General features: G+C 39.3%; 1 protein-coding gene across 1 annotated transcript; it reads left to right on the top strand.

Moving 5' to 3' along the window:
• The first annotated feature begins 25,520 nt into the window (after positions 1-25,520).
• Positions 25,521-136,589, top strand: map4l (microtubule associated protein 4 like). Its single transcript, XM_039602702.1, has 17 exons — positions 25,521-25,631; positions 40,437-40,642; positions 60,698-60,784; positions 61,940-62,014; positions 64,456-64,695; positions 71,432-72,784; positions 102,908-103,269; positions 106,460-106,657; positions 107,487-107,595; positions 109,329-109,388; positions 109,795-110,051; positions 113,356-113,415; positions 120,992-121,084; positions 123,680-123,761; positions 123,844-123,953; positions 124,131-124,317; positions 129,539-136,589. Exons 2-17 carry the CDS (start codon positions 40,447-40,449, stop codon positions 129,541-129,543), a joined length of 3,474 nt encoding a protein of 1,157 aa, XP_039458636.1. The 5' UTR covers positions 25,521-25,631; positions 40,437-40,446; the 3' UTR covers positions 129,544-136,589.
• The last annotated feature ends 7,590 nt before the right edge of the window (positions 136,590-144,179 follow it).

The following is a 144,179-nucleotide window of genomic DNA, read 5'->3' as shown; positions in this document are numbered from 1 at the left end:
GGAAACGGGTGAATAGTAAGCGCTGAGTGACAGGTTATTCTGGTCCGACTGTGGAGGTAAACATCTCGAGGTAATGGAGGTAAACGTCCGGTCAGTTGGCTGGGTGGTATACAAACAATAGGCCAAAAGGTTCTGGTTGGGCAGTGCCACAGTCAGGATTGTCTGGTGGGCCAGAAAACTCACACAAACTAAATGAATCTAGTCTACTGTTTCACAACTAACTGCAAAATTCTTATTTTCATATCATCACAAAACACTTTAGTGAATCACCTTGTCCAAGCTGGCAATGTAATTTTTCACTTAATTTTTATTTTAGTTTCTCAAAGTTAAAAAATGTGGAAAGGCCAGACTAAGGACCCGGTAATAAGGTTTACTTATAGACTTTAATATTCCAAGGATAAATAATATAATCAACCAGATTCTATTTGAAAAGGCAATTATGGATTGTAGGCTAATAATTTATCTTCAACCAATTTACCATTTACCACTAATATGGTCGTCATTTAAACCTTAGAACATATTTAAACAACTATACTACAATTATAAATAATATGTTTACAAATCAGTAGTAATATTGTACTTATTAGCTATTGTTATTATTAGTAGTAGTAGTTTGTGAAACAAAAAGTAATTATGTTAAAAAGTATATATAGTATTATGTATGGTATTACAGCTTATTGATTCGTGATCGATGAGTCCATTCAGTCAAAGCAGTTGGTGTGTCAGGGATATGCAGACACACCAACAGCTTTGACTAGTTTCCTTTAGTGAAACTAGTCTCACTCCCAACTTGTCACATTTTAGCCTATTAGTTCTTAATGATGGTTATTAGAGACTACTGCAGAGTGGCTTATAGTGCCGTGGTTTACATGTTTACTTGCCAAGTGAAAGGTCACTGGTTCCAGCCAGATACCCAAATCCCTTTGGCCTGGTGTCAGGAAGGGCATCCATGTAAACCTGACTAGCTTTAACAAGACAACAACAAAAACAAACAAAAAAATAAATCGTTTCCTGTACAATTAATATTTCGGTGCTGTTTTGTGGGCGTCGTTTAATTTCACTAACTGTAACGTTTTGTAAAAAGGATTTTTTCCAAGCATCCAAGTGGTTAAAATAAAACCTGATATTATAAATGAATGCAACACTAATATAAGTGAGTTCATGTACAACAAGATAGTTTCTTACATGCACAACTAAATTATATATTTAAAAAAATCTTCAGGTTACATATGTGGCAGTCTGCTTTTCTTTCACAGGATGCTGGATCAAAGAACATAGCAGGTAGAGGTTGCTGTTGTTTCTGTAGTTTGACCTCACAGTAGCAGCTGGGATCGGCCCCAGCCCCCCTGCCACCCTAATAAGGACAACCAGAAGAGGATGGATGGCTGGACCTCTTGAAGGATGTTGCAGCAGCTCCATTGCAGGTTTAGCCCAGAACACCATATTCTTTGTTTTGATGACAGGTCTGCGGATGAACATCGAGCTCTGGTCTGTGAAATCAAACCAGAGCACACTCATAATTATCTCTCCAATTATCTGTAGTTTTCTAATCTATTTATTGTTATTGTTATTATTACTATTATTAAATAAAGACAGTTACCTGCTTACCTCATCTTTTTTGTTTTTGTTTTTTTGTTGTTATTTTTTCCCCAGATTTCCGTTGCATTTGTTGACCTGCCATCCTGTTCTGGCGATGATAAAGTCAATTTGCAGGCTCAGACAGAACTCGAACCGCTACATTTGAAAGGTAAATAGGGGTCACATGTGTGTGATTTTATGTGTGTGTGGTACAACTGTCTGTGCAATAAGCATTCTGTGTGTACACGCACAATCTAGCAACCACACAAAAACATACTTTTCATGCGGGATGTCTCTGTGTTATGGCTGGGTGCTCTCAGAGATGAAGAGTTAGTGGAGATGCTGAAGATAAAGAGAAGCAGACAACATGTACTCTAGCAGTGCTTACAGCAAAGCCACGGCAAGAGGTTTCATCTGTTCTTCTGGGCTAGATATTCTCAGTTCAGATAAATGGCAACATTTATTTAAACAGTCACACATTTTTGCTTTCTAGTCAAACTATCCATTGTTTTTCAACAAGGCCACGAGAGTGAAATGTAAAACTGTGACCTCAATCCCTCAGACCACCCTGATTAATGATGCTATTGCTTCATGACAGCAGTAGCATCGCGATCAAGTCGTAGTGGATCAAGTCACAGTCATATGTTTCATTTCATTTTGTTTGATTATTGATACTGTTGTTCAATTAGTTCTTAGTTGTTCTGACAATTAAAAGCTACAAAGTAGCCATTCATTTGACCTGAATCCTTGAATCTCTTGAATTTTCTTACCACATGAATTTCATCTTCCTCTGTTTCTTCCTCACTGCTCCACAGCTGGTGCTAGCAGCAACAGCCTCCTGTGACTGAGAGGCCTGGTTACTAGTTGTTACTAGTTGTTGCTGGTACTACTGCTCACAGTGCATCAGTTAACATGTTGGTTAATTTGACACATTCTGCTGCATCTATTTTCAGATTTTCAGCTCCACCCTTTCACCACTTGATCTACAAGCTCCTTGAGCACACAGTGAAGGTAGCAGAGGGGTTGGTCTGATTGGGCAATCCAGTGTCAGTAATGAAAATGAGTGAATGGGCAGCTGTCAGTGCTTGTACAGCCAGTGTGCAGCAGTCCTTGAGGCTGGCAGATGCTGTCAGCATGACTTTTTGGGTTTAAATTGTAAGAAGTAAAGTTGGAAATTACAGAAATCTATCATTTAATTACTTTGGTGTATTGTGAATGGCCATGGGGGAGGTCTTTATTGGTGGAAAAATCTGTAAAATATGTAAAAATACAGTTCCCTTCACATTTACCAATGTCATGCAGTGGGCCAGATCGGAGTCTTTGCCAGGCCAAATCTAGCCTCCAGGCCTTATGTTTGATACCCCTGTCATAAACATACTTCATGGTATTCATGTTATTAGTGGATGAACAATGCTCTGCTTGATTAATTCTGTTTCACAATGATAATAAGAGTCAACTTCAAGGGGTCAAAGAGCAATTATCCCTGTGGTGTCCCTTTATGTTGCTCTTAAACACACATAACTCAGTCTTTCTTTAGGCAGCTGCTGTCTCATCATATGACCAACTTCTGATCTAAAGCGCAGAGGAGGAATCATGACAAAATGGCTTTGGATTAGTGCACATGGCTTGGGTAACTTGCAAAACTGCGAAGGCACCATTAATGCTAAAAGAGAAACAGAGGCTCTGGAGCATCTTAGGTAAGTCCCTGCATTTTCCAATGCCAAGTCTCTTACTGTACATTTTACTGTTACATTCTTCTTTTTCTTCTTTCCTAGCGGTTCATGTCCTTCTGGATGCAGGGTCCTCTGTTTTGCACACCTTCCTCCACTTCTTCCTATCCAGAGCATCTTCCGGTGTGACGTTCGCAGCCTTCATATTGTCTTTGATTCGGTCCATCCAGCACTTTTTTGGTCTTCCTCGTGGCCTGTTGCTGCCTCGGTCTAATCGTTGGCCTGTTTTCGCAACGGCGTTATCATTGCAACAGACAACATGGCCGTACCATCGGATACTTGACACTCGCATCTTATCCATGGTGGGCGTAACTCCCCATCATTTCCTGACATCTTCATTCATCACTCAGTCGAGTCATGTGAGACCGAGGGGCCACCTCAGCATCTTCATCTCTATGGTGTGAAGAACTTGCTCGTGCTTGGTCGTCGCTGGCCAGCACTCTGAGCTGTAGCGTGCCACTGGGCACACGATCGATTTGTTGACTTTCCCCTTGAGGTAGACTGGCATTCTCTTGTCACAGAGGACTCCAGTGACCTGACGCCACTACATCCATGCTGCGTCTGGTAAAGTTTTACAGTCCGAGGTGATGAGGGACCCGAGGTATTTGAATTGGTGACTTTGGTCAGTGGCTTGCCGTTGATGGTGATAGTGCCGTCAGTCTGGGGGCCGCATTCGAGGTACTCAGTCTTCTTGATGTTCAGGCGCATGCTGTTTTCGGAGAGCCAATCTTTCCACACTTTTGTTAAAGTTTGCAGGGCTGGGTGGTCTTCTGTTTCCAATAGGCTCACGTCATCTGCATACAGGAGGCTCCATGGGTGTGGTAAATGCAAGTCGGCCATCGCAGTGTCCATACAGAGGATGAACAGAAGGGGCGAGAGGGCCGAGCCCTGGCGGATGCCGACGGTGATCGGGTAGGCTGGCGATCATTGGACCGCGCTTGTAACGTTGCAATAGAGCAGTTGACTCAGTTTCACATAAGCTTCTGGGGCGCTGTGGGTTCGTAGCGATCGCCAAATCAGCTCGTGAGGGACCCGATCGAATGCCTTTTCCAGGTCCAGGAAGACCAGAACATTTTACTGTTATATTAAACATATTATTTGCACTTGTATTTACAGTTTTTCCACTCTTTAAGACAGAATGTTAGTGTTGTTATTTCCAAAATCAAATGCTAAAAATCACACCAGGTGTCACAAACACACACAAAAAAGAGAAAAGAAACAGACTGTCAATCTTTAAAAAATGAAACTGACATCAATATCCTGTCTCTGCCTGGAGGTGTTAAGCCAAGAGGGACACACACTCACACAAAGGAAGTGTGTGAGGCCCTCTCTGTCTGGCAGAGTGGAAGATGATTCTCTTCAAGGAATGGGACCACTTAGTAATTTATTCACATTGCTGGCCAATACAAACCATCTCCTAACATTACACTGTTAGATCTAAGCATGCAACAAGAATATGCAAACTGTGAATGAAAAAAGATACTATCATTTTCTCCAAGTATGTATTCAGGTTTGGCTTCTGCCTTAAGGTATTTTAAATCTACACTGGTTTTAATGTTTTTATCTTCTGTGACAGGCACATTGAGTTTGCATGTAAGCAAATGTGCTAACAAATAAAACTACCATTGCCATTCTGTTTAGGTGAGAAAATAATGACTTGATGGCTTGGCACACATATATTGTTGCAGGCAGAATTCCTTTCACTTTAATGTACATTTGAGTTTCTTTAGTCACACAGTTGTTACAGCAACCAATGGGATGCTCCAACCAAAAAGCATTAAAAATAGTCCTCATAAATACAGTAGTGTTGAGACCAACATCGCTATTAATGCAAACCAATGTTGTTTCATTTTCACCTTTTAGTTGGCGCAAGCATATGCCTATAAAAATAACTGCAAGCTTGCTAATGCTAGCTTTACTTTATCTGCAACTTAGATTCATCCAGCACAGTTTATAAATCACAGTTCATGTCAACATTCAACTCAAATCGAGAATCAGTGGCTCCTACACAAGCTAGGCTTCCTAAATCACATTTCATCTTATTATATAAAACACTGCACCTCCATTGCGTAATTGTTTTTAAATTACTTCTGTTTAATGCCTGTTTTATTCTGATTGGGAACTGATTACTTAATTATTAATTACTGAATGAACATCAAGTTTTATTCAAAAAAAAGACTCGAAACTAGTGAGCAAGAACATTACCTCGTTAGAGATCCCATTAAATCATATAAGCTGAGATCTTTTTTCTTATAGAAATCTACTGTTTTTGTGACGACCAGTGGTGACCATGAGAAAACAAAACAAAACCCACAAAACCCACAAACCCTGAAAAGCCTGAACCATAAAATAATTTCCAGAAAATTTTAATTTTTTTAACTGAGCTGTTAGTGAACCTTCTGACAATTCGTTGAAAGAAATTAAATCTTAATTTGTACATGTGACTTTTAATTTCTATCAATTTTGTGTAATTTATTGCTTGAAAATGTATCATGCAATTTATTCTGGTTGTTCAGGAAAAAAAAACACACTGATGATGTAGAGGTCTTATTACATTACATTACAGGGTTTAAGTTTTATAAAAACTATTTAATGCATGACAATGGAAGCTGTAAAGGAAACCGTAAAGTGGTGTCAAGAGATGTTGGAATTTCTTCAACCCATTTGGATTAAAGTAAAACATCACCTTGTGTAACCAAAATGAAGAAGCAAAGGTACCAGACAGCTACTGCTGCCATGGTGCCACCTCCCCCAAAAGGTCCGAGTTCAGGAGGTAAGGGATATGTGGAGAGAGTAAATGAGGAGAGTGGGATACAGAGGGGTGAGGAAGGGTAGGGAAGTAAGAGGAGACCTCTGCACCTTCTTGGAGTGTTTATATAAGGGTGGTAGGATATCCTGCTACATGATGAAATCATTACAGACTTGTGTAGTCTTGGATTGTGTGTGTGTGTGTGTGTGTGTGTGTGTGTGTGTGTGTGTGTGTGTGTGTGTGTGTGTGTGTGTGTGTGTGTGTGTGTGTGTGTGTGTGTGCGCGTGTGTGCGCCAAAGGTCAAAACTCTTTGTTGAATTTGTTGAATCAAACCAAGTGAGTGAGATGAGTTAGTTGTTGCATGTGCTGCACAGGTCTTTATGAGTGGGAAACATAACAGTTAAAGGTGCTCAGACTGCACTGTAAAAATCAACTAAAAAACTAAAAGCTCAGGAATTCTAACAAAACAACTGTAATGTTTTTAGTTTATGGCCATTTAAATCAAATGGGCATATTATGTGTTTAATATTAAACATGACCAACATTTGTAGAGGTAATACCAATCAGACCTCAGCCCGCTCTGCATTCTCTGATGTCCTCAGAGCAGATATGTCTGATCTTGCTACTAACTTACATATTTGAATTCAGCCTGTTTTAACTTTGAGATCCTTGCAGTAAAAGATGCATTATAGTGACCAGCTAAGCACTTACAAACTTTTGAAAACTGAGTTTACCGTCACAAAAAGAAAAACAAGTTTCAAATTAAATACATATTGATATTTATTCAATAATTACATGTGTCTGATTTTTAATTTTCTGTATTCGTTGTTGAGCATTCAGTAGGACGACTTCAGTTTGTACAGAATGCAAGAGCCAGAGTTCTGACATTTACTACATTTACTGAACATATTACCCCAACATTGAAGTCTTGTCACCAGCTCCCAGTTTGATACAGAATTCCCTTTAAAATTCTTCTATTAGTTTAACAGAACTCTCTGCGGTGTGTGTGTGTATGTGTGTGTGCGTGTGCGTGTGTTAATAACCACAAATATAAAAGAGTGAAAGAAAATGCAGTTTTCTTACAAAAAAAACCTTCTGACTCATAGTCGTTTACTTTGACCTTTCAAAATAAACCTGCAGAGCTTGTTGTCAGCATGTTGTCAGTGACACAAACACTGACATAAAAATGAAATCTGATCATTGGCATTGAATCCATTATATTGTGTTACTCACTCGCTTATCTGCTGCTCATACATGAAGGATGTTGGTGTGTCTAAGCACTTTGAGGAGGGAAAAAAGGTCACCAGGAAAGTCTCCAAATCCTTTAATCTTCACTGTTAAACCATTTCCACTGTAATAAATAAATGTGCAAACAGTCAGACATAAAAGACAGGAAATAGCATTAGTTTCTGTGGCTGTGCTATAGTAATTAGATCTTACACACACTTACTATGGCTCATGTGATCTAGCACAGATCACTTTACGTATGTTCCCGTTTTCAGTAGAGCTGCCTGTGTGTGCGTGTGTGTATGCATGTTTGTGTGTGTATACTTTCAAGCTCAATTTGAGTTTTAAAACCTGGGAGTGATGAGATTTGTGAAAAGAGGAAACCTCACTTTGAGATAACATCTGTTTGACTTGTTTCAGACTAGGTTTCAGGGTTTGGGTCAGAACACATCTGACCCTCTAACATCGTCTAACACTGGGGTAGAGAAACCCCTACCTAAACTTCCAGCATGTGCTTACTGCACCCTCTCCATTCTCTCACAGTTCCCAGTGACATATCATATGGTCACATATCAGCATCAACTTTAACTTCAACTGCAATTGTGGACTTCCTCTCCTGGACACCGATATGACTATTTTTATCCATTTTGACCACCCTTCTGAAGTTGCTCACTTGGTTGCCTTTCAGAAGCATCCTACACTCAGCCTGGTCAAATTAAAGCATATATACTTTCCATATCCACAATGCCCTAGGTCAGCTCAGGTCCCAGTCATATAAATTTTGTCATCATACTGTTAGGATGATAAATCTATGTTAGCAAATAAACTCAGAGCCCATTAGGTGTACATCAAGTGTAGCCAAAGAATTTACATTACAGTGTGTCAACTACACGGATGATGGCTATCAAGTAGATGTCATGGAAGTAGAACAGGAATGAGTACTTGGCCGTTGGGTCTTCAGCAATCAGTGTCTCTAATAGAGTTTAATGTATGCTTAAGCAGACCTTCAGCCGCACAACATCATCCTCTGCTGCTCAGAGTTCTGGAAAACCAGAGTCGCTCTGCTCCCCACTGCCAACAGTAATAAAACATTTTCCAACCACCACTGAACAATGGACAAGAAGTAGTTATCAAGTCAAAAAAAAAAAAACCCTAGATTTAAAACTAATTCCCAAAAAAGTTCTCCCTGTATATTAGACCTTTTGAAATCAAGAAGACTCTTAATGGTAAGACTTTAACTAAAACTGTGAGAAGTCTGCTAATTTTTCATGCGTCACACTCAAAGCCTGTATTTGCCAGTGCTCTCTTATTTTGTTTGGACTCCGGATTCCCTTTTCTGTGCCCACTATCTACTGATCCTGTACAGTCTGCCAGCCCTTCTACTCTTGCTTGCCTGTCAACACAACCACACGCTCCCCTGAATTAATATCTTTTGGTAGCTTAAACCCAACTCTGGTCTTCTGCACCCACATTTGAGTCAATCTGTTTAAAACAAGAAATTTCCTTGAGGGGTCTTAAAGCATTATATCCTGTTACATGAAGACCAATTTTATGTTCTTTAACCCTATAACGCCCTTTGTATTATATTTGATACATGAGTTTCTTAGACCTCTGTCTCATCAAAATGATCAATACTTGCTATGTTATGGACAAAACTCTTTTTTTGTCTAAAATTAACATTGTTGTTAACAAAAACTTGCCAAAAACACCCAGTGTATCAAATGCAATAAAAAAATATATACTAAATATATAATAAAACTATATCATACACAAAATGATATAGCAAAAAAAATGTGGATTTTGTTATAAGGGTTAATAAACATCTCAGTTCCAAAATAACAGAATTTTCTGGCTATTTTTTGATGGGTTGGGTCTTACAGGGTTAATTTAGTAAAACTCACATTATCAGTAAGAACTTGCATTGATAAGAATGGACCTACATTTTCTTTCATTAAATCTGACATTTATACGCGCATAACATTCTCTGTTGTGGTAAGCATGACTCTACAGAACTATGTTCAATTTTTTTAGGTTAAAAAACTGACCTCACAGCCCATTGTTGGCTAGTGGTGCTAGTTTCAGTCAATATGCAAATATACTGTTTATAGGGTTAGGGAAACCTGGTGAGTCTGAAGAATTCACTTGGATGAGTGACGAAACGCTTCTCCCACTGAAAACGCTACGTCCAGATGAGGGGGGGGTTTTTTTAATGGCACTCACAGGAATTTGACTAATATCAAATAGTATGCACAGTATTGTGTCTTTAGTTACTTTCATTTTAATGTGTGGTTTAATCACCAAAATCTTTTCCTTCTTTTACAGAAAAGCACACTGCATAACAGGTTGGATGTGGTCTTTATCACCACTCCCATACTAAAAACACAGAGATATATTTCCTGTGCTTGTGTCTCACAAACTTGGTAGATTCTTTGAGGCCGGTAATGTTCTCTTTTTGTCTCTCATGATGTGAATGTGAGTGTACAGTTGTAATGGCAGACACACTTGTGCACATTTCCTCGCCCTATCTAGGAGGAAGTTTTACATTTGTCACTCTCATGTCTGTCTTCCTACCTTGGACGTGTTGTGTGGGATGGAGTGTTTGTCCTTTTGGGGGGCTGTTTGTATTCTGACTTGCACAAAGTAATGCAAAGAGTGGAAAGGTGCTGAAAAGCAGAGAGCTGTAACATATTCAACAATGAAGCATGGATCACCCAGAGGCTTATTCATACAAACACAGAGCAGGAGAGGAAACAAGAATGAATGGATTGATGAAAGAATGAGAGAGTAAGAGTCCATGCGGGAAAGAATGTTAGTCCTGTGTGTCTGCAAGAAGCCCAACCGACACATCAAGGCGTATTTGGTTACCTTTGCTTTTTTCATTTCAAAATATATATACCGAGTGCTTTGAGAAGCAATTTAGAAGTGAAATTATCTAACTCCAAATCGCGTAGATGCATTTTAATGTTTAAAGTTGAACTAACAATAATACAATTTTGAACTTTGCAGATTGAAGCTAATCCTGACTCTATTTCAATATAATAACTGTATTTCCAGGGCAATTTCGGTTCACAGTCACTGAAGCCTTTAAAGCATGTTCATGTAGTCCAAGGTTAGAGTTCAGAAAATGAAAATGCTGCCCTACAAAGGCAGAAAGCAGTAATTACACAAACAGTAAAGTGAGGAAAAGGCCATATAAATAGGTTTATCCCAAATGTAAACCATGATATAACTAGAGAATGCATTTCCTGAAGAAAATGCAGTGGAAATGCTGATTTTTAGCTGAAATCCTGTAATTGCTGAAATATTTGGGAAGCTTGTTAAATTTAACTGAAATACACTGAATCATTTACCTATCAGCCAAAATCTCCTATTCTTCCAATCACTTTAAGAGTGGAATGATGTATTTTAAATGTCTAAACTCAAGAATCTCAAATAAAAAAAACAGAATATTAGCAAAACATCTGCTGTGTGTGTGTGTGTGTGTGTGTGTGTGTGTGTGTGTGTGTGTGTGTGTGTGTGTGTGTGTGTGTGTGTGTGTGTGTGTGTGAGAGAGAGTATCAATGAGTTACAGAGTAAGAAAGGCATCAAATGAGGAGGTAAATTAGTTTTTAATAGTTTTTTTAAACTATTAAAAGCAGATGTCTCACTGCAGTCTTCACACAATATGTTGTGTGTTAACTTTGAATATATTTGTCAGTTCTGGTGGTAAGTTGAATTTATTTGCCACAGACACTGACTAAATCTAATGTACTCCTGACTCCGTGGGCTCCGACGGGAACTTTGAACACATACTTTTATACTTCAGTTAATGGTTGTCAAATAGACTTTGAAGCATTAGGAGAAGCTTTAGAGTAATTTTTCAGAAATTAGTAAGATATAAAAAAACCACAAACAAAACGAGCCCACAGCTCCATTTTACTGAAGGTCAAAACGTCTACTGGGAACTTTAGATTGGAAAAGGGAGCAAAGAGAACCACATATCCAAGATCTTCAAGCCCCCGTTTGAAACTCCACCAATGTCCAATGTACTTCCCAATGAAGAACCTCCTTCTGAAAGTCCACCACTGTCTGATGTTTCTCCAGTTGAAGTTGAACGGTTTAATCCCCCAAAAATGTACAGAATAAAAAGCCCCTTTTCCATTGGCACCTACTCGGTACCTACAAGCATGCAAAACAAGGTACTACTGGGTTGTAATGGAAAACTAGTTGATTCGAGTCGAGTCGTGTCAATTCGCGGCAAGTCGACCCCAGTAGGTACTAATAGAAAAGGGGCTAAAATAACATCTCAATACTGTGAAAGCTTAATCAGCATTCACACTAATAATATAAAAACAATCAGAATAATCAGTTATTTTCCAACAAATAAAAAGTCAATGTCAATGACATGCAATAGTGACATACAAACACACAAGAAATAAAAGCAGAGGATTGGCGTGCTCCTCTTCTTCCAGTGCATCACAGGAAGTTCCCCAGCAAATAAACCCAGAGTTAGTGGGTTAGGTTAACTGGTGATTCTAAATTGTCCTCAGAATCAGAATACTTTCATAATCCCTACGGAAATTATGGGGTTACATAGATGTGAATGTGGTTGTCTGTTTCTTATGTGTTGTTGTTTTTTGGGGGGGGTTATTTGAAATTTCCTATGTTTTCTGAGTTTACAAACCCCCATAATGACCTGCGTGAACAAATCACTTTTCATCACTAATAAGATGATCAACTTTCACTGACACGAGATGGAATAAAGGATCATTTCACTTTGCCTTAAAATATTAGAAATTAACACTTCTCCTGTAGACAGTCAGACTGTATACCACATCATAATTATCAACCCGTCTTTGATTGAGCAAGTGTCAAAGATAAATATCATGTAGCAGGCAAAAAATATTTTAATCCATCCATTATTGTACTGACCTCATGATATGCCCTTTCAGCCCCATAAAAAAGATAAAATATGAAAGTATTTAAAAAAACAAATTATATTAAAGCCGTAATCCCCCTATTGTCCGCTAGGTGGTGCTGTCAGTTCCTCTCATATTAGCTCTGGTTTCGTGGCTTTTGAATTGCTGTCTCACAGTTTGTGCTCTTCGGGGTTTTTTTAAGTTGTAACAGGAACTGGAGTTAACTGTTTCACTGGACTATATGAGGCAGATAAAATCATTCAAATAAAGTAAAAGCAAAATAAAAACAAATCTAACAAACAATTATCTAATATCAGTCAATGTATTAATAAGCACATTTAAAAACAACACAGGTTGACCAAAGTGTTGTACATAGTACATACATAGGAGAGAACCGACTGTCCATACTTGACCTTACCTTTGTTGCTTCTAAAGTCTCATTAAACATTTTCTTTACTTCAAGCACATCAGCTTTCAGGCCTTCAATCAACTTAGCTGTCTCTGAATCCAGGCCCTTATTCTGTCCTTGCTTTTTCTTTGTGGCACCTCCTTCAACTCCCTTTGTCTGAGTTTCATCCTTTCTGTCTGGTTCACTGTTCAAAGGTGGCTGAGTGTGGTTGTGTTGTGACTCTGTTGTACCTCATTTATCCTTGGTGTTTTTACTGTAGTATTTCTCCTCAGTTTATTTTGTCGCTCTAATTCAAGGCTGGCTGCTTCATTTATCTTCTCAATCAAAACCTCATCTGTTACTTGGTAGTTGCTAAGATAAGGCTTTAACTGAAACTTCACGGCTTCACTGAGGAGGCGAGTCTCTAATGAGCGCAGGAACTTGCGCTGAATTAAGTCTGGGCTGAACTGCTCCCCTTCATTGCCATCACCAGACTTCCAGAGCAATTTCTCTCTGAGTTCTATTGCCCTGAACAGAAAGAACTGAGCAGATTCTTTGGGGTCTTGGGATATGCTCATGAGTTGATGAAGCAGGTCAGCTGACGAGTCTACTTTGTAATGTCCCCTTAATATAGTTCTTAGTGTGGGAAGTGTGAGGTCACACTTCACTTCCAGCAAATCTCGAAGGTGAAGGCCAGGGCGTACTGCCTTAATCACAGCTTCAATAATTTCAGTCTCTGAGTAGCCTTTCTTAAGCCCGGAATCAATTTGGTTGGTCAAACTAGTGAAAGATAACTTGTCTTTTTGTCCTGCTTCCCCAACCTGACCCCAGATCTGAAAGTCTTTTCTCAGAGTCACTTCTGGTGTAGTGAAGGGTGCAGGCTGACTTACTTGCTTTTCACTTATCCCAGCTGCACCTCTAAACTCGGTCCCCAACGCTTCAATTTTTTCTTCCAGAACACGTCATGCTTCTGCTTGAGCTTGTTGGAGCTAACTGTACTCTTGTTTCAGTCTTTCTATCTCACTGAGCTCTGCTCGTTGTATCTCCACTTCAGTCACAGGATGTTCTTGTAATGACTGTATGAATGACTGGAGATCACAGATGAACTGCTGAAACACTTCAGATTCCTCTGCTTTTTCTCTGCTGGTTCGCTGCACTTAAGATGCTGGCACACCTTGGTGAGTTCGGGTTTCCCAAGTGTCCACAATGCTGTGCTGATCTCATCCTGTAGTTGTTCCATCTTTATCAGATTTTGATTTAACGTGTTCTACGTTCTTGTCTGGAGCAGGAAATATGCTCCTGGCTGCTGGCTCGCCAAATTATGTTACACACTGAAGGAAGACAAGGTTCATCCAGGTGCACATGAAGGTTTATTGCGCTGAAACACAGCAAAACAGTGTAGTGTTACTGACGGCTTCCATTGCAATAACTGGCCTGCGTTACTTTTGTAGCATTACGTATAATGGCCCTGTATTAATCAGCCCTTAGCACACAGAGAAAATGACCAGTAAACAATAGACAACATAACATGTACTGGCTGGTCTATTTCCTATAACTTTAACTGAAACCAGCTAACAGTTTTCTTTCACATTATTGATAGAACAACACGGTTACAGAGATTAATGCGGGGGGGCATGAACACATAAGGAACACATCTGAGACTTGTTCTTAAAGCTCAAAATACCCAGGGTGCCACACTACACCTAACTCCATAACTGAAATAAACAGGAGAAAACAATACAAGAAATAATAAGGCAGCTCACTCACACGCTTCTGTTTCAGTGTCTATTTACAAGTGAACTAATTTACACACTGTATACAAAACTCCATAAATCTCAGGAACCACACACACGAATAACACAGGGTTTGGAAGCCAGGGTCAGGTCTGCTGCTGCTGTCAGTTGCTGCCACCAACAGCTGCTGGTGATGGATCTTTTAAAACAGCCACATGAACAGGGGACCAATCAGCTGCCGCAAGCTCTCTAAAGACATAGCACAGAACAAATATCCAGTCGGCCAGGGCCGTAACATAGTGATCGAAGATTTATGTAAGTTTGACAAGCTGAACGCATTCTGTACTGTACAGGAAACATGCCACGGAGGAGATTGATTGATCTACAGCCAATTAGGACACAGGACACAATGCGCTGTAAAAAAAAAAAAAAAAAAAGAAAAAAGAAAAGAAGAAGCAAAATTGTACACAAAAATCCACAAAACAGCAAGGCTGTGAAAGGTGAACCTCGTTACAGCAAGGGACCACTGTTATCCACTATCCCTCCTCTGCAAAGGTCCAAACCATCTCTTGTCTCTCTACCTCTATTTCCAAACCACTCCCATTTCAATTTTCCATCCTGGTGACTTCCAGAATGAAAATCCTAACATCTTCAGCTTTGTCACCTTCACCTCAGTCTCCTTTTGTTAGTGCCACTGTGTCCAAACCATACATCATAGCAGGTCTCACTACCATCTTGTAAACTCCTGTGGCTATCTTTCTGTCACAAATTGCCCTGACACTTGTCTCTACCTACTCCACCCTGTTTGCATTCTCTTCTTCTTCTGTCTTGTCCACTGTCCGGTGCTTAAGATGATTTTTTTTTTTTTGTTCATTTCAGGCACAACAAAATACATATATTAAACATAAAGTGCACAAAAACAAAAAACAAAATTTACCTGAAAAGGAGTGGGACGAAGAAAACTTATTAAATCCCACCCCTATACTCACTCATCAACAAAAAAAACAATAGCTTCCCACAGCTACGCCCATCATTGCAAACCAAACAACACATCAACAGCCCCGGGCATCTCAACGGCAGCTCGCAAACTGAATACAAAATATATTAATTATAAATTGCGTTACCACAGGTAACAGGCAATAATAATTACATAGTAACAAACACACATCTACACACACATGTACATATATGTACATACATACACTTTTTTTTTTTTTTTTTTTGGAATCCATACCAGCAATGGTAAGAGAACAGACATTACAGAGCACACCAAAACCATCATTGAGTATACTGTGACCAGACCAACTGTTTGCAGAGGAATTTAAATTTATGAATATTTTGCATTGTTTCAGTTGTAAACTCAGACTGTTCCAGATTTTCACACCACATACAGACACACAAAAACCTTTACGGGTTGTTCGAGTTCTGGGTAATTTAAATTCTCCGAAGCCTCTCACATTATAAGCCCTTTCTCGAATTTCAAATATAGTTTGTAAATTTGCGGGTAGAAGTTTATTAAAGGCTTTGTATAAGATTATGGATGTATTGTAATTAACCAGATCCTGGAATTTAAGTAACTTTGCCTGAAGAAAGAGTTTGTGAGTATGATCTAGATAACCAGCCTTGTGAATAATACGCAGTGCTCGTTTCTGTACTGTGACTAATGGATTGGTTGTATTTTTATATGTGTTTCCCCACACTTCCACACAATATGTAAAATATGGAAGGACCAGGGTACAGTACAGAGTACGAAGTGCATCTTTATCAAGGTATGGTTTCACTTTGTTCAAAACTGCGAGGCTTCTGGAAATTTTGGTTTTTATGTGTCTGACGTGGGGTTTCCATGAAATTTTGTTATCAATTACGACTCCCAAAAATTTGTTTTCACTCACATTATCAATTGGTACACCTTCTATAATGATTGGTAATTCTATATTATATTTTAAATTACCAAAAAACATTGCTTTAGTTTTATTTATATTTAATGATAATTTATTTATATCCATCCATTTTTTTTATTAATTTTAGCTCCCTGTTTACGGTCAAGTATTTAAACTCATCTACTTTCACTATCTCTACTTGCACTTTTCCACCTCTCTCCCTCTCATTCACACACATGTATTCTGCCTTCATTCTACTGACCATTCCTCTTCTCTCCAGAGCACTCCTCTGCCTCACCAGTTTCTTTTCCACCTGCTCCCTACTCTCATAATTAATCACAGTGTTGCCTACAGACATCATAGTCCACAGAAACACCTATCTGACCTCATTTGTCAAGCTGTTCATCACTCTTGTAAGCAAGAAGGGGTTCAGAGCTGATCTACACCTCAAAAGACCCATCTGTCAAAATCGTAAATTTTGCAGATGACTGACAGTTACAGACAATGATTAGTCTGCATACATATGTGAGGTTCCGCAGCTGGCCCTGTGGTGCAGTCAGAAAAGCCTAGAGTTGAATACACTCAGAACTGTAGACATGAGAGTCTCCATTATCCTCCCTCACCTTACTCAAGTAATTACTCAAGTCTAAAGTTATACCGATCCAGACGTCACCCAGATTAACAAGGTCCGTATGAGGTTCTCAAGATTTAAGAGTTGGACAGCACCAGGTCCTGACACAGTTCACACCTACTGACTAAAGAAGCTAACTACACTACCCTTCTGATAAGTAGAGCAGTCACTCAAGACTGTAAGACCAAAATGACTATCCTGTGCACCACCTGGATTGATTACAAGAAAGCCTGTGACACAATGCCCTACACATGGATCCTGGAACAGTTAGAACCATACAAGATCAACAGGAGCCTAACAGCTTTCATTAGGAATTCGATGGGGAGATGGAAGAAAACCCTAGAAGCCAACTTCAAGACAATAGTACAAGTCGCCATCAAGTGCGGGATTTACCAAGAAGATACTTTGTCCCACTGCTGTTCTGCTAATTTTTAATTGTAAAAAAAGTTGGCCCAGCAAAAAAAGTTTGGGAACCACTGGGTGAACTGGAGATTCTCATTTTGTTAGGCCTGTTGCTCTCTAGAGTGTACCCCATGAGGGCTGGCACAAGCTCCAGACCCCCATCTCAAGCCTGAATAGGATGAGCAAAAGAAGATGGATGGAAGTTGTATTTCAATCAGAAAAATGAAACTTAGTGAATCACAAATATTTCGTATATAGTTTTTGATCTCTGTACTCTCAGTAGCCCGCTGAGTTTTGGAAAAAAAATTCCAAATGAGATTATTTATGATATTATGAGTTGTTGTAGTGTTGGGGTGTTGGAGTGGTTGTGGCTCAGGTGGTAGAGCAGATCAGCTACTGATCGGAAGGTTGGTGGTTCGATCCTTGACTTCCCCAGTCTGCATGCCAAATATCCTTGGGCAAGATACTAACCCCAAGTTGCCCTCCGTTGCATTCATCGGAGTATGAATGTAGTTTAGTTTGCACTTGAGTTTAGAAGTGGGTGCATGTTGTATAGAGTGCTTTGAGTACTCCGGGAGAGTAGAAAAGCGCTATATAAGAATCAGTCCATTTACCATTTGTAGGTGTTTTATGTCGTCCCATCTCAAATCACCAAAGTTTTTAAATTTTCAATTGTCTGGTCCGGTATCTCGAGTTTGGCTAAAAATGTGTGATCCAAAGTTTGCATGTATATAATGTTTGCTGTGAAATTTTTAGTTCTAACAGTCCCGATCAAAAGTTTAAGACCACTTGAAAAATGGCATGGTTGGATCTTCACAAGGTAGAGCTTCAAGATGCAACAAGAAGAAATGGGAGTGAGACATAACATTTTTTTTGAGCATGGAATTTATTGAAAACAACACTTTTGATCAGCAGTTTTACAGCTGATCAAAAGTTTAGGATCACATCTCCAAAAAAACCTGTAAACCCCCCCAAAACAGAAATCAAAGTTCCAAACATGAACTCAGTAATGAGTAGCTCCACCATTTCTATTGATCGCTTTAAAAATTTGTTGCGGCATGCTTGATGCAAGAGATTCCATGAGGTGAATGGGAACATTTCTCCAAGTGGTGAAGACGGCTGTGTGAAGGGTATCTAAAGTCTGGAACTGTTGTCCGTTTCTGTAAACATCCCTTCCCATCCATCCCCAGGAAAACATGCAGGATGAACAGAACAGTCAGTTCTGTGGCGTTCAAGGAAACGAGGCCTTTGAAGACGTTTTTCATTTTTGAAGCCCTTCAGTCTCAGATGCCATCTGATGGTTATGGGGCTGCAGTCGGCACCAGTAACAGCCTTAATTTGGGTCAAGGATAGACTACGTGCACCTTAGCATATGCTACTTCTGGTGGGGAAACTCCTGTAGAGCGCTTCGTTTCCAGTGTGATATTCGCTCCTTGTTTACAATCGGGTTTTCCAAAACAAGTCAACCAAATGGATGAATGAAGCGGCAATTTACGTTTCTCAAGATGTCTTGGGCATTTACCGAATATATCTGTAGATGATGTTTGTCGACGTGTCAATATTCCCCCCCCCCCCGCGCCTCAGAGCAAAAGAGAGAGAGAGAAGAAAGAGAAAGGATTCAAATTTTATATTTCTCAGTATTTGTATACAGCGGTCCCTCGTTTATCGCGGATGTTATGTTCTAAAAATAACCAGCGATAAGTGAAATCCGCGAAGTAGCTAACTTTATTTTTTACAATTATTATAGATGTTTCAAGACTGTAACGCCCCTCACTAAACACTTAATACACTTTTCTCATACAGGCATGAACATTTTCACACCTTTCTCCACGTGAACCGCATTATAGTGAGGGACCACTGTAATTTTGAAGGTAAGTCACAACATACCCTTCGTAAATACTAAATCCTTACCAGCAATGATTCATTTATTTTTTGTGGCTTTTTTTCACGTTTTTTTGACATGCCGTGTAGGTGTGTTCTTGGCTAGCTGATATCGACATAACTGGGGAAACATTTGACTATTGTTCACCTGTAGTTTGAATGCTGAACATTTGCCGATGTGTCTTCTCATTTTGTAATGCATTTCTGCTTGTGTTGAGTGATGTAAACAACCAATCGATCTACACGCTTCAAACGTCAAAATTGACAGCAGTGGTGAGTGTTCCCACCTCTGCTCTTTGTAACTTAACATAATTTTTCCGTTTTCGTGTTTTGGACATGATTTTGGAGTCCAGCGATTGACAGCAAAATAAAGCTACTGGTCTTAAAACAGGAAGTTAGCATTTTCTCGTGCACAGGGTCTATTGTCCAGTGTCTTGACGGACAGCCAATTGGATCCTCCGGCTCAGTGCTGGTGAAATTATTTTGGGTCTTCCACTTGACTTTTTTGTTCCATAACCCTCAGGATCATTTAAGAAATTCCAAATGACTGTCTTACTGCGTCCCACTGCAGCAGCGATGGCGCGCTGAGAGAAACCCTGCTTATGCAGTTCAACAACCCGACCATGTTCAAAAAGGGAACATTTTTTTGCTTTTGCCATCAGAACGTCATGACAGTGTGACTACCTAACAGAAAATAACAATGATTTCACATATCTGCGCAGATTTGGCCTTTTAAAGGCATGTGGTCTTAAACTTTTGATTAGCTTCGGTTTAAGCGTTGTTTTCAATAAATTGCATGCTCAAAAAATATTTTGTCTCACTCACATTTCTTCTTGTTGCATGTTGAAGCTCTACTTGGAAACTTGTTAAGATCCAACCTTCCAAAATATGATTTTTTGCCATTTTTCAAGTGGTTTAAACATATGCTTTTCTCGTGTTTTAAAAAAGGCCCATCCAGTCACTTTAAGATCCCTTTTCTTTCTTTCTTTCTTTTTTGTTTTGTTGAACATTGAAAAACAAAAAACAATGACTGAGCATGAATATCTCAGAAACTAAAGATAAAAGCCTAAAATTTTGACTGGTCATTCTTACCATAGAGTAGAATCAAATCAGTATCTGTAATTTGGGACATATACTTAAAAAAGCTTGCGATTTCACAGCAATCACTATGTATATCTAAACTTTGGACCATAAAATTTTTACAGAACGGACAGAAATATCAGAGAAAGCACAAGACTAATGTCAAGGATCAGCTGCAGTACAAATAAAAACCTACAGTGAGCCAGAACCAACCACATCTTCTTTTGCCTATTTGCCTCCCTGTTCCTCACCCATGCTTTACAGTCTTCACTTCCCTCACCCCATTTAACCCAGACACCCCCTGTGTAGCCTCGCCCCAAATCCTTTCTCTTCTTCAAATCTCCTTCCTACACAACCCAGACCCCTTCAATGCTGCCAATAATCAATCCAGCTCTCCTATAATAACCTTCAAATATTTTCATATAATGCTCCAAAAACAGCAAATGTACCATTTTCACGACATATTACTTATCATTATCCATAGATATAGAGAATCCTTCCATGTATCCACTGTGTTGTCTTTAAGCCTTCATAAAAAAGTGATTTTATGCGTGAGCCAGAGTTAACATGGTATATCCAGAGAATTAGTGTGTCAATCCCTAAGTTAAGCCTCAGCACTGCAGGGGTTCACTCTTTATTTAGGTCATCAGATGGTTAAAAAGTCAAACCCCTCTGGATTGGTGCAGACTGAAAAAAAAGAGTGATTTCAGCTCCAACAACTGGTCTGTGTTGCCTAAATCCTGCATGGGCCCTCATATTCAGAGGTGGCCACCGACTTTTTGTTTGTTTGTTTTGTAGGATTTGATAGCAGATTTTATGCTGAACTCCTTTTGGGGTATATCCTGCACAAGGTATCAGTTTATCACAAGGCTAACATAGAGATATTTTGTTTTTACAGATTCTGTTTCTGAATAGAATCTATTATTGAATTGTTCCATGTATAAGGAGCATTGTAGGTGAGTGAAGTGTGGTGGTTTTTAAAAGCATTGCATGTATTTAAATTTTGTCTTTAAGCCATTTGATAAAATGTGGCATAGTTAAATGGACTGATTCTTACATAGCACTTTTCTACTCTCCCAGAGTACTCAAAGCACTCTATACAACATGCCACATTCACCCAGTCTTTTAGTGTTTCCTAGCTAACATTCATACACATTCATACTCCGATGGATGCATCGGAGAGCAACTTGAGTTAGTATCTTGCCCAAGGATATGTGACATGCAGACTGGAGGAGCCAGGGATCGAACCACAGACCTTCCAATCAGTAGACGACCTGCTCTACCTTCTAAGGCTTAGAAGGTAGCTTAGGACCTAAGCTACAGTCACCCCACAGCAATCCGTACAGCATAGTTCCATACCTTGTGATCGAAATTATTTTCCTCAGTGATTTAGGGCTTTTCAAGAAACTGCATGTGTTTCCATCAAAGAGACAGGGTTTAGATTTTGTTTAGAGAATGCGTACCAGAAAAAGTCCCTGCTTGGGTTTTTAAATTTTAGTCCTATGGTTGATTATTTCTTATCATTTATTCAGTTTATTTGTATAGCACCAAATCACAACAACAGGCTCCTCAAAGTGAGCTTAGCTAAAGTAAAGACTCTACAATAATACAAAGAAGACTCGAACAATCAGATGACACCCTATGAGCAAGCACCTGGCGACAGTGGGAAGGAAATATCTTTTAACAGGAAGAAATCTTCAACAGAACCAGGCTCAGCCAATAATAATAATAATGATGATAAAAAAAAAAAATAATAATAGTAAAAAAATTAAAAACATGCTATCAAGCTATGTCAGCTATGTCATTTTAGATCTTTGTAAAAATTATCTTGATAATCAGAGGATGAAGAAAGTAATCACTCTAACATGGTGTGACACGCATCACCATCTGTTTACATTTTTTCGAAAGAGTAGCCTACTTTTTGTTTGTCTCAGTCTTAGGGTTTGAGTCATCAAGAAACATAGTAAAAAGACATGGATATTACCACCGTGACATCACCCACTGGTTAGCGAGCTGTATACCATAAACTGTGTGGACACGAGGCAGAGACACACAGACTTATGTTGTTGGAGCACTGAAACTGAAGCATAAACTCCTGAGATTACCTGTGGTTGAAAGCCATAATATTACTCAGGTAATCTACTATAAAATGCTCTAAAAGCTAAAAAAGAAAAAGAAAAGAAAGAAAGAAACTAAAAAATGAAGACCTTGCAGACACCAGTTGGTTCCAGCTACCTGTGTCAGGACATCTGTTGGTCACTGTGCTCACACCCCTAGATGATGCATGGTTCATGGACTGGTATTTATATAGCACTTTTCTACTACAACTGAGCACTCAAAGTGCCTTTTACTTCAAGTGACTGTGAGCAACTGTGGCTCAAGAGGTACAGCTTGATTATCGAAGTGGAGAAGATATAAAAAAATTCACCTTAAACTGAGTTAATATGAAAGATGAAACTTTTAGGGTGTACCGGGCTACAAATGTGCTTTCCAAAGAGTATTTTATAATGGCAGCCTATGATTGCAGACCAACCCTTGGAGCCAGACTCAAGTGGCACCTGGAGAAACTGAAGTTTTTGCCACATTGGCACTGGCTTCATATTTCAGCTGCAAAGATTGGTCTTCATTGATGACGACTTAGACCTCAAAGGGTTACCTTCAATTTAGAGTAACTAGAGTAACAGTACATGTCATTTAACTGCAGGAACTCCAACTGAATAGTTACTTCACAAATTCATGAAATAAAAGCTTTTATGATATTTGAATTCTGATGATGCGTAAGAGAAGGGCTCGTTGCACAGTGGCAGGAGGAGCAACTTTAAGTGTCTAGTCATGTCATTTTTTACTTTTTAATGAGAGGATTTTAGGAATGGGACAAAATGATTAAAACTGTGCAAAAAAAAGTGAGATGGAGGAATGATGCAGCAGAAAGGAAAGAGGGAGACTAGAGAGGATAGATGGTGTGACAGATTGAGTTTCAGTAAGGCAGGACCAGAGATGCTGATGATAGAAAGAGAGGAGGGGGGGATGATGCACACAGACAGGGACATTACATAACACTTCATCAGAGCAGAAGAGAAGAAGGGAGGGTAATAGAAGGAGAGGCTGTTACGCAGACTGTGAATAAGAAGAAACCACTCCTCTACTCTGCAAGAACCTTGAGGCCATGCCCCCTGGTTTGACCCATCAGGAGTAACTACAGTCGAGAAAGAAATCAGAAATGGATGAGTTCAGAACAGGTTTAAAGCTAGAACTTTTGACTTTTTCAAGGGTGCCCTCCTGATAATCACTCAAAATTTTATTTGAACAAATAAAATTAGTTTTTTGTTTTATTAATACAAGAACAGATCAAACTGGTACATGTATTACTGATATGATACTAGTATTATATATAGTATTTTACACAGGAGCTTGGTCAATAGTATTATGGACTATTTATAGGCCCCATTGGTACACTGCTCCCAAATGCTTGCAACGAGCAAACAAAATTGAGCATAATGTTAGTTCAGACAGGCTGAAAACTCATTGTGCCACTATTTCTGCAAATCTATTGATCTCATTGGCAGCCACATCAGGTTATGGTTCAGCTGATATCCTTCTAACAACTCTAATGTTCAAATCTCATACAAGATATGATATTATCCCACCCATAGCTGCTCTGTAGTAGATGCACATATGCATGCCACTTTGCAACCCACCTCTACCCCCAACATCACTTGTCATACTGTTTCTGACTCAATCAGTGTAACATATCTGTTGTCACTGATACCTGCTCTGTTTTGTGCTGGGTCTTGCTGTAGCTCTCCGGCTTTCAACATATGAATGTGGAGCTATGCCACCAAACAAAAATTACTGGCAATTCTGGATCTGACTAAAGTAAGAATATGCCGATGTTCAATTACAGCAGCTACTTTTCTTAATGAACATATCAAGTTCTTCATTTCATTTCTTTTATTTTGTCATTTCATAACCATCGATGAGATTATGGAGTAATTAGTAATAGATAGTGATTGGTGTCAGATGAATGGTGCCCCCAACTGTGATGAATATATTCATAAGAACAGGCAACAATAGGCGCTAACAAATCCTGGCTTGGGGGATCAGTTAGGTACATGTTGTTATCAATCATATACAAAGATGGGACATGATTATTAGTGTCTGAATTGAGTTAGACTGGTGGAAATACACAATTACTTTCTGCAAGGAGAGTTCTATATTAACTTTGTTACTTTGATATTTTGCTTGTTGACCATTTTTGTGTTTGTGTATTGTAAACAATATGTGTTATTTGGAGATTACAAACAAACTGCACTGAATCAAATGGAAGGCGTAATCCTAGATAATCCTATAGAAACCTCTGTGTCCCCCAGCAGCCACTCAGTCCTCTGGTTTGCTAACAGCTCATACAATCATCTTAACAAATGTGAAAATATTAAAAGTTAAAGGAGACAAGGCAGGCAAAGCTGATGGAAACTGCAGATCAAAAAGGCAATTTCAAACATTTTATCATAGAATATCCCATATACCTGGGTAACCTGAGACTAGAATGTCCACTAGCAACCAACAGCACTAGCTACAAACTTAACTAGCCCTCTCTGTTATAGTGTTTCTGGAGCATTTTTAATGGGGTTGTCTGAGACATAATATAACTTACTGCATGGTTCAGCCCATGCAGAAGGTTTGTGATTCAGTTTTAATGAGTGAAAATTGAATGTTTTTATTCTTCATTATGGTCACTTCTAGCACTAATATTCGGCTTTAAATTGAGAACTTCAGAAACCAAATGTCCTTTTTTTTATATACAGTCTCTGGTTGCTGTGTATGTCTCTTAATGTCAAGGATAATTACATTTATAACACAAGATTTAGTGGTATGAAATTATAATTCATTTTTCATATTTGGGGATTGAAAAATACATTTTGTTGAAAAAAAAATGCATATTGAGCAAGTAGCTTACTTAAGAGACTTCTTCCATCACGTTAGAAATTACAGGACAAAAATATTCTACCAGAACAACTTTTTATCGTCCCTTTCCCAGAAGGAGACAAGCAAAATGCACTCATACATAAAACAGCAACCAGATCCCCTCAATGTGGAGACCAACGGTTGCATATTTTTTTCTAATTTGTCACCCACTGTACGTGTTTTCATATTAACACGCTCCTCCTGAGATGTACGATTAAATCTCTAAATAATAAAGCCAAAACAAATACTGCTGTCACCGGCGGTCCGTAAAGGCGGCAGCTTCCCCTCCCGCATGCAGACTCTGAAGACTCCTCGTTTGACGCTCCAGGCTCCTGATTGGTCGAGCTGTTTGGGGAAAGGGGCGTGGCTTGCGTCTCAGTCCTGGCACCAGTTTGCTCTGCAAGCACCGAAAGGTGGAGAGATTTTCCCCATCACACACTCTTACTGTCAAACACACGTTCAGCGAGAGACTCGGGACGCATCCACACGGTGAGTTTCACTGTTTTAACGTGATTCGGGACGTATCATCGCGCACTTGTTTTCTCTGCATCCTGGCGATGCGCCAGCCTCGCGTGGGCCTTTATAAATGAAATATAATTGCTGCCATATTTATATTCAGGTCTGCAGGCTGCAGTGGCACGGATGCGGGCCTATATTTAGCTTATGATATGGCAGAATGATAGTTGGAGACATCGCTGTGCGCGGTGTTTCCCATCCCAATGGGGAGAGGATGGTGGGCGTGTGAGGAGGAGAAAGAGTCGGGGTGGCGGGGGGTGAGAGAGGTTCAGTGTCTCATGCAGAGGTCCGTGGATTCGTGTCTCTTTGTTATGGTGGTGCCGCAGAGTCGGGATGATACACCCCTCCTGCTGAAAAATCACTCCAAAACAGATTCCTCTGATAGTCCTGCTTTGGCTCCTCATTAGTAAGCCAGTAATTAATTGTAGTGGTCTCAGTGCATGTAGCCAGCACCTCTGTCATTATAATATTCCTACATGGGACCGTAGTAGGTTTTACATGATGTTTGTCTCTATGGTGAAACAGATGCATCTCCAGTACAGCGAAGGCCTTGTTATGTAAAGGATAGAAGAGTATCTGATATTTATACAATAGTACCCCCCCAGTCGAGACACATACACACTTACACGCACAGACACACACCGCATGCTGTGTGTGTGTGTGGATTAGAGCGCATTGTTTCATCTATGCTCATTTTTCTCCTCTAGGGCTCTAGGCTAGGCTCCTCAGGACTGTAGACTGTCTGTGGGAATACTATGGGAAAATGGTTGTCTCTATTCTGCACTCAAAGTAGAAATGGATTTAAGGTTCGAGTAAACGGTGCATATCTGCTCTGTGTGTTATAGCTGGAGCCAAAGAAGCTACATGATGCAATGCTGAGTAAAATCTCTAAAGCCGAAGAACGTGGCTGCCCCGTTACATAAAGTGGGCATCATCTGTAGCCTGGTACACGGTATAGAGCGTATGTCACTCTGACATGCTCAGTGTGTTTGGGGAGCCAGACATCTTAATTATTTGCTCTATAGATTGTGAAGATGCAGAAAATCGTAATGTTTAAAAAGGGGAAAAGACTTTGCCATATGATTGATGGTCAGCACGGTCACCAACTCATTTCCAGAGGTTTCTCATATCACTTTATTATCATTTTGTTGCTGATTATAACAACTGGCATTGTTCTGCATTATCATCTTAAAATATATTGTATATAATATCGTTCAAGTGTTTTAATATTGTGATATTGTGTTGGAGTTAAAAGAGGGTGATGGATCTTTCTTTTTTCTATGTCCTGAGTTAAAGAGGTAATTAAGCAAAGTCACATTTGCAAGTATTAACATATAGTAAATGGACTGGTTCTTAGAGAGTGCTTTTCTACTCTACTTGACTGAATTGTGAGAACAGGCCGAGTGGAGTGTTTGTATCCAAAACGACCAAAACTTCCAGTGGCTTATTAGCTAAACTGTTCTCATTCCATTGGTGTCATGTTTGGATGTTGTGTCAAAGCCCCTGGTGTCTCACACATAGGCGTAAGATACCCTTTGATGATGGTATTATTGGATGCCAAGGGCAAATGCTAAAAACAGAAGGACCAGGAGACTGCAGTTCTTATCTCTTCTCACTTCTTAGCTTTAGGCACCAACACTGCTTACTTAGGTTTAGAAAAAGAATGCCATTTGGGCTAAAACAAACCCGTTCAAAGTGTTAACTCTGCATGCTAAAAAGTAAATGATGCTAAAAGGATAGCCAGTCACCTCAAATTTGACACCAAGGCACCTGAAGAGTGTATATGTGATGAGTTCCGATTAAAACTGAGCTCAGATATCCTAAATCTTTGCAAACAGGAAGTAATTTCTGTAGTTGAGAGTGCAGAGAACTACACAGTCCAAGTAACCGCAGAGTAGCAAATCAGGAGAACATCCAGATTCCAGACCAGGTGCATGAAATCCCACATCATGAATATATAAATGAAAAAGGCGTGTCAGTTCAACTCCTTTGACTCCTTGAATGTTTGAATCACAGAGATACTAAATGTACAAAAAGTCAGGCCATTTTTTGCCTGAGACTACTGGCACAGAAGCTAGATGGATTATCAGAGATGTTTTAATGCATGAGCAGTGTAATGATGATGATGCGATAATTTCTGCCTCAGGGATTGGTGGGATTACATCCAATCCCTCTCAAAGGGATCAACCAAGTAGCCCGGAAGTCAGCAAGCACCCAGCTAGGTATAGTTAACATTTTCACATCATTTGTAAGGCATTAGGCTTTTCTGAGGCAGTTATGTATCCACTAAACCAAGCAAACAATATCATTATAGGGCTGGTTAAACCTTGACTACATATATAAGTCATTTTACAGTGTAGCATTGACAGTAATAATCAGTTGTTAGCAGGAAATGTGTAAGCTCTGTTGTCATTCAGTAAGTCAACAAGTCAGCCAGGCAGAGCTAGTACTGTAGAGATACGATCTAATCATGTTGTAGTTTCTCCAGGCGATATCATAGCCCTGGTTTGTAAAATGTAAGATTATGTAACAAAACATGGAGTTATCTCATAATGTTTGTTCCCAGTATGAACCCAGGCAATATGAAGAATGATAGCATTCTGTAGCCATTAGGTTTTTCTGGAACTGTAAAGAAAATCTATGGACTACAAGATGAACTTCATTTGTTATCCAAAAGTATGACGTTTCCTATTTTTTTCTGTTAAGTAAAGAGCAATGGAACAGTGGAAAAGATGATAAATAACCAACAGTTAGTGGTCTACAAAAAAAGTAGTAACATTTGTGAATGATACTGCTAATTATGAAAGTCCTATGGTCAGGAGGAGCCCTAGGTAAGGAGCTTCTGGAAGAGATGCACCCATAAGGAGTTTTCCCTTAACTCTGGGCTTCCATACACCTCTATGGAGAATTTTACTCTATTATCGCAATTTGTTTTGCTTTTCAGTTCAATTCAATTAAGTTTAATTTATGTAGTACCAAATCACAACAACAGTCATATCAAGTTTATATTGTAAGGTAAGGACCCTACAATATATAAAGAAAAATCCCAGTGATCAGACTGTGAGCAAGCACTTGCCAACAGCAAGAAGGTAAAACCCCCTTTCAACAGGAAGAAACCTTCGGCAGAACCAGGCTCAGGGAGGAGCACGTGTCTGCCACAACATGATGGGGGTGAGGGGAGGAAAACAGGACGAAAGACATACTGTAGAAGAGAGCCAGAGTTTAATAAGAGCTAATGATTAAATGCACAGTGTGCAGTCCTTTCCAGCTGATTGCTGTTTTATCTCTTAACACCTATGTTTCACAGTGCACAAGGAATGTGTATTCACCAAAAATGTTTGGGTAACACAAACACCAACCAGCAGTCAAAATAAGCAACTAGCTGTTGAAAATAGTGCGAATACTAGCTGAAATATCAGACCAAATAACATTAATAATAAGGATAAAATTACCGTAGGTAAATTATCAGATAATGGGTTTACAGCTTGCTGCATTGCTTTTAAGTGACAACATAAGTCAAATAATGCAGCTGTGTTACTCACACATGGAAATAAACTGTCTATTAAATTCCACAAACTTTCATCTTGACATATTTCAAAACATTATGTCAAGACTAACTGTAAATCCACTGAAATGGAAATTGTGCTTGCAGTCTCGCTCCTGCTTAGTAATGAATTCACAGTGAATTAACTTTTCATTCATTCTATATATTTATAAGTTTTCCCCCTCTGAATATTTTAATGTTATCCAGTCAGCTTTTCACTTTGCTAATATATGGATCCTTAACGTGTTACACCAGTCACTTTTGAGAATTCCTCTAAAGACTTTCAACAAACTTCACTATACTTCATTTATTATTGAAGCTAATTTTATTGCCAGATTGGGGACAAGGCACGTTAACTTCCCTCAAACATTTATTATGTCTGATGAAATATATTAGTCACTGAAAGAAAAATTATTGTTATGTAGTGTTTTAATCCTGCACACATGTTATCAGCTACTGGCAATATTAGGTTATGTGCTTTGATTGTACTGTTTTCTTCAAGTTATTTGGTTCATGCGAGGATTGGTGAGGAGGTGACCATGTTAAACAGTATGAACTTAGACCTGGTGCTGCTGCCTTATTTGTGGTTACCATAGTCGTCTGCCTTGGTTAAAAGTGGATCACATTAAAGCACTTTTCCTGCTTTGTGAGACAGCTCTTTTAAGAGAAATGTCGTTGCTAAATTTCAAAATAAACAGTTCAGCGCATTTTTAAAGGTTGATTGATAGCTGTAACTTCAAGATGGAAAGAGCCCAGAGCTTAATTGGTCAACCTCTAATAGTTAGCAAGACAGCAGTTCTTCTGTGAGGACTGTCAGTTTGCTTGAGGGCTTGGCGTTGAACAAAAGTGCTTCAAATGGGAATGCACATCAGATAACACCGTGTATCTAACTTTTAGAACGGGAAAGGCTGGCGTTGTATTGGATGTTAAAGTACTTGCTGTATGTGATGATCAGTCCCTGTTACATCCAGTGACATCTGTGCATTGACAGATGGGTTAACATATAGATTGCATTTAAACAGAGCATTTAGTAACCTTCAGTAACACTGCTTTTTGCCAAATGGCAGGTTGGGAGTGAAAGTTTGATAGTTTCATCACACTAATGTTATAAACCTGTGTATTAGGGTACTGACATCAAGGAACTCTTGATATAAGCAACTTCTCTGCTTGGCTCATTTATGTACAGATTGAGAGACTGGATGTCATCAGGATGACTGGCTAGAAAATATATCAGAAACAAAGTTTGAATGAGTCGTTGCTTACCATTTTAACTGGAGATCCATTAGAACATTTCTCACAACTTTAAAGGCCTTCTGATTTTTATCATTTAATACAAGAATCATTTAAATTGAGAATAAGCAATTTTGTTTTCATTTTGTTTTAGTCATTTAACAGTTCTGCAGGCATGCCTGATTTTAACAAAGCTACACGGCCGTTTGTTTGGAGATATAAGTCCATTCTTGAGCTTGTATTTGACTGATTGATTACTATTAATACCATTAATAGTAAGTCAATTATCCATTTACTAATTTACACTTCATGATTTTTATCAGATCACCCAGATTATCTACTTAAATGTGACCAAAATAAAAATATCAAGTGGTAATTTTACCAACAGATAACAAGCACAGTGCAAAAATGATTGTCCATGTAGCCTTTGGAGTGACCCAACTGTACAGTAGAGGTTCAGTGAATAGATCAAACAAAGGCTTCAGAGGCAACAACAAAGGTCAGTTTTTCCTGTGGAGAAAAGAGGCAGAGATTCAAATCAGACCTGACATCATGTGGCAGTTGAACCAGGAATGACGGGAAACACTGTGTCCCTTTCTCATCTTCATATTCATCCTTCCGAGAGCTTCCATTATTATGTGTTCATGATTTGAAATAAGCAAAGGTTATTTCTGTCCTACTGAGCTTAAGAGCAGACCAGCCATCAACCAGTACAGCAGAGCGAGGCAGGGATGAGTATAAAATGTCCCCTTCATTTAAGGCATTAAAACATGCACCCTGCTCCCAGGATGTCAGCAAGAGTTCATTATTTAAACCCAAAGTCTGGAGTGCAGTCACAGTTCATCCCAGTTAAATGTTTAGGTGGAGAAAAATGTTAGCTGCTCAAAATAAGTTGAAATTTATTCAATCCTTCCATATCCATCCAGTCATTGTTTTATTTTTAAACAATAAAATAAACAAATCTCAGTGGTCCGAAAATGCAGTGTATTCACTGGTGGAGTCATCCCTAATGGCTTTTCAGTTAAATGGAACCACAGTTCTGAATACAAAAGGACACATGAACTCATTGTAATTGTTCCTCAAACTGAATTCATTATCAATCACATGTCACTAAGCACACGCAGTATGCCTAGATGGAAATAGCTACTGTGTTGTCACTCAATTAGTCGAGTCCCATTTTTGAAGCCCAAGATGAGCATTTTTGCTGTTGCTGCTTGTTTTTGCAAACAGACGTGATGAATTGATCTGACAGTGAAACCACACATTCACTGGCTAATGATTTGTGACCTCTCAGTCACAAGCTTGGTTTGATGTTTGACATCATATGACAGAATATCTGTTGAAGTTGGATTGCAAACTTGGAAACTTTATTGGTAACTAGTAGCCTAACACAAAGACATTTCTCATTTGACTGTCAACTGCTTAGTTTAAATGTATCAAACTTTCATTTAAGAAAAGATGAATGTGACTATGGTCATTTACAGTTCAACATTTTTACTTTTAGACTTTATTAGAATAGCTTTGCATGATTCACAGTTCAAAATAAACCTTGTTATTCTTACTCTTGGTACCGTTTCTTAAGTAATCCTCCATCTAAAACAAGATGTTAAAGCTCCCTTTTTTCCTCTCTTTAGGCTAAATTCTGCTGGTACGTAACATGAAGCTGTGCACACAAACTGGCTGTCTTAGCGATATCCTCTCTTTTGACATCATACTGAACAAAAAAGTAAAAGATACTGAGCCAAGCCAAGTTTTTACAGTCTAATGAGCCTCTGCTGTTTTCCCCTTTTTGCTTTCTATTTGTGCATACGTTAACCTCATTATTAAACCTTGGCCATGTTTGACACGAACCTCCACCACTGAATCAGTATATATGTCTCCAGAAAAAAAAAGCATACGCATAATAGGCCCACCTTAATGGACCAAGAATGAAAGAAAGTAACAGAAACAGTGTTCTGTTGAATGAATGTGCTACAAAACACAGAAAGAAAAATCTAGGAACTCAGCGAATGCACACAGCAAGAAAAAAGTGAGATGGAAAGATACAGTATCATTTCATGCAGATCTGTTACAGTTCCCATTTGTTTTCTTCTATTCACCTTCACCAGCTCATCTCATCTGTGCACTTCTTGTTTTCTTGAGTACCTTGACAACACACTCACATTCACACACACACACACACACACACACACAAGCTGAAACACAACACAAAGTCACATTTGACAGGTTTGCGCAGTTAGTAATCTGGATTTAGCTGACTTGTCTGCACCTACCCTCATATACTGGAACGGTGTGTGTGTGTGTTTGTGTATGTGTGTGTGTGTGCGTGTTATCAGCAGTAATATAAACTGCTGCTCATCAGAGACAGTCTGTGCATGTATGTGTGTGGGTGTGTCAGAACTTGTGCCCATCAAGGAGGAGACAGTGAGGAGCTGCTGAGTCACCATGGCGACTGGCTGGGCAGCCATGACAGGATTTTGTTAACACGTTTCGATGGCATGAGTCTGAAAAACAGAAACCTTCTTCTATCACTGATATCATGTTTTTGTCCTGATTCTTTAATCAATGAGAATGGTTCTTTATAGTTACCCTATATTTTTCCTGTTTTCATATCACATTGTTTTCCTGCTGTCAGGACCATGCGTTTGTCACAGCAGGTTTTATTAAAAACATAAAAGGAGAAAAGCAAGAAAACGTACGTAGCATGATGAAACCACGATTGAACTGGTATTGCTTTCAGAGTCAACATTTTTAAAACCAGTTAATAGGCTCTCAGACACATTTCAGCTCTCTAGATTACTTGCTCCCAATTAAATTAGGGAACATATTTATCCTCCACATCTGCCAGCTTTGTCATCTTAGCTGTTGAGAGGAGCTGCCTGTCATTGTGGGACAGATCGCTGCTTGGCATGTAACCACGGAGATGAAATCGACTTTGATCACCAAGTAGTGAGTGTGGATGAGCTCCTTCTATTTCCCTAAAGCTGCACTTAACAATTTGTAACTACTTATTAGGACTTATTTAACCTCAGATGTTACTACTTGCTGTGGAGTCATCATTCAAATGACTTCTTTCACATTAGGTATAGTTGTTTGATCTTTCATTAATATAAAAGTATAGATCAGTAAAGCTTCAAGATACATATGTGCATTGTATGTTTTGATTAATGATATGTCACCATGCGGTTAATCTCCAATAGAGATTTGCAGCTGTGATGGTGGAAGAGCATACAGCCCACTGTCCCTTAACAGATGTTGTTGTTTTTTTTATTATTTTGAGCCAGCTGTTTTCCTACTTTAAGGTACAGATACACCAATCCAGCTATGCTTAGTTCCATCTGAAATACACACCTTGTCTTAAGGTATTTGACGTCACTAGTAACAATCTCATACCAGTGTTAAATTAGGTTGTGTTTTGTTCCATTTGGGTTTTTGTTTTTTTGTTTTGTTTTTTGTGCAAAGTGAAAATTTTCATGAAACAGGTCGATGGAGATGCAGCTAGGATTCAAATTTGGTGGAATGCAATGTCAAACCAAATTACAGTGTCCTTCTTGATCTTAGATCTGGAAAATGACAATAAATTCAGTACACTTTATTCTTATTACTCCTACTTTCAATGCCTTGAACTCTGTGTAAAAACCAAAACTGAAAGGTGCGGTGTTGTCCATTTGCTGTTTCTGAGCTCCTGAGAAACTGGAAAGTGTTGCTACAGCAGCGATGTGCTTCTCTACTTTTTTGTGAATGAGCCTGGATGCACAGATGTATTTAAATGAATATATGTGCTATGTTGACTCATAAAATGTCATAATAAAACAGAATCCTGAATATAACCATGTGTTGTTAACTGCACTTAATACTGCAGCTACAAAAATGTGTGGTCTTCTAAGCCAAACAGAAGTGCAAATGCATATGATTTTTTTTTTGCCATTTTTAGGCACCAACGAGCACCGTGAATGCGGGAAAGTGTATCTCCCCGGGGCCACTAACCTCTCCATTCACTGCTGTTACATCATTAGCACAGATTTAGATATTGTACTGTGAGTCATCACAGAGCTGAATTGACCTACAGCTTAGCTGAAAAACTGACTTGTATCTTTCTGTGTAATTAAAACAAGTGTTTTCTTTCTGTGGTGAGATGAGAACTTGACCAGATGTGTAACAAAATCAGCACTGTATTCATTCCAATTTTGTAAATCTATTTTAACCCACATACAGATTACGAGTAGTGAATGAAAAATTTTTTTACAGTGTAAAAGGAGATTGTGTGAATTCCATCTTGACAGTAACTGAGAGTGTCCTGGAGTCCATCTCTCCACCTGGTTGCATTGAGTCTTCTGTTATGCAGACGTCAGTGGTCAACAAAACAGTAATCACATAGAAGTGTGAAGTGTTAAAGTCAGCGGTGTAGAGAAGCGAATCACCAGTTTTGTTTGTGGCTGAATTATGTGATGAGCTGACTTATGCTGCTGCTGTAGCTCAGAGGTTTACTTTACGTTATGGACGTAGCTGTTTAGTAATCACGCGGCAGACCGGTCCAGTTCAATGCTTTTCAGCATACTTGCTTTATTAACGGTTGCTGTTCACACACTCGTGCTGCAGCTTTACAGCTCAGCCGCACACACTATACTTCCACTGTACTTCAAACCCCTGGCTGTAATCTCAGCTGGGCCCAGCTGCTTGTCTTCCTAGGAACACTATAAGATGTGATATAATACTATGGATATATTAACAATGGAAAGTTATGTGCACACTGACATATGTTTAGGACATGCACAAAAGTACCACATTTGGTGTAAATCCTATAATAATCACTGATTATGAATGGTCAGTACAGTCACATCAGTGATGTTAACTTGGTCAAAACACAACAAAGGCAACAGATGTTCAGCACCAAAGGCCTGATAGCTAATTGAGTCTTAGTCCAACTTCTCAGGCACTCATGTTGCCTGTCATCATCATAGAATCAGTTTCCACTGGGTCTTCATTTCTCTTTTTAAATTCTAGCTAGCTAGTATTGTTTTCCCTGATGCCTCCATGTTGCATCAGAATAAAAGCAGTCAAGTTGTTTTCTGCTTTTGTCAGAACTATCAGTCTGGCTTTGGTTGAGAACAGACGTAGGGATTGGAATTGAGAAGAGCTTCCAAATTCTTATCAGTCTCATCAGTTCCTGTTTTCAATGTTGGCACAGTTTTCTGATAAGTGCACATTGCAAAACTATATCAAACTCAACTTGCATGTTTGAGTCATATGCAAGTTTGATTTGTAGTCTATATCTACCATTCATGCTGATCATTAAGAGTATAAAAGATGGATGTCATCAATTATTTGAGGGCTGTGCATTTTGATGTCTCAGTGCTGTTGCTGCTGTATGTTTGGAACCAGAAGTAACCTCATTTGAGTGAAAGAACATCAGTGCTAGGTTGTCAGCTAATGGTAGCTAGCTTGGTTGTCAAGCTTCCCCCTGTAAAGAGCTCTGGTGTAACACACAGACACAAATATCTGCTAAGCTAAAATAATTTGCAAATAAATAACAGACTATAATGGTAAAAGGTAAATGGACTGGTTCTTATATAGGCCTTCCCTACTCTACCCGAGCGTTCAAAACGTTTTATACAACAGTCCTTATTCACACAAGCACTTTTTTCTAAGTGCTTTCTGTCTACCAGTCACACATATTAATACTGATATGGATACAAGGTGGGGTTAGTATCTTGCTCAAAGACATTTGGCATGTAGACTGGGAGCAATCAGGGATTGAACCACCAACCTTCCGATTAGTAGTTGACCTGCTCTACTTCCTGAGCTTCAGCATTTTAAAAAAAAAACTCTGGAGGTTGGTTCAAACCCAGAAACATACACAGTTGCAATAATGCTGAAAATGTGTACCTTTTGTTCCACATGGAAAGTTGTGAAACGATCAGTAAGGAAACCGATGAAGAATCAGACTACTATATCAACAAAAAAATATCTACAGGATTTAGATAATATTTTGGTAAACTTTGTAGCAAGTTTTGTGGCCCAGGGATTGAAGGCTACAATGGGCCTGCAATTGTATTGTAGACCCATTCTAGGTCCTGACATCCAAGTATCTATAGCTCAGGAAGTAGAGCAGGTCATACACTAATCAGAAGATCCTTGGTTGCTCCAGTCTGCATGTGAAATGTTCTTGGGAAAAATACTAACCCCAAGTTGCTCTCTAATGCATCCATTGGTGTATGAATGTGTGGGAATGTTAGATAGTAAGCAAATGTGTAAAAAAAACAGAAAAAAGTTCTTGTGTGAATGAGACAAGTTGTATAAAGTGTTTTGAGTTCTCAGAGTAGAAAAGCCCTATATAAGAACTAGTCCATTTACCATATGACTGATGTGCCCATAATGATGGAGAGGTTGGAATGGAAATCGATTCTGTAGACAGATGTGCTTTAATCAGATAACAAGCTGAGGTCAGGACTATCTAGAGTTGATTGAGCCGATCTGTGGGAGCCAAAATTCTAGCTGTATTGTAGGGGATCAAATATTTCACTCAGTGACATGCAAATCAATTTTGAACTTTTATATAATAGTTTTTTTTAATTTTATTTTGGTTGATCTTCTGTCTCTCTCCATAATAAAAATTGCAATAAAAATTAGAATTAGAATTTGAGCTAACTTACAAATTCAACAGATCAAATAAACTGTGACAGTTAAAAATGTTGTAAATAAATACTTTGTAACCAACTGATAGTTTAATTGTTGATTTTGATTGTTAATAACTTTTTTGCATCACAAATGTTCATTCAAAGTTATAAGAATGCATCAGAGTGTATAGCAGAAACAGTATATGTAACAGTATACATTTTTAGTTTCAATATGACATTTACATTATGTTTCGCGTTACCTCACACAGTTACAAAAATGTCATCAGGTTAATCTCACTTGTATTATGACGATACAGCAAAGTGTTTAAATTCCTGCCAGTGTGTGTGTCTTAGATCGTGTGAGGACTGCCAGTGGTTTGGAGGGTGAAGTTATTACGTAGCAGACGGTTAGCTTCAGAGAGGGAGAGGTGGTGGATTTTGGGTAGAAAGACAGTTTTTAATCCTTCAGAACTAAACAGCTCACTCAACATTCTTACCATCACTATCAGCTTTTTCTTTTTTCCTCCTTACTTTATGTACTGCTTTTTCTTTGCCAACATAGTAACATGATAATACAGCTGTGTAACACTGATGTTAAAGTTTATTCTAAGAGGGAACCCACTGATTGTAGCTATCCTGTCAAAATAATGTTATTTGTAAAAAAAAAAAAAGAAAAAAGAAAAAGTGACTTACAGAATGTTTATTCAAAAAAATAATAATATTTTTTTTACATATTTTAAACTTACTTAAGTGTCTCTATTTCATGCAACTTTCATCAAGTTCTCCACTACATTTCAACATTGTAATAAAGTTCACAGGTATAGTAACTGTTAACTTTGCAGATTATATTTTTAGAAAACTACCTAAAAACAAACAGAATATATTATTCTGCACCTAAAATGATCTCCATTATGACCGGCTATTAACTTTACTTTACTACTTTAAAATTTTGGAGTGGGACCACTTTTACTTAACCACTTCATTTGTAGTTGATCATTTTGACCCCATTTTTTAATGTTTTTTTTGTTTTGTTTTTGTAATTTAATCTTATATAAAAGAATTTGGCATCCAAAACAAAACTGGGATCTCAGTAAAACCAGTGTTAAAAATCCAGTTAAACCCCTTTCGGCAGCGTATGTACAGCTAAAATTATTAGCTGTTCATATGGCCCTGAATTTTTTTTGTTTCATAACCCTGTTTCATTTATATTACAACCCTTGCTCAATGTGTAGTGTGTGTATTGAGTCCTGTTATGAGAAATATATAAGCCAGATTCACTCTTCTTACAGCTCAGCTGTAATACAGTTATTACAGCTTATTCACTAGCTACTCATTAACTATGCATGCTGTAGACGATGTAATGCACATTGGTGTTATCAGAGCTTTTTCATCTGAAAATATCTGCCTACTGCTGATGGGCATACAAAAAAACCCCAAATAGACAAAAAGCAGCTTCAAACTGAGCAGAACTGCAGAGTCCTGTGATCATCTTTAGTGTTTTTATCATTATTTTGAGTAAATCTTTTTGCATTCCACCTAGAAATGATATACACTGTTACCTTCAAAATATAAAGGTCATTGCAGCTTTTCCATAATTGGGATTCTGGGTAAGCTTCTGTATGGGTTGCATTTCCAGGCACATAACTTAGTTGTTATTCTGTATAATTCTGTATATCAGTAATGATAAAAAATGTCTGCTATTGTGAGTAACAACAGTAGGTAGACAGATTCTATGAGGCAAAAAGCCCCCCAAAGAACCCCAAGTCCGGGCCACTGAATGTTCCGGCTTATGAAACCTGTCCAATGAAGCGATAAATATTGCAGTATAATACGCTAGGAGGGCAATGGAGGCTTCTATTTAGGGATAGTTCATTTTAAAAATTAGAATGATGGCGTTATTGAGTACATCCTGACTGTGTTTCTGTGAGGAAGAGTGAGGAGGAATGTGTGGGATTATGACACAAAGTACTTGGAATGAGCACTTTTGGTAAAAATGTATGTTTATGAGAAAAACAAATCAGAGTCAAAAAATAAGACATTTACATGTGGATCGGGGCAACAGTGAAAACCAACAAGAGAAAACAAGACTGTTAAAGAACCCCAAAGTGACTCTCAGTTTGGGAATGTTGTGTGTAGTGTCCACTATAAGGTGTCTGACCCCTGAAACAATGGCCTACAGTTCTTCTCAAGGCCTGCTAACACTCTACTGTATGTCCTCATCCTGGCTGCTGGCCACAGTGTCAGTGTGTGTGTGTTTGGTACAGTTGCAAGACAATGACAGCTTGTTTGCCGCGAGTGTGGATGGAGGGATAAACAGAAATAAGGGACAGGGAGAAAGAAGAGTTTTGTAATAGGGTCATGCTGCCTAAGTGTTGGGCTGCAGTGTGTATTTGTGGGATTTAGAAAGTTGTATGGGGTAATTTCTTAACTGAACATATTGATTTAAGTTGTGTCAGGATGGAGTGCATTTCATTTTCTTATTTCCTTCCTTGATACATCTTTTTCCAGAAGCAGTTTGCCTGTCAAACTGTGCCTTTGTGTCATGGATTTGGTTTGTTGAAACGGTTTGCATCATATTTGCTTTTTATGCTGTACTGTATATTAACGCTCTGCTTTTCTCCACATTGGAGCTTGCTGAACAGCTGCTTCAATTAAGCATTCCCGCCTGCTTTTTCAAGTTTTTTTCAGGATCTTCACATATTCTTCTATCTTCATGGTTCCTTCCAATTTAATACGATTCCCAGTTCCAGAGGCACTGAAGCATCCCCACAGCATAATACTCCCACTACCATGTTTCACTGTGGGGATGGTGATCTTTGGACTGTATGCTTCTCCCTCCTTTCTCCGCACATAAGCAACATCTCTGTGCTTTTGTTTCCTTTCATCATCAATAATTCTTTTTTTCAACTCTGAACTGATTTCTTTTGTTTTTGGCATGATGGTTTCTCAAGTAACAGTTTCAGGCCCTCTCTGAAGCTTTTATACTGTGAGTAAAGATACTCCTCAGTTGTAACTTGATTTTTCAAGCTTTGAGCATTTGAAAGGTGCTTAAAGAGAAGTAAATGGTTCAATAAAAAGGTCTGTTTTCAAGTTGTTTATTAATGGTAACTGGTAACTGGTAATTTTTTCTGAAATATGCCTGCTAATTATTTCTATAGATAGAAATAATTTACGTTTTCTAAAAAAGAAAGTTTTCTAAAAAAGAAATACTATGTTGAAAATCCCCTGCTCTGCTAAAAAAATAAACTTGGGAAAATTTTCCTAAAAACTACCTGATAAAGTTTATAAGTGTAGTGAGCAAGAGAAACATGGGCGTCTGACTAAAGGTGAAGAAAAATATCATTAAGCAAAAATTAATATAAGTAATTTTTTCCCTTTTCTCTCCAGTAACGGGACTATGGACCTGAGCCTGCGAGATGCTCTGGGTGGCGGTGGCGGTGGCGGTGGCGTCCAAGGTGGGGCCCCTGGTGATGCCCTTCTGAAGAGAGACTTTGTGGCTTCACTGGAGAAAGAGAGCTACGATGACAAGGTTGGGGAGACGGTCTCCAAGAGTGACTACCGACCCTTACTGGATGGAAAGGACACCAAGAGCGGTAAGTTGCTACAAGCATTTCAACATAAACATAGTGATTTTCTTCATGTGATCTTGATCCCAGTAGGGATGTTCACGCTGGCTGAATGAGTTGGTTGGTAACCCATTAGATATTTAGATATTTTGGCATCACTAGGGTTCAATTTAAGTTGTCTGCCTCGCACTGGCCTCCAGTTTACTCTGAAAAACTGAAAAGCACAACTAGAGCTGGGCGATAAAACGATAACAATATGTATTGCGAAATAACTTTTTCTCGATAGAAAAATTAAACTATTGCGATAGGCCTCATCTCTCTTGTCCTCTTAAAAAAAAAGAAAAAAAAAAAAGAACAGCCAATCCAAATTAAGTAGCGCAGAGCCGAACCAATCACAGCTGCAGCGTCACGTCACGTGACTTGTTACGTACAGCACAAGCGCCAAGGCGCACATGTGTATTTGTTTTTGCAGCCGTGCAGCCCGGGTAATGAAGTGTTTGCCGACTAGAGAAAAATCAACCGAGAGCGTGAGCGAAGGTTACCGAAGAAAAAACAGATGATGGTTCCAATGCCGGAGAGCTTGTCGAACGGAAGGGCCATAGAAGTTCCGTAGTGTGAAGGTATTTCGCTATTTCAAGTCTGACAAAAACAGAGTAGCGCGCGACTGTAAATTGTGCCGAAAGCAAGTCTGGAAATACAATAAAGCGGTGCATGCTCAGTCTCTGACTGAAAGCGCTAATTCGTCATTCGGCTTTTGTCAGACTAAAGTAACTGTTAAAACTGTTTGAAAAGCTAAGCTATACAACAAGGAGAGATTGAGAATTTCCTTTTTCTCTCAGTTTATTTGATATTGACAAAAGTTAGTCAATTTTGTCTGTTCTTCTGTAAAACGACCTAAGATTTATTTTTAGAATTAATATTTTGTTTCTAAGTGGATTTGACAATTTAGTGGTGTGTTTTGTTTGTTCTATTTTGAAACTTAAACGCTTTAGCGGCTGCCTTTTGTGTAGTTTGCAATATTTGCCTTTATTTATCTGAAACTGAAGTCTCATGTTCCTTAAGTACATGTGCCCTGTTGAACTTATTATGGGAAATAAATATTTTAATTAAAACAAGCTGCTGATTATTTCACAATTTACTTGTGAGCAACGGCACATTTAAATCTTACAAATATAGTTATTTGGCTTATATCGTGATATATATCGTTATCGCCTGAAATGAAAAAAACATATCGTGATATGAAAAAATCTTATATCGCCCAGCTCTAAGCACAACCTGTATTTACCAGTTGGTTCTGTAGAATGAACCATCAGTTGATGTGTGCTGGCACGCTTGACTTCATGGCCTGCTTGAAATAACATTAGGCTTGCTGCGCTTTTAAACTGAGTTACATCTTATCAATCTGATGCTAAGTGATAGCTTAATAATGACGCTGTGTCATCTGTGTATGGCTGTTATTGTCGTACACCATATAGTCACTTTAAAGTCTACCACATATCTATATGATAATATATATAATTTAATAGAAACAGAAAGGCAACATTATGGTGATTGGATTGGAGACTGTATGCTGCTTAGTTTTTTTGTCATCTTAGAAACCTGAAGACTTACTATAATTCAGTTTGATACCATCCTTTTTTAGACAGTCCTTCTCTGGGTCAAAGTTTATTTTCAGACTTTACTTCTGAAAGAAACACAGAAGAAATAGTTAGTTATAGAAATAGAAGAAATAATTTCACAGGCTGCGTTGTATCCTTTGCGACTGCTAACATATTACTAACTTGACACCTTTTGAAGATGATGGGTGAAAGAGTCACCTCAGATTTGTCCGAAGCTGTAGGAAAACATTAGTTAGTGTGGAGGCGGCTGGATCTCAGGGAAGTAATGTAGCACAGATAAAGTTCTGTTAACTGTGGTGAGATTCATGATACTGATGGCTAAGACATCCAGCAATTAAAGAGAGAGGGAGAGATGGAAATTGCAATATTTTTTCACTGAAAATGGAAACAAAGAGAGATTGCTGTGCATAAGGAATTGAGTGTAAAAAGAAACTATCAGACAAAACGTGCTGAAAAAGTAAAGCAACTTGAAGCTGACTTGGCCTCAAAATGACAATTTGTCACTCAAGCCTGTGATTCAAATGAAAATACCACCAAAGCAAGGTATGACATGACCGTGTTAATCTTCCATAGATGTTGAGTTTATCAGAACTGTGTTATGAAAATGGTGGAGTACAACTGTCCTGTTAGTTTGGTAATGTTTCCTGGCTTGCGGTACTATGATATGGAGAACTGAAGACATATCACTAGATGTTAAGAATGACTGGTAGACAGGGGAGGAGATTTTGATTGTTTTTTGTCAGCACAATGTATCTGACACTGCTTAGTTACTGACTTTTAATAAATAAATAAATAAATAAATGAATAAATCTGAAACTCTTGTAAAAACGTGTATACAGTAACTGTAGCCTGAATATTTTTCTGTGATTCATTCCCTACATCATGGTAAATAAATACGGTAGCAGTAGATATTATATAGTGGTTTTAAAGTATACAGACGTTGTCTATGAGGGCACAGTGGATAGATAAGCTCTGAGACAGCTTGCCTTCCTTCCATAATTGAACCATAGAGAAATGACAGAAGGAAATGTTAGAGCATCAAGGTGAAGAGCAAAGTAAAATGGATAATAGCTAACTACAAGGTGTGAGGAAGAGAACACTGAAGGAAGGACAGCAAAGGAGTCATCCAGTCTGCAGAGTTAAATAGAGAAGACACAATAGCATATTGCACACAGAGACATGCATTATTATAGCCTAGAGAGAGGGATTTATCTAAATTTCAAGGTGGCTCGTTTGGGCTAACAAGGGACTGCAGCAGTATTTCAGTTCTGTTGAGTCTACATGTAGAGTCTATAGTCGCTGTGTGGGCCTGTACCAGTATCCAAGGTCCCTTTACACAGTAGTTTTTTTTCAGTCTCAACTGGCAAATGCTGGGTATAAAAAGCAGAGCACTGCTAAAGCAAAGCTAACTATAGCCACAGATTGTTGGGTAATGTTTGTATGTTTTACATACACCTGTGACATTTATTTATCTATGGTATCAACATGTAGACCTACTGATAACTGTTCTGTACTCAGATTTGTTAAATTGTCAAATGGAAACAATGGTTATGGATATGTAGTGATACATTAGGTGGTAGAGGTGGCCTCAAGTCACATATTTGGCACTAGTTAGGAGGTCTACAGTTGCTGCTTCCTCGTTCCTCTTTTTAAAAAGAATGATGGAGAGGCTTTTCATAGAATTTGAGTTTGTAGCTATTTGGTTAATGCTAACATGAGGCCAAGCTAAAGAGGTACTTGGAAACCAAACATCCATTAAGAGAGAAACTTAGCCTTCTTCAGACGAATGATTGGTATGAACCAGATACAGCCAGATGGTTGGATAGTAGGAGGTAGCTATTTGCACATAAATAAACAAAAAGAAATTAAGAATTAAGAATTTAATGCTGGGCCCCCAAATGGGCAATCAGAAATATTACCAAAACCAATAAAAAAAAAAAAAGAAATATTACCAAAACAAGAATTAACAATGTCACATAATATTGCACAGATATGAATTAAAAAGAAATGCCAGTGTATGTCCTTATTTTACATAATCACTTATTTCAGTTATATTTAGTTAGCATTTGTTTCACAGATTAATTGTTTACAGATTTAGGGAATAATGAATCTACTAATGAATCTCATCCCCTATTCACAATTGCATGCTGGCTGAAAAAACCTAACCCTAACAATAACATTTCTCTAAATAATTCATTGTTAGTTATCTTTTGCATGATAATGAAGATACTTCAGCATCATCATTAATTTTTTAAGGCTCACATATACTCACAGATTTTTCTTTAATTCAGAATGGTTTAAGTTAATATAAAACAGGGACAGCTCAAGTTCCTCAGATTATACTCTACATATCCAGGCTATCAGGGATCTTCCTGGGACTGTGTGTCACTTTAAAGATTTCTTTCAAGTGTACGTGACACTTTGGCCGACCTTGTCTAGACTGAAACTGGCTGTAGGACTGTCTGTCTTTTCTCTCAGGGTTGTTCTCTGTATTTTTTCCTTGTTTCATTTTTATTTCACTTTCTCTTTCTCTCAGTTTCTGTTCCATCCCTCTTTTTTGTCTCTCTCCCTTCCTGTCATTGTCATGCTGTGTCGGTCTGGAGACAGTGCTGTCTTAGCATCGTTGCCTTCACACACACACACACACACACACACACACACACACATGCTCACACAAAGCCATAATTAGCACCCACCTTGATGCACAGCCTGGTCCATCGAGTTGAAAGTGAACCTGTCTGGCTTTTAGTGTTTTACTTGCAATAATCCAGAGCTTTAAGGAGCCAAAATATGGCAACAACCCTAATCTATAGCACTAGTACGGCATGTTGGTAACTAAAGGACATATACTCGATCTACCTCTAACAGGAGTTATCCTGATGATATCTACATGGTTTGATGATTTATAAGCAGTTTATTATGTTAACATTTTAGTTTGCCTTGCACAATCAGTAGTCTGATACAAAACTTATCTGACCCCCACAAACCAAGCCTAATCAAGTGCTACAGGCAAACAGAATTATGACTGTCAGAATGAATGCTGGAAGAGTTGTTTGTGAAAAAGCTACATTTATGTGTTTTTAATGTATGTTAGGTCTGTAAATGGTAGGTAGAGTTGATCTCAAAAATGAAAAATATGCATATGTTTAATGCAGTTTTTCCAGGTATAATTACCTGGAAAAACTGCAAACTACTAATATTTTAGTTTTTCTGGTACAACTTGTCATATTTGCTTAATTCATAAGCTGGATGAAAATATAGTTGACTTCATTTTTGTGAATAACAAGTTCTCTCCTTGTTTCATTTGTCATCTATCTGTCCCATTGTGCAAAAAGATACATTTGATATATGAAGGCAAAATTTTGCAGAAGTCACTGGAACATAAAATCTTTATTCAAATTAGAGATGGTTGAGCAGAAAATGTCTTAAAACTGTGATGATTTGAGACGGAATTGCCCATGTATGAGATTCAATTTTTTCAATTAATTTCAATTAAAATGCAATTCAAACATTAGCTTCAAGGCATTATATATTGCAATGTAAAGTAACAGAGAGCAACCCCACCAATCAAAGGACCCCTTATGAGCAAGCACTTGGCAACAGTGTGAAGGAAAAACTCCCTTTGAACAGGAAGTAACCTTTGGCAGAACCAAGCTAAGGGAAGGGCAGCTATCTGCTGTGACCGTTGGGGGGTGAGGGGAGGGAGACACAACGAGAACATCTAAGCATTGGTGACTATACGCAGTAGGCCTGTAGGTCATATGAGTGTTCTTGTCCAAGAGAGAGCATCATACTGTGTCTGAGAGCAGATGTTTTACCACAGGGGTTTCTTTGATGTTGTCATATCACAACTCCTCGAAAGCATCAGACACACAAGTGAGACCTGAAATGTCCATTCGAGGCCGACTTTTTTCCATGCCTAATTGAAAGAAAATGCAATCTAAAAGTTGCACCCAAGTTAAAATAAGTTCATATCTTGATTTGCTGTTCGATGTTCCAAGCTTCATTAGTGACAAACCTGTCTGTAAACTGTTCAATTTGAGTTGCTCAGTCCAGTTGTTAGACTTTATTCTACACGGTTGTCTTCATTTATAGAGTAAAAAGTAATTGAAATTGTATGAAAATATTAGCAGTGCAATTTTCAGATATAAAATAGTAAAACAATTTAATAGTAAACACAATTATTCTTGTATTTAGAGTAGTAGTTCTGTGGAGTTACAGTTCAAAGATTACTTTCTTAAAGCAACTTGGTAACATAATTCATAAAGGGCATTGAAAGCTGTACTCTTTGACCTGTTCATTAAGAATAATTTTTACAACTGAATAAAAACATCTGTCTGCACTGATTACAGTGACTGTGGTTGTTTTTTGGTTGATCAGACTCTGTAGTATTCTTGACTGTCATCTACATCAATGATTTAGTTTATGATGTAGTTTATTGATAGTATATAAAAACCTACATGGCAAAAAATCAGTAGTAGCCAGGCCAGTCAGTATTTTAAGTGGTAGACCAGAAAATACATTACATTACATTTCCAAAGAGTAGAAGATTTCAATGTTAGGAGTTTTTCTCCAGCAGGATTTATTCCAGACTTTTTCCAGTTTGGAGGAGCGCTTATTTGATAGGAGAACAGGAAAGAGGAAAGAGCCAAAATACAATCTGTCAAATGGACAAAAATGAACTCTAACAGCTGCCTTAATGTTATACAGGATAAAATGCTGCTTTAACATGGTCAACATTAAGAGTCTGAATAACATAACTTGACTGTAGTTCAAATACATTCTATATTAAGAGGAACTTGGCGAGGCATTTTTACATAATGACTTGTCAGACTGGCACACTGACATCTCTAGTGGATGGTGAAGGCATGTCAGACACAATATCAATCAATGTCTCAGACAAGGGAGTTTCTCTTCACCTTCTGTTTTCTCTGCTTTTTTAGCTGCATTGTTTTTTCCATGTCCTTCGATTTCTGTTATTCAGTAGTAGCAGGCGTTTACTCTTCCTTTACTGTGCTCTTAATGTGGAAGTTGGAAAGTCTGAGGCCTCAGCTGGGTTGAAGGCCTTTAATACACCTTTTTGTAATATGAGCTGAATATGAAGCCAGGTGCTCATGTATCCTCAATGTCACTGAGGACAGCATATTTTAGTTCTGCCTCATTTTTCATCCTCACACCTCATTTTATGCAAACAGCACCTACTTTACTGCTTTAGAGTGGACTGAACACGAGTGGCCTTATCTCACTTTACACATAGCAGCGGAAAGATCAAGACCAGTACAATCAGAATTGTAATCTAAGAAAGAAAAACAGAGTATTAAGTGTAGTTCAAACAAATAAATATATAATATATAAAATAAATAATTATTATATTAAATTATTTAATTAATGATGCCTTAACACCAATTTCTTGTCATCTCCTCTCAACCAGGCACATGATAATTTACCAGTGCATAGTTATGACCCAGTGTGGAGGACTCGAAGCATTTGTAAAATCTAGATTTATACATATATACTCTTTCAAGTCTAGGGTTTGACACATCAGGAGTTATACAGTAATAAGAAGTCATCTGGACCTTCTGCAACATGAGCGCACTGTAAGCTAAAGTAGCTTTGCATGATTCATGGTTCAGAATAATCCTTACTTCATGTTCTGACCTGCAGTAGCATCTTCTCCACTGTGCTGCAACATAAGCCCACTGTAAGTACAAAATACTTTCACAATGATGAGACTAAAAGTCATAGAGAAAAGATCCTCGCTTGAGGATCGATAAGCTATTGAATCATGGGGTACATTTAGTTTAGACACTGCTTCTACATTTTGTTCAGTAAATAAAAACATGATGTAATATGTCATGTGTTGTTTGTCTGATGATGCATTTAAAGTAAGGTGATTTTTTAAATTAAAACCTGTACATTCTTTTTACCATGACTTTTTTTGTGCAGCAATAACAAGAGATTAAAAACACTTTTTATAATGTATCTTTTAGGCCTGATCTTGTCACAGTTATTGTACTAATTGTGTATGTTTCATCGTTTGTAAGCACAGATATCTAAAACCACTTTATAGAAAAGCATTACAAACTCTGAGTAATGAGCTGCCAATGTCTTCTCTGTAATTTTTTGTATTTTTTTCTGTGGAAGTAAAATTTCTTTGTAGTGTTCCTTTTTTTTCAGATTTCTTTGGTAGTTAAACATCTTTACGCTGAATAAAAGGGGAACATTTTGGAGGTGTTTTATTGAAATGATTTATTAAGAAGTAATTTTAGTGTTCTGGCCCAATTTGGGATTAAACTGGACTGAATGTGTATAGTGACTTTAACAGCAGAGTGAAGTTTACCTTACTGTGGGCTCGTGGTGTAACACAATGGATAGGAAGCTACTGCAGTCAGCTCTTGTTTTTATCAAGCTGGGATGTGGCTGTGTTTGTTGAGGCATACTAACACACCCCTGCAGGAGTATGCTTTTACTGTATGTGTGGTATCACAATACAGGGGAGGGAGAGAGGAGTGACCTTCTTGGAATATTGTGTGGGTTTGTGTGTGAACGTGTAAAAAGAAAACACCCAGTGAGAATGTGCGTTTGCATTTGAGGCGTTTTGCATTCCTGAGTGCATGCATTTGTATGTGTATGTGTGCTGTGCTAAGGGACCTTGCAGTCACATGCGACTGCAGTACAGTGGAGGAGCAAAGGCAGCAGTGAGGTCATCGCACACACCTTGGCTGTCACTGTCAATAATCAGGATGTGTGTGTGCTGAGTTCAGCTTATCTGTTGAAGTGAATATGACATAAGCGAAGCTTTTACAGCACTTCTGGAAATGGCTGATTGACTGACAGCTGAGCAGATGTGACATCCTAAGCCACCAAGACAGGCAGAGCAGTTTTTAAACTCAAATGGCTTTTACTGCAAACTTTGAGCTCTGTTAATAATAATAATTGTAATAATTTTAAGAATTATAATAAAAAATAATATGAATAAGAGGGGAAAAAGTAGATTAAATTAAATTGTACTCTACAAGGTATTTTCTGACAAATGGGGGCATAGTGAGATCTATAGCAATATATACGCTTTATTTATCACCAAAACTTTGGTGACTATTAATCAACCAAAACATGAATAACAAGCAAACTTAATAATAGAAATAAAATAGCTCAGAAAGGTAAATGAAAATGCAAAATAAAGAGCTTAGTTCGACAAAAAAAGTGAAAAACATAAGATATGGAAAAAAGTTTCTCTATCTCTCCTTGTGGCAGCAGTAACTTCACGAGAAAGATTTTGGCTACATGTACCTGTGGCAGGGGAGTGGTCTCTGCCTCTGCTGCAATGGAGGGGTGGTACGGTAAGCTCATGGGGTGGACTGTGCGCACTAAGTTCGGCATCGATGCCAAACTTAGTGCGGACACCTGATCGACATAGCCCGCTGCAACTCAGAGCTCCTGCGCTCAAATGATCCTCCAGCCTCAGCCTCCCGTAGCTTAGATTACAGGCACGCACCACCGCACCCCGCATCGCCCCGTGAGCTTACCGTACTACCCCTCCATTACAGCAGATCCAGAGACCACACCCCTGCCACAGTACCAATGACTGCTTTTTGATGGTACAGTTGAAAAAGATTGCATTTTAATTTTCACTAGTACTGACTAAACTAGTGAATGTAACCACATTTGGGTAAAGGAGGCTAAAAGATAATTTTTCCATCTGCTTTTGGCTTGTAAAGAAGTCAGTGAGAGGGGGCATCTCTGTTTGCTGCTCCAAGGCACACGTCGCCAGCTGTGAGCACAGAAGCCCCAACTAGTCAGAAGAAGCTTAGCTTATCTTAGCTGGTGGAGTTGAGGAGTTAAAACAACTTGCTAAGCTGCTAAGCTTTATCTCTGACAGCAGTAAAACATAGCCAAGAAGATTTTAAAACTTAGTAATCTTAAAGCGCTGTGGTGCAAAGAGTGATATTCTAAATATTAATATTGGTCAACCCATGAAAAAGCTAAAACCAACAAAAGAGTCACTAACTTGAGCACCATAGACACAAGGTATTATGTTTGCCAGTGAAGACTTAAATGCAGGTCTCAAGATTATCACAGTTAGGTGTGCTTATTTACAGTGCAATCACAAAATGCTATATTCAATGGTGCTGGTAAGGAACTGGACTCCAGGGATCCAGGGAGAGGTAACAAACATCCAGTCATCACACACTCTTCACAGAACAATCACTTACAGAAACTCAGGCTCACCGCAGTGAGGGAAAAATCCAGGGAGGTCCCTCAGTGAGGAACCCGCAGTGAGCACCGCCCAGGTGGGGAGAACAAAATAAACAAAGAGCAAGGTGAAGGGAGAGAGAGAGAAAAGAAAAGAGAAGACAACAAACAAGCCAACGAGCCAGGGAGGACCCCCTCCTTGTCCCATGACTGTTCTTTACACTGAAGACTGGAGAGATATGGTTTTAGCTCGGAAACATGGAAAGCATTGTCGATGTGCATGTTGCGGGGCAGAGACTTCATGCAAGCAGAGACAGGGTTAACCTCAATCTGGCCTTGATTTCATATGGACCACTAAAATTTGTGGACAGTTTCTTAGATTCTGCTCGAATAGGGCCCTAGTCAAGAGCCAGACCTTCTGCCCAGGAGTATAGGAGTCTGATTCCACTTATTTTGCTCCTTGGTCTGGAGGAAGGTCGCTTGCGTGGTCTTGCGTCACCTGCACAAATGATGCTAAACAGATGGGGCAGAGTGCTCACCTTCTATTCCCGGAAAAGCGGGGGTTGGTAGCCCAAGGAGGCCTCAAAAGGGAACAGGCCCAGTTGCTGAAGAGGTCATGCAATTATGAATGTATTCCACCCAGGCAAGCTGCATGGTCCACGTGGTGGTTGGTGGAGACGATGCAACGGAGTGCAGATTCCAGCTCCTGATTGGTTTGTTCAGCTTGGCCATTGGTTTGGGGATGAAAACCAGATGACAAACTGACCTTCATGCCGATTGCCGAACAGATCTCCTTCCAGACCTGGTAGGTGACCTGGGAGCCGCGATCAGAGACAATGTCAAGAAGGATCCCGTGGAGGCAGAAAATGTGGTCTGTGAGGAGCTGAGTCATGTCCAGTGCTGTGGGAGATTTGGGTAGGGAAACAACGTGTGTATCTTTTGAAAAGCGATTGACTATGGTGAGTATTACTGTGTTTCCACCGGAAGGGGGCAGACCGGTCACATAGTCGAGAGCAATGTGGGACCAGGGTTGTCCGGGAGTTGGAAAGGGCCTAAGCAGGCCTGCAGGAGGAGAAGACTTATTCTGTGCACAGATAGAACAGGAAAAGAAATATTCTCTAGCATCCTTTATCAGTGCAGGCCACCAAAAGAGATGCTATAGGAAGGTGAAGGTCTAGTGGATGCCAGGATGCCATGTAAATTTAGTTGTGTGTGCCCAGTGGCGTACCTGAGATCATACGGAAGCAGAAATGAAGAGCCGGCTAAACGGGCCGTTACCTGGGTCGAGTTCAGACTGTTGGGCCTCCAGGATAGCGGACTCAATCTCCTATAAAAGGGAACTGACGGTGCAGGTAGGTAGCAAGATAGTAGTTTCTCCGGTCATGTCCTCAGAGGTGTAGTATTGCTGTGACAGAGCATCAGGCTTGATGTTGTGGGAACTGGGTCTGTAAGTTATGGAAAAGTGGAAATGGGTAAAAAACAGGGCCCACCTGGCTTGTCAGGCATTAAGTTGTTCAGCTGTCTGTAGGTAGGCTAGATTCTTGTGATCCATCCAGACTATGAACGGGTGCGTGGTCCCCTTGAGCCAGTGTCTCAACTCCTCCAAGGTGAGTTTAATGGCCAGCAATTTTCTGTCTGCCATGTCGTAGTTCTGTTCTGCAGGAGAGAGACTGCAACGAGTCTTTTTTGAGGAGCTTGAATGCAGCTTTGGCTGGGTGACACCACTGAAAGGGAACTTTCGGAGAGGTTAGTTGGGTCAGAGGCAAGACAAGACTGAAATCCCAGATGAAGCGATGGTAAAAGCTAGCGAATCCCAGGAACCATCAGAGCTGTCTGCAGTCTTGGACCAGCCAGAGATGCAGCCAGCTGGTCCCCAGCCAGATATCCAGTGTTCGTTCCAATCAATATTGGGGTTGTGTAAACATAGCCGGGGTGACCCAAAACGAGAGGTGTGAGAGGCGCTTTGAACATGTAGAAACTATTCTGCTCCATGTGATTACCAGAAAGGGAGAGAGTGACAGATTTGGTCTTATGAGTGATGTTAGAGTGAATTGTTAAATGTTTGTCATTTTTATGCTTACCATCTCTACATTGTTTAACTGTAGGATGAAAGGAATTCCACAGTCCCCTCCCCAGATTCTCGAGGTTCTGGGTGAGGGGCTGTAGTCTTTTATTGTAGATACATCCTATCTGAAAGATCTGTTTCTTGTGTTGTAAGCTTCCTGCTTTTATGACCCTTTTGGTCAGCAGGAGGACACACACACACACACACACACACACACACACACACACATTCTTACTTACATACAGAAGTTCACACATATACATACAATGCCTTAGAACCATGTGGGCGTTGCTTTGCTGTGTTTTGTGTGAACTGTCTCTCAATAAAAGGCAGCGAGAGGAGGCCATCGTCGGGGTCATTTTCGTGGTGAACACAGATGAGGCCTCCCTTGCGCAAGTAATCGATCGAACGCTGTTGCCTTGTTTTTCTTTCATGGGAATAAGTCCTGGATACAGCGGGGTCTGAGTTTAGACCCAACAAGTGATGTCAGGCAGGTGTTGACCATCCAGGGCACTGACCTGGATAGTGTGAGGCAAAGGTACCATGGAAACATTACATTTTTGCACCAGGCAATCATTAAAGTAAAGGTGCAACATTTTGGCCACATGGGACAGGAGTAGATGTCCCATGTGACCCTTCTTGTGCATTATAAGCACTCACCGGCCGCTAATCTATGGCAGTGTTCAGCGGGGGTTTGATGAGAGGGTCTGAGCTGCATTGGCTGCTCTTCAGAATCACTTCTCACCTCCTCATGTCTTTCGGCCGCATCAGCAGTGCTTCTGCCTGAAGCGACGCACCCCACAGAACTCTGGGAATTGGTGTTTTGCGTCTCCTGATGTGCCCGCATGTGATCATGAATCCTAATACATAAAGGTATAAGGGAGTGTAGGGAAGCAGGCAAATCTCAACCACTAGTTCATCTTTTAATTCATTACACAGGTTATTTAATGAAGTTCCCCTGTGGGCATTCTTCCCCCAGCCTGTGTCCTTCGCTCCGTTTACCTTGCTTGAGGTTCAGCAGACCAAGACACAGGGCATGCAGTCAAAAAGGTCCGTAGCACATATGTTTTTGTGCAGTTCTTGCCAAAAACGAAGTCCAATGTCTTATTTCAAAATAAAGCTGTTTGCTTTATTTTGAAAGGTTTGTGACTTATATAATATAGAAGCCTGAAACTTAGTCCTTCATGTACCATACATCTTCAGGCATGCTGCTTTATTTGACATAAACACGTACACACAGCAGATAAACACTAGCCAGAGAATATGAAACACATTTATAAAGATGACACACATCTTTTAAGTCTATTTTGCATGCAGCGTTTTTAGGTTTCAAGGAAATTGAATGCTATTTCATCTCATCCTGTAAAATTACTACCACTCAGTGCTTTTAGAAGGTTTTTGCTTTTTAATCACATTGTCAGCAGCTTGACTACAGGGACAGACTTCACTCGAATAAATAGGAACATCTTTACAGAAGGAAATACCTGGCATTAAAATAAATCAAACTTGTGTTTTCAACATCGGCAGGCAAGCTGCCGCTTATCTTCATCATTATATTTACTTATATTTATTCACATCAACACTAAACAATAACAAGCAATAATACATTTATAATTAAATTACAATTAATCCTTCAGTTTAAAAACGTTTGTGCTTTACAACATCTAATAGCTCACTGCCTCCATTACCCTTTCTCTCTCCTCTCTTTTATATCCCACTGCTATCCGTTGCCTTCTTGGCTTTCTCGTCCGCCCCTTTAAACTTTAAACTTGACTCTTAAGTGCTTGTGTCTCTCCAGACATAGTGACAGCTGTGACTGAGAATGTGTTGCAGCAGTTTGACTCTAACCTCTTCTGTCCTTGTTATGGAGCGAATATTAGCAGCATATGTGCGCCAATATTAGCTGCACATACTAGTGGCAGGTAGCAGAAACAGGCCAAAGACAGCGTGATAACATCAGGAAGTTGATGGTGATAGATCTCTCAGATTTTGGGGGGTAAAATACTGTGATGTCCCAGCTGTACTCCCTTGAGATTTGCACATCTCACCTAGGTCAGAGAACTTACAATCAAGAGGAAAATTAGACAACAGCTTTTCCAAGACTTTTCCAGGCTAACACACCATTTGCTTGTATTGACAACATTTAGGAAATTATACTGTACTCATATATAAGGATTCTAAATATCACATATATATAGTTTGAATTCAAACATTTGACCTCTGACCTCACGTTTACATTTCTGCCTTTCCTTTAAGTTGGCTCTAAAATGAGTTATTCTTACTTCACTATAACTTCTCAAAGTACATTTAAAAAGAACAAAGAAAACAAAATCAATATACAAAATGCAGTAATATTCTTTTAAAAGTAAATAGTGTCCAGAGAGTGATCTGCTTTGGTGGAGGTTAGTGTACTCTGAGTGCTTCTTGTTCAAGACTACTTTCAAACTAAACTTGCTAAACTGACCCGTGAGATGTCTATAAATACAGCAGCAGGATTGCCCTCAGCCTGGCTCATCTGGAATCTTTACTCTTGAATAGAGCGTTAGTGCATCTCAGTTCAGTATTGGTGGATGGTTACCTTCACCCCTGTAAGATACAGTCCACGATGGGAAAAAGTGCACTTAACAAAGCCCAAACCACCCCAGAGGCACTGCACAGCAGGCAGCACTATATGCACTATGACATCGCAGAAGAAATGTTTGAGTTGCGGCTTCCTTCTCAACAAATCATTGCAGCTGAGCTGCAACAAATGCTTTATTACAAATCAAGCATAGAAAGTGTGATATTGCTGACTGTCATCTAAAGTCATTATTATACTAACTGTCTCATTTACACTGCAGTACATTTATTTTGAGAGGTTGTTTTTGTATAAAAGTCTTGAATCTTAGCCTCACCTGTTATATCAACCTCTCACATGAATATGTATGTCATCTGTCTGTTATATTGGTATATGCCATCTGATTTGCATATGTTCTCGAGTAGTGCATTTTTTACCAGTCGGACTGTGACTTTAACCTGGCTTTTAAAGCGATTTCCTTCCCTCATAACAGCTGAAGATAGTTTAAATAAGAGGAGCAAAAGTGCCTGTGTACAGCACAGTGGGAAGCCCATCAAACTGGATTCCTTCAAACTATGCAGTGAGGGCTATTTTAGTGGTGGTTCCCTGCTGCTATGTTTTTGGCTTGTTTCTGCTGGTAGAAAATTTTAAAGGGCTTCCAGTCCAGTGATGCAGAAATGACATAAAAATAATGTTTGAAAAAAAGGAGGTGTTTGACCTTGAGGCTTGATACTGGCTGCTATCCTCAGAGGGCTGTCTGGCCTCTGACTGTGCTCGCACGCACATGCTGCTGCTGCTGTGCGTGTGTGTGTGTGTGTGTGTGTGTGTGTGTGTGTGTGTGTGTGTGTGTGTGTGTGTGTGTGTGTGTGTCTGTGTCTTAGAAGTAGAGGATACAAGAGGAGGGAAGAACAGTGAAACTTTTCAGACATAAAACAATAAAACAATTTATCATTTACTCACAAAAGTCTATCGGCTGCATGTACCATATATATATGTAGCACCCATAGCTTCTCAATGACAAATGCTTCAATTTGTTTTCTATTGATATACTGTAAACATATGTATGATGATCTTATACTGTATGAAAAAGGAAAGAAAAACAAATAAAATTACCTTTTATTGATTTGATATGTATTTTTTTTTAATCAGTGATTCTGAGGAAAGCTTAACAGCAGCTAAACTTGTTAACATAGTCTGTATATAAAAGATGGATGAGGCTTCTGGGTCTTAGAAGTGAAATGAACGATGCAGAAGCGCCGTAAACCTGCAGTTTTTCTAATGGCCAGTAGAAGGTGGCTCTTCTGGACTTCCAGTTGTACAGAAGTACAGAAGTCTTTTGTTTCCTTGGCTTCCTGCTTCAGTCACCACTTTCCTGATGACTTGTGAGCTCGGTCTCTAGATTTAAGGCATACTGAGTAAAATATGATTGCTAAAACTTTGACAATGACAAGATGTCAGACAACGAGCGTAAATAATCTCTCGGTTTGACAGTAAGAGGACTTCACTAACTGTTGGGTGAGTCTACAGTCTGTAGTTGAGTTTTATTTAAGATTTTAACACACACTGAAAAAAACGACCATGTTGGATTTACTTAATTCAGTAATGGACATTGGTTGCACACAACTGTTTTGCTTTGGAAGAAACTTAAACAACTTAGTTAAATCAACACAACTTATTCATATTCAATACACCTGTGCATTTTGTGTTGATTAAACATGACTGAAACATGTTTAGATGAAGTAAGTTGAACTCTTGGAATATTTTAATTGTTCACGATTTTGTCATTTTATTCCAAAACTATTCAATAGCTTTTACCCACTTAAATACTACATGTTATCTTCATATTACATAATGTTCAACAAAGTCTAGAGTCTGGTTAACATAAAAATTAAACGGATTTACAACAACTACCATCCTCCTATCTTTATCTGAGTTGCAAGGGGGGCTGGGGCATAACCCTGAAGTGATAAATTTAAGAGGCAGGGTACACCCTGGACAGCTTACCAGTCTGTCACATAGAGACAAACAACTATTTGCATTCATATTCATTGGCAATTTGGAATCACCAATTAACCTAACTCTAATAACTGTATGATTTTTAACTGTGGGAGGAAACCAGAATACCCAGAAAGAAGCAAGTGCAAACTAGCCAGACTGCATTTGAACCCAGGACCTTCTTGCTGTGAGGCAACAGCACTAACCACCACACCACCAATCCAGGATTGACAAAAGTAGGAAAGCTGTGATAAATCACAATAAATAGCGATAGCATAGGCATGGTGTGTGTATAGTTGTCTGCCTCTTATAACTCCAGTGATTTTCCTGCAGTTTGAAATCTCGTGTGATCTTGTGAATTTCATGAGTCCAGCAACTAACCACTAGATTGTATCATGTCATCTCAACAAGAACAAATTAAGTTGTTGAATTTTATACAAATCCTACATGATTTAATTACTTTCACCATAGAAACATGAAATTATCTTGTTCAAATTACAAGTTACGCTTTTGTAAATGTAACAACCACCCAATTTCCTTTTTTCGGTATATATACCAATATATACTTGACTGTGATGGATGCCTTCCTCAAACCATGATCCAAAGCCGTCAAGATGAAATCACATGCAGTGTCGCGAGATTTAACATTGCTATATTATTGACTTACTTCACTCGAACATGATATGAACAATTTAATATACCCTCTCTGCATATCATGTAGTTTCTACACTATATAGTTACACTTAACTTTAAAGCATGAGGCAATTGTGTTGAATACACGCAAGATGCTTACATAAATCCAAGAGATGGCCAGTCCCTTTTTTTCAGTGCACACTAATGTTCAGTTATTGTTCCGTTGTTAACAACTGCCACTAATGATACCATTGGCAGCTCTAAATTTTAGTTTCTTAAGGTAATATGAAATACTCAGAGATGTAAACTACAAGCTAAGATGATTCTGCCTGTGTTTATCCACCACTTAACTTGTTAGTCATTTTGTGTTATCAACATAACACAAAATAACTAATATGAATACAAAATGACTAGACAAGACACATTTAGCTTGTTCACGTTGGTTATATTATCCAGAGGACCTGTAGTGCGTGTTAAAGTGGGAACACGACTGATATAGATATCTGGTGACTCTGAATAACAGAAATCTGTTCTTCAAATATACTAGCTTTTTTTCACTAGACACAAAACATAAACAGATTTCCTTAAAATTTTATTATGTGTAGTTATTTATTTTCTTACAGACAGTTTTCCCAATTCTGCTGGTTCATGCAGTGGCAAAGCATAGGTTCATAGAAAGTTTAAGGAAGTTCCTTTGTTGGAAATATAGTTTCGTTTTCTAAGCGGTGAACGTGTCAGATTTGGTTCCAAATTATCACTGAGATGTGGATTATCTAATAGGTCCATCTTTCTCTTTAAAGCAATTCACATTAAGTAACTTTGTAATAACACACATACAAAAGTAATGAAAAGTGTGATAGCAATCGGGCAAAAAAAGAAAGAAAAATGGGAGACAGCTGAAGAGAAATCTATTCAGAGGGAACCCAGACAGAAAAAGAAAAAAAAAGCTGTGACGTTGTGTCTAGAATGACTCTGCAGTTAGTGCTTCTGTGTGTGTTTCTGTGTGTGCTGCTCTACACTCCAAAAATGGTCGCAGACACAAAGGAACACTGGCTCTCAGAGACACACTCATGCTAGATCCAGTGGGCCAAAGCTTCCCTTTAATGCACACTTGTTAATTATTCACAGTATCCACCATTACAGTGCTACTGGGCCAGAGCCAAAAGTATGCGTCCCTGTTTCCCCTCAGTACGTCTGAAAGAAAACAGCTTTTCAGTCAAAACCAGTGCATGTGCATTCAGGTATACAAAGCAACAATATGTTCTACTTTCGGCACAAAGCAGCCATTTGTGACGTGCAGTTTCAGTCAGTTTTGGTTTTCAGCTGTAGTGCCAGTTTTTATATGTGTATTTCAGGACCACGGACAGATACATATTAGAATTTGTGCTGTTTGTGCAAGAAGCAAAGATCACAGTTCATTTCATTACAGCTTCTCTCAGCTTCAGCTATTTTAATTTTGGATTGCACTCAAGTACCTTTGCGTGTTCCAAATAATACTTATTATACTGTAAGTATAATATACTGCAAGTATACTGTAAGTAAACTGGGTCAAGGTGTTTGAGAGCTCCTCCCAACAGGTGGAGGCTTCCGGTGATGAGGACTTCACCCGTTGCCTACTGGTGGTGGTCAGAGGGCCCGGTGGCGCCAGTGTCCGGCAGCCTCGCCTCTGTCAGTGCGCCCCAGGGTGGCTGTGGCTACAACGTAGCTTGCCATCACCAGTGTGTGAATGTGTGTGTGAATGGGTGGATGACTGGATATGTAAAGCGCTTTGGGGTCCTTAGGGACTAGTAAAGCGCTATATGAATACAGGCCATTTACCATTTACTTGTCTTATTCTGGGTTCTTGGTGCAGCCCCTCAGTTCATCCTCTTCCCTTTGTAAATGGAAAGCTTCAGTTATGCATTAGTTGACTGTGTTGTATATATATGTATATATATATATATATATATATATATATATATATATATATATATATATATTTATATGCACTATATGTTAGAATCCACCACCATAGTAGATCTCATTGAAACCCTATTGTGATTTATTTTGTAATACTTATATAGAATTATAAGTGACAGCTGGTTTTTTTTTTGTTCAACATGGTTTTGTGATTGTCAGTAAAATAACTGTGTAAGTCAGACTTGGAGTTAATGATGTAATGGCCACTGGTGGAGTAAATATTGTATTATTTAGTTAATGCTAGTGTTTCATTGTTAAGATGACAAAATTATTATGTTAAGCTAGTTTTATTTTCGTGCTGCTAAGGGGAATTAATGGATGCAAATCCTCCATTTATTTCACTTAACAGGTTATATTACCCTTTCAGCTTCTTTTATTTTGCAGCACTCGAAGGGGCTAAGAAAGTCTGGCTCTTCGTGTCCCATGTGTTTGTAATAGTGGTGACTTTTCTGTCTTGTATATGTGCTTGTGAGTGTGTTAGTTCAGTCCTGGCGTGTGCCTCAGCTGTTGGGAACATGCATCGATCCTCTAAGACACGTCTGTTGACAGGTTGTGTTGCCAGGGGAACCACAGATGCTGTCATCTTCTACTTGCGTAACCATGGTGATAGTCCCTTCAGCAGTGTGTTGTGTCTGCTTGCTTCACTGTCAAATGATAGGACAAAGACACACACAGCATGTGAAGGCAGGATTTGGGAAGCAGGACCCGTTTGATGGGCAGACATCTGACAGAGCAGAGCTACATACAGACTGTCTGAGGTGCACTGTCTCACTCTCCATGTGGAGCGCTCTAAAAGGACCCAGCAGAGCGCTCTGTATGATAGGGATGTGGTTAACATGTGGATGCTATGGACAATGGGAAACTACAACTAGTGCAAAAGTAAAACAAACAAAAATAAATATATCTCATGTTCAGTGTTACGAAAAACATAAAGCTGTAACAAAGGTTCTTCATATAGAGATACGCTTTGCAAATCTAAAACTAGAAAACTAAAGAAACAGTCATTATATTCTTATATATTCAGTTGAGGATGACAGTGATAATGCTCTTCATTTCCTCAGGTCCAGGGATGATGTCATCAATGATGTCATCAGGAGGACGCCAAGACCTGCCAGGACAGCCTGCCTTCAGCTCTGACTACCTGTCTGGTGAGGGTGAATGGGCTGAAAGTCGTGTAGTAGATAGTAATTTTATCACTCTGCCACCTACAGTCACAGGCGAAAACCTCTGTAAACACTTCGGTGATTCATTTTGGGCTCAGTCATCCAGGGCATTTTCTAAAATCTGGTCATTCAAATTGTCAGAAAGGAGGTTTATGCAGGGTATGCTCATTGGCTAATGACGTGTGATTGACAAATCAAGCTCTCACTAATCACATTGCATCATTCACCCCTTCACATCCGTTCATATAAGCACTTTTTTTCTGTGCTTTTTCTATGTAACTGCTTTTTATCTAACATCCACACACCCTCACACTCCGATGGATACATCAGAGAGCAACTTTGTGGTTAATATCTTGCCCAAGGATATTTGGCATGCTGACTGAAGCAGCCAGGGATCAAACCATCAGCCTACCAATTAATAGATGACCTGCTCTACCATACGTGAATTCAAAATGTAGGCGTTAAAAAGTTTGAAGCTAACAGAAGACTTCAGCAGTTGACCTATGTACCAAAGTTACTGATTTATACCATAAAATGAGGTTACTGTACCTCCAATGTAGCTCATTCAGGATTTGTTGCTTGTTAAAATGCAAAGAGGAATGTTTTTCCTTTAGAAGAAAAGCTGAAATCTCTAGTTGGTTAACCTGCAGCCACTTTACTGAGCAAATACTTTGCATTTTCCAATCTTCTGTGGTGTGGGGATTATAAAGTAAATATGCAACACAATTTATTATCATGCATCAATTGCACAGGAATCATGGACAAAGGAAACAGTGAGGAAAAAAAAACATCCATTTTGAAAGTATCCTGTCAAAAACCATTACTGCGTGGTGTTTGAGGCTTTTGTACATTTTTTGTTGCATATATATCTTTGTATTCAGTTTTGTTACTCCATGCACCAAAATAAAATGCAGGTATATTCAGATGCTGATTTTATTTGCATTGGTTGACATTTGTTCTGCCCATTTGTTTGTTTATGTTCTTTCCCACTGCTTTATTTCTTCCTGCTCCTCGTCGTCTTCTTCTTTTTTCCACTCCTCTGTTCATTTTGCTTCTCTCTTTGACTCTCGGTCCCCACTGTCCTTTCTCCATTTGCCAATTTTCTTTGCCTCTGTTTGTCCGTCTCTTTCTCTTGGTCAGGTCCTATGCGTGGGATGACAGATCAGTGGAGCCTGAACAAGACAAAGGACAGCAGCAAGCCTGACTCATTTCTAGGTCCATTTTACTTTTTCACCTTCTGTGCCATGAATACCTTTAACTGCAAACTAAGTAGCAGGTCACCGTATTTTCTCTCTTCTTGCTTTGAATCTAAATAAAATAAAAAGACTAAAGAATCTGGTGCAGATTATTTACTTTATTGTGGGTGTTTTGAAATAAAGATGGGGTTAAAATTGCACATACATGGTCAAAATCCTGCATATAGCATATCCAATATTTGTTTAAATATGCGTTAGCAAGTTGTACTGTCACCAGGCACTTTTAGTAGCAATCACAAGCTGTAAAGGTGTTTGGCAGAATTATAATTGGATAATGAAACACTTTTCTATTTTCAGCGTTGAAAAGGCTATTTCAAAATGTCCTTTGGCGTTTCATCCACTACACCACTGGCTTCTGTGTATTTGACTCAAGGTTATACTGAAGAATTCTGGGAGTCTGCCTCATTCACAATTACATCCACCCTGTTCTGAGTATTTATGCCACTGGTACAAAACAGCCCTGAACATGATGCTACCACTACCATGCTCCAACAGCTGGGATAATATTCTTGGGGTTGAAAGCTTTATTATTTTACCTCTCATCCGAGAAACCTCTGCAGTTCTTCAGTTCAGAATTTAAGTCTTTTTTTTTCAATAATAGAAACGTGCCGAGTTTACACACACAGTCAACACAGTTCATACAGTTTCTGCCTCTCTGTCAGTGCAACACAGCAGCCTACAAACCTATTGAAGAGATGTGGGCAGCTAATCTCCGAGCAGACAAACCACTGAGACACTGAATTAATTACATGTGACAGACAAAGTGTTAATTGGAGTCTCTGCAGTCATTTGACAAAACTAAGTACACCCCAAGAGGGAGAATCTTTTTCACACTCTTCTTTACAACATCGCTTCAGCTCATTGTGCTTTGCTGGGATTTGCTTATGCACAGCTCTCTTAAGTTTCTTTCTCACTATTTCAGTCAGGTTGACGTTTCGACTGGGTATTTGCATCACCTTCATTCTTTTCCATTTCACCGTTGTGTTGTTGCTAGTGTGCTTGGGGTCCTTGTCCTATGCATGACCTAATTTCAGCTCTTGGACATGTGGCCTCACATTTGACTATAATGTACATTTTTATAGAGAGGAGTTCTTAGTTGACTCAATGACTGCAAGGTAAAACAAGGCTAAATCATCACCCTTCCAAGACAGTGCTTGACAGTTGGAATGAGGTATTTGTGCTAATATGCCTTGTTTGGTTTTTGCCAAACATGGCAGTCAGCATTCTGCAGTTTGGTCTCTTCTGGTCAAAGGACATTATTTTACAAGTCTTGTGGTTTGTTTAGATATAACGTTACAAACCTAAGCCAAGATGCCATGTTGTTTTTAGAGAGAAGAGATTTTCTCCTGGAAACCCTTCATAACAAGTTATACCTTTTCTAATTGTACTGTTATGATCTTTAACATTTAACATGCTAAGTGAGGCGTTTATAGTTTGAGATGTAGATCTTGGTTTTTGTTGCTTTTGTTGCAGTTTCTCTGAGCACTGAACAGTCAAAACTTGGGGTGAATTTGCTGGGACATCCATCCTGGCATCCATCCTCTTGACCTGCAAATTGCAAAAACTTCTGCTTTTATAGAGGTGGTCACACTTGCTGATGATCAGTTAATTATGTCCACTCGATCAGCAGCATGTGGCTGCTACTTAAACTCTTAATTCCATGTAAGCAGTAATGTTGTACTTAATTTTAAAAGGCCTGTCTTTTGTTAGAAAGACACATCATGAGTATGCTGGAATCTTCTGCACATTGCAGCACTGCAATGGTACATTTTTGTATTTAATTTTATTATGAATAATATTTAAGAACTTCATTATAAAACTGTATAAAACAAATACGGCACACACTAGTGGTCTGATGAATATGCTGTAACAGCCACGAATTGCATCCCTCCCCACCTCCACTGCCCCTGAAATAAATAAATGAGTAGCCTCCGTTAGCATGATCATTGCTGCTAGCTAAAAAGCTATACCTGTATGATTCATTTCTTGATAGTGAATTATTGAATATGTCCATGATCAAGACACATTGTGGCAAATGTAAAGGAAATATATAATCTCGACGTAGTAAGTACTTAAGTTATTAAATAATATGTTGATATTTTTTGTATTATAGAATATTTCACTTTGTTTATTCATGTATTTTCTTTTTTAGAAATGTTACTATTTTAGTGGCAGTTACTTTCAGTTGGGGAGCAAATTTCTACACACAAGGTTGTTCGGTGCAGTAACAGTAACATTCGCATACTGTTGCTGTAGGATCTCGTATAGCCTGATGGCTTAATCTACATCAGTATTTAACTTCTCTCCCAGCTGCATGTGGTATGAGTATATAAAGTTTACAACGTTCAAACAGACAGCTTCCTGTTGGTGATGTAGCTCTGTGCTGTTTCTCTCCATCAGGCTTTTCTCAACCTGGGATTGGAGGGACCATGGGGTCCAGCATGCCACCCTTCCAGACCAGTATGAGCTCTACTCTTGGCCAGACTGGAATGAGTCCAGCTATGGAAACCCAGAAAAGTTCAAGCCATTTTGGTGTGGAAAGCAAAACCATCAGTAACACCAGTGGGAGCAGTCCCTTTAAAAGCAGTGATCCATTTTCTTCCGGTGGCACGGGAATCCATTCCATGGATCACTCTGCAGGTATCACACTGGAGCTTGGTTGCATGTAATACTGCATTCTGGGGCAGCAGGAGGAGGGGGGAGTGAAGGACCAGTGAATCAAAATTTTAATACTGATTCACTTTAATATCGATAATATATAAAGGACTCATAAACTTTCCCAGACCAAATGGGTTTGGTTGCATTTCTAACACAGCTATAGCAACAAGTGGAGCTGCAGCTCAAACTTAAAAGTCTAAATCAATGAACATAGCTCACATTTAATTTAATAAAAGCTGAGATGTTATGCTATTCTTGCTTTAATACTACTGAAGAGACACAAAGGCAGAGCAGGAGGGAACAGTGGTGACAGGAGAAGTAACACCCTGATCACACAGGGCATGCTTTCAGCAGCAGAGGGCAGTCTTTTCTAGTTTTCACTGTCACTGGAACAATCCCAGCTCTGCTGTTTTGTTGCTGGTGACCTTATTGCTTTACACTCTGTGCACCTGGCTACTGTCCTTATCATCAATTGACAAACTGGATCAACAGAAAAATGAAACAATGACCATTTTAAATAATATAGCTGCACACAGTGTTCATTAGTTCCTGCAGTGAAGAGAAAATAGTAGCCTAACGTAGATTTAGTACACCACATGACATTTCTAGTTGTCTTTATTATGAATTTTTAATGTTTATCATAATCAGTAGCAACTGGGTATCAACTAAATTTGTTGTTGCCAGGTAACAGAAACACAAACACAGAGCAGTGCATCAGTTTTCTTGCACATGTAACTGTACTACATTTTAGAAACTAGAATAGAAACATGCATATTCTCCTGCAAATGCTTTTATATGTCTTCATTATGTTGTCATCTACATCTAACTCTAGATTCAGCCAGAAATCAAACCCTGCTGTCAAGAGTCAAATTAAAATGGCCTGCAAAAAAACAACAACTAAAGGGCTCTAAAGCCCACACTTGAACTCTTACACTGACTTTCTAAGTTTCCATTTTAGGCAGAACTTATTAAACATTTAGTAATATTTTTATTCATTAGCCTTTCTGTACTCTGCTTGTTGGTGTACTAAAAATAGCCCTGCTAGCTTAAAGCCAGCTAGCAGTTATGTAACAGCTTCTATTGAGTTAAGTCCCTGTCTCTCAGCAGATCTGATGCATCAGTGAAACAGATGAATATATACTAGATACTTTCAAAATTGCTCTTCTAAAACCAAAGGTGTGTATGTTAAATTCTTCTCAAGTGAGGACAACAAACATATGTCCAGAAAACTAAAGAACATCAGAATGTGCATTATGTCAATACCTGATAAAAATCTGAAGCTGTGAGCTAGCTAGCTTTATTTGGCTATTGATGAAGCTTTCTCCTACTGGCTGAAAATTGGTGGTTGGTCCCTCTCCTTTTACATCAGTGTTTCCCAACCACTGTGCCGCGAGAAATGATTGGGTGTGCCGTGGAAGATTATCTGGTTCTACCTGATTAGGACTCTTAAGCCACACCACCAAACAAAAGTGTCACAAAAAGCATTTTGATAATTTTTCCCCGTGCACCAGGTGTAGTTTAATGGGCTCAGTTTGTACCCAGTATACCTTTTATACTTTCTTCTGACAACTACTCATGCTAGGGCCTTCATCTGGGTCAGAATTTTCTCCAGGACTCAGGTCAGATTGACTACTTTATCTTTTCAAATATTTATCTATTGCTGTTACAAGCTGCATGGTCTCACAGCATGACTATTATGTAAGTTCTTCTTCGCCTTCTTCAGTTTTACTGGCAACCCATTTAATTAGAGCAGGTAGTTGTACTGCCCTCTAGTGGAATAGAATGTAATCGTTCTGCCCATTACTCATGCTGGTGGCTTAGAGTACTAATCAGGTGGAATCAGATAATCTTCCACGGCACACCTGATAATTTCTCATGGCACACCTATGTGCCGCGGCACAGTGGTTGGGAAACACTGCTCTAAACGGCCCAGGTGAAGGCCCTAGCATGAGCAGTGGTCACAAGAAAGCAAAAAAGGTGTACCGGGGACAAACCAAGCCAATTCCGCTATACCTGGCACACGGGGAAAAATTATCAATATGCTTTTTGTGACATTTTTGTTTGGTGGTGTGCCGTGTGATATTTTTAATGTGAAATATGTGCCGTGGCTCCAAAAGGTTGGGAAACACGGTTTTACATAACCAAGGTGAAGAAAAGCTGAGAAAAATGCTTCCAGTCAATTAATCAATCAGTCAATCAATCAATTTGAGAAATAAATAGAAACACACTGAAAACCTGGAATTTTCTCTTATTTAGGATCTTTGTTTTTTATTCAGGCTTGACTGTGCAAAAAAAACCTTATTTAAATTACAGCATTTCAAAATAGTCTGTGCCAATGTGTGCTAAAAATGATATTATTTTTATTCATTTTCAAGGTTTGTTTTTTTTCCTTGTTGTAAAGGCAAGAAAACAGGTGGTTGTGTTCTTATCCGGTGCCCCAGCAGTTAATAGTGTAAAAGTGAAACATCAGGTGCCAGCAACACCCAAAACCAAAACTAGGTCTTTGTCCCCTCACTCAGAACTCACCTGCTGTCCCTCAATTTCTCTCAACAGTTGTACACGCAGTAAAAGAAAGCAAATGTGATAAAAGTGCAGACTTTCAGGTTTAATTTAAGAGTTTAACAAGATAAATTTCATTAAGTGTTGGGATGAGATTCCATGACAGGATTAAACAGCTAGAACATCTGTAGTTGATTTCAAGTGTTTAACTTATTTGGTAGCTTTTCACTGGAACTGCAAATATGTGGTACAATGATATACTGATGCAAGTGAGGAAAGGCCATCGTCAGACTAAAAAATCCAAATAAACCTGTCAGAGAGATAAAAGAAGCTAGCAAACATTTTCAGAGTGGCTAAATCAACAGTCTGCTGCAAAAGAAAAGATTTCCTCAAGGCAACGAAATAAGATATTCTTCTAGACTTTCATCCAGGTGTTAAAAACATATATAGAAAATGGGGGCCTGTGTATTGTAGAATTCCTAATGTAATTCATCTGTAATTCCTAAACAATTACTGCAATCCTTTTGTAAAACCCTTGAATAAAAGTCTACACTTTAGTCACATTTTGACTGAATTATTTAAAACCCACTGTTGTGGTGTCCAGAGGCAAAGACGCACTGTAACTAATTGTAAGTACTAAGTGAGAAAGCAGTAATGTCATTCCACTGACGCTGAAATCATAATTTGCTATCGACAGAATTGCCAGAAACATCTTAAAAGTTTGTTTTTTGATTGTCCCACATTATCTTTAAGCTTAAGTGAGCATGAATAACTCATCCCTGTCGGCAGGCAGAAAACAGAAACCCAGATTTGGCGTGATGGCGAGTCATGCCCCTCCACTTCCTCCTGTCTCACATCACTGGGTATCTAATGAAGCAACAATAAAAGAGCAAAAAAACAAAAACATGTTACTTAAAGTTACTTTTTTTCACAGGGGGATTAAATTGGATCTGTCTAGGCATAGGCGCGATTTAGGGAATTGCATTCATGGAAGTGTCATCGCTGAGGTGCTTTATAAGTATGAAAAATAGTCATTTATAACACAAATTCTGTGTTTTTTTAATTTGTGTCTACAACTCAGTGTGGGGATATTTCTGCAGGATACTGATGACACATTTTCTAAACATGCTTCTGTTCTTCTGCGTTTACTCTTCTGTGTTTAAGGCTTGCAGTCCACTGTGCTCCTGCTCTGTCTGCGGTAAACCATAAGTAGAATTTGGCAAATTACGGCTCATACTGTGTTTTTGCATGGGTCACGTGTTCAAAGCAGCCCATGCACCAACCTTAATGTATTTCATGGCGGTTTGCCAGAGTCCAGATTAAGAAGTACTCCCATTAAATATGTTATCCTATTAAATATAGATGATAATATCCCTGGTCTTGTCTTCCCTTAGTGTTGTTTATAGCAGGGCAAGCATCAGGTCGTGGAGAGAAAATAGCCAAGTCAATCAATTAAAACATGCGGGGAAAGGTGCCATATTTAGAGAGGATTGCACCTTTTTCTGGATTTCCATTAATAAGCAGTGATGTAAGACTGCAGATAGGATGATGAAAACTAGAAAGAATAATAATATTTTAGGCTGGAAGAAGAGCCGATGAGCAGTCATAGACTATTTTACAGTTTGCCTGTTTCTGTCTGTTCATCTTTCTGTTTCTTGTTCTCTCTGAGCTGATGACGTGCTTGTCAGTAATAATTGAGAAATATGGATTCAGAGGAAAAAGCCAGAGCCAACTGCGATGCCTTCATTCCTCAAATAAAAGAAGATAGTGGGAACAGACAAATAAGAAGATAATTTCAGTGCAGACTGAACATTTTTGTCTGCCATTTGATCGTTTTGTGATTCTGCAGTGCGTTCCTAATGCTTAATGTGATTTGAGCGCGTTTGAATGTGCACTTAGTAGATACGCATGTTTTAATTTTGTTCTTGCATGCTAGATCCTGTGTTAACTGTGCTTGGTATATTTGTCTGTTTAAGTTGCTTCAAGGTTGTGTTGCTCTCACAGTGTGCTTATTTTTCTGTGGCGTGTGTGCGTCCTCCCTCTAAGAGCAACTTTGTATCCTGGATGGTGATGATGGTGATGTTTAAATATTGAGAATTATGCATATTTCTGCAATAGGACACTTGCATCACACATTTACTGGTTGACTGGCAGTTCCTTTCAGACTTCACTGGCAATTTGGAAAACAGAAATCTACACCAAACTATATGACCAACTTTCAGTTTTGACTTCGTGTCATTTTACTTTATAGTTATTATCATAAAAGAGTAATAACTAAAAACAACATTACCCCACATGCACACAAATGTAGACTTCCAATCACAGTCTAACTTGGTCCTAAAAGGTTCCCTCAAACGTTGTTGTTAGTGAAATTTTAGTTAACAGTATATCCAGTCAAATCCAGGCAGCTGGGACACCAAGCAAATATATCTAATGTCTGGTGTAAAACAGCATCTATAAAACTTTTTATGCACGTATGATCTATTATAGTCTTTACAGAACAATAGACAAAACAACAGGTGAGTAAAGCAAATACAGGTTGAATGTATTTATAAAAGCAGGCACCATCACATACAACTCACTGCAATAAATTGTTGAAAATGTTGTGCCTAAAAGGAGCCTAAGAGCAGTCAGACTATGGTTACTATCACTGGAAACCAACCCAGCAAAACAAACTTCACTTCATGATTTTATGTGCATTTCCTGGTTGGCATGTTGCATACCACACTAGTACACAAGGCGGGAATTTATTGCTTATTACAGCATATAGCCACGTGTGTTTTCCAAGTGCATTGCTAATGAATCTTCTATAGTACCAGCTTAGGTGTTTCTCCTGTCCAACCAGATCATGTGATGTCACTAAAAATGATCTGTCTTCATCTGGTTGTTATTTTACAGTGTATGTACACCACACTAAAAATATTTTAGCAGGTAATACATTTAAACTAGTAAGATTTTAAAATAAGTTATGTTCCACAAAAATGTCTGTTCTTTGTTTTTTGGGGCATGAGTCAAGGCTCCAGGTGACAGTAATAACAGACGTTTATTATTTACAGTATTTGTTAAGAAATGAGAGTAAGTACAGTTCAGTAAGATAAACTCATAGAAGCCATTTATCTCTACAAATAAACAAAGTTAACATTAGTAGGAAATTAGTCCAGCTTTGCTCAATTAATATGCATAATTGAACTTATTAACAGGATGCCAAGAATTAAAAGCTAATACTGAATGTCAGAGATGTCTCTAACTTGCATTGCAGAGATATCTACTGAAGTTAACTCTCACTAGGTAGTCCTCATCCATATACTCATGTGATACCTTTTTGGTACCCAAAGATGGCCTAAAGAGTAGGCTGCCCTCAGTGCAACTTGAAAGGACCAAGAAGTAGCACTGCCTAAATGTGGTATTTTTCTTTTGTTGAGTCTGTAGCTATTATCAAACCTGAACTTCGAACAATTTTAGTTAGCTATGTTGGCGTAGTTTTCACACACGTCCTTTCTCACATGTGGCACACATCAGGGAAAACTCTGGATGCAAACTACTCTAATTACTTTGGTTTAGACAAAAAAAAAATACCTGAATCATATTGAAGGACAGGTAGTCAGTGCAACAGTAAGGACAGTGAGGGCTTAAGCTCTTGTAATGCACCCACTAAAGAGCACTATTAACAAGACAGCTTGCTGGTTAGAGTTTGTTTTTAGCCTAAAATTGTGTAGCTTCTTTAACATATCGTCAACCACAATGGTTGTTAAATCATTTTGATTGTATAGCAACGTCTGGCAATGGTAGACATAACAGACTGGGGGCTTTGATTAAGTTAAGAAATGTCAGCCTGGAAAGCACAACTTAGGATATCAAGCACCACTGAGTGCTCTTGTGAAACCACAGAAACCCTTTCTAAGGTAAGATACATATCTTGCACAAGTTAACCCAACTGCGTGAGAGGGGGAAAAATGTCTGCTTTAGCTTATTTCATAAAAACTCATATTTCAACATGAATTTAGAGTAATCCTATAATCTTCCCTACATCAAATTACTTTCACTGTCATAGATTCAAGAGTTATTTACCAAAATAGCTTCTACACCCAGTTAAATCAGATTTAAACCTGAAATAACAAGTACAGCTATAGTAACCATAATCTGATGGCTTTTTATCAGGTGTTTCTCTGACACAGTATGTGATTGGTTCCTCCTCTTATAAAACCCTCCCCCTCGGCAGCTCCCATCCTCTCTCCCAGCGGCTCAGTGGATGACAGCAGTGCTACGTCCTCCAACTCTGAACCCCTCAGCCCTGACAGAGCAGGGCCGGGGGACGAAGCCGGCAAGCAGCAGCAGCGGCGACGGAAGAAGAAGAGGAAGGGCCGTGATGAGGTCTACGACTTCTTGGATAGCCAGGAGAATAACATCAGCAGGATGCAGGATAAAGGCAGAAGGGAGGTGGAGGAGGACGAAGATGAGGAGGAGAACTGGGAGTGGGAGATCAGAGAGAGTGGAGGAGGGGGTAGGGTAAAAGGCAGAAAGACTAAGAGTCGGGCAAGACTTCCAGAGGAGTGGGGAGCTCCACAGCAGCCTGTCTCTCCCACACCAGCTACAGTTGCCCCTAAGTGGGCTGCAGGTGCTGACATTGGCTCTAGTGACCCCAAAGCTCCAAACTCCATCCCCAGCCCCACTCTACCCTCTGCCCCTGAACAGTTACCCACAAGTTTTACCAACTGTTCCCATGTTGGCCAAGTATCAGATTTGTCTTCGCGCTCCTACGAGCCTATGTGTTTAGACGACTTTTCTGTGTCTGTTAAAAATGGGCAAAAGCCCAATGAAGAGAAAATATCAGCCAAACCTGAAAACCATATTAGCACAGCTGCTAGTACAGTCACCAGGAATAGTTTAGCTGGGGATGTCAGCGGTAGCCTAGCACTAATGACAGGGGACAACCTAAGCCCTGTCTCCCAGACCTTCTCTTTCCTTGATTCAGTTCTCCAGACCCCACCGGGTTCCACTCCCGACTCCCAGACAACCACCCCCATCACCAACACAGCCTCCCTTGCTCCTGCTTCCCTCACAAAGTCAACCCCAGTAGAAACCACCGTCCCTGCTTCACAAGCCGCTTCTGATTTCAACCCTTTCAAGAGCACTTCAGACCTTCCCCCTACTGTGTCCATCAGTCCATCACCTTTAACTTCAGCAGAAACATACCCTTCAGCAGCCATAGCTGGATCGGCCCTCAACGTCGATGCCAAGCCTTTCGTCCCCTCAGCCACACTAATGTCCTGCACAGCCACCCCCAGTAATTCGGAGGCCACTCCTGTTGTTAAAACAGCAGCAGTGGCCTCCACGGGAACCGCCAGTCCTGCATCCTCTACCACTTCAGCAACACCTCTTAATTCCTCAGCTGCTTCCTGTAAGAAAGAAGCCACCCCGGCATCGTCATCACCAGACACTCCCCCAAAATGCGTACCAGTGTCCCTTAGCTCAGCCACACCCCCTCCTCCCATCACCCAAGCAGTCCCTCCCTCTCTCCCTGCACACTCAGACCACCAGGAGTCCTCGTCGCCACAGCTCCCCCCATTGGAAGGTTGGTGAACTACAGGGAAGATTATGAATAACATGGAGCTAATTTAAAGAAAAGTGATTGTAGGCTAGGATAGCAAGGAGTAGTGATGTTTGTCTTCCTGTATGCATGGCTCTTTGCCTGCTTGGTGCTCGATCCTGTTCCCTGCGAATCCGAAATAACCAGGGCCCGACAGATATATCCAGAACAGCTTCTGTTTTAATCAGCTTTTAAGATATTTACCTTTACAACAGATAAACATCTGCTCTTTGTTACTACTGCAAATATAATCTGGAAAATATTGCAGACAGAAACTCATTTGTGTCCAAATATATTAATATCCTATGCTGCCAGCATGACTATGGGACACAAATGTACTGTGCTGGTCGGGCCCTACAAACCTGCCTGGGTAAACTGTCTGATTGGATTTTCCTCTGCCTGCCTCTGTGTATCTGTTACTGTGATCATAACAATTTGATAATACTTGACCTGAGGCTGATAGCTGCTGCCATCTATGCTTGCTCCACTGTCTACTGTTTCATGTGATTGTCAGCTGCTATGTAACCTCCCACTATCTCCTTTTTGTCTGTAAAAACACACATAACCTGGGTCGCTGCATGGAAAAGCCAGTTTGCCGATGCCTTTCAGATTCAGTCAGTAATTTTGTAGACTTTAATCATCAGCATAGAGGCAAATTAGTGTATGTAGAAGAGGCAAGGTGTGACTGTGACCATAGACGTCATATAAAAGATGGACAGGATGTAGCCACTGTGATGCCATTCATTCATTTGCAAAGTTTAGTGGAGTGTTTTTGCTGTCGCCATCTTGTCTTTTTGATGCCAAACTGTGAAACTAAGCAGGACTGCACAGTCATAGGATTGCAATGTGTCAGTCAAAATCAGGCTGGAACTAAAGCATAACCTGTTATCCTTGTTATCTGAACTAATAGTGACTCATCAGAAAAATGTCAGCTGAGGTCACAGAGCGAGGGAGCCCTTAGACTTCTGTACTTCCTTTAGACACCGGGAGTTACCACCTCCTGAGTATCAGAAAGCACCTGATTTTTCAGATGCAAAGGCTATGCCCGTCTTTTATACACAGTCTATGGTTGTATACAAGAAAACTGGAAAATGTGTTACAAATTCAGCTTTCATTTATTTATTAGGTCGATAAGGCACAAAACCCAGTTTTTTATTTTTTCACCTCTAAAGTTTTCTTCTCACGGTGATTTTCAAATGCTATAATTCTATTGCAGGTGTTTATTATAAACTATATATAACTTGTTATATGTTAAAGATGCATTACTCCATTCAGCTATTTTCTAAATTCTCTACAATGTAGTATTTGCCCCAAAATGAACCAAAAATCCTCAAATTTCTACTACTTTGAGCCACAGGATGTGACCTTCATCATAAACTTACCCATGTGTCACCTGTGAGTGACCATATTTTCATATTAAAGTCAAGTATTGGTCTCTGAACCATGTTCATGTCCCTCATTGTTAGAGTAAATCTTATAACAAGGGACTTGAATTTATTCTTTATATTTCATTGGCCAAGAATTAGGGGATCTAAAAATAGATCAAATGGTGGCCCTCACAGCAGCAATGTGCTCCGATGTGATCAACTCAAGAAAATACCAGCAAAGAGGAAAATGCTGTAAAACACATAACAGAAGTTGGATAAAACACAAGTGAAACAGAAAAAAACGGCACAAAAAAACCAACATAAAAACACAACAGAAGTGTTTTTGGGGAGACAACAATGTGGACGCAACAGTTACAAAATTCACAAGCTAACAGTAAACTACTAATAGCAAACACATATGTGCAGTTTTATGTGAATCGTATGATAAAAACACACAGAGTCCTCTGTTTCTCTCATGCATGTCTCAGTGCAGTCCTTCACATGTTTTGGTTTCTGTCACATTCATATCTTAACATTTCTCTGCTCTTGTTTTGTGAGATTTTTTTCTAGTTCCACTCTGTTTTATTCAACTTCTGTTGTGTTTTGTGTGCTTTTGTAGTATTTTTCTATTTACTGGTATTTTCTTAAGTTGCAGTCTGTTTGACCTCTCAGGACCACCAATCTTAAACATAGATCCAAGTTAATTTGTAGGTACGGAGGAATTTATATTTTTGCTCAGGTCATACTTCAGATTACAATCTTTGTTTTTGCATTATTATCCTGATTAGAAGTAACCTTCATGTAACAGGATTTTCCCCTGTTGTTATTACAACAGACAGGCATATTCATCCAAATCTAACCAATCACCAGCCACATAGTAACCTGCAGTTTACTGTCCAGTGCCTGGTAAGGCCTGCCTCCTGTAACCTGAGAAAACCCCCGATAGCACCTCATTCTAGTACTCCTTCCTCTTACTTAAAATGCCTGCATTCTAGCCTGATCACTCTGTTGCTACAGACTACATCTCGTACCCTCCTAATGAAGATTTACTTTCTACTGTAATTCCCTGTGCTTCGCTTTAGCCCCCACCTTAAACCTCCCTGACACTCCTGGTGAAATATGTGTTTAATGCGCTTTAGATAAAAGGTTTTGTCAAGTAGCTAGAATTGCGTCTGTCTCTTCCACACAGATCTTGGCCTGAGCGAAAGTTTTCAGGTACATGACTCAATACTCGAGTCTTATTTTAGCGAGAGAGGTCTTAAAGCAGAGGGATTTTTAGAGCTGACGTTGGAGAATTGTGTATAAGACAATGAAGTTAATTCTAAAGCAAGTAAACTTTATTTTTTTCTCTCTCCCTTCCCATTTTTTCTTTTTCATAATGCCACCAACAATGTAACCTCGTTCCACAGGTAAGAACATGTTTCCCTTTTCACTTTTTCTTCTTTCTGACTCGAGGAAGTTTGCAACTCCTTATGTCAGATCGTTTTGGGGATGTTTAGTATGCTTGTCCCTGTGTTTGCTATTACTGTGGATGTGGATGACAGTGAAGTATTTAAATGCACAGAACACAGAAAATTTATTTTATGTCTAAAAGTGAACTGAGGGATGTTCCTGTAGGTTTAAGATTCTTAAAGCCAATTTGAGATTTCATCCACCTAGCCCAGCATACATCACTACATTACCTTCTTTAGGTGGAAACTGTACACTGTATGCATCTCAAGTCTAAGGTTCATTCCCTCCTTTGTAAGATGGGGTCTGACGAACTCACTAATGTACATGGAAAGAATGCCCAGATCTGTCCATTTATAGTCCAGTTTTGACCTGGAGAATAATGTTTAAACCAGAAATCTCATAGAAAATATATGGCTATCGAAAATTCATTTTCATAAAGGTATAAGTAAACAACTAACCAGTGACTTTGAATGACTAAATAAATGTAAGTGATGATACTTGGCACTCTCCAAATGGGTTGATTTTTATGGTGCCTAAGTCAGCACCACATCATGTACGACTCTTCAGTATTACAAATACAGTGATGATGTTTGCAGGGCTGCGATGATTTTTCACAGATTTTTCCTTAAGTTTTTATTCCACAGTTCAAATTTGAACTGCACATTTCGTGAGATGAGGTATTGAAATACACCCATTGTGTTTGCAGAAAACTTTATGGTTTGTGATTGCTACGATTTCGTGTTACCAAAGCTCTCAATGACATTTCCTAACAAAAGCTGGAAATGACTGAAATCACAAATTTATTCTATGAAGCCACCCAGCTGTTTGTTACAGGATGTGTTTAATGTGGTTCACTACACATTACAGTACTTGGAAGACAGTTGTGTTGCATTTCACATGTATTTCTCATGGTTTACTGTGAGACTGCCGTCACTATGTGAGGTATAGTGATATATTGATGTTTTTTTGAATGACCACAGTTATAGTGAATCTTCCTCATCCAACTTGTATCCTGTAGCTTGTATTTCTGTGTTTGCTGAGAGGCAAAAACGCTAATGCTGGAAATAGAACAGCTCTAATAAATAATTTAAAGTCCAAAATTACTGTGAGATTCATGTCCACAGTGAGTGTATGTACATTTTTCACCACAACTGTACATTATTTCCTTTGGGAGTTAGTAGAGATCAAAAATTGAGTTATTAAAGAGTCTGTTTGAATTTACCTGAAACACAACTTATATATGACTGCTTAAAATGGACAGGGTTGTATCCACAACAACATAGAATCAGTGATTGCAGGCTAAATGATTAAAAATATATTTTTAACAGGAGTATTTCAGTAATATTAGAGACAACCAGCCTCCCTTCCTCCAAAGGGTGGCTGTTTGTATGGTTGCTGCTGTGCTCCGATGTGATCAAATATTAAATATTAGATATTAAAAATTGCTGCTGTTAATGACCTTGTGTGTTAGTCTCTTCACTCTGTGTAATTTGGTCCAGACAGCGCAGGTTGAATGTTTTTATTACCCAGCCAGCCTGAGAGTTTCTCTCTCCTGACTTTATCTTGACTCCATCTATTTTTAACTCTGCATCTTTCCTCTCATATACAATATTGATGACAGTGACTGTCTCACCCTTATGTAAGGCGAACACACCCTCATTTTTTCAATGTGTGTGTTGTCTGAAAGAAAGAAGAAATTGTTGTCATTCCTGCTGTGTCAATGTGTGTGTGAGACAAAGTCTCTGGTATGCAAAGCAAAGTGGCAACCATCTTTTACCTGATGCTGTGTCCTGGATTCGTCCTTGAGAGAGAGCCAGGGAGATTAAATCAAAGCAAATTCTAGAAATTGAGATAACCACCAGGAAACCCAATGTGTTGTGGTTGGCTGTGTAACACTGCATACAGTCATGTTGCAGTCTGTGTCGGTTGTTAAGAAGGTTGTTGTTGTAGAATCTCAGCCCTGCTCACTGGCTCCATCAGGTGCCTGCTACAGAAATTACACCTATGAACCACTGCTGTCTGAAATCATCACCAAGAAACATGCGCAGGTATCATAATATTGTCGTGTCTCTGCATAATTGTAAATATTCTTTTTTAGTTTTTACAAAGCATTGATTCACCACATTCATTTGGAAAAAATCCCATTTTGGTTCTATTTTTGAAGCATTTTATGGTATAAAATGTAGGTCAGAGGACAGAGAGGAGAGAGTCCATCTGACTGGGTCACCTTAGTGTTGTTATCAACTTTTTTTATTAGAAAAAACTGGCCTGCATTTCACTTTTTATTCACACATGTGCTCCGCATTTATTTTCAGTGTTTTCAGTGTCTGATTTTTCTTTTAACTGGCAATTAAGAGTGAGTTTGTTTTGCATGTGCGACTGCTGTCCACTGACAAAGCTGTCACCGCTGCTTGTCTAAGCACTAATTAGGAAAATTTGAGGAAGTGTTTAAAGCCATTGCTAACTGTTTCCAGTTAATCAGTGCAGACTTTTTTCATAACAATAGTAAACAGCAGCATCATTGGTGCCAGGAGGCTAACACTGTTACAGCAACCGCTTTGCTAAATTAGACAAACACTGCTTTAGTCACATATATATATGTTTCCTGAAGTTGCTGGTAATGGTCCATTTACGCACAAGTAACCTTTTACACACAGCAGCTTCCATTTAGCTGCATTTGTTTTACATAAATAGACAGCCCACATCAACTAATGGCTCAGCATCTTACTGAGTATGTGCTAGGGCGTTCTATCTCAGCTCCAGCACAACAGACTGACGACCTGTCTAGGGTGTACCCCAACTCCTGCCCTGTTGCTGAGATAAATTACAGCCCTCCTGCAAACCTGAATGAGATAAGTTGAAGAAAATGAATGATTGAATGAATAAATAGGTCACAGTTGCTACCTATCTTCCTCCTTTCATGCTGTTTCTGACTTAATCACTGTCACAAATGTCTCAGAACAGAGCCTGCCACTAAATATTAATGAATACAGAAAAAGTATCAGTCTTCTTTTAACTCTAATGGTCTTGAGTAAAATGTAGTACAAAGAAGGCTCACTTTTGAACATTTTGACATTGTTAGCCATAACCAGAGAGCACTCAATATCAAGGTAAACGTGATCACGCAGCACCAGAAACTTCATTACAAGGACATGGTGAATTTGAAAATTTCAGCTATGTTAGAATTAAGCAAGATTGCATAATCAGTACCATCTTTTCTATTGGTAATGAATAATTATGTACTAATTATTTCTTATCCTAAGTAATCCTGGTCCTTCATACCCTATGACCAGAAACTGTAAAGAAATTCTGAGTTAGAAATGATGTGATCTATGTTCGCTTTCACCGTTGTCGAGTGTAGAAACTCTAGCACCATATCACAGTAACAGTCACCTCAAGGCGCTTTATATTATTAGATAAAGTTCCTATAGTAACACAGAGAAAACCCCAGCTATGAGACAACCCTCTCTGTGCAAGCGCCTGGCGGCAGTGGAAGGGAAAAACTCCCATTTAACAGGAAAAAACCTCTGGCAGAATCAGGCTCACTGATGGACAAAGGACACACTGTGGAAGAAACGTAAAATGCACCCAACCTTGAGATGATTGATACTACTCTCATATCTGTCTAACAAATATGTAGCTTGAACCTGTTAGTTTAGCTTAATGTAGAGACCGGACACATGTATTTTACCTAACTATCTCACAGCAGCGTTCCTTACTTAGATATCTGACTGCTCACTCATCATGACGGCTCATTTGGTTCAGTCATGTGACGACTATGTAAGGTTGCTTCTCTCCCAGTAGTGTTTACAGTCTCTGAAAGGCAGAATTTTACTCACAAGTGAGCGCAACATAAGACTTAGATCCTCTAAAGAACAGCTTTGGACTGAAGATTGACATCTTTACCTGTCTTCTCCTCTGCCCTTTTCATCCCAGTATTTGCACTATTCCTCCTTCTCCTGTATTTTTATAATTTTTTTCACTCCTTCCCATCTGCTGCCTGTAGATCATCTGAAAGTTGCTCCATCTTTCTGCGTTCCTGCCAATTCTGACTCACTGACACGTAACATAAATTGCAATGTAGAGGCTAGAAATATCTGCCAGTCTTCTATTTGCTTATTTGGGTCTCAAAATGTATCTTTTTCTTTCTTATTTTAGGACAAAATATATTGTCTCTGATGTTTTATCAGCTCTAATTTTCCTAATTAAATCTCTGTGGTGCTTTTAAATTAATTCCAGTCATAGGAACAACAAGTGGGCTAAGGGGGCGGTTTTGGAAATTATTTTTGCTTCTTGCCCTCCTTTTCTCCCGACTTATCACCTCCCTACTTCACCCCAGTTTCCTTCTTTATCTGTAGCCTCAATCCCCTCTCTGGTTAAGTCTCTTCCTCAGTGTATTAGCTTTATTTAATCTTTCTATTCCTACCGTTCTCCCGCTTTCTCTTCTACCCTTTATCATGTCTCATCTTTATCTTCTGTCTTCCTCATTCCCCCGTCTACCCACCCTCCTTCTCTCTATTTGTCCATTCTTTTAATGCCCTCCATCCTTCATTTTCTTCCCCTGCCTCCTCCCTCCCTCTTTGCCCTTACTGTCTCCTCCATCCACATCATGTCTTTCCCTCTCCTTCCCAGACTCCCCGCGTTGCTGCGGAACCATAATAATCACCGCATCGACGATTTGGGTGTGGGTGGGGGCTGTGGGGGTGTCGGCATTGATGGTAGTTTGGGAGGGGGGAGGGTTGGGGAGGGCGTTGTCAGGGAGACATGGGAGGCAGTTGCCGTGGAAACACAGAGACTCTGCAAGTGAGGGATGGAGAAGGGGTGGACTGGGTGTGACACTCAGTGAGGTCGAAGAGTTAAAAATAGAAACGCTCTGACAAGATCCCCCTCCCCACCAACACCACCACCACCACCTCCTCCACACTGCTCACAGTTTCTCTTTCACTCTCTCTCTCCCTTTTCTGATCTGTGCCACGGGCAACCAGCTGTGGCATGTTCTGCCTTCGTCTCCAGTTTATCCTCAACCTTCAAAAAGAGCGCTGCTTGTGACCTCCACCTCCGATAAACTGCGCCACAAGACTAGATTAGATTTCATTTGCTGCTTTGTCTACGTATGTAATTTTGTTTTGCTGCCTCAAGCTTCTATTTGTGTCCCCAGTGGTTCTGTGGTTGAGTTGCGAAAGTTTTAGTCAAGTACAGATTTTTACATTTACACTCAGGAGGCTGTATTTAATAACTTCAAATTTCTAATCATCAAACTTTCCAGAGATAATTTCTCCAGGCTAAATTTGCATTTACAGCACGCCTTTCATAGGCAAAGTACAGCCATGTACCATTAGCATACTAATGAAAAGAAAGATTGGAAAGGATTGGAAGGAGCTGGAGTAAAGGAATCAAATATTGAAGCTCATTGCTATCATTTCTCCTTTTGCGTATGAAGATAATATTGAAAATATTATTTAACTTTAATTTAGTTTGCAAAGAAAAAATGTCTTTAACAATGTGCATACCTGAACAGTATTCTGCCTTAAAAATCACAACAGTAATTAAAGTATGCTAACATAGGCACCATTAGGCCTAATAATGCCAAATAATTGCAGCTATTTAGTCTATAAAATTACGATTCTTTAATTAATGGCTGAACTAAAAGTTAAGCAGTTGATGCAAACAAAGTAACAAAGGCAGACACGAGGCAGAGTACTAGAAATATTCCCAAAACTCCAAAAAAGCAAAACTCATGGGAATTATGCAAAAGCAGAAGTCAAAAACTGGCAGGAGGTCAGGCATGAGAGAATCAATGGAACACTGTGAAAAGGCTGGAAAGTGTGGCGATTGTGTGATGTTGTGGAGAGACAGTCTGGAAAATGGAAGCATGGGGTTGTACCTGTAAGTATCGAGTGACTCGCCTGTTGGGAAAGGTGTGGCATAAACAGCGAGAAAGTCAAACTAACTGCAGTAAAACCAGGAGACAGTTACTCAACGTCATACAGGTCATCACATTTTTACATATCCATTAGTAATAAATGGTAAATAATAGTTCATTAAACTTCATTATCTTGTTTTTTTTGCTATTAAAAAAAGTTCAATGATAATCATTTTTAGTAAGGTTGTAATTAATGTTTGAATGGTTGTGTCATTAGTAAAATGTCAATGCTTGTATTAGTGAGACTTATTAGTGAAAGCAGTGAAACAGAATTTTAACCAATTTCAGTTTTGTAAATGTTATCCAATAATGTTATTAGACCCACCACACAACATTCATTAATGAAAATTGTTACTTTACAAACTAACTATTAATCCGTTTTTTATTAGTATCATTCCATTTTTACCAGCAAAAAAACCCTTTCAAGTGGATTTTAATTAACTGTCAAGTTCTCAGAGTAACTTGCAAATATTGGATGTTTCACAGCAGTTCTCCAAAGCCCCTTTTCTCTCAGTCAAATAGGACAAACGGCAGAGATGGATGTCATGTTAGGGACAAAAATAGGTCGGTAACTGACATAGAGACCTCATTTTGGTTCATATCTGAATATAAACTGATCTGATATTCTGTTTTAACGACATATGCAGTACTCTGCAAAGAATTGAGCCACCTTTCATTTCTTCATGTGTTGCCTCCAAGGAGCCAGACTTTGATGTCATTTTTTAAAGAGCACCAGCTCTTCTTCAGTTCTTCTTTCTGAAGGTATTTCAGAGTTTTTCTTTGGGCATTGGTTGCTTTTTCACTCACTTGCAGTCTAGTACCTGTAACTGACCATTTTCAGATTGTTTTTTTTCCTTTTTTTATTAATCCACAAAACTGTAATATAAACATATTGTGTTTGGTAAAAGAAACAAGTCCATGCTGGGATGGTGGTTATGTAGTTTAGCCCAATGATTCAGCCTTCTAATTAACTTGGTTAGAAGTTGGAGCTATAGTGACTTTTAAACACAACTCATGGAAGCAATTCAAGTAATTAGAAACCTTTAAATTGGTCCAGTTTGTGTGAAAGCTGTAACTCTGAGCTATAACTCAAAGCTCATACAAATATTTTTAGAGCGAGCGTCAACTTTCTCCACACTTTCTTGATCGAGGCTGCTACGGCATCGGCAGAGGTATTGACTCACAGCTCATGGAGCCAATTAAGGTAGAGGGTTTCTCACATCACATGTCAGTCACAAAGAGATGATTCTCATGTTTATAAATTCACCCTGACTTAATTGGTAGGAAAAAAGCACATGATGTCTTTATAATTATCTGGTTTCCTGAACTGGTGATAAAATGGGATTGAATCTTTGTGTCAATTACAAGTGTAGAAAAACACAATGTGTTTAAGCTAACATCGCTGACTGACACTGAGACACAAAAGAAACAGGCATCCTGTAGATGTGCAAGAATTTGCCCAAACCTGAATGATCCGACTTTTGTTTCATTAAAAGTTTGTTTCATCTCTGCTTTAAAGGTTCATAGTCCAAAGTCCAAATATATCTGTTTATACTAAGCCTTGGTTTAGCCATTTAGTTCATTCATTGATTGAAATGAGCTTGATTGTGTCACAGTACACAGAAGTTGTAATATTCTTTTTTGTACTAGAGGGAAACGAAGTGTTGAAAAAACAAAGCTGTGAAATATTAACTATGTGCCTCATGCTACTCTTATATATTTCCTTGTTATCATGCTGAACTGCACTGTACTCTAGCAACACAGTGAAACTTGATGTATGGAGTATTAGCTACAGGCCACAAATCCTTCAGATTTGATAGTTCAACAGGTACCTACAAAGGACTGAATACAAAGTGGCAGTCGTCATCTGTCACACTTTGAACCTTGAACCCAGATGTGAGTTAAACCATACTCAAACATAAGTGGTGCCTGGAAGTTTTGCATAATACCTGTCCTTTCTAAGTCTGCTGAAGCTATGCAACGGTCTAATGTCTTCCTCTCATGTGGTTACACTAGACAAATTGTTTATGGATAATTATGTAATAATACTCATTCATTTTCAGTCACACTTGATGAGCTGTTCTTGCTCTTTTGGCACAGGCCTGGCGTGAAGTGGTGGTGAAGTGGTGTTTGAGGGAGACACTCAACTGCCCCAAGTTGCTTTAGAGGCAGATTATCTACTGTCTGCATATTCAGTAGTGCTTTCTACTACATTCTCTGTCTTTCTAAAGTACTTTTAATCATTTAATATGACTCAGATGTTAAGATGAAGCTAACACTGCTGGCTGATGCTGCTAGCACCAAAACATTAGCAGGAGACAGCTGCCTGGGGACTGAGGTCTAAGTCATCATCGCTGGTATCCCTAACCCCTTTTTGAGGGGGGCAAAACATACTTATTTGCAAAAATTGTAAATAGTTTTTCAGATCCCCGTTTTTTTTAGTATGAATAGTTGTTTTCTTTGTTCCCTTGTTGCCAAAACTTGATAAAACAATTAAATAAAAACTAAATAACATAGGGTTAGCGTTAGTGTTAGGGTAAGGACTGAAGTTAGCACAGACGACAACTTTGACCTCAAAGGGTTAAGTCGATTATGATTGCTAGGTCGTAGTGGCTCCCACCTCTGTATCTACTCAGTGCTGCTGAACAGAAACACCCTGCTTGCCTTGCCATTTTGGACATGCTCCAACCCAGTCATCTAGCTGTTATGATTTGGCCTTGTTCCAAATCAGTCAGGCCTTAACACCTGCACATTTCCTCCACATACAAGATATTGACTAAGAGAACCAACTGTCATTTATTGCCTAATATATCCACGACTTTCACATTCATCGCTGCTCCAAGACAGTCATCATTGCAGTTTAGAGTTCCATGATGTACATACAGGATATTACGAGAGCTATATCCCCCTTTGAACATGACCTTGGTCCTTTGGAAAGGTTACTTCTGCCTTTAGGCAACCATAAGAATCTCTAGTAGATTGTGCCAAGAGAGAATACTGAATTCCAGATGGTTGCACTCCTTGAAGTCAATTTATTCTCACTGCAGTGCACATGGTGTTTGTGATATGAGTGCAGCACAGAATGTCAGGTCACTCTGGAAACAGCATCATTTGAATGCCTAGAAAGTGCCTGGAAATCTCACTTTGCTGAACAAGCCTACAGTTTTAGAGAAATGTAATGCAATACTGACAGCTGATGAAAGAGTTCTATTCCTCTTTACAAATGTTTGTCCTAGGCAGAGACCGTTGCACAACTCTTAAAAATCCTTTTTTATAGCCTACGTCAGCTCGCCATGATTCCATGGTGATTGTCCATATTTTTAATGAGCTAGCGTTGGAAGTGTTTGGACTTTATCTTAATTTAATTAATGGTGTGTTGTGGATGTCATTATAATAAGGGCACCACTGCCTTATGCTTTGAGTATTACACAGGCATACAGAGCAATCAAACCTAATGAGTCGCTCTTGGTGACACTTAATACCACCGTGCACAAAAGACAGCCACTACTCACTTCGCCATGACCATGTTGCATTAAAAGATCCAACCAGTCGCCTTCAGGCCACTTTTGTTGTGATTTGGCTATATATAAATAAAAATATAGTGCTATATTTCATAAATAAAATAATTATTTTTCTAAATAAAAATCAAATTGAAAGAAAACTTCCTATCCACTCTCTTATATACTTATCTGCCCTAACTTTAAATATAGATATTCTTTAAATGGTAGATATTACATGATGAGATATCCATTCATTCTCCAAAAGTTGAATCTGTTCATCTGGACGTAGCGTTTTGTGGGAGAAACGTTTTGTCACTCATCCAAGTGACTTCTTCAGTCTCAGCTGACTGCAGGTTTCCCCAAACCTTATAAACAGTACATTTGCATAATGACTGAAACCAGCCCACTGAAGGAACAATGGGCTGTGAGGTCAGTTCCTTCATCATAATTATGCAAATTCCCATGACCATTGATCAACAATCACTGACCAAAACCCACTGATCAAAGAACACTGATCAATGGCCATGAGTACCATTCACAGAGAGTTGGGGGATGGCTGCAATCACAGCGTTGTAAGATGGCGAAAGATGTACCCTTAGGCCCCCTCCTCGATTCAGAGATGGTCTTTCCCTCTTCACGTAAATGGCCTCCTTGACTCCGCGCTCAAACCAGCGTTCCTCCCTGTCCAGGATGTGTACATCCTCATCATTGAAAGAGTGTCCACTGGCCTGTAGGTGTAAATAAACTGCAGAGTCCTGGCCTGATGAGGTTGCTCTTCTGTGTTGTGCCATCCGCTTTGCTAGAGGTTGTTTGGTTTCCCGATGTATAAATCCTGGCAATCCTCCTGGCACTTAACAGCGTACACTATGTTACTCTGTTTGTGTCGGGGGACCCGATCCTTGGGGTGGACCAGTTTTTGGCGCAGGGTGTTTTGGGGTTTAAAAGCCACAGAGACCCGGTGTTTAGAAAAAATGCGTCTCAACTGTTCCGATACTCCTGACACATATGGGATCACTACAGGTTTTCGCTTGCGCGGGGGTTGTCCTTCTCTGCGCAAGCGAAAACCTGTAGTGATCCCATATGTGTCAGGAGTATCGGAACAGTTGAGACGCAGCGGATGGCACAACACAGAAGAGCAACCTCATCAGGCCAGGACTCTGCAGTCTATTTACACCTACAGGCCAGTGGACACTCTTTCAATGATGAGGATGTACACATCCTGGACAGGGAGGAACGCTGGTTTGAGCGCGGAGTCAAGGAAGCCATTTACGTGAAGAGGGAAAGACCATCTCTGAATCGAGGAGGGGTCCTAAGGGTACATCTTTCGCCATCTTACAATGCTGTGATTGCAGCCATTCCCCAACTCTCTGTGAATGGTACTCATGGCCATTGATCAGTGTTCTTTGATCAGTGGGTTTTGGTCAGTGATTGTTGATCAATGGTCATGGGAATTTGCATAATTATGATGAAGGAACTGACCTCACAGCCCATTGTTCCTTCAGTGGGCTGGTTTCAGTCATTATGCAAATGTACTGTTTATAAGGTTTGGGGAAACCTGCAGTCAGCTGAGACTGAAGAAGTCACTTGGATGAGTGACGAAACGTTTCTCCCACAAAACGCTACGTCCAGATGAACAGATTCAACTTTTGGAGATTTATTTTCCTGGATGATTGAGAATGCATCAAGATATCCATTCATTCATTTTCTTATTTAGTCTTAATTGGCTATCAGTCAGATCTTTCACTGGTCCATTTTGCATCACTATTAATATAAAACAAGCACAATGTTCAGTGGAATTTATTACTCATCTGGTCACCATCTCTTATACTAATATATTTAGCTAAATGTGGGACATGTTTTTTACACGTTACTTTCCCTCAGATAATTTAGCTTGTGTTAGTGATATATGTGCTATATGTGCACAGTCACCTAAAACATTCACAGTCTACAAGGGATGGGAATTGATAAGGATTTAATGATTCCACAATATCACTTATTCATTTAAATACCTTATAGATTCTCCTATCGATTCTCATTGCTCCGTTTTGAGAGTCACCACCATGGCTGAGCAGCACAGACATTAGATTCTTGCAAATGAATTACATGCTGTGGGTCAAAAGTTTATGCCTGTTGGAGGTTTTTCCCCTCTTTGCTGTGATCAGTGTTGGGGTCATTACTCAAAATAAGTAATTATTACACATAATACACAGAACACTTTTGTAGAAAGTAACGCAGTACTTGACTTAATTACTCTCAGGAGAAAGTAAGTCATTATAGTGCTTGTTACTTTACATTCACGTTACTCTGTAGAATCACCTTGTCTTATAATTACCATTTATACCATCATACCATCAGTCCCACACACCAACACAAATCCCAATCCTAATGAGGATACACATATGTATCTCCTAGTATTTAAATATGAACAAAAAGAGACTTTAAAGTAATCGTGACAGTAATTTTACTTTAGAAGCATGAACAGGTAGAAATGGATCTGACTGCTCATCTGCTTCTCACCTCTTGCAGTTCAGGGTCTGGTTGCTGGGCTGGGGTATTCACTCAGCTTTAACGTCACACGGGTTCTTGAATAGCTTAGGGTTAGCATGTTGTCTGTACAGGTGCTTACAAAAAACTGAAGTTATGTTAGCAGTGAAATGTGGGTATTTCTGTCCTGCATGCAGTTTACGGTCATGCTCTTGTCCTTTTGTGCAAGAAAAATGAAAGTAATGTTCATATCCGTGCTGTAGACTGTGTCACTATGTCACACGAACTGAAAACACCTAATTGTAATGCAAGTACAAGGGGAACTGACAAGCGGGATCAACAGGCAAGCAGACGTATAATTCTGGGAACCTGTTCTGGATTCCCATCCCTGCATTCAGTACAGCAGTGTATATTGTTTCATATGCAAAACTAATTTTGTTAAATGGTTATTATTCTTATTTTTGAATAGAAGAAGAAGGAGAATTCTTATTATTGTCCTTATAATTAATAGGAATAACAATCCTTTTATTGTTATATATTTTGTTTTTGTTTTGTTTTTTGAATTCCAGTAACAACAAGAAAAATGGAGGCAAGCAAGAGTCTTAAAAAATATATAGCACTATATATTCCAGAAATTTCAATCCAAGAACATTTAGCCTTGTCTAGTATTTGTTATGAATGCCTTGCATGCGTTTTCAGCTTTTCAGCAGAGTAACCGTTGCTATGCCTCAAATTAGTTAACACAAGATGAGGAAATGCAGCAGAATGGGTGGCACTTGATGTTAATCCCATTGTAGAGACATTGGCTGCAATTCATCCGGAGATGCTTCAGAGGTCACTTGCAAGATAATTCTTCATGAATAGAAGTTAATGGAGCTAAAGGGCTACATTAACAATTTATAACTGGAAAAAAGGCCAGAGTGTGTTGTAGGTTTTTCAAATATACTATTAAATATATTTTAGGATTTCATACTTATGCCCTTTTTGATCTCTTGTTTTTGTTTTTTTGACAAAGAAGGCCATTTGTCCATAAAACACTAGCTAATGTATGTTGATCCATCTCTTAACAATAATAACAGGGTAAGTCTCTTTTGATGGCACCTGTTTATAAAAGATAACTAGTTAGCATAATTAACTCACAACCAGTGATGGATGTAAAACATTCCAAAGTCACGCATTGTTTTAATCACATTACATTTTTCAGTAACGCAGTAATATGTGAATGTACTACGATGACAGTATAAATTCTAACTATTACTGTATAAATATAGTAATTACGCTACAGTTACAATTATGTAGTGACTTGCGTTACAAAGTTATCAGCAAGTTAGCGGATAAGAAGGAAAAAAATTAATGTGTTTTCTTGCTTTAATCATCTGATTTCAGTTTATTTGCCGGGAGGAGTGAAATGGTTGAGTGATCTACAGGTTTTGAGCGGTGAAAATATTTCTTTTAATTTTTATTGCACAAAAGTAGAAGATAAGAATGCAAAGAAATAACTACATTATACTGCTAACACAACTTTGGCTAATGCTAACACAAAGCTAGTCAAGAATAGAGCCTATCAACATGTAATTAAGGCAAGTGATGAGCAGTTAGACTTGCAGCATTTTAGCCTCCATTTCTACCTGTTCATGTTTCTACAGTAGAATCACTACAGTACAGTAGAATTGCAAGAGTCGTTGGTCTGGTTTTTTAACTTGCCTTTGTATTGTTGGTTTTGTATTCATAGCTAAACGCTAAGAAAGATCATATGTGCGTCCTCAACAGGATAGGTATTTGTGTTGGTGTGTGGAGCCGTAGCCTAAGGTTTATAGTGTTAACTAATTTAACATGGTCATTTTAGGCAGTAGCATGAATAACTAGCCCAACACTGCTCACAATTGAAACCTCCATGTGTGTGCAAGAAGTAGCTGGTTGTGGTGTTTGAAGGCAATGCTATCACATGGCTGGTGATGTGACATCCCTAAAACTAAAACTGAAAATGGGCCTAGATCTGTTAAAAACATGATAAAAATGTCCAGAAGATTTCCAGATTGTTGGCTAAAGCTCCATTGGGCTGCATGCTGTTCTGCCCCAAACCCCATGTCTGGAGTTCAGAGTTGTCACATTGTCATCTGTTGTTAAAATGTCAGCTATATTTGGCCTCTGTATAAATTAATTGAACCTCAGTTAAAGTAATAAGTGTAATGAAAGGATTTGATTCACTAATTCGTGTCAAGTGGATAAAATCTTTGCACAGGGAAAATGCGAAAAGCGTATAACAATTTAACTGAGGGCACAAATTAATGGATACAAGAGTGCAAGGTTCAGACCTGAATTCTTTTGTGTGGCACTTCACGACGTCACTGTGGTAAATTTTATTATGTAGTTTGTCTGCTTTTGTGGCCAGTCACTGGCTGATACAACAAGGAGACAAGTCTCACCAGGATGATTACAGTCTTCAGCGTGTCTTTCGCCATGTATCAACATGTGAACACTGGCTATCATTTGGCAGACGAGTGACTGTGGCAACCATTGATCTGTTGCTTGCACGCATGTGTGCATGCATGTTCGCCACATGTGTGTATGCAGTCTTTGTCTTCATGTGTGTATGCCTGTGCATGTTTGTCGCTAGGGGTTGGATACTGAAATCTCGCTCCAGCGAATGAGGGAATATTCCTGGCTGTCATGTGACTGTGTGATGTCAGTGAGAGAGAGAGAGGGGAAGAGAACAGAGATAAAGACATAGGGAGAGAGTGTGAGTGAGGGAGAGAGAGAGAGCAAGGTGCAATTTAGCCCCACAGCTGATCAGTGCAGTGCTCAGAGAGAAGCTGAGACGACTAGACTCACACACACACACACTTCTTTTGCCTCACCTATATGCACATGCACTGTGCACACACACACACACACACATGCACTTTGGGCACATCAACACACAAACTGGGAGGCATCACTTTAAAAAAGAAAGGATGCATTGCTTCCTCTGCTTTCTAAGCTCATGATACTTTGGATACCGAGGACAGATCTGCCTCCTGGACAAGAGTGAAACGATTCTTACTGGAGAGAGAAAAAAAACTCTGAAGAAGAAAAAATAAACTACACAAAAAAGGACACGCAATACCAGCAGAGAATCAGAGACAAGTGACAAAGCCAGAAAAAACCTGTCTGGCTCGCCCTGGCAGCAGCCTGGCATTATTAGTGGCAGCAGCGGGTTTGGACAACCATTCAGTGGGCATTATCAACAGCAGCAGCAGCAGCATCAACAACACAAACCTTCCAGCACTCTCTCTGGCGTCAGCGTCCCTGCGCTCCTGGCCTCCTCTCCGCTGTTTCCCTCCAGTCCAGTCTTTATGCACCACAGTGACTGGTACTGCCAAGGCCAGATGGCACTGGGGGGGCAGGTTGCCACTGCAGCCCAGGCAGGGTCCAGAATAACTTTGATGGAAGATCAGGTGAAATTAGGGCAAGCCAGGATGGAGGGTACATCGTCCAGAGTGATGGCAGAGGCTCCAGGTGCCCAAACCTTCAACATGCCGGCACAGAAAATCGATGATGAGGAGTGCAAAGGGGGGAGATTGAGGGAGGGTGGACTTAGGGTGGGGGAGGAAGGAGGGTCATTAGGAAGTGCAGGACAAAGTCCCAACAGCCCCCTGTCCTCCCACTCCTCCCTATCCTCTTCATCACCCTCACCTTCTCTCTCACCTGGGACATCCATTCTGAATTCTGCCTTGGACCCTAAACCTATACCCAAGCCTGACATTGGCCAAAGTAATCTGCAAGCAAAAAATACAGGCAACAAAGATGATTTGGCTGTCCAGAGCCAGGGCTCACTTTCTCCTGCAAAACAGACTTCTGGCCAAGGGGAGAGAAGCACAACAAGCCCTTCGTTCACTGGAAGCACCAACTTAAGTCTTGGAAGTCAAGACGATGAGAAGAAATCATCTGGGAACTTGCTCGGAAAGCACAGAGAAAATTTTCCTGCAAGTACAACTGGAAACCAAATCCTCAAGCCATATTTAGAAAAGCAAAGTGTTCATACACAACCTGGTGAGACTGCTCTTCCATCTGCTGACTTAACCCTGAGCAAATCTGGTCACACTGCTGCACAAACAACAGACCCACCTGCGGCCTCAGCCAACAAAACTACCACTAGTGTTGGACAGAGTGGATTGGAAAGAGAATACTTAAGCCATACTGAAAAGAGAACGTCAGGATCGTGGACATCAGAGGATATTAGTGTTGAAAAACAGCACGAGGTTGCAAGTCCCAGAATGTACCGGGATTTAAATCGCGCTGAGGATGGCAGAGCGGGATCGTGTCGGCCATTTAACAGAGAAACGAAAACAAACCATAGTAGTGATGCTCCACAGCGGGCTGCAGTGAGACGCGCAATGTCTGACTGTTCACATCTGTCTGTTCCCATGGTAATGGCAGGGACATACCCCACCAGTATGGGAGGCTCACCAGTGATGGCACCAAATGTGCTGAATTTTACCATGACAGGAACAGCATGCCCGACCAGGGCGCCCTACCCACACGTGGCTGTCCGGCGCTCACTTACGGTCACGGACGGCACCGAGGCGGCTGCTGCAATGGCGACAATGATGGTTTCCCCGTTAATAACATCTCCTCTTTTGCCGTCTTCCCCACCCCCAAAGAGGCATCATGGAAGCTGCGAGAGCAATTTTCTAATTCCTGTCCCACCCCCTGTTGGAGCATCAGCTAACGTCTCTCAAGATAGTAAGCTAAACACAGCGGGTAAGACTTCTTGACTCCCTCTATGTGTGTAGTTGTAGTCACTGGAGGCCATGACTATGCATCAACCAATCAGCACACAGTCACGTGTTTTGCTTGACTGAATAATATTTATGTTCTAAAAAAAAAAATCAGTTTATACAATGTATACTTATCTTGTTTCTCTACATTTTGCTGACATCTGGTAGCATGTAAAATGCTTCATCTGCCAGAAGGTGAACTTAATATGATCCAGAGCTGTTTCCCAAACACTATTAATCAATAAAAAAGAATGCCATGTACAAACAGAAAAGTAGACACATGCAAAGCCAAAGACTGTCGCAGCCATCAAATGGCTCTGTCTTTAAAAAGTCCATCAAAAAGGCTTAAACCGTCAAACTGAACATTTTCAACATCTTTTTAGGTTTTTTGAAATCACATGTCACAAGCGTAATGGTAGATCTCACTGTGAGACCTAGTGACACTGCATGCTCATTTTCTAATGACTTGGCTAACGAACGCAAGCAGTTAGCCAGTGAGCACATCCTGTTGTATTCTCATTTGTGACTCCTCTTAATGTTGACTTGAAACTAGTGACTAAACCCACAAAGTTATTAGAAAAAATTAAGTTTTCTAAGGCCACAGGCTTCTATGCAAAAATTAAAGTTTTAGGCACTTCTGCATTGGCTTTATTTATTTCGATGCTGTGTACTTGCAGTCTTGAAAAACTGTGACAATGTAGTAGTAGTTACGCCCACTGCTTTCACAAAAATGTATATGCATTTGGTGAGATGGGCATTGCAAACTTGTAGGAGCAGCCCAAGGTAACTAAATTAATAGTATTACTTCAGCCCATAGCCACATTGTATATTGTGGGGCACCCACACTAACAAAAAAGAAAAACCATGAAGACTAAATGTGTAGAGGTTTTTGCCTTGCCAGGAGAGTTTATTATCTTCAATTAAATTTAAAATCTTCCTTAGGGGTTGCATGTCATTGGAGCATTAACATTATACACCTAAATTCGTAAGTAGCAGCAGATCTTTCTTTGCCCTTCCTGCTTCTGCACTTCAACTGACCACATATCATTACAGCACAATTGCATTTGGCTAAATTTAGCTGTCTGCTGTGGCTTCCTTTCAGACAATAAGCCAGAGTGAAAAGAGATGCATTTTAAATTTCAGTAAGAGGCTTTATTTCTTTATTAGGCTGCCATATCAGTTTCAGTTTTCACAGAAGCCAGTTTTTATCCACAGTGTATATCTAGTGTCATTCTAGTTTATGATAGCAGTTAATCAAGTTAATGAGCAGAGTTGAAAGCAGTGTATGGCAATTGCACATGTCAATATGTGGAGTATTTGAGTAATGAAGGTATGAGAGGGTCATCTTACATGGCCACTATATGCGACTTAAGTTTGGAATAAATGTATAGCTAAGCTGCATGGATAGTAAACACACTGAAAATAATGTGGACAGAGACAATGACAATAACAAAGAATAAAGGAAATGACAGCAGACAAGATGAACCTGCTGTTTAACCAGGTTATAAGATTTCTTGTAAAGGGGCAGGAGGAATCACGGTGTTGTATTTGAAGTAGAGGTATGATCCATAACCAGGTCAGTGTTACAGTGAAAGCTGTCTGGCCAATAGACATTAGCAGGGGACTCATATTATAAAAAAAACAAAAGTTTGAGTCTCTTTTAATTGACATCTTCTCCTAACAGGTGATGGAATAAGGCAAATCAGTCTGGGAAATAACATCACATCTTTACCGTGTTTCATCTTATCTGATGAGTGTCTAACATAGATCATGGTGCAGAATTCTTTTACGAGTGCCTAGAGATATTCAAAGGACATTTTCACAGGTTGAGACCGATGATAAAATGAAAGCATGTGAAGAGAACAGGCAGAGGATTATGGGAGAACTCTGTTATAGATAATTTGCTTTTTTATAGCCTTTTATCTATAACAGCAAATTATCTATAACAGTGCTCTCCCATAATCTTCTACCCGTTCTCTTCACATGCTTTTGTTTCATCATCATTGCGGGGTGGCTGTAGCTCAGGAGGTAGAGCAGGTCATCTACTGATCAGAAGGTTGGTGGTTTGGTTCTTGGCTCACCCAGTGTGCATGCCCCAAATTGCTCTCTGAAGGATCCATCAGAGTGTGAATGTTAGGTAGAAAGTACTTAAAAAGCATAGAAGAACGTGCTTGTGTGAATGTGGTGCTTTGAGTGCTCCGGCAGAGTAGAAAAGCGCTATAAAGAGTCAGTCCATTTAATGTTCCGAGATTAAGTAGAGAGGCCCAGCTCTGCTCACTTTTCGCACCATACCTTTATTTTAAGACTACTAGAGTAGCTTTGCATGATAAATAGTTCAAAATAATCTTCATTTATCTCAGTCAGGGCCTTAGTTTACTCAAAGGCTTCTTTTTGATTGGCTGCCCCTCGTGAAAGGTTTGATCAACCAGAGTTGTTTGCCTGCAATGACCTTTTGAGGATATTCGCTGTCACTGATGTCATACAGATCCAAGAGTAGGAACAACTGCCTGAAACATAGTGTTTAGTGCAGTCTAAAGCCTGATCCAGTTGCTCACAGGGATTACTTGTACTGACCTCATTATTTGAAACTGTGTCCATATTTAATGTGAGTATCAATCACTGGAAGTGTTTGTGTGACAAAACATAAAAGAATAGGCAGAATGGACCCAATCTGAGAATATTTAATATGTACCATTTGCTCTTATTGTAATGGCTTCTGCTGGTTTACTTTTAGAATAAACTGCATCCCTCTAACTGTTTAATCCATCCATTCAGTGTGTTGTTTTGTTTTGCAGCCTGCAGTTGACAGAAAAGCTGGAACATTGATTAGACATTGACACTGACTGTACTCATTCAAATATAGAGCGGCTATTTCTAGCATTTTGTGTGTGTGCATATTTGTTCATACACACAATATGTGTGTGTAGGTGAACAGCTTCCACTGACGTGAATCTTTGAGATTCTAAAGGCACACACCCACACAGACACACTCACAACAGACAGCATGTCTGCAACTTAAGGTGCTGTCTTCATTCAGCACAGAAGGGACTCACAGCTACACGTACCACATATGCACGACAAAGCACACAACTGTGAAGGGAGGGGGCAGACAAGTACAAGGCTCAAATCTTGAGCTAACAGGACGCAGACTGAAAATAAGCAGATATTAAGAACAGTTAGGCTCAGCTAACGGCAGTTTTCATTTAAGACACGTCTTTAAGCTGATGGCATCAAAAGCTTCGTTATGAGCTTGGACTCTTAAATAAGACACAGCTTACAGCAGCTGCCTGTGGTTTTTAAAGCTCATTCAAAGGACTGTGACTGGTACTTATATAGGTGTTTTGTGCTCGAACTGAGCACTCAAAGCTCTTTTTGGACTCTGCTAAATTTGGTAGTACCAGTGGTTCCCGTTAATAACAGCAAACTAACGTTTAAAAGCAGCTGGTTCATCAGACATAACAACAGCTGGTTTATCTGTAGCCCAAATCAGATCATGGTTTCTGTTTTTTAACTGGAGGTCAGAACAAAACCAAATAAATCAGCAAAACAGTTTTTACATAAGATAAGTACTTCCTGGTTTGATTTGTTGTCAGAAAAGCTGGAAATGGCATCTTGTGGTCATGTTTTGTTAGTTTGATTTTGCTAGCTGAATACGTTTTGCTAAATGCTAACAGTTATAACCACAAATTTTACAAAGTCGCTTTTTGTAACAGTGAGGCTAAAACCAATGAGGCACGTTATACTTAAGTGCTTTTGCAGGGTTATGATGTGAACAGCATATATTTAACCCAAACCGTCATCTTTCATAAGCCTAAATAATTTGTATTGTGCTTCAATGTAGCCACAAAGCCAGTGAAAGCAGTGAAACAAAGCTCTGATTAATTCCACCTTCATTTACAATTTACAAAGTTTCATAAACACGATTTACTAAATTGTTGGTTTGCTACAATATCTGTTAACTGCAGCTCAATTAAGTATTAAATTTAATATCTAGTGTTATTCATTTTTCTTTAATTATTTTAAATTCAACATTAAATTTTATAATTAGTCCAACAGAAAAAACTGTAGTACTATATGACGAAGTCAGGGGCAGTAAAGAAGTATGTGAGGGTGGTGGAGTAAGAGAGTGGTGAGGGGTCATGGTGGGGAGGGTATGACATTAGGTATCTACTTTGAGCCCATTCTTGTTGGACAGGTTGACAGATGAGGTCAGACAGGAGTCTCCGTGGACAATGATGTTTGTTGTTTGTAGTTTGTAGACTTCATTGTGATCTGTAGTGTGAGCAGGGAGCAGGAGGAAGAGAGCCTGGAGAGGTGGAGGTATGCACTGTAGAGGAGGGGAATGACAGTGAGTAGAATCTCTGTGTCTGTGTATGGCCATGTTCTGATTTACACAGCAGCAGCTATTTCTTTCTCTCTCTGTTTTACTTACAGACACCAGCATGTGCAGTTGGTTGCTAGCAGCTGTAGCATGGTATGATGGTATAATGGATGATCTGACTTGTTCATGTTGGATGAGTCATATTGCTGGTGTGGCAGGGTGCAGTGACGTGACTGTGAAAACTGAGCAATAAAACCACCAGTTTGTTAAATTAAATATAGTGGAAACCATAGAGCAGTCCTGATGTGTCTGCGGTCCATGTTGTTGAGTTTACTGAGTTTCACTGAATAACTAAAGAATAATTTTGATGGCATCCTTTATTCTCTGTATTTTACATTTTAGTCAGCAAATTGTATGCTGTGATCTACAAACACATATATCACCACAATGCAGTCCAGCTAACAAACACTAGCAATCTGAGATCCTAAAAGCAGATATAAAAATGGATAACACAAAGGTTTCTACATACATAGCATTGCTGAGACAGCACAGATCCTCTTTGCCACCATTTTCCACATAAAAGGCTCCTTTGGTTCACCTCCCACAAGAACACCTTTCTAGCACACTTAACACTTGCAGCATGTAGGTCAGATGACATATATATATACCACCTTTTTCACATTCACTAAGGAATAATTCAGGTAACCTGTAACTAGTAAACTCAGCTGAACAGCTGAAGGTAAACGTTCAATAGGCCTCAGTCACACAGGCATAGAGACTGGTCAGTGACCCTCGGGCAACCTCTCATTCAGTAATGTATATACCTTTATATATTGTACATATATTTATTACTTTTTAGATTAGCCATTTTTATATTTTGCTTGTTTTACGTTATTGTATTTTTGCACAACTCTGTTGCTTGTGAAGCTCGCACACAAGAATTTCACTCGCATGTACTGTACCAGTGTACCTGCACATGTGACGTGACAATAAAAGTGATTTGATTTGATTTGATTTGTTAACTAGAGAAATAAAAGACAAATGGCAATACCAATGACAGCAGACCAGATAAGCTTGCTGTTTAGCAAGATTACATACAGTCAAGATTACCTACAAAGAGAAGCTAGCAATGGCAATAATATATTTTTAAGAGAAGCTGGATCGAAAACAAGGCTGATCCTACTGTGAAGGCTGTCTGGCCAAAGGATATTTTCCTCCAAGGGGATTCAAATTTATTCTGGATGTAATTCATTTTCATTATTTCTAAGGTTAAGCCTCTTTTAATTGTCATCTCCTTCTCCAGTTTGAGATGCAATAAGGCAATTCAGTGAGGGGGACTGGCTTTTCTTCATCATTGGGTTTCATCTCATTTGATGAATGTCTAACAGATGTGATCTTGCACATTGGTTGATGAGTGTCCGGATGTATTTTTTCGTGTGAAGACTGGGGCTTCAATGGCGGTGCAGATCAACTTTTTCTGGGGAAATCTGTTTTGTCCATAGAAGCCCAGAGTCTATAGATGCGAAAAATGAGAACATTTTTATTTATTTCTTGCAACAATGCTTCAGGCACTAAATTTTATATCATTGGAAAGCCTGTTTGCTTCCCCTTTTTATGGGTTGAGAACCAGAGTTGAGTATTTGGGTCGCACCCATGAAAAACTGAATCTTGTCTGCCAGTGCCATTGGGTCGTTTACTGGATTGGACGATTGAAGTCTGAAGAAACAGGACGTATTGGCAACAATTTATTCATTTAACAATGGGGGCCTCGGTAGCACGTGAAAGAACATTATGCAGCCACAGCCTGGCACCTCCTCCTTGTGCTGGTCACCAGCTGTGTGACCAGCATTTGTTTTAAGTAAGCCAGTGTGGTTGCACATGCTATACCTCCCCATGACCATTTTCACTTACCCAGCTGCCTGCAACCTCCCACAACCACTTGCCACCTGGTTGTGGACTACACACTTTGATTACCAGGATATCACAAACCAGTCTCTAGGCTTGTATGAAGAAGGTTTTAAGAAGGTTATTTAAAGCCACAGAAAGCGTGTCGCTGAATCTTGTGTTTCGTATTGCTGAACTATCACTAATAAAGTTCTATTGTGGCTAAATGCAGGCACCACAGAAAAGGAATGTGTGGCATGAAAAGGACAGTATGTGTGCTTCTGCTCCATTGATTTTGATCTAATTGATCAAACTGGAACGTGTTAATGAAGTGTGCTGCCAACTCAGTTTTCTTTTGCACTGGCTGGATTTCACTGTTGTGAGAAGTTTCTATAACACTCAGTGTTGATTTCTGCCTTTATTCAAAGAATTAAAAAGAGGCTGAGATATATTTTTTGGAATAAGAGACACATTTTATGAACCTTTGCTGTTCACTGCAGCTGAAGAGGTCAGGATGCCTCATTTCTGCTGTTATCAATATCTCCTTTTAGTTTGTTTGCTGCTGTATGAATGAAATGGATAATATTGATTTATTTTCACCAAAATCAGACCAGGCCAAAGCCCTGCAATAAATCTCGGCCATCAAGGCCATTAAAATTAATGAAACAAAGTAGGGCCACTTTAAGAAGCGGCTGCAGCAAGTTATGAGTTTGCATTAACATTAGCTTAACCTTCCAGGGCAGGAAGTGACTTCATTTACAGTTTGATAAGCCACCACAAAATAAATCACTGGGGCAGATAACTAGTAAAAAAAGAGATGCAGCAGGATTAATAGGACAGTAGCAATGAATGCTGAACATACTGTGGCACCTTACCAGCACACGTGAGCCATTCATGTGGCAACTTTCCGTGCTCATTACTGCTTGTGCCTGATTTGATCTCTACTGCAGGCTAGTTTGCAGCTCCAGTTAAGAGCAGCATAAGAAAATGGATCTTTTTTCATGGCAGCTGTAGATGCTGCTTGATTGTTGGAGAAAGCACAGCAGCAGCAAGCTGCCATCGGTTGAAAGGAGGTAGAGCGGTTATTGCACAGTAAACAGGGGGCAAGAGGGGGGGAGGCATTAGGGTACAGCACAGCCAGGCCTGTCCAGTGTCACAGTTACGTAAGATGTGTCTTGATGGCAAACAAAAGGCCTCTGTCTTTTTCTGCTCCCAGCCCTCAGCCCCGCCGGCTGTGTCCTTAACCCCATCGACCTCATTAACTATTCCCCTCTGCTCTCCTCGTGTTTCCCCATTTACTTTCTTTCTTTCACTTTATTGTCCTTTTTCCTCTGTGGATCAGTTATTACCACCAAAGGTGTTTCATAACCATGTCACACACTGAAAAACACTGCAATTTATGTAAACACGAGTATTATTACAGTGGCAGATGTTCATCTTTAACATGTTTAAAGTTTCAAATAATGTGGATATTTTACGTAGAAGTATCCCTGTAGGCCAAGCTTCAGGTGTTTTTTGTACTCTTTGTTCTTCATGATGTCATTCTGAGCCGGTATCCCACATACAGTCATGTCAGGTGCATAGTTCTGCCCACACAGAACCCCAACCCATCTGCTATTTGCTTACAAGGGGCAGCCAATCAGAAGAATGCTGGCTTATAGGGAGAAGGAAGTGAGCCAGAAAAAGACAGTTTGTGAACTAAGGTGCAGCCACGATAGTCTCGTGGCAAGAAAAAATGCCACATTTAATTTGAGGATTTTCACTCTTGGGAGATGTGCTGAAGATAGTCTATTGATGAATGATTACAAAAATGTATTAGAAAAATACACTCAGTGATTGCCATGTCATCCTCAGAGATGTTAACCAGAAACAGAAAAACTGGGCCCATAACACAGCCCTCATTTCACCGTCGTTGGAGATCATATTTTTGGTCTCCATGTTCCCCCATAACTCAGATCACAGGGCGCAAGCTATTTTAGTATGTCCCAGATTATTAAGGACTCAGTTGGTGGTAGAGCTCTGCTGTTGTAGAATAATTTATTAAGCTCACCATCGAGACCTTTAAATCGAGACTAACAACCTATTAATTTCACTTGCTAATGCAGCTGTAAAACCTTCCTGCTGGAACCTCATTTTGTGTTTGTTTTAGTTTTATTCCCCAGTCTGTTAGAGTACTCTGCACTTTGTAGTTATTAAGCATTTAATCATAGATGGTGTTTCTTAAAAGAAACGGTTTAGATATTTTGTAATGCTAAATATGTAGTGATATTTTGTATTTTTTATAAACAGTACAATACAAATAAAGACAAATAAAGTCTAATTATAGATGAATCATAAGAGAGACATATAAATCATCTAGTTCACAAAAAAGATGACAGATCGACTCTTAAAAAGGGTTCAGGGTTGGATAGGGTTTGACTCCTCTGACATGGATTATTGTGAGGATACAGCCTCACCATTGCAAACTCTTACATAAGGCAGTGCAATAAAATAGATGGCGCTGGCCTGTTTACCAACCAGACCCAGAATCATCTGCTGCCTCGACCTACATAAAACCTTCCATGTGGACATTCAAATCTATAAATAACAAAAGTGCAGTTGCAACCAGACATCATTTGATGTGATGGATTTTGTTGGTGAACACAGTCTTCAACATTAGCGCTGTGTCATCAGTTAGGTGCCACACTGGATTAAAGTTTGTGCTCAACCTTGCTCCTGTTTGTATGTTACTTTATAGTCTTACATTTCACAGGACAGAATAATCTTTATCATTTCACAGACATGGTTTCTTCGTAGCCTCAGATGGCCTTCGCTTACACCGATATGACGAGGGCCGTTTAACAAATAATGAGTCTCTGAGCTTTTTCTGATAGTGCCAGAAAAAGCTCAGAGAAGATCTGGGACGGGTGGATAAGTCAGCAAATCTCTTACCAGCATTCAGCTTTCGTTTCTTTTACTCATTACTACATTTGTCTTTTATTTTATTTTATTAATTTTTTCCCTGAAAATAAAGCCTCTTGATAGTCATAGTCATTGTTTAAACCAGCAGTCCCCAACCCCCAGGCCACGGACAGGTACCGGTCATTTGGTACTGGGCCCCTCGAGTGTGAAATTTATGGTTTTTTTCGTTAACTCAGTTTCCCTGGGTGTTTTCCCGTGTGTTAAGAATAAATCTTCTTTTCTTTGGTACCAGTACTGGTTTTATTTTGTTGTATTTATCTGCCACACCTTAAAGGCCGGTCCGTGAAAATATTGTTGGCATAAACCGGTCCGTAGAGCAAAAAAGGTTGGGAACCGCTGGTTTAAAACATACAGAATGTTTTAAATTATACCTGGATGATTGATTTGTGAAACTGATTTTTATTTAACCTTGTAGAAAGTAAAATGTTAAAACGGATTTATGGTTTCTGCTCAAATAACACTTATCCTAAATCAGAATAAGCATACTTTATTAATCCCTAAGGAAATTATGTTACAGTTGCTCCAGTATAAATATCAGTAACAGAAACAGACAAGACTATTTAACAATACAATATGTTACAGATTTAAGAAATTTAAGAAATAGCACAATATATACAAATCACTCAATAATAAATATCAAGGATTGACGGAGGTGATTATAAATAAATGTCAAGAATATTGACAGCAACATTACTGAGTGGAAAAGAGCGTGTGCAAAAAGGGTGTAACTATTGCAGTGTTTACAGTGTGTTAGATGGAGGAGTTGTACAGGGAGATGGCCACAGGCAGGAATGACTTCCTGTGTCGTTCAGTGGTGCTTTTTGGTAATCTCAGTCTCTCACTGAACGTGCTCCTGTGACTAGCCAGCCCGTCATGGAGTGGGTGGGATGTATTATCCAGCATTGTCTTTATCTTGGACAACATTCGCCTCTCTGACACCACCTTAAGGGAATCCAGCTCCATCCCCACAACATTACTGGCCTTGCGGATCAGTTTATTGAGTCTGTTGGCATCTGTGACCCTCAACCTGCTGCCGCAGCATGCAACAGCGTAGAGGGTACACTGGCCACAACGGACTCACAGAAAACCCTGAGCATTGTCCAACAGATGTTGAAGGACCTCAGCCGCCTCAGAAAATAGAGATGACTCTGGCCTTTCCTGTAAAGTGCAGTGGTGTTTTGTTTTTTTTTAAAGCTAGAGATATAGAGATTTTGAGAATATGAGCTAGACTGCACCTAATATGTACGTCCCCCTTTTGCTTACTGCAAAGCAGCTTTCAAAATCATGTTGTAAGTTGAACAGAATCTTGATATTTGATGACATTTATTCGAATTTTGTTACAATTTTGAATTTATATATGTGGGCTCTTTTGTCTCCAGTCACATCCCGTTACTCGTTATGCAACAGGGTTTGTTAAAATAGTCTGACGCTAATGACAGCATTTTTTCTTTCACAGTTAAATCTGACAACAAGGACAAGCAGGAGAAGACAGACATCGTGCCTGGGAAAATGGACAAGATTGACAACTTTGACAAGAAGGAAGAACAGCAGAAGGACTACGGCCCAGACAGGAACCAGAAGTCTGAGAAGATAATCAAAAATGAGGAGAAGCTAGAGAAGATGAACACGGAGAAAAACAACAAGGCCAATGAGAAGGCGGAAAAGGTGGACAAGCCAGAGAAGACCAACAAAGATGAGAAGAAGGAAGAGGAGAAGAAGCCAGCTGAGAAGAAGGAAGAGAAGGGAGGGAAAGGGACAGCCAAATCTCCCACAGGGAATGGTAGCAAGACCCTGCCGAGCCCTGACAGCAAGAGCAAGGTGGGTCACATACAGACACGTATAAAGAGAATAATTAGTGTCATCTACACACATTTCCAGCACGCAAACTGCACAGTCATCGTGGCAAAAGCAGTCACCAGATAATTACAAGTCTGACCTCCCACAGTTCCAACGAAAGCCTGTGAAGTGTCCTTGAGCAAGACACACAAGTGCTTACAAATGCTGCAGAAGATGATCACAGAAACATATTTCCTTTATCTCTTATGTGTGCTAGGGGAGGTGTGTGTGTCTGCCTAAAGTCTTGGTCACACCAGTATTTTACCTTCTGAGGCCCATGTCATCATAGGTGGTAACCCTAAGCTACCTTGGTATGAACAGCGTTTGATGTGCGCCAGTTAGAATAATTGTTTTATTTTCTGAATGACAGGACTACATTACACACACACGCGTGCACACACACACACACACACAATTGCAACCATTTTGAGTGGCAATTTCACACACACACACACATATATATATGTATATATATCTATGTGTGAAATTTCTTTGCCACTCAAAATGGTACTCAGTAGTATGCATGTCCCCCGCGTGCTTGTGTGCATGCTGCCAATGAGATGGTATCCTGGGGGATCTCCTCCCAGATCTGGACCAGAGCATCACTGTGCATCTAGACAGTCTGAGGTGTAACCTGGCGGCGTCGAAGGGACTGAAACCTAATGTCCCAGAGGTGTTCTGTTGGATTCACGTCAGGCGAGCGTTGGGGTCAGTCATCCTTTATTCTCCAGGAACTGCTTGCATACTCTTACCACTTGAGGCCTGGCATTGTCATCCATCAGGAGGAACCCAGGACCCACTTCACCAGCAGTGGGTCCAAGGATTTCATCCAGATACTTAATTGCTGCCAGGGTGCTGTTTCCCAGCCTGTAAAGGTCTGTGCCTGTCTTCATGGATATGCCTTCCCAGAGCATCACTGACCCACCACCAAACTGAGGTTGAACAACATGTTAAAGAATATTACAGACAGCAATATCTCTCCCTTAGAGATAGGATGAGAAGTTCAGCCATCCGGGAGGGGCTCAGAGTAGAGCCGCTGCTCCTCAACATCGAAAGGAGCCAGTTGAGGTGGTTCGGGCATCTGACAAGGATCCCTCCTGGGCGAGGTGTTCTGGGTATGACCCACTGGGAGGAGACCCCGGGGCAGACCCAGGACACGCTGGAGAGATTATATCTCTCTGGTGGCCTTGGTTTTCCCCTGGACAAGCTGGAGGAGATGGCTGGGGAGAGAGGTCTGGGCTTCTCTGCTTAGGCTGCTACCCCTGCGACCCGGCCCCGGATATGCGGAAGAAGATGGATAGATGGATGGACAAACAGTAATACAGCCCACTAGAGGACGTCAGGCCCTTGAGCCATCCAGTGTATTTCAGATTGTTTGGTCAGCTAACATTCACACCTGTGGCCTCCTGGGGGTCATTTTGTAGTTCTGGCAGTGCTCGTCCTATTCCTCCTTAGACAAAGAATCAAATACCGGTTTTGATGATGGCTTAAGAACCAACCCTTTTCAGCTCTCCTAGAGTAACTGCCTGTTTCCTGGAATCTCCTCTATGCTCTTTAGACACAGTAAGCCTCTGGCACTGGCATGTATTGATGTCCCATTCTGGTGGAGTTGGATAATCTGTGCTACCTTGGTAGGGTCCAGTTATTGTCTCATACTAGTAATAGTTACACTGAGCCTAGTAGTGACAAAAAAAATGTTCTTGACAAAAAATATCTTGACCTGTAAAACCATTTGTATTGCCTCAGGTTGTCTCTTTGTTTCCCCTCTATTGAACCTGTTTCATTAATCAGTTTTAGCTGCTTTACTGTTAATGAAACAGGTGTATACATACAGAACAGAATTAGGCTACGTTCACACTGCAGGCGAAAGCGCATCAAATCCGATTTTTTTGACCCTGTGTGACTCATATCCGATCATGGTATGACAGTGTGAACGGCACAAATCCGATATTTTCAAATCCGATCTGGGTCACTTTCATATGTGGTACTGAATCCGATACATATCCGATGTTTTAGAAAGCGACTGCTGTTTGAACAGTCATGTCGCATTAAATCCGTCTTTTACGTCACTGACACAAGACGGACGCCAATTATCAGCGCCGGAGAAGCGCCCGAGAAGACATCGCGAACGCTTCCTGGCCATCCAGTGTAGATGTTAGTGAAACTGTTGGGAAGACAGCGTGAACATTTTATTTGTACTGTATAATCTGCAGATTCTGACCGAAATCTGCAACTATCCTTTGAAGCACCGCTCCTCTCTAAAACAGCAATAAGGATCATTTTTAGGTTATTTACATTATTATGTAAATAACAAAATAATTTAAAGCAAAAATTGGGAAACGTAAAGTCCGAAGTCTTTATATTAAGGGCCATCAGTCAAACAATGCTGTTTGGTCTGGGTCTAAACAGAGCGCGTTGTGTGTGACATCATCTTTTGCGCATGCGGGCCGCTTTGAGCATTCACACTAGAGCGCGTTTGCTGTCGCATTTTATTTGTAGTGTGAACAAGCAGACAAAAAAATCGGATTTGATCAAAAAATCAGAATTGAGCATTAAGACCTGCAGTGTGAACGTAGCCTTATATACATAATAGACTATCACCTTTGGAGTAAATAAGTATAAATTTAGGAGTAAAGATAAAAACCCAAAGAACTTTAGTGACCAACTGGCAAATAAACTGCTTCCATACTGACATGTTCCCAGCAGGTAGCATTTAAGCTAACTGTTTACATTAAAGCCACGAGGCCAGAGAGTTTTCATACAACTTTCTACATCATAAGCTTACACAAATGAAACTCACTGTCCACTAACTGCATGCTAGCTGACGTGTTTGTGAATCTGTCCAGTGTCTGACATCGAATTTCCATATTACATGGAGCTGTGGGCTACTGCTCATTTTATCTCATTTGAGGCCTGTAATTTCATTATTTAGTAATCATGACCTTTCTAAGCTGGTTATAAATTGCTTAGTCAGTTCTATAATTTATGGCCTGTTTTATGATTATCTATGGTTGCTGGCTGGGCTGCTATATCACGCTGTCATTGCAGTCATTGCTGAGTTCACTGCAGCTTTTTCTTTTTCTATCTCTGTCTTTCTTTTTCTTCCTTACTTTTCTGCACTCTCCTCCTTTTTTTACTATTATTTTGGCTTCTTTAATTTCATAATCACCAGCCTAATGCAGGTTCCACCAAACCAGATTCTGCCAAATCACGCCCATCCACTCTCTCCACAAATGGCGAGGCCAACTCGGCCAAACGCCCCTCCCCCACCACTGCTTCAGCCAATAAAAAAAGCCCTGTACCCAAGGCAACTACACCTACTGCTGCCAAGCGGCCGCCAACAGCAACTAGCTCTGCTAAGGCTGCCAAGGTAAGTATAAGACACAAGGTTACATGTATTTCTTCAGTGCAAGCTATGTCTTTATTTGGTAAAGACTGGATGACTCTCAGTCTGCATTAATATCTAGATATGTCTGTCAGAGTTATAAAATAGGATCCTTACATGCCATTTCACATTTTAAAATATACATTTCACCCGTACATGAAAGATCGATGTAACCACCACTGCCCATTAGATTATGGCAGGGGTCTCCAACTCCAGTCCTCGAGAGCTACTGTCCTGCAGCTTTTAGATCCATCCTTGGTCCAACACACCTGAGTCAGATTAATGGCTTGTTACCAGGCCTTTGCCAAACTTGATGGCACACTGAAGAGGTAATTCAGCCTTCTGATTCAGCTGTGTTTGAGTAGGGATGCATCTAAAAGCTACAGGACAGTAGCTCTCGAGGACTGGAGTTGGAGATCCCTGGATTATGGACACTGAAATTAAACATACTGTATAATCCTGTGGTCATGCTATTAATAATGTCCTCTTGAGCTGGCCATGCTTGGATGACACAGGTCTTCCACTGATTTAGAGCGTTTTCATACAAATCTCTTGCCTACTATCATTTTAAAAGCCCTGATTGTTCCATGTGATTCCAGACATCAGCCACCATCTGTCGCAAATGTCCTTTTTAATCTCCCAATGTTAAAACCTTAGCCTCGTCTTTTCTCTTGTCACTTTCATTTTCTACTTGCATTTGGCTGCACTATAAATGCCTGGAAAACACTCCTTATGCACACAGCAGACATACACAAAGTCATACACATAAAATTCAGGAACACAGCTGTTTATCTCTTCTTTGGTTTTTCTTCAGACTCCAGAAAATGGAGAAAAACGTCCATCTGTGCCAAAGGCCACGCCCGCTCCCCGTACAACTGCCAGTAAGAATGGCTCCTCTGCAACTGCTGCAGGCAAGACTGCAGGTACGAGGATACAGTGTACAGTGAAATTTGTTTTGTCGCAGCAGAAAGTGGACAGTGCAAAATTATATAGCAAAAATTAGAGAACACTGGAATACAATAAGAATAATATACTGTACACAACTGTACAGAATAGAATAGAATAGAATAAAATAAAATACTATATACAATAGAATCTGCCGTTCCTGACAGTATCTCAACATATCCTCTGGAACAGGAAACTTCACTTGCTGCTCTAGCCTGAACAGTGACTTCCATTGCACACTGGCGCTGCTCCAGGCTGCATCAACAGGCTAACTGAATTGCTACCATATGTTAGACATTATCAGATTCAAGTGCTGGCTTTTGAAGAGCCCAACTGGTATTTTCGTCTGCACATGACAAACAGTATCTCACCTCTCAAAGCAAGGGAGATATGAGCTTTTTGTGTGTACCCTCACACAATATGATTCAGTCACCCAGTTCACAGCAATAGGTGTTATGTGCTGCACGGTTATATTTCATTTTAGCTCCATTACTTTTCGAGACTTTTGCCCCAGTGTCAACAGTTACGTCCATGATGTTTCTGTCACATCACAGCAGTATTACATACTGTGGCTTTATCAAAAACTATACATACTGTTACTGGAAACTCATGTTATGCAGTTAACAAACTTCATGTCACCAGAAATTGTTGAGTTTCGATCTCATTTTGCCTTTAAGCAGTCAGCTCTGCAATATTTGTAGAAAAAGAAAGATGTATGGGCAGAACATATCAGTTAAATAATCACATCCTTGCGAATAAAACCTAAAAGTAGGTGTGATAAATTCAAACTACAATATATAGAAAAATATAATATATTGATAAACAATAGTGTGCACTCACACAGCTTAATTAAACACAATATTAACAAAACATTTTGAGTTTTAGTCTTTGATTATTTGGTCAGTCTGTAAGTCAGCTGATTTGGTTGTTGGATCTGTATAATCATATCTATTCTAAATGTATTTTATTTTGCCTAAATATTGCATGTAAATATAAATATTTGAAATACTACAAAATAAACTAAAATGATCAAAACTAATCTGAAAAGTAACCAAAACCAAACGACACTAAAAAAAATATCGACTGAAAACAAAAAACAATAATAATAATAATAATAATAATAATGTTTTGCTCATTACAAGATGTGACAAGTTCATCCAAGTTTCCTTGTCTTTCGGAAATAACAAGTAAGAAAACAACTCCACAGCAAGGTAAGAATGGCAGAGCCGTGATTTAGCACTTCTAAATTTACCGTGTGTTAGTACAGTTAACAGTTTTCTGTAACATCAGCTAGACAGGAGGTGACAACAGCAGTGAATGTACATGTCTATTCTTCACTCTCTTTATAGCTTTGATTTGGTGTCCACAGACTTGAGAATAAACAAATACCTCATGAGATGCTGAATATTGAAGTCTCAGCTCAAGTTAGTCATTAACGTTGTCTGTCATATTATTGGATCATTACTATAATTTAATGTGAAAAGAAGTGTCCTATTCAACAGGGTGTTCATATATATATATATATATACATATCTTTATACCTCTTCTTTCTGGAGCATTAAAATAAGTACCCTAACCCCTCGCAACCTTAAGCCTTAATTTTGGAACGGCTAGAGGGGCGCCACCTGAGGCTGGAAATGCCTCATTATTTTTTAAGTATTGCTACCTAAAAATTATGGTGAAAAAACTGTTTTCTGTTTTCCACTTACAGCCAACAAGAACGACAAGACTGAGAACAAGACCAGTGAGGCCAAGAAACCCAAGACTACACGTAAGAAACATAAAATACTTAAAATGACAGGTTAATTTTGGGGGGGGAATACACAAACTTACACAATACACACATTTTCATGCAGTTGTAAGTTAGTTTCACAGACATCCATGACTACAAAAACTCCTTGGGCATTTCCAGTACTTCTTCTACCAGTCAGGTCCCTGTATCCGCTTTAGGACCACTTTGAGGTATTTTACCAAAAGCAGGGACCAGTATGGTAACACAAAATTCTGGGCCCAAACATGGGAGAAGGTTACCACCAAAATTTCATTTCATTTCAAAAGTCAAATTTGGTAGACTTTTACATTTTCACAAATTTTACTATATTATACTAGAATATACATTATTGTACTATTATAGTGATATATAAATTATACTTATTATACTTTCTGTTTCTCTGTAGCCCGTCCTCGCCCAGCCTCAACCGCCGCTCCTGCTACCCCGGCTGCTTCCACCAATGGAGAATCCAGTGCCACTCACCGCCGTCGGGTCATCACCAAACCCCCTGTGCCCAAGCAGACTCCCCTGGATAAGAAACCAGCCGTTCCCCGTGCTCCCCGCACTCCCCGACCCATCAATGCCCCGACACCAGATCTAAAGAACGTCCGTTCCAAGATTGGTTCTATTGACAACATCAAGTACCAGCCTGGTGGAGGAAAGGTAAGACAAAGAGACAGCACAAGAGAGGACTATGAATAATTCAGGACAGTGATGTACCTGTCAAGATTCATGAGTGAGTGCTTTTCTTGTAACAGCGAATGATCTGGCACTGGGTGGTTTGTACTTTAAATAGCGCATGTGTGTTATACAGCTTAATAACATGACTTACTTCCTTTACTCTGGGAGTATTTAGTTTAACCTCTGCGTATTTAGTAGTTAATTTACAGCTTTTCTTTTTAATTCCTGGTCATTCTGAAACAGATAACATTTTTTAAATAGATAAAAGTAGTGTTGAAAAATGTTGAATTCAAAGTATTCGACTAAGTGTTTTACCTTAAACTTAACTGTATAATAGGTCCTGGTACAAACTCTCAGAACAGTACTGCAAATCTTTCTCGCAGTAGAAGTAGATTTCCTGAAGCATTGTAAATGTGTTCCTGGATCCTCATAATTCTGTACAAACAATGTCTGTGCCTGGAGTGCAGAAACGATCAGATGACTGCATGCTCTGACTCTGCGGAATACACTGGATTCAGTTATATTTGCAGTGCCATACAGCAGTACTGTTAGCACGGTGCAGCTGTGGTTAGACCTACAGTAGAGAAGAACACTAGTAAGAGAGAAAAGCAATCCTCACATGAGCTACTGAGTGGATATAATTTGACACCATTTGAAATAACAATAACTCAGAAACATGTCACTTCTGCACTGTGGGCATTTTAAAGGGCGTGTACATGTTAACTGAGAAAATAGCAACTTTACAACTTTATATTCATTTTCCAGCTTCCATCTAACATCAATCTTTTAACCTATTCCTCTTTCCGAATATTCACTTTTTAACAGCATCTTGCTGCAATGCAAATGTTCTTGACAGATGATGTTCTATCTCAGAATGACATACAGAACAGGAAGCATGCATGCTACCTGTATTCCACCACCCTAAAGTTGCCCAGCTTGTCATGACATGGTTCAGAGACATGACTGAGATGCATCCAGAGACGTTGTCCGTTTCCCTTCAATGTTATGTGACAGTGTGTCTAGAGGAAGGGGTGTGCCGTCGCTTTGAATCACAGGCATCATCCTCTCTCTGTCTGCCCTGCCATGTGAAATAATGTGTCAATCCACTCTATCCTCTATATCTTCTCTATTGTCCATCAGAGAGTGGTTTTGCCTCAGAACAATATAGTACTGAGAAAGTAGCCATTTTGGAAAATGTGCAGGGATTTTTTTCTTTCTTGTTGGGAGTTAATGAGAAGTTTGACGTCTCTCTCAGATGTTTTGAGCTTACTAAAGCTCGAGCTGGAAATCAATTGGATAAGCTTGGAAAACAGAAGCAGGGAAATGGCTAATATGTCTTTTTTTATTTTAAGCAGTGAATGTTTTCTGTTTATGCCTAGATAGTAGAAAACATGGACGTGGCTTCCAAATATGAAAAAAACAAAAAAAGCTAATGGGGAAGTGCCTCTCGCTGTGTACGTAAAGTGCTCTCTATCTGAAGGCCAGCGGACAGTGATTTGCTGTCTGTTTACAGGTTAATAGGCTTGTTCACTTGTTTTGGTTCATATTGAATAAAAAATTAAGTCAATTTTATAAAACTTGGTCATACCATGTTTCAAAATCGAGAATTATGTCTATTATAAAACCGCAAGCTAATTGGCTAATGACTTGTCATTAACAAATGAGTGTGTCGCACCGACAGCTCCTGGTGGCATCGTCTTTTGTTTTGGAGCCATGAAAATGGTTGATGTCACACTAGCTACGTCCGTCTTTTATACCGTCTGAGTTTATGCTAGGCTAACCTCATCATCTAATAGTTTTAGTGTTAGCTGAAGAGTAGCAAAATACAGTCAGGCAAATTTACGTACATGCACACACAATGAAATCAGAATAAAATATGTTTATTCTTGAGCTTCAGAGGTTCTGGTAGCGTTGAATGCTAACAACTAAGCTAATGGGTTCAAGCTTTATGTTGATCATTCAGATCATCAAGAACATCTACTTTGCAAAATGTTGAATTATATTTAAATGTTCTCACACAACTAACAGTTACATTCCTCATACACTTGTTGACATTTTGTCCACTTGTTTGTATGTTTTTGTGTTTGTCTAGATAATCAAAGTTAATTTGTGTTCTTTTGCACTAGCTACATCGGTTTCATTTCCATGTGTCTGTAGTGACATTTTCTGAAATTGCAGATACAAAGTGTCTTTCTGTGCACCAAAATAGGTGCACAATGATTAAAAAATATTTATGTTAATATCTTCCTTTCACATCCATTTACATTCCATTACTTTCTTCTGCCTGGTCATACTGCAGTGTTTGGTTGGGGGTTGTATCCAGCATAGACGTCACCGCTACTCCGATTCAGGGGAACACAATCCATGCACCTTTTCAGCAACGCTTAACTTCCACAACCTGTAGCGTTTAGTCATAATTGTATGGCCAATTAAAGTTAGATTACTGTAGAAAAGGAGCTGTTGCTTTCTGTGCAAATAGATGTGTGAAATTGGCCTGACCTTGTACTTTTCTGTGTGTAACAAAAGAGCAGTCGGAAGGAAAAATATTGCTATGAACTGTACTCTTTCAGGCATTGTGTTTCGCAGGAGCATCTTCCCTGCTTTTCAAAACACGCTTTTACTCTAGATAAGTTTCTTTACACAAACACATCGCCGCCCTGCATCATAATTACTGGCACTGACTCATTCAGTCTCCTGTGATACTAAATTGCTTTGTCTCTCATATATTTACATTTTCTATTCAGGAGGAGTTTATGGGGTTAATAGCCTTTCCCACCTCAGTATTTAGCAATAATATTAGTGCTGTTTATGTGAGCAGTGGTACACTCCTGAAATGTGACATTTGATTTGTTGTTTTCAGATTGTATAAATAATCCAGCACTCTTTTCTATGATGGTATTTGATTAGCTTTTGTCACTAACAAAAGAAAAATGTTACTACATTTGTACTAATGTCATGTTTTAACAAGGCTCCATCTGTTCCAGTTTTCTACCATCTCAATGCACAATACTCCTGATCTTCATGCTAAATTGTCCCAAAAATGAATTCTAACATTTAACCGGTGCCACTACTATCAATTATATAATATTATTCATACACCCACACATTTGGTTAATGTATTTGGTTCTCCGGCTTCTTTTTTAAGTAGCTCTAACATCCATTACACTCACACAATTGGTCCAGGCATTTGCATTCTTTTGATCACACCCATGTCCTCCACCTCGTTGTGGTGTAGCGTGTGGTTGGTTGGAGGTTGTATTGACCAGGGGGCTGGTTGTCTCCTCAGGTCTCTTCGACCCCGAACAACAAGACATCAGACCCCTCCACCCCTGCTGCCAAGGCCAGAGTGAGTCCCTGCCATTGACACCCTCACACACCAGTACATTCACCCTTCTGTCTGCATTCATCACAAGCACCACCTGCACCACATCTCGAACAACACTCCACCTTGCTGTTCATTCCTACATGCACATGCATATTCTGTCTGTTGATACTAAAGCAGGTTTCATTGTAATAAAAGAGCTCGTATGTGTTACTTGTTCTTTCTTTATGGTATATATGTAAGAGACAAGTATTTTAAAAAAACAACAACTCTAAGGCTAATTTCTAACACCAGTACCTTGATTAATAAGTGTAATTGTTTAAAATCATTATTGGACAATATCATATTATGTCATTATTGCAGTTCTGGACAGGCTTTAACTACTTTATATAAAGTTTTAAAATCTCAAATTTGTGTGAAGTAAACAGTTCCGTGCAAAGGGAGTCTTGTAGTGTCTGACTTTACTCTTTCATGCAATATATTCAGTGTGTTTATAATATTCTAGTGAAGTCTAAGAACTTGGAATACTATTTTAAAATGTTTAAAAATCCCAAAGATTTCTTGGCCCTAACTTGGGTTGCCTTAATATAGAGGCTTGTAGGTGCTTTAACAACAAATTGTGAATAACCAAGAGGTTATTCAGGTTCAAAAATGAGAAAAAAAAGAGTAATGGCAACAGAAAAAGGATGAATCTGTATGCAAATGGTAAGCAATGTGCAATTTTCCTACATGCTTGGACACTGGACTTTACAGTTCTTACAGTTCTGCATAACATTTTGTTTGTATCCACGAGTGCTTGTGAATGTAAAATGTTTTTAAGATATATGTATTCCTGTATCATCTATATTCATTAGCCTATGTACTGGAGACCTTTTGATCAAGAGTCACAAAGAAATAGTGTTCATAGTATTAGGTGATGAGACAAGATAATGTACGTGAGCAATTTCGTAATTTGTCTGCAGTTGTACCCGGAGATTTTGGTGCCACACAAAACACTGAATGCATTTTTACTCTAGCAAAGAATCTCTCAATCTGCAGGGTTTTTAACTTGTGATCAAACTAATAAAACGGTCACCAAACTTTCTAGTTAATTAGTAGTAAAATAAAGAGAACAAGCAAAAATGTTTTCATGCTTCACATTTGAAAGGAATTCACTTTGTGTCACTTAAAAGGCCCAAAATAATTTGCATCAGCCTTTGTTTCCTTGAACAAATTTAAATTTCAAAATGACATCTTAGAATACTCGAAAACAAAATGATATGAAAACAATCCTCAAAAAGACTGCTACATGTACATCATACTATATTTTGAAAAAATTTAAATAATCAAACTATTTCCTTTTCCAACTTGATATTTACCATCATCCATGCATATGTGCTAATACATACTTTCCCCCAAGTTGTCCTCTGTTACTTTACAAAATATAGCTCGTGCAAAATATGCTTGATGTAGTTGGTTGAGCATTTATATTCCTGTCCTATGACCTACAACCCATGACCATTCAATGTATCTAAAGTTAAATGACCTCTGTGCCTTTTTCCCCAGTCTGAATGCTCACAGATATGCACACATGAACCTTTCAAACATTGCTGGCTACATACCTAGCTTGTTTCTATTACACTGATAGCAAAGGCAACAACCTGATAGTGGAGCGCAGCAAGTTCAGACGCTACATGCTGCTTTTATTCTTTTGTGTTGCCCAATGAGAAATTTAGCATAAAAAGTAAAGAAATCCTGTTTTCTAAAAACTATGTCTTATTGTAGAGTCTACCTTACAACATAAAAGGCCTTGAGGTGACTGTTGTTGTGATTTGGCCCTGTATAAATAAATTGAATAGACTTTAAAGAAATTTGTGCCTGGTTAATTGTTGCTTTGTTGTAACAGTGCTTCTTGGCATTGTTATACCATTAGAGAGCCATTTAATAATTTCTTTATTTAAGAAAGAGGGGTCTCAGTAGCATGTGGAAGAACCACACACACCCACAACAGCCTTGCACTTCCTCATCATGCTGGTCACCAGCTTAATCATACGCTGCTGTCAGATGCATCCCTTTCCTCAACCAGCATTTGTCAGCAAATGTGGCTGTGTTGGTCACTCTTGCATGAACAGCCTACTAAAGCTACCTACCCAGTCTGTGAGCGAACTCTATCGTCCAAGATCACTACCTTCAGAGAGCTATGTATGGTTCTTCCGCATGCTACTGAGCCCCCCGTTTGTTAAATTGATAAATTGCCAGTATGTCTTGTTTTTTCAGACTTCAATTATCCAATCCAATAAACAACACTAAACAAGAGTCAATAGCAGAATAAGCTGTTTGGCTTTGTCAAGTTTTTGTCAAGCTTTGTTTTTACAAATGTGACACCATTTAAGGGGAAATATACAGGATTTCCAATGTTATAAGATTTATTGCCAAGAAGCATTGTTAGAAACAAAGAAATAATCAACCAAACACAAATTCACTTACTCTTTGTGCTAAGATTTATCCACTGCAATGAATACAGAACATTGGTAAGTATAACAGAGTGTGTACCGTTAGCTACAAAAGCTAGAAGACATGATATGTGTGCAAATACAAAATGCAAATTAATCTCACGCATTATCTTTGGCTGAAATCGATGTTGCATTCTTTGAAATGTGGTCTCCTCTCATGGATAATTGCCACTTGGTTGCCACTTTTTAGCTGTAATTTTCTAAAATATTTTCATCATCCTGCTTCTTTATCTAGCATAGCATGAGAATCATTAGATATTAAGGAGACATGATGAACAAGAACCATGCAGCTGCTTGAAATCAATTAGGATATTTATGATGCGCTATCAGTGAGGAATACAAACTGAGGAGAGTCTGCTGCTTTTTGTCTCTGTGTTTGTGTGTGTTCGTGCTTACGCATTAAGTGTATGTGCACTCACTGCTCAGTGAGTCATCCTTTGCTGGTGCCACCTGCGTCATCATGCCATTTTCGTCCTGGAGAAGCAACACTAAGACAGAGACAGAGAGAATGGAGGAAGGCGTCTTAGGCTTGCTGCAGGGCTTTTTTACAATGCAGCAACAGAGGCAATCAAAGTGATATCACACAAACAGGTTGGTGTTAGCTTATGTAGAAGCAGGACAGGGTGGCTGCTTTTGATTCTTCATCATCAAAGTGGCTTATCTGTAACATCTTAAAAGCTTTGACTATTTTCCCTGAGAAAATTTTGGACACACTAGCGAGTCTTATGTCCACAGTCCTTAGGCTGTGAAAAAAAAGAAGACAGCATAAAAGAGACTCACTTTATTTGTTTGACTGATTAAAGGGCAGCCTATTATTTCCATTTCTGGCTCTATATTTTTATTTTGGGATTTTACTAGAGTAGCTTTGAATGATTCACAGTTCAAAATAATTCTTCTTTATCATATACTGGACCTTGGTGCAGCCCTTCAGTTTCTCAGCTGTCTGCAAGTGACAGATGATTAAAATTTGCTGTGTCACCTTTTGACGAAAACTCAAAAACTCCACATTATGGCCCAGGTTTGTAGTTGAGACTAACCAAATATGAAGTTGATCCTACAAAAAAACAAGGAGTTGGCAAAAGTATAACACCATGAATAATATCCTGAAATGCCATCTTCAATTCAAAATGGCGGGCTTCTTGTTGGCAAAATTTCATGAGTTTTCAAGCAGATTAAAGGCCTCAAAAAGCCAAGTGATTACAGTAGGGCCTTCGGACGTTTCGTGCTCCGGCCCTAATGATAGTAGTTGGGTTAATTCTTATTAAAAGGTAATTAAAAATTAAAGTTTATTTATGAAGGATATTTTTTCAAGTCAAGTGGCTTTATTGTCATTTCAACCATGTGCAGTGGTAGTCACAGTGAAACCAGACAGCGTTCCTTCAAAATTACGGTGATTTATATAACAGACAGTCAACACAGGGTGTGAAAAAAAATAGTGCAACACCAGACAGAACAGAACGATAGAGATACAAGACAGTGCAAACGCAACAACAATTTAAACATACATTTCACTGACAGAAGTTCTGTACAGAGTATACATCTATTTACTTGTCTTTGTCTAGTAGTAAAATTTGTTTGACGACATGAAATTTGTAAGTCTGATAAATATGGAAAATATCAGAAGTCAGGAATGGAGCCCTGTATACTCTACACCTCAAAGTAAGGTGAGGGTCATTACTAGTCCCTCTTTCCTAATACTGGAATAAGTCTGTTGGTGATGCTTAAACGTCTTGAAGGAGTAGGACACTGTATATTCTAGTCCAGTGGTTCTCAAACTGTGGTACGCATACCACTGGTGGTAGGTGGGCTCCCTCTAGTGGTACGTAGGAAGTCTCAAAAAAAATTTTTTAAGATTAAATAATATACCATGTTCTGATTGAGGGATTTCTGAAAAATTAAAACGTACAGCTTTGCTATCACTTCGGACATAAATGAAGACTGGAAACTAAACAGCAGTGACATCTGTAGGGTTACTGAAGTTGGACTAGCTCATAAATAATTAGAGCTGGGCGATAGAACGATAACGATATGTATTGCGAAATAACTTTTTCTCGATAGAAAAATGAAACTATTGCGATAGACCTCATCTCTCTCTCTTCCTGTCTTAAAAAAAAAAGAACAGCCAATCCAAATTAAGTAGCGCATAGCCGAACCAATCACAGCCGCAGCGTCACGTGACTTGTTACGTACAGCACAAGTGCCCAGCCACACATGTGTACTTGTTTGGGAAGCAGCCAGCCACCGTGCCGGCCGGGTAATGGAGAAAATGAGTTTGCCCGCTAGAAAAAAATCAACAGAGAGCTTGGGTGACCAGGTTACTGAAGAGAACACAGATGACGGTTCCAATGCCGGAGAGATTGTTGAAAGGAAGGGCCAGAGAAGTTCTGTAGACTAAAAGCACTAATTCGTCATCGAAAACAACCAGGAGAACAACATTCAATTAAGTCGGCTTTCTCCAGCGTCTTACCATATGACAAAAAAGCTAAGAGACATAGCGACATAACGAATGCCATAGCCTACCGTCTTGCTAAAGACATGCTACCAATAAACACGGTCGAAAATGAAGGATTCAAGCAGCTAATTGAGGTAATAGCTAAGCTATACAACAAGGAGAGATTGAGAACTTCCTTTTAGTTCTCAGTTTATTTGATATTGACAAAAGTTAGTCAAATTTGTCTGTTCTTCTGTAAAACAAACTAATTACGAATTAATATTTTGTTTCTAAGTGGAATTGACAATTTACTGCTCTGTTTTGTTTGTTCTATTTTGAAACTTAAATGCTTTAGCGGCTGCCTTTTGTGTAGTTTGCAATATTTGCCTTTATTTATCTGAAACTGAAGCCTCATGTTCTTTAAGTACATCTGCCCTGTTGAACTTATTATGGGAAATAACTATTTAAATCAAAACAAGCTGCTGATTATTTCACATTTTACTTGTGAGCAACGGCACATTTAAATCTCACAAATATAGTTATTTGGCTTATATCGTGATATATATCGTTATCGCCTGAAATGAAAAAAACATATCGTGATATGAAAAAATCTTATATCGCCCAGCTCTATGAATAATGATGTGCTACATGGTGGCTAGCTACACAGCTATGGTTAGCATAATATAAACACATTAGCACAGTGAAGCTGGAGGATGAACGCTAACTTTTTTCCACTCGATAAAAGTTAATGCGAGGGTTCACAAGGGTCAGGGACAAGTGCAACTGCATGGCATGATCCTGTAAACGGACCAAACTTCAGTCAGGAGAACAACTGCGATAATCCATCCACAATACGAGGTTAGTCATTAATATACTGCTGCATGGGCTGGGCTGTAGTTACATCACAAGGTTTTAAAAACTGAGCTGTAAAATGTACAGTGGTAATAAAAACCGAGAGAGTGATCCCTGACTGTTTTTAGAGGCTTGTTCAGATTAAACAGAACAACATACAAATCATTAAAACATGTTAAAAACATGTTAAAAAGTGACCAAAGTCACATTTTGGCAGGTTGAGTCAAGTTTGCTTTGCTCAAAAATGTCTTTGATCTGCAATATATTACTCAGCCGCAATTCAGAATATAAACCCAGATTGTCCAGATAGGCTTCACACCCAGAGAGACTGCAAGGTTCAGTGTTAACCAGCCTGATCAAGTTTAGTTATTCATTGTGCACTGCCAGCCCACTCTGCACAATACTCCATCCTAAGCAAAGGGAAGCATTCATTCTTTGTCATGCTGTTCACATTCTGGAAATCAGTACAAATCTGATCTGACTTATTAGATTTCTCACAAAGAGGCAGGGAGAACTCCATAAATCCACAGGAATCCAGGTTACTTAACTCTGAATTGTTTAACCTTCCCTGTATTGTTCAGCACTGGATGGCACTACCACAGGTAGAAGCAAACTTTACTGGTTGATCACAGGCCATCTACTGAGAGAGATTCAAGATTCAATGTCACATCAATCGGATCACTGAGCTCTTTGGCCCCACAGTATGATATGCCTTCAACACATTAATTTTAGGACAGCCTCCTTTTGCAGTTTCAGGTTAGCAATCAGGTAGGTTCTCAGTCATCCAGGTCATGGTAGTCTAAGGACCTTGGAAGGAAAGTGACTGGACTTCTTAAAGTTTCGTGAACCCCCCAAAAACAAACAGCATCAGATTTAAATTGGATAAGTATAATTGTTTTCTACTTATACCTCAAGCCTGTGGCTACAGTGTATGGTAAAGACACTGCAATAATTCAGAGAAAACTCTAACATCAGACAACCTGTTATGAGCAAGCACTTGGCAACAGTAGGAAAGAGAAACTCCCCTTTAACAGGAAGAAGCCTCTGGAAGAACCAGGCTCAGGGAGGGGCGGCCATCGAGAAAGACAGGACAAAAGACATGCTGTGGAAGAGAGCCAGAGATTTTTAAATTTCAATTATGTATCTCATTTGTAGCCAAAGCTGAAATACTAAGGAGAGAAGCCGACCATATAACATGTTCTTCCAGCTTGTAGTGTACTGCTGGAAGCACTTCAGACGGAACAACAGGTTTTTCTGCAAACTAGTCTATTTTTGAATCTTTTTAAAACCACCTTGTGCCCTCTGTTGTTCTGAATCTGTCACTTGCGGTTGCTTTTTTGCTTTAAGCAGCATGTGTTAACACAAAATTACTGTCCACGGCACTCTTCTCTTGCATGTACTCTCTCTCACCTTTGAGTGTTTGTCTTATGCTTTTTTTTTTGTAGCTATTGCTGTTTATGGAAGCGCTCTGTTGTTATTCATTCAGTATTCTCATCTTTTGCTAATTATGCATTCATTTTTGTAAGAATCTACATTGATTCTTTCTAAGAATGTTTCCCATTAACATTCTCATTTTGATGGTTTGTCACATAATGTACCAAAAGCATTTCTTCTGTCTCATGTGCAGACCATCAATGAGCTTCTATAACGAATGAATAGCAAAAAGTCTTCCATACTTACAGTACAAGGCTACTCTGTTTCCTGTCACTAAACCTGCCAGCTGATCTGCTTTCTTTCTTCCTTTCTTTCTTTCTTTCTTTCTTTCTTACTGTCTTTTTTTCTTTCCTCATGTTGCTTGTCTGTGTGTCTGCCTGCCTGTCTTTAGGTTCAGATAGTGCACAAAAAGCTGGACTTCAGCCACGTCACTTCTCGCTGTGGCTCCAAGGACAATATCAAACATGTCCCTGGAGGTGGCAATGTAAGTACTTCTGAAGCTGGAAGGAGACTCTCACATTTTATGCTAATTTAACCTAATTTGGACTATCTTGCTCAAAATGTTGATCAGTTGGGAATGCCCCTTGTGCCTTGTAATCATCTAGCAGGTGTAAATGTTACAAAGAGATAAAATGGCAATTTATGTTCTTGGTATGTAAATAAGGTCCATCGCTGGGGGATGCATATTGTATTGGGTCTATATTTACACATTCATACAGTATTGCTCTTGCAAAACAAAATTCCTGTTCCTGTTTAAACAATCGCCAGATAATCTCATACATATTGGTAAGAAATTGAATCAGTCTGACTTATAAACATTGTACTCTCCTCTGGTGTTCTCTGATTGGATCTCCTCAAACAAATTTAGTAAATAGAAGCACCCATAAGATCTGAGACTGACAAAAAAAATTCCAAGGTTCAATTCCAAAAATAAAAACAATTGCACTTCACGGTTTGCCTCTGGGTTTAATTTAATGTTCAGTAATTGAACTGACCGCAGGTTCTCATGCCTACCCTTTCAGGACTTGTTTCTACCTGGTCTGAAAACCTGCTTCACTATCACCATCTCTCACAACCACAGAGTATATACAAGATTAATTTAGTCTCCAAGTTAAGCCACTGTAGAAGAGCCTTTAAACCTCTAATGGCCATCAGGGGGCAACTCCTGTAGTTGAAAAAAAGGTCTGATTGTACAGAAGTCCATTAATACATTAACCTGCTGCTAACTTGATCTATGATCTGATGAGATTATGTTCTCAGTTTAGAGTAAAACAGGTGATAAAGCACGGTATAACAGCCAGGTTGTCGAATCTGATGAATGAAAACCAGAGTCACAGTGACCGTTTCCATCTTTCACATACTATAGTCTATCCTCAAAACCACCACTTTGCTCTGTCAGCTCAAATAAACTGGGGGGGTTTTTTCAGTGTAGGGACATGCAGTCATCGGCCAAGAATTAGCCGTAGCAGGCCTCACGTTTGACTCTAGAATACTTTGGTGTGTAGAGCTTTGTGGTTGACTCATGTTGACAACATGGTGACCTGAGGCCTGTACTATGAAGCAGGATTTAATCTTATCAAGGTAACTTCAGCGTTCATCCTGAGTTTTCTGTACTACTAAGAAGATTATTCATTTCTTACTGGAATATCTCGCCATAGAAACTTATGCTGTGAACTTAAACTGCGAAGGAGCTGGTTATTTTCAGATTAGAGATCAACAGGTATGAAATCACCACTTGCTGACCAACAGCATTCCCCGAAGGCTCTTTGGACCTCTGCCATGAGAGTTTGAGGGTTTAACATTTTTCAGCTGCATCTAAAGTCTTCGCATTTCCCTCATGAGCATCAATATTAAACATAGGTTCTTAGATACAACTTTGATTTTCTTTTTCCCCTGTTGGCTGAAAACTATTTTACAAATGTTTTACTGTTCTATAAACATTACTAAAACACAATACCATATCAAGTTTGTACATAGACTAAGCCTAGCCTTTTTTATCTTTAGTCTTTACTCTCAAACTTTAAACAGCACCGAGTCTCCAGGTAAGAGACAGAAAAGTAAAGCTGTCGGAAGCAGGTTACATTCAGAGTATTGGTTGAAGATCATCTGGATGTTTTCACTGTTTCTTTTAGTTAAAGCATGTTTTATACATGATGTGATACAGTTTCTATGCTGGGGGATACATTTTACATCTGCAAGCTGCTGCACCTTAGTAGAACCACTGAATGAAGCACAAACTGTGTTGCATTGTCTTGGAAATGTGCATGAATTCATTTGGTGATGAAATGTTACAGTGAATAAAATAATTATTTGAGCTTGCTCACTTAAAAAAGACATGAACAGTGTCTAATTTTTATGGTGGTTTCATTTTAATGGAAAGAGACAGGATATCAAGGCAAAATCCAGGAAAAAAACACCAGCGTTTACATTTTCTGTATTTACTTACGTCACTGATGTGTTTTTATAGTGGAAGATGACATTATGAATATTTAAACTTGCTTTTAAGGATTTTAACTATTTGTTTCTATTCTTTAATATCCGTTCACATTAGGGAAAGCTATGGGTCCGACAAAAAGTTTTGACAGTTTGTGTTACTAATAAAATTTTATCAACAGAGTTATGGTCATCTCATTCTCCAGTCTGTCATCTGATATGTGAATCTGACTGATTTTAGCCCATACTGTGAGGCAGGTCATCATGCCAGCTACCAACGCACTACTCTACAGTCATGGTGTGACAACAGTCTAAAAACTGCCTTCTCCAACATTCTAGTTATAGCTCGTCCTGATTTATCTGCACAAACGGAGCACCGCCAAACAAAACAAAAAGGCACCTTCAAAAACAATGAAACAGGTTAAAGTAGGGAATCAAGCATGATTGGTTAAAAAAGTTGTGAGTCAATTTCACATACTCTGCTGCATTGTCAGGAATGTCACGCCTCTATATGAACGCCGCAGGTGCAGTATAATGAATGATAGCGATTTTCTAAAGTGGCCTCGAGTGGACGCTGAAGTCAAAGTTCATTGTACTGAATGACTTAGAATATAAAAAGACAAGATTTTTTTGTACTCCACCCCAGGTGCAGATCCTGAATAAGAAGGTTGATGTGAGCAAGGTGACATCCAAATGTGGCTCCAAGGACAACATCAAACACAAGCCAGGTCCATCCCAAAACATTTGTGCTTTTTCTTGCCATTAAACCCAAATGGCATCATATTAACTTTTCCTTTTTTTTAATCCCAGGTGGTGGTGATGTGAAGATTGAGTCCCATAAGCTAAACATTAAGGCTAAGTCTAAGATTGGGTCTATGGACAACGTGGGGGCAGGAAATGGACAGACCAATGGACAAAAGGTCAGACTTAAACACAGTTAAACATGTGTTAGCAGCTCGCAGAAAATTAGCTTTTGTGGTTCTGCTGATTCATTGTACCACTACTGGCCACCGTGTGCCACCATGAGAGTTTTCAGACTTTGTATGTCCATGTTTCTGTCTGACCCCTACGAACTATGTGTTTATTTTTGGCTGCAGGAAGAGAAAACTGAGCAGAAAACATCATCACCCCCAAGTGGCACTCAGACAACAGGACCAGGAGTCACTGCCACAGCACCTGGAAGTGTTGCTAAGGAGAACAGCATGAAGGAAACCACACCCTCTCCTTTTGGGGGAGATGGACTGAGGGAGCCCCTCGGTGCAGAGAAATGCATCACTGAGACAAGTGGGTGTAAAGGCACACACTCACACCCACTGGCTCCATTTTTTATTGAGCATACATAGAGTTTACAATCATGACAGGTGTGCTACTGAAGTGCTAAATAAATAAGAACAGGGTTCTTAGTCCTAGCCAGTCACTTCACGCTATGCTACTCATATCTGCAAACCCTTAATCTGTAAATGTAGGGACTTAATCTGGAGGGTTCAGGTGTACAACTATAAGAAATCTCAGAAAAAAGGTAATTGTTCCTTAAAGCTTTTAATGCTGTAGCTAACACCTGTAAGCTAAAGTTAACAGTAAGTTGTGGGTAAAAACTCTTTCTTCTCCTCGCTTTTTAATGCTTCCACATTTGAAGTGACAATTACACTGTTATAACTTTGTTTGAAAAAAATCAATACATAATTTAACCAAGATTTTTAACTTTTTATGTATTTTCCAACGCCTGGCTGGAGCAAACCTCTCCAAAGTATTACAACTGCATCTAATGCTGCTTCAGTATATAGGAAAATCCACAGCTTAAATGGCCTACTGTGTCACTTATTAGCAATATGTAGCTTGAAAGTCTCTGTTCTGAGAATTTGCAAAAACTCAATTGTAGTGTCTTCTGTTGCATTTACTCTGTTTCTGTTTATTTTGTGGATAAAACACTCCTAATGAACTGCCGCAAATGCCCTTCTTTGAATCAGGGATTGTCTTTAGTTATTTATCTGTGTCACCTTGTACCACAAAGGCATAATGTCTGCCTAAGCTATTTTGATAGTGCTTTAGATGAGGCTACCTGCCTGACAGCCTGGTATTATTTGCTCAGAGCCACTTGTGCTGACTTTCTGAGATATCTCGCCTGTCAACACAGAATAGCACACAATTTGATTGTTGCCTGCAGGTGCAAAATAATAGTTTTAATTAGAGATGGACCGATCCGATATTACGTATCGGTATCGGTCAGATACTGACCTAAATTACTGGATCGGATATCGGCGAGAAATAAAAAATGTAATCCGATCCATTAAATATCAAAAAAACACCTCACAAAACTTGCGACTCATAACCGTAGCACGTTGGAGCAGTATGCGTCACGTGATAGAGCGGCTGTGTGTATTTGTAGCCTCGCTACCAAACCAGCATTTCATCTCCAACGAAGTTAAAGCAAGTGTGTAAGTTCATCTCTGAATGTTTGTAAAGCGTTCCCATGTGAAGCTTAACAACCGATATATGGAGCGACTGCCTCTTCTCTCCCTCTCTCCCTCCCCTTCCTGCTGCTACTTCAATCGTGAAACTGATCAATGATCAGTTGATCGGCTTTTCTGTCGCGAGTCCGTCTCTCTTCTTTGTATTTGGCCCACTTTGCACCAGAAAGAGGAAACCAGCGGCTGAACAACAGCAGCACGTTTAAACTTGATAAGCTGCTGTTAGAATGTATTTAATCTTACTTTCTACACCAGGATCCTTTTCTACGTAGCTGACGGCTGGTAACTGTGCAGGGGCGGATCTAGCAAAGTTTAGCCAGGGGGCCGATAGGGGCATGAACAGGAAAAGGGGGCACAAAGACATACTTTTCTTTCTTATTCTCATTTAAAATGTCTAGCTTTTAATAAATAATTATCTGAATCTTACACCCAAAGTTTTAATCTGATGTAAAATGTATAGAAGTCCATTACTGTATATAGTAACTGTTAAGTCTAATATACCCTAGTAAGCTATAGTACTTTTTCCTTTGGGAAGATACCATCTGTGCAGTCTGCAATTCTGTTGAAGAAAGATGTTGAATCTATTTAATTATTCTTGAAAATAATTTATTTCTGTGCATTTTTTTCACCCTGCATCAAATTAAAGTTGATTACATCGATTAAGCATCATGAGGCGGAGGGTGGGGGTGGTTCCTTTTTTTTTTGCTGGGAGTTTGCAACCCTATTAGTTAGGTTGCTTAATATTTCTGCTAAGTACTCTTTAAAATACCAGAATAGGGAGGATGGAGTAGGTTTAAGTTTATTAGATTGATCAGTGTTGCTGAACTATGAAATATTTTTACTATTTCTGTTATACCTTTTATACAGGTATAACAGAATAGCTTTAGTGTTGTTGTTTATTTAAACTTGAGTATGAACTTATACAAAATGCAGCAAGATATTAAAAAAAAACAGTTTTATTGATTAAAAAACACACTATATCGGATTCATATCGGTATCGGCAGATATCCAAATTTATGATATCGGTATCGTTATCGGACATAAAAAAGTGGTATCGTGCCATCTTTAGTTTTAATACACTTTCAGCATCTGAGGAACTTAAGATTGCTATTATTTTTATGTCAATATCTTCAAAACTACAGGAAAATTGCCCAATGTGTGGTTTTATTATACATGGTGGGCCATTTATATGGATACACCGTGATAAAATGGGAATGGTTGATATTAAAGTCCTGTTTGTGGCACATTAGTATATGTAACGTAACGTAACTTTATTCTTTCATGAGTTATTTACAAGTTTCTGACCACTTATAAAATGTGTTCAATGTGCTGCCCATTGTGTTGGATTGTCAATGCAACCCTTTTCTCCCACTCTTCACACACTGATAGCAACACCGCAGGAGAAATGCCAGCACAGGCATCCATTATCCGTAGTTTCAGGTGCTGCACATCTCGTATTTTCACACCATAGACAATTGCCTTCAGATGACCCCAAAGATAAAAGTCTAAGGGGGTCAGATCGGGAGACCTTGGGGGCCATTCAACTGGCCCACGACGACCAATCCACTTTCCAGGAAACTGTTCATCTAGGAATGCTCGGACCTGGCTCCCATAATGTGGTGGTGCACCATCTTGCTGGAAAAACTCAGGGAACGTGCCAGCTTCAGTGCATAAAGAGGGAAACACATCATCATGTAGCAATTTCAAATATCCAGTGGCCTTGAGGTTTCCATTGATGAAGAATGGACCCACTATCGTTGTACCCCATATACCACACCAAACCATCACTTTTGTTGTTCCAACAGTCTTGGAGGGATCCATCCAATGTGGGTTAGTGTCAGACCAATAGCGGTGGTTTTGTTTGTTAACTTCACCATTCACATAAAAGTTTGCCTCATCACTGAACAAAATCTTCTGCGTGAACTGAAGGTCCTGTTCCAGTTTTTGTTTTGCCCATTCTGCAAATTCTGTGCGCTGATCTGGGTCATCCTCGTTGAGATGCTGCAGTAGCTGGAGTTTGTAAGGGTGCCATTTGTGAGTAGCTAATATCCGCCGAAGCGATGTTCGACTAATGCCACTCTCCAGTGACATGCGGCGAGTGCTACGCTGTGGGCTCTTGCTGAATGAAGCGAGGACAGCCACTGATGTTTCTTCATTAGTGACAGTTTTCTTGCGTCCACATTTTGGCAAATCCAACACTGAACCAGTTTCATGAAACTTAGCAAGCAGTTTGCTAACTGTAGCATGGGAGATGGGTGGTCTCGTAGGGTGTCTTGCATTGAAATCTGCTGCAATGACCCGGTTACTGCGTTCACCAGATATCAACACAATTTCGATCCGCTCGTCACATGTTAACCTCTTCGACATGTCAATGGCTGTGAACAAAGAGAAACATGTATATAACTCATGAAAGAATAAAGTTACGTTGAAACCAAGCACACCATTGTTTTTCTTGTGACATTACCAATAAGTTTGATGTGTCACATGGCCCTCTTCCTATTGAAAAAACAAAAGTTGTATCCAAGATGGCCGACTTCTAAATGGCCACCATGGTCACCACCCATCTTGAGGAGTTTGCCCCCTCACATATACTAATGTGCCACAAACAGGACTTTAATATCACCAACCATTCCCATTTTATCACGGTGTATCCATATAAATGGCCCACCCTGTATAATAAAACCACACATTGGGCAATTTTCCTGTAGTTTTGAAGATATTGACATAAAAATAATAGCAATCTTAAGTTCCTCAGATGCTGAAAGTGTATTAAAACTATTATTTTGCACCTGCAGGCAACAGTCAAATTGTGCGCTATTCTGTGTTGACAGGCGAGATATCTTAGAAAGTCAGCACAAGTGGCTCTGAGCAAATAATACCAGGCTGTCAGGCAGGTAGCCTCAGGTAGCCTCATCTAAAGCACTATCAAAATAGCTTAGGCAGACATTATGCCTGTGTGGTACCAGGTGGCACAGATAAATAACTAAAGAAAATCCTTGATTCAAAGCAATGCATTTGCGGCAGTTTAGTAGCAGTGTTTTATCCACAAAATAAGTAAGAACAGTCTTTTCATATCTTTTAGTGCAACCAGAGACTGAGTATGTGGTCATATATAGTACTAACTCAATCACAAGTCTCTGCCAGATTCTATGTAAAAGAAAAGATATAGCCAATGTTGAAGTCCCCTAAACCTACAGTCCTTTTTAATGAAAAGCAGAGGGTGAAGGTTGGCCTTTCAGACAGTATGAACATGTAGTTTCCCTCAGATCTTTCTCACACTGATCACATCCAGTTTCAAAACAACAAGATGGGAGAACCTGTAATGTTTAAACTAACAAGGAAGCCATGCCACAGTGGCTACATCCATCTTTTATAAGAGTAGGTGATATGTAGAGAACCAACATTGCTTTATTGTTGTCATGTGTCATGAAAAGTGAAAAGAAGTACAGAGGGAAGCTACAGTATGAGAACAGTAATGGGGTTTTTCAACATTAAAGCATATACACCTATTCTTGTAGACCCCAAAAATAAAAATTATGAATAGTGGTACATGTACAATAGGAGTAAATTAAAAATGCATATTGTAGATAGTGTGTGTTTATGAATGAATGAGCACATATCCCCGCTCCCTTACATGTCGGATAGAGTGGTGAAACCAGCTCACCTTTTTACCAAATTATGAAATGAAATTATGAGGAGACCTTCAGAGTGAAGATGAGCCAGTCATGGTGGATAAATTCATCTTTGGCACAGCTGGTCTCCAGACTCCCCGAGTTCAGAGGGACAACAGACTTCCGCCACTGTTGCTGTTGCTAAACTCATCTTAACTGATGAATGGCTGTAGCACTAATACAATTTTAAAAATGTCATTTTGATCATTTGCCCCATAATTCATATGAGCTCACACCAGACATTAGCTAGAGCCTGTAAGGCTGATAAAACAACAAACTCTGGAGATTATTGTCCTTGTATCTCTATCATTTTCTCTTCGTTTTGCGCTTCATCTGTTTTTTCTTCTTTAACTTGTCTCATCTCAGACTGAGTCCCAATGACCTGCAGATTTCGGTGGGACACGCATGGCGCTCGCTGGCCTGCCAATCAACTGACCAACCAACTACCACGGCGCAGTCACTTTCCTCTGATCCCGCCCTTCATCTTGCCCACCGCAGCACCGAACTGACCGATCGCCTCTCAGTGTTTCTCTGGGATCTGCCTGCCAGCTTCCTGCTACCAACTCTGACCTTTGGCCCCTTGTCACCCTTGGGTTGCCCCACCTACCACAGAGAAAAGTAATTGCTGTTTGTTCATGTTTCTCTGTGCAGGTTTCCACCAGCTTCTCCACTGATGCCATTTCCTTGTAAGCACTGACTAAGGTCATTCCAACCTTAAAGCCCAAATGTAACAACCCCAAAGCAATAATCCCACAATCAATCAATCAGTGCTCTATTAAGTATCTTGACCATAGCCACTTTTTCTCATAGAATGTTCACCCTACTAGTGAAAACAGTTGCCTCAGATCACAGTAATGGAGCTTTGTTCTAGACCCTCTGGCAGGCTTTGACATTTAAAAACCAAACTAACAAAAACAGCACCATTCATAGGTCATCAGACGTCTCATTACAGGTCAGTCTACAATTCATCACATGTTACTTCTCTTGGACCAGTTTGTCGTGCACCAGTTTGTCTCTTCAGAGTTCTTCACAATAATGATTCCTTGAATTTTAATATTATGATGCTAACAGTTTGTAGTCGTGGCTGCAAAGAGCACAAAATGAATCTGGTCTCGAGCGGCTATGAAGAGAGAAGTCTGGAAGCAAATCTGAAGATTTTAAAACCAGTGCAAAAGCTTCTCAAAAGTCAGATGGTTTTAGTACAATTGAAATCATTCAGCGATGTAACTCGTGCATTATGAAGGCAGCAAGAGGGAGGATACAGGAGCTCTGCTGATGGTTTTGGCTCAAAGAGGATTTGGCACAAAAAAATCTGTGTTTGATCTCAGAGCCAAGTGTTTTTAAAGTTAAGATCTCTCTAATTGACCTTGAACGAGTGAATATAAATTCCAGCTGAAGGAGTGTTATTGAAGGATGGTAATAAACCTTGGAATTAAACGGAGTGGCACAGAACACGTGCACTCTATAATGTAATGTAGCACTTATGGTGGACAGTGTCAATCACAGTGTCACAGGATTCTTTATAAACATTCAGTCACACCAGCACATTAAATGTCTCCATTTCAGAGTCATTATAGTGTAGATCTGTGGAATCTGTGTGATGGTCTATGGTTGGCATGTCCATACAGGCCAAATGGTTCCTTGCAAATTTTCACCGCTGACTATTAGTAAGCCGTCTTGACAATGCTGAGAGAACAGAGCAGGAGTTTTCAACTGAGAAAGTACTGTAGGGATCCAGCTGTTTTTCAACATCAGCTTTTATTTCACCTCGGTACGCTCGGTAGCTTTTTTTCCCTTTTCTTAGTACTTGATTGAAATTATAGGGCACAATCTCTGGCACAGTATAAAAAAAATGTAGAAGCTCAGAGAGCTGTTGTGATCACTAACTCTACAGCATGCTTTCTGCTTGCTATATTCTAAGCCACCTGCAGTATGAAGTCATTTGAATTTGTTAACATTTGTTCATATATCAGGATATACTAACAAAAACTTCTGCTTTAGATAAATGAGTACAGTTCTTTTTCTTTCTCTGTTACTTACTGTCCACATTCTCCAGAGGAAGTTGAATACTTTGATTTACAACCTCTTTTCCTAAAAAAGGCAGAAGGCTTTGTAGATCATTAAAATGCTGTTTGATGTGAAAATGTTCATTTGAAAGCATATTGTGAAGATATTTACTCAAGCTGAACTAGGGTTTAATGAGTCACTGTTAGCTCTATTTAACCAGGTGAGCCATTAAGAACACTTTGGGTAAAGGCATCTAAAAGGTAAAAGAACATTTCTACACACCTGAAGCCATTTCTACACGCTCACTGGTGAAACACTGCCCCATAGTGGCGGAAGTTTTACTTACATTTTTCAACAATTACAAAAAATTCCTTGAGGAGAAGATCCAACTTTTTTTGAAAAATGCTGCTGATGTTAAAAATGTAATGGATATTTTTAAAAAAATATTTCTTTGAAATTTTGACTTCTGTTTTTTCATCTAGTATTTCAGCGCTTTTGCAAAGCATTGCATTCTGCATTTACTTACATTTTACACACGGCCAACTTTTTGGAAATGAGGTTGCAGATCAGTCCTGGTCACGTGGTTTTAGCACAACTCCGCAAAGTCATCTGATACATCAGCACTGCGGACATTTTATTTTGGGATGATGAAGGCATTCAAGTACTAGCTTAATCAACAGCTATTTCAAGTCATACAAGTCTTTATTTGAGCTTTGAAGGGCACTACACTTAAAAATCAGCATCATTGTTTGGCTCCCGCACTGATTGGAAACCTTCACACCCACTCATTCACCTGCACCCACCATGAGGGACCTCAGCAGTCACCCTGAGCTTGTATGGCATTTCCTGGTCATGTGGTTTTCCCCCAGTGGAGGGTTGGGGCTGCAGAGCAACAACCTCTAGTTAAATCCTCCCTCCTGCTGGTGCTTTGTAGAGCCCACTCCATAAAACCATTTAGTCACACACACATAAGCACAGACTGATACAGGAAAGCACACATATGCTTGCTGGTGTGCATACACAAATACACACAAAACACAAAGCACCACCGAAAAAATGGAAGTGGTGTGCTGATGACAAAGCATTTCTCTGTTCTGGAATCAAAGCAACTCTTTATTGTTTTTCTTTTTTTGTTTGTCTGTTATTTTGGTGGTGTATGCCGATGTTGTTCAAATAGTGATGAGCTGTGTAAGTGTGATGTTCCTATTATACCATTTTCATAATGGTATCATCGCCTCATTGCACCACCTCCTCATCTGTCACCTCTACCTGTGTCTCACTCCAGTTCTCTGACAGCAATACAGTGTAGGGAAGGCCTCCAGTTACCTGCACATGCACAGGGCGTTCAGATAGAGAGGGACAGACAACCACTGATATTATCCAGTAGTTATGAGAGGAGAGAGATTGCGTAAATGAAATAATGCATTCATGGCTGATCTCACACCAGAGTTTCCTTTGTAGTGATTTACTTATACTAGACTGGACTGTCTAGTAGATTGAACTTGCTGAGCGCTATTTAGCCACCGTGACTACCCACAGTAGCAGACGATGAAATGCCTTCTCTGGCGTATAAATGAGTTTACTCTACATCTGTAGTGTAAATAGAAGGAGCTAAATAGTTTTTGTTTGGGTTTTTTTCCTTTAGTGCTTAGTTTGTGTGAGTTTTTTTAAAGTTTTGTTGAAGTAAAAACCTCAAAGTAAAAAAAAAATGTAAAAATTGAAACTAAAGTAAACTGGACAGCGGGAACTGCCCAGCTCCAACATGCCATGAAGGCAGCAGTATTTCAGCCAAGCACATCCGCGAGGGACCTGCAGATACTATAATGAGGCCCATTGAGTGTAAGCTATAAAAATAATGCGCGGGATCACAGTACACACACAAAAAACCTGAATGGCTTAATGCTTTATAGGAAATAATTGACTGAAAGCAAAGTGTGCTCATTTTGTTGTAATTCCAGATGCTATCTTAAGAAATCAAACATGTTAGTTTTAGGTACAGTTTAGATTCTTATAAGCCAGCACTGTGATGTGACTTTGATTTGCACACTGAAACCATCGCTCCGTATCAGCCCGGTAATACGGACAGGCCCTGTGTGCTCAGCGTGCATTAAAAGGCTGGGATGGTCTCTGCTGAAAACACTGAGGGATTAGTGACATGTCTGTGGCGTGCTCCCATAGTTGTCAGATGTGTGAAGTGTTACTACTGCATCCATCCTGTAGAGAGCGCTGCTTAGCCTCTGGAACACTGATAGTCTGGCTCTTAACAAAGGCTGAGTGAGAAAGCTTACATCACCATTAGAGACGCTGCAGAAGGCTTCCATTCTGCCCTCATTCAAGCTATCACTATATTATTGTGTCTGGAACACCACATATTATCATAATCATACAAATTATGTAGAGTTCCCCAGAAAACTCAAAAGTTTCGTGCACTTTGAACATAGTCTTGTTCATTTTATTGATGCACTTAAGTGATATTAAAGTTGCTTCACTGTATGTTGGTGAACATTGTCAGCAGTGTACTGTACATGTGTGCTTCTGGGAACAAAACAGTTTTGGTAGCTAGATGACGTTATAATATTCAAAGAGCAAGTGATCAAATAGTCAACAATTAAGACAACTAAAAGCACCATTTAAGAATATTCAATATTGTGTTGTTCCCTCCAGATCATTCCCATGCGTTGCCTAAAAGTAACATGTGTTACATGACATATGCGTGGGTCATATGTGAAATTAATAATGTAAACCGACTTTCTTCTGGAACAGAAGAACAAAAGTATGAAAGCACTTTGGGTTGTGGATCGTGTATATATGAGAAGAAGTAAGGTGTAGCTCCATGCGTGAACATCTGGTGGGATGAGCTGATGTTGTGTGTCTAGATCTGGATTTTTGTGGCATTGTGCTGTTGGCTACGACGATTTGACACTCAGCTCTCCAGTCTGCTCTCATTTTGTTCCTGTTAACATTCCCTGCTTCTTATTTTCTGGCCAAGCTACAGAGTAACATTCTGCAAGTAGACAGTTCAAGGTCCATACTGACCTTTTGAAGGAGTCAGTGGGCCCCTTGTTTAATTTATTCTGAGAGCGCCGACTTTAAAACTATCTCTGGTCAAGAACAGGTTTCAGTGTTAGCATACAGCGTGTTAATGTTAGCATACAGTGTGTTAAATAACAAAAGCAGATGTTATGAAATCAAGACCGTTAAAGTGGCCCTTTTATAATCATGTTGAGCTCCATATTTATATTCTTGGACTAGAGTAGAGTTCAAAATAATCCTTGCTGGTCTTTTGCTTGTGCAGCCCCTCACTTCATCCTATACCTGAAACAAGCCTTTAAACCAGCTTTGTTCTGATTGACGGATCCTATGAGTGGACAAAGTAATCTCACGATTTTTTTTATTTTTTAAGGTAAATATTCTAAAGTAATACAATTATAATGTTATTCAAGTTAAGTTATATACATGACAGAAAATACAGGAAAGCCCCACAGGCCCTCTTCAAAGCTATGAACTGTAAGCCTGTTTCATTTTGCAACACATTAAATCAAAGAAAGAATTCAATAAAAACAGAAACATTCAAAAATATTTAAGGCTTTCCATCCTGGCAACCAGTATTTGTACACAACTTTGGGGTATTTATGAGTATACACAAACTTTTCAATGTGGAAAATGCTGTTTGTTAATTTACAAAGTTCTTTAGGAGCAGCTTTTTGGGACCATTGATTATGAGCCAGACAGTAGCCTACAACATGCTTGTATCAATGGTCCCAAGGTAACAGATAAAAAGATTGATGGTGGAGCCTACTCGGTGAGTGGGTTATGAAAAATTAAGAAGCAGGCATGTTAATATATATACATAATATGGCCTTATCTTATAAATGAAAAGAATTTGTAGATTTGAAGAGCTCAAATATTCTTATCAGTTTCAAAAATGCAATCCAGCTGAGGTTTTTGTGATTTGAGTCTTGTCTTTGGATATTCAGTAAGGAAACCAATGAACCCTTAAGTTAGTAAAGTTTTAATAGAACCATGGGAATATGCTTAGTGTTTACTACAGTCATCAGGAGTGTGATACAGTTAATGTTACTTTGGAGCTTGGACAGAAAGTAAGAAACAGATTCACTCTAATGTCCGTTTGAACTCCCAGTTATTGCACTCGAATACCACCCTCCCACTAGTATTTCACACTGTATATAGACACCATCACGTTTTTATCACTCCACGTGTAACTCAAATTAGTTCAAATGAAATAAAAAGAAGAAAAAAACTGAAAAAAATTCTTACTTCTTAACAGGGTGTAGTGGATGTTGACAGACGGGCGGTTACGTTTATAAACCTAGTTAGTGTTGAGGTAAGACATTCTGGTAAGACTGAAAGCATAGGAAAGGAAAAGTGTACTTTTTTTTCAGAGTCTGCCTTTTTTCCATCAAGAAAAGGGCTGCTGAAGTTTCAAGAATGTTTTAAAAATGTATTAAAGATGCAAGATTATGAATACATGTATGAGGTTTGTCTCTGTTCTGTTTTGGAAGATAGCTCACATATGGAAAACACTGTTTACCAGATTCAAACTGACAGGCAGGAGAAGAACCAGTGTGTGTCCACTTAGGTATGATCTGAAGAAGCTTTGCATAAAGAGAACATGAGGACACGCCTCAGAATTGGCAACATTTGGTGTGAACTGCACTGACACACACTGGTGAGCCCTTTCTTCTGCCTACCACCACCAGAAAGTAATACCCTTTATTAAACAGCTCCTGTGTAGACGCCTTGACATATCTACCAACATGGGACTGAATTAAGGCAAGTCATGGCCCAAATTATCTTCCCACTGTCAATAACAAAAATAATAAACCATTCTGAACCTGTTTGTAAAGTAAAAGAAAAGTGCTTCTGATCCTAAGCAAAGTTTCAAACACTTCAAAAGTAGTGTTGGTAGATATATCTGGAGCCCCTAACCACGTCTCCCACCTGCAGTGGCTCATCAGCACCACAGCACTGAAAAGCAGCTGATTTTACCTCTGTCTTGTACCATATATACAGCAGCTACCAATTAAACCAGTATTCCAGCTGTTTAAATGTCAAGTGGAGTGGAAAATTACAAGTGTGTGTGTATTGTATTCTGGTCTTCTGCTTGCCCTTACTCAACCTGAGAGGCAGCAGGCAAAAAGAAGCTACTTTTCAGCACTGTAGAAATAAACCCACTGTAGTGTGTGTGTGTGCTGTATTACTCTGTAGGGCGCAACACCATAGCAAGAGCATGCAGAAGACAACAAACCAACTGCTGGTTGTTAGAGGCATCTGTCCTATTAGATAGAGCTCATCTCCCCTTTCAATTCTGAATATTTGGTATGAAAGAGATGTTCATTGTGGTTAATTGTTAACTAGTGATGTGAATATTAATCAAGAAATAAAAAGATGAGCAAAAGTTCATTGTTGTGTCATTTCTTCCCACATTTCTCTCACATATTGACAGATTGTTTTCCACCAGTACAAGGCCATCAGCAGCTGTCAGCGGATAAGAAATGTTAACAAGTTTAAACCATTGATGCGTTTGGTGGTAATGAAATTAATAACAGCTGCACTAGAGGGGCAACAATGAGACAACCCACAAAACAGGGATGTTTTACAGGTGAGGTTTTCAGGTGTCGAGGTTTGTTGTGTGTCTCAGGAGCATTGAGGCGATTCCAGCAGACAAGCAGTTACTGTAGGAGAGCTGGACAGGGTTGTATGGTCCTTAACCCATCAGCAGGAATCATTATCTGCTCTCCTTTGTGCAAGGAGGAACAGGATGGGCACTACCAGAGCTACTAAATGACCCCCAAACCACTGGTGTGAGTGTCTCTGACCAAAATCAGAAACAAACTCCACGAGGGTGGCCTGAGGGCCCAACGTCCTCTGGTGGGCTCTGTGCTCACTGCCCAGTTCTATGTAGTCCAACTGCCATTAACCAAGTACCAGAATCTACTAATGGTGCTTTTTACAGATGAAAGCAGGGAGATGAAAGCACCCTGGGGGTATGTAATAGATAGTGTGCTATGGGTGTGATGTGAGGTATCAGCACACACAAATGAAATTATACTTCAGTGAATCAGTAGATTTGAACATGTTAATCGATGCTAGCTATGATATTAATCAGAAAAAACTAGTTAATTGTAAATTCATTGATCTTAATGTTATTTTAATCTAACTTTATGAAATCAGAAAAAAGTGCTTCAAAACTTTTTGCTGTATTAACCTCATGAAATATTAGGAAACTATAACATTTGGGCATGTAGTTTGTCTGGTCTGTTTAAACAAATGTACCCACTTTGAACGAGTGTGATATTTTTGGCTTTGTCGTCCTGTTGGCTGCTACCCTCTGTATCATGTTACAACCCACCTCATTTAGATAGCAGAAGCATAGGAGAGCTGGAAGACCCAGATGAACAAAGCATTTAGAACTAAATAGGAAAATTTAATAAACAATTAAATTCTAAGTTCTATAGTAACTGATGGTACTTGTTAAACTTTAAAATCAATTTACCCAATTTAGGATGGGTAATGAAAACCCTACCTCTTCTCATAATGCATTTACCTGACTGTATTACCACTAAAATACATAATTATTAGTACTGTTTCTATAGTTCTTTTTAGTGGTGGATGATGAAATTGGACAAGGGTTATTCTCTGACTCGTCAACTGCAGAAAGGACAAAATGAAACCATGTTTAACTCGAGTCGGTGCTTGTCAGGTGCTCTTGAAGTCTTCAGTAAGGAAGACTTTAGTTGCTGCAATAGAAAGAAGACAAAAAAGTAATTTGATGACACAAATCAGTGGTGCAGATAAAACACACTTTAGCTGAAACATAGCAAAAGTGCAAACTGTTCTGAGAATGCGGGGACATTGCTGTGACTTACTACCTTAACCTGAACCTTCTGAAATGCTGGTCTTTGGGCATGTTTAGTTACTAGAGCCAAGGAGTTGGTCTACTTCATTAGTTTGGTGTGTTTAAAATTTCTTTTGCTGTTCTAGGCTAATTAGGCTTCATTATGTGTTTACATTACAGCTTCAGTTCCAGGTGACTTCAAGTCAGGATGTGTCAGAGAAAGAGAGCAAAAAGAAACAGTTAAGACAGTGAACAGTGAACATGTAATTAAAAAGCCAATGTGTGATTGTGGCGGACAGAGAGGTTGTAAAAAGAGCATGAAGAACCAGGTAAGCAAATAGGGAGACAATGAAGTTGGGTGAAAAAAACAATAACTATTTTTCACAAAACATTTTACATGTATCTTATGAATGGTTTATGCACTTTCCAATAGTACTCTTAAAAAATACCAGTGAACATCCTAAACAGAACTTTGGACATCCACTGAGACAACCGAAGTTGGGTGTGGGTTAATAATGGTCACTGTTGACCACAAATATGAAATTTAAAAAAAATGTATAATAAAGATTAGCTGAAAATAAGCCATGTGGAGACCAGAACTTCTAGAAGTCAGATGTCCACTTGCTTCTCCCCTCGTCCTTGCCTTCTGGCATGGCATTGTATCTTTGAGCACAAAGATAACCTGTGAAATTCCTGCTGGCTGCCTTCAACGCGGTGATGTTTTAGTGGAAAGTTTAGAAACCACTTCTGACGCACAGCAGAGGAGCAAACAGAGAAGCTGCAACAGGTGATCATTAAGTGACGGACAATAATATACCGTACAGCCATTTGAACTAGGGAACAACAACAAAGTATACTGTACTGTACTGTCCTGTTCAAGAAATGCAATAAAGGGCAAGGCAAGAAGCAACCTATTTTAAATGTGAATTTTATATAAAAATAACAGAGACATGCTTGTGAGACAGTTAAACTTCTGCAGCACAATCATTTTGTAATTGTATTTTTATCATCCAATAAAAAATGATGGCTTACACCATTAACTTGATGCTACCAATTGAAATACCTCTGTTGTGCACAAACCCAATAGTTATCCAACAGTGTTATCATATTTGATCCTGTACTGTTTTAAAGTCTCCAACCACTTTATAACAAGTCCGATGTTACTGAAGGACTTATTCCGACACACAAGGGAGGCGTCACTTGTGATTTTGGTGCCAGCTGCACTTTATTCACACTCTGTATGCAATCCTCAGGCTGTAGGAATCTCGTCTGCTTGGCGCAGCCTACTCCTTTGCAGCCACTCCAACTCGGCTCAGTGCTCCTCTTTCAACCAGTCCCAGCAGACTACTGAAATAGAGAAGGCATCTTCAACTAAAAGCAGCAGATCACAACCTGTCACATACTTCCACCACCTGACTTAGGCCCGAGAGCCGTCAGACCTAACCTGTCACTGTGGATGATAACATCAGACACTACCAGATAGGTGGCAGCATGTACAGGGTGCAGCAGGTGCACTCGGTCCATGAAGCGCTGGAAAGGGACTGGGGCTCCGAGCAAGCCGAAAGCAAGTGTGACGAATTGGTAGAATTTGCATGGTGTGGAGAAGGATGGTTTTTTCTTAGTCTCTGTTAGTCTCTATTTTCAATAGCTCTTGGTCAAATCCAGCATGATAAAAAAAAAAACACGCAGTGGCTAACTGGTCCAGGAGCTCACTGACCCATATAGGCCCGTTTGTCTTTATTATAAGGCACATTAAGTGAAACAAAACAGTCAGATGAGTCAAGCTTTACTCAACTCATTCTTCTTGCTTCCTCCACTTCCATTGATTCATTAATGTTGAATTCTCACGCACCTGCTCTATTCCCATGTTGTTGCAGTATATTAATGACTAATCTCGTATTGTGGATGGATTATCTCAGTTGTTCTCAGTTTGGTCCGTTTACAGTATCCTGCCATGCGATTGCATATGTCCATAACCATCAGGAATCTTCACATTAATTTTTATCAAGTGGAATGAGGTTAGCATTCATCCTCCAGCTTCACTGTGTTATGCTAACATATGCTAACATAGCTGTGTCGCTAGCGATCACGTGGCACATCATTATGTACCAGCTAGTCCAACTTCAGTAACCCTACAAAAGTCACTGCTGTTTAGTTTTCTGTCTTCATTTATGTTGGAAGTGATATCAGAGCTGTACGTTTTATTTTTTCAGAAATCTCTCAGTCAGAACATGCTATATCACGTTTAGGTGGAAACTAGCAAGCTAACTTCCTGCTAACTTCTAACTCTGTTAAATTTAATAAATTCTGTTTTCATGGATGCCTGGATATTAAACTTAATTGTTACACCTGGTAAACCAGCAATGCTGATCATTTTATTAAAGATGAAAGAATTTAGACAGTTTTTAACTCTGTGATGCCGCAGTGTTCGTTTGACTTTGGGACCTGAAACGGACGGAGTTTCAGACCCAGATTACTCCGCGAGGCTCCTGACTACGTGGCCGTAAAGCTCCAACAATCCATCAAGCGGTGCGGCTTCGTAGCTGACCAAAGTCGTACTAAAACATTTTTTGACAGATTTGTGAGGGCTGTGTACCACATAAAATCGGTTCGAGGTCAGAATTCATACATAAGGCGCTATGTCGATTTTTGAGAAAATTAAAGAATTTTAAGTGTGCCTTATGGTGCGGAAAATACGGTAATCTCTTTTCCTTCATTTGCAGTGTGTTTAGGCTCATTGTCTAATAAATGAAACTGTTGCCAATCAAAGGCTGTCCAGATGGTATTGCATGGTGGATCGAAATTTGACCATACTTTTCTACATTTAAAATTCACTCAGTTTTGACATGATCCCAGAACCACTGGCTGAAATCCAACCCCAAACCCTGACAAAGCCACCAACATGTTCTAAAGATGGCTATAGACACCCACTGTTGTACCTGACCTCTAATGGATACATTGATTTGAACTAAAAATTTCAAATTTGGGTTCATCATTTTGTCTTTGTCCGCTTCTCTTCCTTAAGAATGGGATCTTGACAGCCAGCAAGTAGTACATGAAGAACTGAAAGGCCAGATGCATCTCTCAGGTCTTTGCTGGATTCTTTTCCTATTTCTTCAGGACATGACTTTCATATGCTCTTTATCTGCTGTAAATAGTTCTCGTGCACACATAATTTACAGTTTTCATCTGGGAATCACCTTGCTGGAAACAAAATGCCTAAAGATACAATTTAAAATTGTTTTTTTGTGAATTGATTGTTATGATGTTAAGTGGCTTAAAAACACAACAAAAAACAAACAAAAAAAACAATTCTTTAATGGTCAGGTACATGGAATCAACTGAAAATGAGAAAAAACAGCCAATCTCTGGAGAAAAAACTTTAACAGACCTGTAGAAAAACTGGAGAACTATTGTTCAACACCACTTTAAATATTTTGCTATTTGGAAGCAAATTAAATAAAGACGATGAGGGATGGGTCAAGGCTTTTATACAGAACCAAAATATCTAATCTAGATGATAACAATGGTGAAACTACTTGAAAGACACTTTAAGGGCTTAGCTATTGTAAATATGTAACCATTACATTTAACCCACCAAAAGTCAGAAATTGTGAAAGAGGACATGCCTTAAGTAGACCAACCAGATATGATAGCAGCCTAGTATGTGCAGACTATATAACAAGTTATCCTTTGAGATGGAATAAAATTCTGAATATATGTGTACACATGTGAATACAAGTCAAGGCTGTACAACACTGTCCTCAGTTTTTACTGACAAGCCAAGCAAACTTACATCATTTTGGGCTGTCAGATATGTATTTCTAGGCAGAAACATCGCAGGGTTTCTCCAATGTGTCCAAATATTGGAACCCTAGGATTGTTCAGCTATGTAGTATTTCACCCAGGATTAAACTATGAGTGAAATATGTCTCACTGTTGCAACAAGCTGCACTCTAAAACAACAGTAGAATGCTAACAACGTGTTATTTTCGTGTTATAAATTGTTACCTTTTAGACTTTAATATTTAATGTACAAAATGGTCAAAGTGAAAAAAAATATTCAACCAACTGTGCATAATTCTTGTTATTTAGCTTATTTAGATCATCAAGGTTCATCTGTTGTAACTTACAGACAGCTTACCCCACTGAGGTATTGCTTACATGAAATTATAATGCAAATCCTCTGACAACACTTGCTGAAGCAGTTCTGCACTGGTTTGGACAGGTTTATACACATTTACACTACTGCACCTGATGCAGGGAACACAGATAAAACTACATGTGTCAGATTTAATATTAATATTAATTTTTGCATAATATTATGGCTGTGGCAACCATAAGGGATGACTAAATAAGGGTTTGCTGCAACACATGTACAGTACATACCTAGTATTAATAGAGGCCTAGAACTGGCTTAAATGAGTTGTGCAGTGGCATGATGGATATAGACTGAACATGTACATGAAAACTAGCTATAAAACAAGTAAACAAGATTGTTATAGTGCCTAATTTTAAAGTAATAATTAAAAATTACTTATAAATGAAAGGTTATCCTTTGTAATTAGGAAAGGGGGGTTATATTTCTGCTTACTTTTAGCATATTCTGCATTTTTATTATAATTGCACTTCAGCTATTATTGACATCTGTAATGGATGTCCACAACAGGCAGTCTCTGATATACCAATACTTTAACGGTGAAGATTTCTTAGCCTAAGCTACAACTGGAAATTCTATTGATCAGTCTCCATACAGTGGACATACAGTATATAATGTTAGCAATGTGTCAGCCCTCATACCAAACTTCTGAACTCCTTTACTTAGTTCTAATCTATTCCAGGCTCCGTCAAAGGTCCCATTCCCAGCTGTCCAGAATCCTTGTATCCTTGTCTTCTTCAATGACATGTATATAGAAGGGAAGGTGTGAGGCACCTTGTCTCTTAAGTTTGAAGTCTGAGCCAACTGTGGTTTCAGATGTGGTTGCTATTGTTAGAATGCTTGATATTTACTGAAGGTCACTTGAGGAGGTGTTGAGCATTTGTCCCTGCCTCCATATGTCCTCTTGTATTACCCTTTCTCCTTGCCTTCAGTTAGACAATCAAGGAGTTCGTGCTTGGTGTCTTTGCAGTCAGTTCTAGAAGACTTCTGTACATTAAAAAATATGTCTGCTGTTGAAGACTGAATTTCTGTTGAACAGATTAACTGTGCAAGGTATGGTTGAACTTCATCAATCTTTATATAATGTATTTTTTTTATATTTAGTGTACAGTTAATGCCTATAAATATAAATAATATAAATACCATATACATTTTTCTATTTACAATAGTTTGCAAAATATTGTTACAATTGGACAGGTGTAATCTGTCCCCTCGTTTCTTTATATTTTGCATCCAAGAAGCAGGACTTTCTTGATAATGTGTAATTTTTGTCAGAATGTTGCATGAATTAAAATAATTTAATTTGTTTGAAATTTTCTTACCCTTTCCTTCCTTTAAAGGTTGTTTTTATGGGAAAACCAGAGGAATGAGACAAACTCGGGAATTGCATGTCACTATCAAAGGTGAGTTCTTGGGAGAATTGCTGTTTTGATTTTTATAACAGATCACAAATCAGACACTTAACTATGCCAATGTAGATATGTGCATATGAGCACATATGATTATATAGTTGAATTACGCAGTGGATAAAAGGCCAGACTACTGTCTATATCAGTGGTCATTATTATAAGTTACCCTTGTAAGTAGGACAAATTCTAAATAACATGGTCTCTTTGCAATAAAGAGCTAACGCTAATTAGAAAACTGTTGGAAGTGCTGAGGGTGCTGTGGCACTGTGGGGTATTGTAGGGAACAACTATGTCTACAACTACTAATTGAAAGATAACATTTTAATTTAGTTTTGTCAATGAAAATAGTGAATTTTAAGTTGCTTAGGTTCATTCATGTCTCTAACAATAGTGTAGTTACCAAACTTTTTGTAAACAGGCATGCTGTCACACATGAAAATAGATATGGAAATTTCAGATCAATTAATCCATGAAAAAGGGCGAAAGTTATCAGATGATCAGAATCAATTGATGTAATCGTGTGCATTGTGCTTATAGTACACATGATGCATTCAAATATCTTGGCTGTTTCTT

Source organism: Oreochromis aureus, linkage group 18 (genome assembly GCF_013358895.1).
Source record: "Oreochromis aureus strain Israel breed Guangdong linkage group 18, ZZ_aureus, whole genome shotgun sequence".
NCBI classification, from domain to species: domain Eukaryota; kingdom Metazoa; phylum Chordata; class Actinopteri; order Cichliformes; family Cichlidae; genus Oreochromis; species Oreochromis aureus.
The sequence above is the reverse complement of the archived record's forward strand: the minus strand, read 5'-3'. Positions and strand labels throughout refer to the sequence as shown.

Excerpts from the sequence above, each read along its gene's own strand:
- map4l (XM_039602702.1), top strand. The coding sequence starts at position 40,447 with ATGGACCTGAGCCTGCGAGATGCTCTGGGTGGCGGTGGCGGTGGCGGT. Across the intron at positions 60,785-61,939 it reads CAGCTCTGACTACCTGTCTG|GTCCTATGCGTGGGATGACA; the intron begins GTGAGGGTGAAT and ends TCTCTTGGTCAG. Across the intron at positions 64,696-71,431 it reads TTCCATGGATCACTCTGCAG|CTCCCATCCTCTCTCCCAGC; the intron begins GTATCACACTGG and ends CCCCCTCGGCAG.